Source organism: Netta rufina (assembly GCF_964035555.1).
Source record: "Netta rufina genome assembly, chromosome: 1".
In the NCBI taxonomy this organism is placed as follows: Eukaryota; Metazoa; Chordata; class Aves; order Anseriformes; family Anatidae; genus Netta; species Netta rufina.
This window is the reverse complement of record NC_140123.1, coordinates 152,246,687-152,387,065: the sequence shown is the minus strand read 5'-3', so window position 1 is coordinate 152,387,065 and position 140,379 is coordinate 152,246,687. Positions and strand designations below refer to the sequence as shown.

Here is a 140,379-nt window from a genome sequence, read left to right as displayed (position 1 = left end):
CAGGGGGCAGATAAAGGCCTGGATTAGAGTGGGGTGTTGCAGCGAAATCTGTGCACCAGCAATTTTGCAAAACCGCATGGAAGAGGGACAGGAGAAAGGGAACAAGGCACAAATTTAGGATGCTGGCACTTTTGGTGGAGGCTGCTCTGACCTCTGTCTTCTCTTTACACGCAAAGTAAGTTCTGGTGTCGTTCTCTCTATGTATTAATGCCTGCCCAAGCTTGTGACAGGCCGTGCATGAACCCCATTACACAGGATGCCCAGATGTTGCTAGTATCCTCAAAGTACCAGTCCTCTAAACTTTACTGCGCCAAGATCAGCTTGGATCTTTACCTTTTAGTCCCACTTCTTGCCCCTCTCTAGTTATACTCTCCCACAGGCATCAGAATTTCTTCCCTTTCTCCAGCCTACAGCAAGCACAGTGTTCAGACTACACAGATAACTGGGTCCTGGGAGATGTGTGTAGGAAGGGCAGGGACTGTGGTGTGGGTAAAAGAGTATGGAGGATGAAGATGAGGTGAAGAGCCCCAGCAGTACTTTGAGCTGTTGTGCTCCATCTTGGGCTGGAGACTCCTAGGGACAGAGCCTAATGCCTCCAGCAAGGCCGTATCAGGTGGTTAGTAAGAAAAGAGACCCCAGTCACACCCACAGCTCTGCTGGCTCATTTTCCATAAAGCACAATGATACGGTGACCCTCAGGAGCATTCCTTCTTCTGGCATTGCCCCATCCTTCAGCAGTCCTGTTTCCTCATTGTTTTTTCTCACTGTCACTTCCACCTCTCCCTCTGGTATCACACAGGGGTTGTGTTCTCTGCTTCCTCTTGTAGGAGAGAAAGGAGACCGGGGAGAGCCTGGGATGCCAGGGAAATGGGGCAAAGAAGGGCCCCGAGGAGAGCGAGGTGCCCAGGGACAGAAAGGCAGCAAAGGACAGATGGGCACAGCAGGGGACTCCTGCAAGCACCAGTACGCTGCGTTCTCCGTTGGTCGCAAGAAAGCCCTGCACAGCAGCGAGGGCTTCCAGGTCTTGATCTTCGACACTGTCTTTGTCAACCTCTACAGCCACTTTGACATGTTCAACGGCAAGTTCTACTGCTCTGTAGCTGGCCTGTACTATTTCAGCCTCAACGTCCACACCTGGAACTTCAAGGAGACCTACATGCACATCATGCACAATGAAGAAGAGGCGGTCATCTTGTATGCCCAACCCAGTGACCGCAGCATCATGCAGAGCCAGAGCCTCATGCTGGAGCTTCAGGAAAACGATGAGGTCTGGGTGAGGCTCTACAAGCGCGAGCGGGAGAATGCCATTTACAGTGACGATGTCGATGTCTACATCACCTTCAACGGGTACCTGGTCAAGCCCAGCCTTGACTAATTGCCTCTCCTCCTTCCCAAGGCCTCTCCGGCCTTCTTCTTCTTCCTCTCTCTCTCTTTACTGCCCGCAACCACTGCAAATCACTTGGAAATGGGCCTGTCAAGTCTCAGGCATCGAGTGTGAAACTTGCCACACTGTCTCCCACCTCACGCTCTCTCGCAGCCAGGCCTGTATCTGTGCATTTAGAGCATGACACTACCATCTCTCACCCCTCACCTTATGACCCCAGCTTAAGTTATTGGCTTGTTCTAAATCTGCCAGTGGGATGTGGCTGGCATTTAGGGTCCTAGAGTTAAAGCTAGGATGGTGCTCCTGGGAACGTGTCCCTCCTTGGGGCTTCCTACCCAAAAAAAAACTCCTGTAGAAAGGGCTATAAAGTTCCCACTGCCCAGGTGCACCCTGGCTTCTCTCTGTCCTGACTAGACATGCCAGTTCTGCAGCCTGAAACATGGCCCTAATGTCAGTGCTCACACCTGTAGTGTGTTGAGTAGATTGGGGTCTGCTGGTCTCCTGTAGCACAAGGAAGATATAGGAGTGGTGAGAGAAGATACTGTCTTTCCAAAAAGAAGTCTGTTGGCCTTCCAAAGTATGTCATTGACTTTCTGTAGACGCAGTTTTGGGTCACAGAGCCCTCAGGTTATGGCCCTAGCCTCAGGGCCCTGTGGCCCTTCCCCCATGTAGGCTGGCTGTAAAATGGTGGCCTGGTGGGACAGTCCTCTGCTGTGTCAGCCTTGCTCTTTGAAGAGACAGGGGCCAGACACATCCAGATGCTTCAGAGTCATCTGCCATTGAATCGGGAGAGCCCACCACTCTGTTCCCACTGGGGATCACAAGCACAGAACGAGAGAGAGAGAGAGCCCTGCCAAAACTCCCTCTCAAACCCCTGCTTGGTCTCAGTTCTCCAGCTCTGGGAAGCCAAGCCCAGTCCAGACGGGGTTTTCCCTTCCCAGGTGCAGACTGAGCCCGATTCTGCTCACTTCTGCAGCAGGGGTGCTCCCTTGGCCCTGGCTCCTGCATGTCATTATGTCAGTCCTCCTGAAGGTGGTTCTCTCACATTAGGCGTTGAGGGACTGCCGTTTCAGGGCCTGAGCTGCAGGCTGCAAGACCAACTGCAGTTAAACCATGGTTCCAAACCTGGGCGGGTTGGCACCTCTATGCCTCTCTGTTGGAAAAGAACTAGAGGCAAAGCAGTGGCATGAAAGGAGGCGAGACTTCAGCAGCTCATCCCAGTATTAAAAGCCTCCCTGCCACATGTTCTGTGCCCTTTTCTGGCAATCTCATTAGAGCAACTGAGAAAAACATGTGGCTAAAACAAACCCTCACTTGTCAGGTTGGAGCTGTTGCAGTGGGAAAGGATGCCAGCAGTAGGATTTTCTACTACCATTTGTTCTGGCCTCACTCACATCCCGCTGGGGGTGTGATGTTTTTTTTGGGGGGGGGAGATTGGGTGAGGCTGACTCAGCACTTTGGGAAAATCACTTTCATGAGTTTTGATGCTGCCACAAATAGCAGTGCCAAGAGTTGTCTTTTTATTATTATTATTATTTTTTTAGTCTCAGGACAGGACAAGCAGGAGGAATTGTATTTCTCCTCTGCCCATTGCTGATAATGAAGTCTTCTGACTTACGCTTCCATGGCCTTATGGTTAGCCATGGTCTCAGCCTATGGCACCTGTGACTACCAGAGCTCTCCGTTAGGAGATACAAAACAAATTATTATATTAGGACTCGGTCAGGTACACTCAGCCCAGGATGGCAAAGGTACAGGGTCACAGGCTAAATATTAAAAATTAACTTGAGAGAATTGCAGGACATTTTCTCTCTTGCCCTGCTTACTCTACCCTCCCTGCTTTGCTAGGGAAGCTGTGCAGACTGGAATGAGTTTTAGGCACTTTCTGCCCCTGATCCTCCCCACTGCTGTCACTGAGGCAATATGGATAAAAATGTGGTTTCACTGAGGCAAAGCCAGGTCTTTCCCAGGGAACCACGTGATGACAGGATCATGGGAACGGAAGGAAACCGAGTTTCTTCCTTTCCCTTAGCAGGTCAGTGTGTGAAACTGCTCAGAGACAGGATTCCAGGCAGTGGCGAGGAAGCAACATGCTGGAGGTGATGCTCAGGACTGAATCCCTTTCTCTCTTCCTAAGCCACAGGCTGCAAGCCCAGATATTGTGTATTTAGTGTCCCATGTCTCCCTGAAGAGAAGCCTCTCTAACACTCAATATCTCCAGAAACAAGCTTTTTTCTTCCTCCTTTTCTGTATTTTTTTGTTTGTTTTTGTTTTTTATTTACAGTGATAGGTCTCACGTGCTACCCATGAGCATCCAGATGGTGCCTATAATGCATGTGGTAGAGGAGGGCAGGGGGACCAAAGGGTATGTTTTAACAGGCTTCTTGGTGCTAAACAAGATGGCAATCCCTTGGTGCTAAATCAGATTTCAGGAGTCTTGGGTGCTTTCTGGAAGGTGTAGTAGGCTGAGTTGTAATGTACTGTGGAATTAATGGTGCTTTATGTTACAAAAACAAACTCCAAGAACTTTTTTTTTTGTGCGTGTATATATATATATAAATATATATATAAATTCTGTGGTATTAAACTTTTTTCCCTGGTTGTTTTGCACTTAGACCTATTTTTCCTTCCCAGCCTGTTCCTTGTAGCTCTGTGTACGGCTGAATAATGCAATGAAAAAGATAATAACCTGTAACAAACAGGTACAACCACTAACTCAGCTCTGAAACTTCCCTTGGAAATCCACAGCAATACCTATCTGTTTACTTAAAGACTTTTGCTACATTGATACTTTCAATTATGACACCTCTCTTCCCTCTCCTGGTAAACTTTTAAGCAAATTCAGGGAAGAATGCTTTGGAAGTTACCAAAAAAAAAAAAAGAAGGCAGCACAAAGTCAGATTGATCTTCAAGTACTTAACTAATTCTGTCGAGGAAGGCTGGGCTAAGGCCAGACTTCTCCTTAGGGGGATCAGGTCCTTTAGATTGTGAAATTTTTGGCAAATCCTTCTATCAAGTACTTAGTAAGCATAAGTGAGTTTTCCCTGTGGTGTTTCTGTTTTCTATGCCAAGAGGTAAAAGCCAGGAAGTGCAGACACGAGGGACATTAAATTGTTGCCTAGGCACTTGTGCTTGCTAAAAACAGGGCAGAGGTAGTTCCAGATTCAAGCTGGGTACACGTTTTGGAAGACCTGTGTGTGATGGCAAGGGCTTGAGGCTCATGTCAGGAATGCAAAGACAAGTGACAATTACACATAAACTTGGGGAAGATGGTGAGCATTGAGGGTCGGTGGGAGTGAAGACTTCAAGGCCTGAGTGGAAGATCTGGGAGGGTTAGAGTCCCAAGAGCAGGGAGGATGCTTATTGGAGGTCTCCATGCAGGTGGAGGAGGTAAGTGGGGTTTTGTTCAGGGTCCTTGGGGTTTGGACTAAGGGGATGAGCACTTGTAATGAGGTGGAGGAATGGACAAGAAAACAAAAGCAGATGCCCATATAGGACCTTTTATTTTGAGTCTCATTCATCTTCGAATAGCTTCTCCTGTGGTTTGACATGTACCAGACGGTTCATTTGGCAAGGGGTGGAAAACATAACCATGTGCATCCTTACAGGCCTCTTTAGCCCTCTGTCAGGCCCAGAGCTAGGGCTATATATATCTTAGTAAATGCGGTGATCTGTTCTATCTGAGACCAGCCCTCTTCAGGTTTTTTATTTGCTTCTGAGGAAGCAGTTAGAAATATGTCCTCAGGAAGTTCCGGGGCTGTATTTGTGCATGTTTCTGGCCCCTTGAGGTGAGATGCTGGTAGATTGGAGGTGCCTCTGTCACACTTACGAAAGCTGAGGAGTGAAGGAGGAGGGAGGAGCGGAAATGTGTAGCCGTACCTTCTAGAAACGTTTTCTATGGTTCGGTCCTTCAGCCTGTCCACTTGGAGAGGAACGTGCTACCTGACGCCTAGTCTGTTCGGCCCACTCCCTTGGGGCTAAGATGCATGCATCACTGGCAGGGACTTCAGCCAGTGCCACCCATAGCACCATAGATGTCTGGCTGGGGAGCTGCCATGGGTGAGGCTCAGCTCAGGCAATGTGGACCCTGCAGTGCTGTTGAAGGAAGAGCCCTAGAGCTGGAGACAGCTCTGCTGCCCGGTCAATGTGTACAGCTCACCGTGGAGACCTCCAGTCACCTCATTCACCCCATCACGTGTTTTCTCAAGTTCCTTCAAGGTACGGAATTGAATGATAGACTCACAGAATTGCTTGGAATGGAAGGGACCTCTAAAAATCATGTAGTTCCAGCTCCCTTGCCGTGGGCAGGAACACTTTCCCTGATCAGGTTCGACCAGGTTGCTCCAAGTCCCGTACATCCTGGCCTTGAACACTTCCAGGAAGGAGCCATGCACGGCTTCTCTGGACAGCCTGCTCCAGTGCCTCACCACCCTCATGGTAAAGAGCGTCTTCCATATATCAAACTTGAGGTGAGGGCTCATGTGAACCTCATGAAGGTATCTGCCAAGGGGTTGGCCCTTTAAACTGGTTTCCTGCGGGTTTGTGGTCTTGCAGGTACGAAGGGGGAGGGAGGGAGAGAAGGTAAAGTGCAGGAGATAGTGCTATCTCTGGGAGAGGAAGTGTGTGTCAGCGCCAGCTTAGGAGAAACTGGAGGCCCTGTGAGAGTTCCTTGCCCTGTGATAGCTGTGGGAAAGGAGAAGCAGGGCAAGAAAAGGGGTATGAAAGGCTGGGAGGGTGGAATAGGGTTTGTACCGGGGTGGGAGGACAAGAAGGAGACCTTCAGCTTTGCAGCAGGTGCTCACACGGACACAAGTGTGCGTGCCTGCACCCAAAGCACCATGGAGCAGCCATGGAGGAGGTCTCAGGCAGCCCCTCGAGCTTCACCTCAGCTTCCAACCACATGCAGGACCTGCCCCACGTCAGGGCTTTCTCCTCCATTCAGAAGGCTGGGTAACGTGGCAGGTTTCCCCTCCGCTCCAGCCTCCCGAAGCCCCCAGACAACCTGCTTCGTTTGCACCTCAGCCGTGTGGGTGGATTTTCCATGGTGGTAAAATAGGCATCTGCTGGGCCTGGCTAGGCTTCAGAGGCCATCTCGGCGCTGCGCTCTGCTGTCACACCCACACACGTCTACACGCGCACACACCAGCCCCACATGGACATCTCTCGCCTTCCTGCCAGCGGAAACCGTTGCCCTTTGCACGCCTGGCTCGCTCTGAAGATGTTATCAGGAGGTGGGTACGGGGGGCCGAGGTGCCAGGCCTCTTCTGTACAAGCGCAGCTCCTTCGCTTGATGGCTTGCCTTCCCCCGCTCTCCCTCTGTGATCTCTCTCCCACAGTTATACCACGGTGAGTGGCAGGCAGAAGGTCCCAGTCAAAGGCTTCTGACAGCTTCTCAACCCACAAACCAGTCCCGTCTCTTGAGCTTGCATTAGTTAACTCACAAATGGCCAGGGAATTATTGCAGGAGAAGCTCATACTTTTCCAAGCCTGTTGGCAATGGCTAAGAATGGCCCTTGGGTCTGAGAAGTTAAGGAGCAGAGGGCTCCCCATCTGCCCTGCAAGGCTGGAAATCCAGCCCTGGGTGAGCAGGAGGTAGGGCTTGATTTGCACTAACCTACTTGTACCCATGCCTTCGAGCAGTGATGCTTATCTGCATCAACCTCAAATCTGTTAATGTGCCTCAACCACCAGGGAGCCCAAAACAATGCAAATTGCAGCTCACCTCTGAGGTGTTAGAAGTGACCAAGCCCCACTGGTTGCCACTGGGGACAGCTGCAGTGCTTCAAAGAACACAAGGGAAGGGAGTGCCCAGCAAAAGGAGGGAGGACAACAGGTCTCCTGACCCACTGCCACCCATCCTGCAGGCATCATTTTCACTGATCTGGTCCCCTGCTCTGAAGTTTTGGCCACACACCAGGTGTTTAACAGAGCAGTGTCCTACTGCAAGACTTGGGCAAAGCATCCCAGAAGGAACAGGATGAGAACTTTCTGTTGCTCTGCCCTTTTCCACCTTCCTTTGCACATGATCTAACATGGTGATGGGAGGACAAAGAGAAAGAAAATGAGTCATTGGACATACGTAGAAAAATGGGTGCATGCTTCGTGGGGTGCCTGATGCTCACTGCATTCTCCTGCTGGCCCCACACATGCTTTTATGGGCTCACAGAATTCTCCCATACACACATTTTGTTTTCCATGTGTCCTTGAACCTTCCCCTTAAGTAATGGAATGGAGCAGATCACTAGAAAGGGCTCCCAGGTAACACAGCTCTGTTCCTCCAGCAATTCAGCACATCCTTTGAGAAAAGGACCCACAAGATTACCATTCCACACACAGTCCAAAACTCCTCCCAAACCCTTGCTTCACCCCGACTCCCACTTCTCTCCATCTGCTGTGTCGGGGGTGTTGTTTGACTCTTTAGAACACTTATGCAGACTTTGCAGTTGCACCAATCTTTCAAGGTTATTCCTTTTTTTTTTTTTTTCTTTCTTTTTTTTCTTTTTTTTTTTTTTTCCCCAGAATTTCCATTTGTTCATACTTCAGTCTGAAGCACTCCCCTGACCCCAGGACAGGCTTACTCCTCCCCCCCCTATCCGTAAGGTTGCCAGCTGCAGAGGCAGAACTGCTGTGCCTTCATTGCAAAGGCTGCACCAGGCAGGGACAGCGGTGTGCTGGGTCAGCACACAGTCTTGACCTGGAGAGTGGCAACATGAACTCTGTGGAAATGCAGAGATGATCACTGCAAAGCCCTCTGTTTGCTGCAGTGTTTGTTGTTTTTTTTTTTTTTTTTTTTTTTTTTTCCACTTTCCTCCCCTCTTTAAGCTCCTGTGCCTGCTCTAATCACCACTGCAAAGAGCTGTGCAGAGAGATTTCTGAGCGCAAAGTGCAGGGGAAGCGGTGGGAGGGTCAGGTGAGGACTGAGAAGGGCAAGAGGAAAAGGTCAGTGACGCAAGCCCAGAGCGATGGCTGTCCCTCAGCTGAGCTGCTCTGCTGTTTGTCCGTGGTGCGCTATTTCTTCTCGGCAACAATTCACACATCTGGGGACCACAGCTCCTTCCACCGCCCACGCTCTTCCTCCCCCCTCACGGGGGCCGAGCAGGGGAGGGGGGGAAGGAGGGAGAGAGCTGCTGCACCAGGCTGCCGGCTTCGTTTCCAAGACGGAAGGGGGAATAAAAAACCTCAGAACGGTCCTTTTCGACCACCAGCTTCCCTCTGGGCATAGAGGATGTCTGATAAAGGAACCTGCAGCTTGCAAAGGGGAGCAAGAGAAAGAAAGAGGGGATCCTTTCTGTTGGGGTGCAAGGGAGGGAGGTCAGCAGTGAGGAAATGCACTGACACCCTTCTCCTCCAAACACAGAAGCAATGGTGCAAATTTCCCTTGGAATTAAGGTGTCAACCATGGACACATGACTAAGGGATGAGACCCTGGTGCCTGTGGACACACGTTGTCCTTGGGCTGTTTCCAGGGTAAGCATTTGAGTGGAGCCAAGAGCTTGGCCCTCTCCGTGTTTCCCACCTTAGCTGCAGCTGTGTACGTGCATTTGTGTGTGTGAATGTGTGCACAGGTGCAGACAGAGGGCATTCCCCCCGAGACCTTCTCCACAGCCCGCTCCCAACTGTGTGGCTCAGCACCCTGACAAAAACAGCCCTCCTAGCCCAGTGCGGGCTGCGAGGGCTGTAATTGCTCTCTCGAGCTGCAGGGAGAGGAAGAATGAAACTACAAACTGCTGCAGTGCTCCGGGCCCTTTTCTGCTTCTTTTGCATGAGGTGCTGGAGCAATGCTCAAAAAGGCCTTTTCCAGAAGAGGAGGAAAGTGACATTCTGGTCTTGCCTTTCTTTCAAGGGACCAAGCCCCAGTTCCCCCGAGGCCTCTATATCCCATTTCCAAATACAGGTGCAGTCAGTGGGATTAATGTGATGACAAGTGGCTCGGGCTTCATGTTTATAGCACTGAATCTGAAGTTTCACACAGAAAGTGCTCTGTGTCACATCTCTCTCGAGGAACAATTCCAGGCTCCTCAGAAGCCCCAGTGGAAAAAATAGCCATTTCCACACTGCTTGCCTTTTCTCCAAGTGGTGGTCCCGAAGTGTTCACCAGGATTAGGTTAGCAGTTTTAGTAACCAGACCTTCCTACTCCAGGTCCTTGAGCTAGAAAATGGCCTCCATACCCTAAATGTGTGCCTCCATACCCTAAAGCCTTGTCTAGCTGCAGAGTTGCTCTGTTACAGATAGTCCATCCCAGAGGAGGAATCCCTGGGAGGAAAAGTCTTCAGAGAACCAGGGCCAGAGCTAAAACCATGACAGAGGTGGGGTCTCATGAGGGACGAGGAGCTCTTTGTGTTGACCTATTCCACAAAGCAGAACATCCCTAGAGGGAGTGAAGTGCCCTCAAGTCCTTGGGGTCAGATCATGGACATGGATTTCACTTTCCCATTTTATTCTTTCCATCCAGGGACACTGGCTGTGGCAATTGCCTTTCTCATCACATCTTTTGCCTCCTGAGGTAGAGAATAATGAGGACAGCGCTCAGGAGCAAAGAAGGTGGAGGAGCAAAATAGGGGTCTGAACTTGGTAAGCCACAGAGCAGGGGGAAAAATGTCTCTCCTGATAAAGCCCAGGGGAGAGACAGGAATGCAATTCAATGTGCAGAACAGTAAGGAGACAAGAAGCTGCCGACAAACAAGTAATTTCTGTTCAGGTGTTTTAATAACATGAAAAATAGTAATTGCCATAGTCACAAGTCAGCAACCTCCAGAAGGGCTTAAGGAGGGGGGGGCGAGAGTGTTGGCCTTCAGATGAGTATGACATCATCAAGCATATTTTAAAACAAAATTCAACAATCTAATAAATCCCTTTCCAACAACTGCTCAGATAGAGATGAAGAAAACAAAGAAGCAAGGAGAGCTCTGAGCAGAATGAAGCAGAATGGAGGTGGTTATTGTAATGAATTTTACTACGGAGGAGGAAGTGGAATGTGATTAAATTGAGAGGAGGCCTTGCTAATCAGAGCACCTGAGGGTTTATTCCCTAGAATCTCCTTGCAGTGTCATGTCTTAACTTCAAACAATTTTGACTGTACAATAAATTTATGAATTCTTCTCAGTGTATTAGGTCTGGAAGATATCATTGCTTAAATAGAGAGAGGTATAACAGCTTGACAAGCTGCAAAATAAAGCAGGGCTTTATATTTCCAAGACTGCCCAGGTAACAAGGTAATAATCTTCCCCAAGGACAAGAGCAGTCCCTAGTGCTGAATAGTAAACTGGCTAAGGTAGTACTTGTTGATAATCTTGCTTGGGTATAGATTTGGTATTAGGCTGGTTTCTGAAACCAGTGCTACCTTCATAGATCATATAAATTGCACGGATATCCCCTCTTCAATACTGGTCTGTGAGCAAGTTCACAAGGTGCTCTGGCCATGTGTTCTCCGCTTTCAATGCAAGGGGAACCTTCAAGGACTCACACAGGCACATTTTACTACTAGAAGCTAACAATGTCCCTGCAAACCTGGTCAGTGGACACCTGTTTGTGATGCAGGACCTTGTCCTTGCTCTGAGACTCTCAGTTCTTGAAGAAGATGGGAAAATGTCCCTCACATTTCTTTTTCTGATGTGGAAATTGAGACTCAGACAGGATGTGAGAACCGTGTAAATACGTCGGTAATCCCACGGGTATGTCACCTTCCTTCCAGCTTGCGCTGATGAGCTTTCTATCACAGATGTGTCAGTCTAAGAGCATCTGCACATGCAGATACCACAGTTCAGCTACCACTTGTCACACCGCTCTGCTCCAAACACGTGCTCTATTTCCCACACTAAGTCCTTATGCTCAGAAAAGGGCGTAGATACAGGCGTTCTTTCAGGTTCCTCAGCCCAAGAGTACTGAGAGACATGGAGTGCCAGGCCCAGGGTGAGAACCCAGGTCTTAAGTGTGTGTCTCTCTAGGGAGTGACTCTGTGTCCAAGTCGCCTTTGTGGCACCACGGGCAATGGCTCTGCAAATGTGACAGCTAAGCCTGCTCCACGCGCACCCATCAGGGAGGCAGGCACACACACCTAAAAGCTCTCTTTGGTCTGCCACTTGGGTTCCAACCCTTCAGACCAAGGTCCTGACACTGCCTAGCTCCACACCAACCTAGCAAGGAGTCAGGGCTCAGCTCCTGACTGAGAGCATCTCATGATTGCCCTATGTTCACGTTCATGAGTTTAAAGACGTGTGTTGACAGCCAGGCAAGCTAGGAGTGAAAGTGCTTGAAAGTAACATGCTTCCCCTCCCACCCTTGTTTCTCCACCTCTCTGGGCCTGTGACCATCACTGACAGGGAGGGAAAGTGAACACCTCCTCCATCCTCTCCCACCTACAGCCCCAGACTTGTCGTGGGTCAGCACTCCTGCAAATATCTCGTCTTCCTACTACTTTTATCTATGTTCTTACACAGCCTGCAGGGCACGAAAATCCCTGCTCCTGAACATTTTGTTCATCTCTGTATATATTTGATGTCTTCTGCTTTTATCAGGCAGATTTATCAGGTTACTCTCTGTGGGACAGAAGTTGGAAGGGGAAGAAACACTGGAATATTGTCTGCTGTGTAGGTGGCCTTAACACTTTCTGGCCAGCACGGTGACCCCGTTGTGGACTGTGATCCCAAAACTTAAATTCTGTTGCTTAAGTGCCTCTCCTCTTTAACACAGTTACAGAGATTAACCTGAGGGCAGCATTTAGCCTATAGCAACAGCATCCCTAGGGATGCTGGAGAAGGAGGAACAAAAAGAGCTCGATGCTTTAATGTCAGCCCAAAGTTGCCATTTTGATACAAAGCAAAGCCTCTTATAGACTGGTAATGTGAAAAAATTCAATAAAGAGATCGCTGATACAATAAACAGCAGTTCCCCGCAGAGCCATTTTAACAGACGTTTTTCGGAGTAGAACCACAATTTAAGGGGAAGATAACGGCAGATGTAATACAATGTTGTAGTTTTGAGAAGCACATGTATATGTATGGCAGGAAATTCAAAGTAAAGGTTATAGTTAAAAGAACATTATTTGGAAAGTACCAAAAATAACCTTAAAAGCGTCTAGAGATGTTCATAATGTATCCTGGCAGAAAGCAAACTTTGGCAGCCATCAGGGCCATCTCTGCCCTCATCTCCTCACCTCCTGCTGGCTCTCAACCCTTCCCACTGCTCAACTCCAGAGGGCCACGGGGACAGGACACTGAGATGGGTCTCCTGAGCCCTCCACTGAGCTCATCCCTGGTGAGTCGGATGGTTTGTAAACCACAGGCAAGGCATCCCAGTTAGCCTGGAACTCCAGCCCCAGCAGAGAGTTGGAGAGTTGGCAAAGGGAAGGGATTTGTTTAACCTGAACGCAGCTAATGAGTTGATAAATCATGGGATAATCCAATGCCACAACATACTTTTGCCCTTCATAGTTCTTCACTCTGTCTGTACTTAGTGAAAGTGTTCCCCTGTTCACCTTTGCCATCCTGAAGAGACTCTCAGTGGACATGCAACTGAAAATGAGAAGTTTCAGCAGCACCACTCTGCTCTAATGAAAGCAAGAGGGGAGGAAAAAGATCAGCCTGCCCCAGCCTTGAGGGCTAAAAAAAAAAAATTTACATTACTTCTGACACACTGATCTAACCCAAACAACACCTTTAACCAAACCTCCAACTCCGCACTTTTACCTGCCACTTTAACACTGCGCAGCAGAGTTCACGGGTGAGTTTGCATGCCTCAGTCACCATTATGAGGACAGGAAGGTAATCACAAGAACACCTCGCATGTGTCGCTGACAATGTGGTTTTGCTTGGCTTTTTAACTTAAAAATGGTACCATTCCTGACAATGTCGATGTAAAGGAGATAAAAAGTGCCAAGTTCTCAGTTGTGCAATGTCCTGGGCAGTCAAGTCTAAAAACCATGCTGAAAGCAAGTGTTTTTATGTGTATTAGATGGGGTCTGGATACATATGTGTTACCTTACCCATATGCGAAACCCTGTCTTACTCTACATAGTTGTTGCTTTAGTATATTCTCAGTGTGTTTCTGACAGAAATTGAACATACTAAAGTCAGTCTGTGTGTTTATGCATGGGTGTTTGACTGTCTGTTAGCTGATCTGTCAGACCATTCCTCCTTCCCCCACAATTTTGAAAAAAATCAATCAATTCCAGTTTCACTTGTCAAAGAGGTATATCCCCTACTGCCGTTAAGAAAAGCTGGCTGGATAGAGGAGAGCTGGCTCTCTTGTATATTGCTCATTGAGAAAGTCTTCAGTGTGTCATTAGTCCTTACTAGATACCCCAAAAATCTGCCTAAGAATTGATTGCAGAGACCCAGATTTAGAAAAACATAGCCTTCAATGAATTGGCTGACCAGATCCATACTTGTTTTCACATGTAGCATCTGCCCATCTTCACTAGTGACCTGGCACAAGTTAAATTTTACTATTCCACTATTTCAGGTACCATAGTACACAAACAGCCTCATCTGATTCTTAAACATTAAAATGGGGGAGGAAGAGGCGGGAGGTAGGCTGGGGGGTAGATCAGTGGGATTTTTTTTCCTAGATTAGCTGAGCAATAAAGGGGTGCTTTGTGCTTTCTTTCCCAGAGAGATCACTCATCTGAAGGAAGGTGCAGATTTCTCCATCTGAAGGACAAACGGGAAAAATGATGGTTAATACAAATACTGCATTGCAGCTGCAGAGCTGGCGATACCAAGAAGTTACTCACAGAGCACTTCATTGCTTCATCGGACGATTTCTGCACCAGAGGAAGTTGTGCTCATTTTAAGAGTTCCTGGGAACTGCAGCCTGTGGCCTGGTGATACACCCCAGGAGCTTCTTGCACCAGGATTTGGTGTAGAAAAGCCCTCGAAGCCAGGAAACAGTTTCAGGTTAAGCCAAGAGCAGGTGCCACACACAAAGTTATAATGCAGTGCTCCTATCAGTGCTCCTACTACTACTATCAACAGAGCCTGTCCTGTCTCCCACTTTCAGCCCAAGCCCCACACACAGACCTCTGCAACAAGTCCCCTTCACCCAACCTTCACAGCTCCCACCAAGAATATATCCATGCCCACAGGGCCCAACAGCTGTCTCCAACACCCTGAGGACATGCAGGGCCATAGGCCATTTCTCTGGGACTGGCAAATATGATCTAAACAGGTGCTGGCAGAAATGCTAAGAGAAGCTCAAGGCCTCAAGACCTCGAGACCCATTTCTTGGCCCTTCTTCAACTCATGGGCCATTACAGCTCCACCCTGGTGGGAACTTCCAAGGTGCAACTGGTACATTGTGATGACCAGGGCAGGTGAACGTACAGCTCATCTTCACCCTTGCTCCTGTTCGACAGGGGCTGGCTGGTCAGATTCCCCATGTTTCCCTCACAGAGGGTGGCCATAACTTGCCGGCCTTCAGATAGCTAGCAAGAACATCCATACGATGCCTCTGAGACTCCTAAACCATGCCAAGCATGGTGAGGAGAAAGGTGTTGTGCTCCAGGCCTCTGCCTTTCTAAGTGAGTGCTTGATGCTGGGCTGGAACCTGAACTGCAAGGCTCTGCAAGGAATGGCCTTGACCAGCATTGCACCCTCCTTCAGAGTGGCTCCACACATGGTTTCAAATCACTGTTTTTCTTCGACACCCTCTCTTTTTGAGGTCTGATATCTTCTGAAATCCACTTTCTGGTTTGGACTGCCTGTGACTAAAAGCTCATCCTCCTCCCACACCCTTTTTCCACCACATGAAACCAAGATCCCCTAGCTGTTACAGGAGGCCCCATCCTCTTGCTCTTACAGTCCTCAAAAAGAAACAGCCTGGGGGCTGACATTAGCCCCTTGCAGCTTTTGGTCAACAAGACCTGCTACTGGACCTGAACTTTGGCCTTGAGCTGCTTGCTGTAGGAGAGAAAGGTGAGCAGTACAGAGCATGGTGACCACAATATATAAAAAAGGAGATTCGCCTCTTCCTGCCCCACACCAGTGGCCATCTTTGTACAGCCCAGACCAAACAGGAAATGCAATGTGCTGCTTTTCAGAGCTTTTTGTGTGTATGGAAAAAGAGAGGTGTGTGGGGAGATATGTGTGTGTGCACGCCTGCTTGTGAAATAGGCAACCAGCAGGCTGGGGACTTGAATTTGTGTGTGGGGGTTGCCTGGGGAGGGCAGGGCAAAGGGTGTGGGGGAAGATGCTTGTTGTGAAAGGATCTTCTAATATCAAATGTTACATGGAGAACTGTGAGGAATTGTGTCTGTGAAGGTGAGGGCACACTGACCCTCAGAAGAAGGTGGACATATTTTTTGCACCTTTTCTGGCCTGCTGAACAGACAAACCACGTAAAGCAGGTACCACAGCTGCTGCAGGGCCGCGCTGCCTGGCCGAACTAGCCGAGATGGTCAGGTCACAGGGAAGGCTTCTTTCTTCTGTGGGGTGAGCAGGGTGTTTGGCCGGGTAAGCACGCTGCGGGACAGCTGTCCCTGTGGTGTCACACCATCTGCAAGTGTGAGGGCTGTGCCTCCAGCTTGCTCAGCCGCAGCGCTGGCCTCTTTCCACTCAAGCTCTGACCCAGGATGGATCCTCTGAAACTGGGGCACCGGTGGGGAGGCTGGTTTCATTCTGGTGTTGCTTAGGTCAATGACTCGAGCTGTTTTTCACAAAGTGGTCCACAGCGTTTCTACTGCGGAGTGACTCCTACTCCAGTTTCAAATTGGTCTGTGCACGTGTGCAGCCCCTGAGAGTGAGCCTGGCTGTCTGAGTATCTGAAAGAGGAAGCTATGGGTCTCTTGACAGTGTCTGGAGAGGACAGGTCCTTCTCTCTCTCTCTCCTTTGCTTCCCAGCAATAGTTACAGACTGGTCCCTAGTATATCTGAGCACTGCAAGCTAACACCTGATCCCTCCACCCTTGTTTCTGCACCTATTGCTTTACCAGCAGGAAGTAGGACGTGGTTTGGGGCTTTTTATTCTCGGCCTTGCTAGCCTTTTCGATACTTCAGGGCTTCGTCTCAGTCTGACAAGGCAAGCAAGCAGCAGCTTCCTGTGCAAAGGTGAGAGGGAGAAGACAGAGAGGTCGAGCACAGACAGGAGGAACAGCTCCACAGAAGACCTGCCCCTCTCCTCTCCTCTCCTCTCCTGCCAGAACTGCTGGCTGGTGGCTGGACATGCACTGAGCGAAGATCCCCCCCAGCCCCTCTCCCTTATTCCCATTCCCCTCCCGGTTTGGCAGCCAGCACCTTCATCCATCATCGATCCCATTGCCCTGTCCCCGTGGACCCCTTCGCCTGGAGCGCCGGGTGCCTGGAGCTAGAAGGTAAAGGGGGTGATGCCAGCCCTGTCCCGCACGGGGGTGGCTGATCTGAGAAGCGTCTTGGAAGGAGTTTCGGTCTGACAAACTGATTCTTGCCGTTGGGGAGGGCTGAGCATATATTTATCTCTCTGTCTTTCCACAGTCCTCTCAAATCAAACCCCACATCTCACAACCACGTTGGCGCTTTCTCTCTCTTTCTCTCCCCTTTTCTCTATGAATGCGCTGTCGTCCTGTTTTTCTTCCTCTGAACCTAATCTTTTATCACAACGGGAATCAATATCATGCCTCATGCCAGCCCTTTAAAAACCCTCCACTCTCGCTCCCCCGGCAGTCCTCAGCGGGGTTCAGCGGCTCTCTACCTTGGTCTCCCCAGCCCTGCCTGTGCTGCAGGCTCCCTGAGAGGTGAGGATGGTCCCTTCTCCTGCGGGCAGAGGCAGACCTCGAGGTACAGGTGTCCAGGTGGATGGGGAGAGGGGGAGGCTCGCTTGAGAAGCCCATAAGCCCTGTGTGTGTAGTACAGCACACAGCTGCATGGGCTTTGTAAGACAAGGGGTTTCTCTGGGTGCCAGAGGGGAATGAGGGATGCTGTAGCTACCTAATTGCAAAGCCTGAGTTTTCTGCTATACCTGAAAGCACATGTCCATCCAAGGCAGTGCGGGGTCTACTTGGCAAGGATGGTGTGTGATTTGTGCATTATTTTAATGTTTCATGATATGGGAAAGCTTTGCCTTTCCAGAACTTGGTAAACTTCCCCCTAATTTAATTTTTTTCCCCAGTCCCAAACAAGCCATTGAAAATCTACCTCCTAAACTGACTTTTCTGATAGTTGAAGCCAGAAAGCCCTCTTACACAGCAAGTACCTAGTGATTTCAGCCCTAGGGCTTACCAAAAAAAGCAGCTCTTCGCAACGCCAGCCTCGTGCAGCCACGATAGCACTCTCTACCTGAGTCAGCAAGCAGCCTGAAACAATACACGCGGAGGGCTGTGCACTCACACACATTTCCAGAAGACATTACCTCTGCAAACAGCCTGTCTGTTGCACTGTGGATGGTTTCAGTGCTGAGCAAAGCACCCCAAGGCAGGAGAGCAATGAGGTGCTGAGGGAAAGGCAGAGGAGAAGGAATATGAGTTTCTGAGCCTGGAAGATTGACACCAGTTTTGAGCCCTGGGACACTGGATACCTCGTATGGGATGACAACTTCTTAACTTTCATTGCTGAGCTGTGTTGCGGGGGGGTCTTCTCTCTTTCAGTGTGTCCTCAGTACAGATGAATCCCTACTTGCTGCTCCTGTGCCACCTCTGGCTGCTCAGCCTCACACCTCTCCTGCTGGCATCGGTCTCTACGCAAGGTAAGAAGTGATGCTCTTCACCTAGATAAGCAGAGGGGTGTCAGATGGAGTGCCTGGGCTGTGGTGTGTTGTTGTGCAATGTCTGTGTTGTAACATACAACTGGAGGAGGCTGCAATAATTAAAGATCTTTTACAAGCACACCAACCTCCAAGGACATAGAGCAGTTGAAGAAGTGAGCGGTTCTGCCTTTCTTACTTGGAGACAGCTATCCAGATGAGGACTCTGTCTGTAGTTTGGGATGTGGCAGAATTGTCTGGGGTGATTGTTAATGCCAAAAGTCATTGCTAATTCAGCCACGTTGCTGTCCATCTCTTCTCTGCTGGCAGGTACCTCCAGTCTTGCTTGTTGGTATGACTCGCGAGCAGCAATCTTTTGCGACTGGACCCCAGGCAGGGACCTTGCCGATGCACCATGCCAGCTGGAGATTTTATCGAAGCTACCATTTTTTGAAAGGTGGGTGACCAGAAAGGTTGAGGAAAGATGATACTTTGAATTAAAAGTGTCCTGGAAAATTTAGCGCTTCACATCAGTGTAGGCTCTCCCTCCCCAGGCCCAGTGTGGTGGAATCACACAGATGAGGGCTTTCCATTTGAAGTCTGTCTGACCCCAGGTGTATGCAGATGCTGGCCACCGCTCAGTGTTTGCCATCTGAGGGTCCCAAACTGCCTAGCACTGCTCATCTTCCAGCTCTGTAGCATTGTCTGTGCTTCTTTTTCCAAAAATCCTTCTTCCCTGGTAGCTACCCTCTGGACTGGAGGGTATTTTCATCTGAAAAGGAGGGTGTGTAGAGATGAGGGCAGAAGGAGGTGGGATTGAAATCATACAGAGGCCATCTGCCCATTGCCAGGGTGGACTGGACGTTTCAGGAAAGTCGCACACTGAGCAACGGTACATGAAGGAATATATTGTTCCCTTTACCATAGCCCACCCTGGCCCTTCCACCTCTCCCACTCTGTGATGTTTTCCCCTTCCAAGTATCTCCCAGAGGAGCGGTAGATGTGTGGCCAGAACCACAGTGGATGCTGGCTGATTCTCTGTGGTCTCCATGTGTGACATCTTGAGTCAAGAGTTACTGGTCTACCCAGGGCGTCCCCGGGTGCCCGGTATAAGAAGAGGCCCAGAGTGGTTCTAGCAGTAGGTGGGTTGTTCCTGACCATCAGCAGAGACATCTCCAATGGGGTGAGATTGGCAGATGCGCTCTGGGGTCTGCTACACGGACCTTGACAGCCAAATATTTCTCTGCCCTATGGGATTGAGTCAAAAAGTTTGGATCTGGAATTTAGGCCGGCTCTGGAACTGTGCCGTTGGTTGACCAGGGCTCTAGGACATCTAAGGTTTGTGTGACCAGTTTATTTTGCTTCTCATTGAAGTAAACCACTCAGTGGAAGAATGAATTTTCTCGGTCCCCCAGAACTCTTTCCACCGTCCCCCAAAGAGGGTAGGGTTACAGCCGTCTTCTCTAGGAACGCTTGAGGCAAAGACACCAGCAAGTCTGGTCTGACCCTGTGGCTGGAGCAGCCAGCTCAATCTGCTGTCCCCTCAGTTCCAACCACATGGACACTCTCCCACCTCTCAGCTTAGCCTGTCCAGCCACACTTGTCAGAGCAGAAGAGGGGTCATGGCACAGCACTGCCAAGTGTGGGGTACAGTCCTGGCCGGCTGGGATGTGACCTGGTTCAAGAGATACAACTCATTTGGCATCTGCGATGCTACAGGGCTGTCAGTGGCTTGAAAGAGATGTGTAAAACCCTAGAAACAGGCATCTGTCTCCCATATCAACAGGAAGCAGAGGAGGTAGCCAGAGGTTTGGAAACCTCCTATCATCTCTGGCATTGAAAAGCTGGGATGCATTAACTCTTCATGTGCCGGCACATAAAACTTGTCTGAGTGATGTAGTAGGGAGGGAAAGTGGGATTACATCCTAGCTGTAACCTGCTCAGCAAGTAAGGTAGGATGCAGTGTTCTTTGAAAGGCCTTTAGAGTTAGATAAAATCTGACTACATATAAAACAGACTTCCCAGCTCACTGGTGTTCTCCTGCTTAAAATCCAGGTCAGTTTTCTTACCAGAAAAATTCAAGGAACATTGTGAATTACTTAAGGCAGAACACACAACAGAACTGAGGAGATGCATCAAGACCTTCAGCAAAAACAGTAACGTGAGTAATTCATCTATTCATCTAGGATATCCTGGCTAATGACAAGGTTGGTTTCTCAATTTGAGGCATATAAAGAATGTGACACCCAAGAGTATTATAAAAAGCCCAGACCTGATCCTTGACTCCAGTTCTGGGCTTGGACTTATTGCATGTTGTCCTGCACTGGGGACTGGCTTCATTGTGAGTGGGGCCGTGTTGTCCTGACACATGCAGAAGAGGTGCAGGACGGACAGATCATATGCGGTGTCCCCCATCACCGTTATCTGAGTTTGGCCATAATCCCTTCCTCTGTGGAAGGATGGCCACAATCATCGTCTCTGAGGTCACCTCTGGACCTCATTTTTCCTTGAAGAGGTCATTACCATTTTCCAAATTATTAATTACTGAGGAACTCGGTTAATCGCATCAAATACAAGATGCAAAACAGCACACCAATGAAGCCAATGGTGATGCAAATCCCCTACTTATTATTCTTTATTTAAATCAAACTTTTTTTTTTTCAGGCTTATTGGGTACATCCCTCAGTCATATTCAGGAATTATTGTAGTTCCTGTATTTTCAGGGGGAAAAAAAGAAAAAGAAAAAGAAAAAAGCTAATTCTCCTTATTGGGATAGTCATACCCAGTTCTAACAACAGCCAGGTTTTCTTAGTTTTGTATATTATGTGCAAAGACAAATTGCAGGATTCATAAACAGATTCAAAAACTACGCTGTCAAACTCCTTTCTTTCCAATCAAGCTAATTGACCTATTTCTTATTTAATACTTTGTGATGTACATGGCCCTTTAGAATCATTGTGGAACCATGTTATATCGACTCATCGTAACTCCACTGCATTTCATGAGTAATATTTATATTAATATAATATATATAGATAGATAATATAATATATATAGATATTGAGTAATATATCAATATTATCGCAACCTTACAGATGAACATGAAATATTTTAGTCAAAATATTTTGTCTCAATAGATGTCACTCACTGAAAGTACCGTCTTTCCTGCTTAATCAGCACATGCAGGAATCGTATTAAAATAGCATACCAAAATATTTTGTGCCCTGCTTTCCAGTGAACAACAACAACAAAAAAAAAACAACCACATCAAGCATAAATCTTTGGTTCCTCTACTCACCACTGAGGCTTATGCCTTTCAACCACAAGTGTCATCCATATTTATTGTCAAGTATTCCTAAACCGCTTATGTGCAGGCAATACTTAGAAATATGAATGGTGATTGATGAGGCTTCAGTGTCACTAATGCTAAATTTTCCTTGCAGTCTCAATCCTTCACTACTGCAGACCGTCTTAACATGTCTGTACATTGCCGGCTTGGAGAGAATGGGTCTACACCTGCACGACTCGAAGACTTCAGTCCACTTGCAAACAGTGAGTTCTCTTCTGTCTTGAAGTCCCCACAAAGTGACACCCAGTTTCTTCTCCCCATCCACAACCATGCAACACCCGTAGCAGATTTCAGTCTTACCTCTTTTTGTTGTCCCCTGCTATAATAAGCACGGACAGACCACATTGACTTCTGCGCCATGCACCTCTAATGTGCAGTGTCATACCAGCCACTTCCTATGCCATCCTGTATCTGGGACACAGCTGAGTGACAGTGCTTTGTCCTAGGAGATCAGGCTTCAAGCAGGCTACGTCAGCTCAGCTGACCTTCTGAAAACTATGTGCTGCAGGAGGAAGGGAAAGTCTTGCTGCTCCATCCCTCCTATGAACTACATGGTTCCTCCCTCCTTTAAGCCAGCTTTGGCAAGCAGTAGTCTGCTGAATTGATTCAACTCACTAATCCAACTGAAAAAAAAATATATATATATATATATATCTGCTTGGGTCATTCTTCTGCTGGATGTTTACCTGGCTTAAGGAAAAATCCAAGGAGCTGCTGGAATGTGAGGCATAAGAAGGCCTGTCTGGAGTCAAGGGTTGAGAAGGTTCACCCCAGACAGTCTATGTAACTCCAGCCCTTGTGACTGTAGCTTTCTGAAAGTGCAGCTGGGAAGAAGTTGTCACCCAAACCATGATCCTTTCCTGTCCATACACTTGCCTTGTGGATCACCCCTACAAGATAAGATAAGATGTATGGCCAGGTGGGATTGCACTGACTGCTCTGGCCACTCTCACTGGAAGCTCACCAAGCTGCCTTTAATGCAGTCCCAGGCCTTTTGTCACCAGTGACAGTGGGTAGGAAGGAGGAACGGAGAGGGGGAACTCTCTAAGCATCTCACTTGGCCATGGATGGCTGGAGTCTGTGAGCTCAGCCAAGGCCCCAACCCTACCGACATGGGTTTTTCCAGTGGAGCCTTGTTACAGGTAGTGCACTGGTGTCATTCCTGCTCTCTTTCTCTTTCCAGTAAAACTGAGACCTCCAGGAAATCTTCAACTGGTTAACAAAGCTAAAAACAGCTACAACTTATCATGGAGCCTGAATATTTCCTCTCACTACTTGAATGGGGAGCGGCAATACCAAGTGCGGTACCGAACCACAAGTCAGTCCTGGGAGGTGAGTACAGAGTGAGGGCACTGGGATGTGTCACCATTTGAATCCTGGTCTACCTTATAGAAATCTCCCCTCAGAATGAAAAAAGTTTTAGTGAATCTGGAGAGGGGATTACTTCCTCACCCCTTTTTGTCTGCAGAACCTGCTGCCAGCATTTGGTGATGACATGGAGGCAAACAGGAACCCTGTTTTATTTAGTGCTGTCACAAAAGAAGTCTAGACAGCTCCAGGGTAGACCTGAAAGGGATGAGAAGTACAAAATTAAAAAGATTTATCCCTCAGTGTGACAAAACAATGCACAAAATGGAGGGATCTGAGACAGGTCCACTCGGAGAGCTTGGGAAAGATTGATACATGATTCTGTGAGCCACGGCAGGATGTTGATAATGCTCTATTTTTGCCCTTCTTCCAGAAAGCCAAGACCCTCTGCATTAAGCAGGACCAGATGTGGGTGGTATTTGAGGGACTGTCCCCCAACCTGAAATATGAGGCAGCTGTCCGTGCAAAGCCAAGTAACTCAAGTGCCTACAAAGGCGTGTGGAGTGACTGGAGCAAGACAATACTGTGGAAGACAGACGCTGATGGTAAGGATCAGAGTCAGGCAGTCTGACATAGAGGGAAAAGAGGGAACTCAGAGAAAACAAAGCAGAAGGACCAAAGCAGGCTGGGAAGCTGGAGGAAGATGGGTAGGGAGGATTGTGTTAACCGAAGAGCAATAAAAAATAAAAATAAAAATGAAGTCCCTCCTAATCTGTTCGGTCAGGCTGGCTCAACAGGGCTTAAGGACGAAGACCCCCTGACTCCAACGAAGTAAAGGGCAGCAGCCCCTCTGACTTCCAGAGGCCAGGCAAAATCCACAAGGTGTAAATCATGGCCAGTTCAGTGCGGTCATTGATCAGTGAAATGCAATGAAACCAGAGCCTAGGAAGGAAAGCCTCGGGGAGAATGAAAGAGACTTATATGTGTGTAAGTCACTTCCAAAAAGGACTGATGATATATGCACCAGTCGTTACCATGAGCCAGAGCATGGAGGGTACCTGCATCCTTGAAATAATAGTGACCTGAGCGAGTCACTTCTGTGAATTACGGGCTGTGTGCTCCGTCACATCTTTTCCAGAAAATAAGCAGCTAGAGGTTATTCCCCTTGCATCACCCCCACTCTGCCCCTGCCCGGTCCCTCCCTGTTGTGCCTAGCGCTGGTATAAACAGAGGAGCTATGTTTAGAAAGGGCACTGTGTTGCTGTGGCGATCAAATTCTGACAGTGTGTGATGTCAATGAACAGGATACAGCCGCAGCCGGTTGTCACAGCAACCAAGACCCAAAGATAACCAGGGTACCAGAGCCAGAGGAGGCAAAGTGATCTTGGTAGCATCCCAAGGACAGGCAAAGACAGGACTCTCTACAACTGTCTCCTTTATCTCTTTCTGCTCCCTTACCCTGCAGGCCCAGACCAAGGGGCACTAGGGATGGAGGGAAATGGGGGTGGCACGCAGAGATGGGCACCAGAACAGCAAGACTAAGTAAAGGTGCCCTGGGGCGATGTGTGAAAGAGACGGATTAACAAAAGTTTAAGATGATTCCAGAAAAGCTTGAAGAGTGCTGGCAGAGCTTTCAGTGAGGAAATTCAGTCTCTTTCTCCTAACTCTACAACCCAAGTACCAAAATCAGCATATGGCGGAAAGCTGTAAACCTCCCTAGCCTCCTAAAACTTTCCTCCACCCATCCTAATAAAGAGGCTAGTCCCTTGACCCCTAAACTTCTCCATCCTTGGCCCTGCTGCCCTCTAAACCATCCCATGAACCCCATGACTCTACTTCCCCACTGACTTACAATGCTACTCCAATTCCCCAAGCCCAATTAAGCTGATTTTAGGACTCCCTTTCTTGGCATCCTACACAACAGAGATGAACTCCTTTATCTGTCCTGTGTATCATATTATATTAATTATATTATTATAATTAACAGCATATTATAATAACATGATCAGTTTGAACAGACATGGAAAAGTTGCAGATCCTACCTCCAAAATCCTGGCTAATTTTTCATAGCAACTCCCTCTCTCTCTCTCATCTTGCAGAAACATCCCGTCCAGTTCTGCCAGCTCTTATAGTGAGCACGTGCATCTTCGTGATCATTGGGACTGCCTTCCTTATTAACTTACGGACCCTGAAATGGTAAATGAGTGTCAAGTTTTCCTCTTTGTTGCTCTCCTGTATATTGTGCATCTTCTCATAACCTGGTTTATTTTTTATTTGGCATTACTCAGCATACAGAGGGACTCAAATATACAGTTCATAACCCAAGCTTTCAAAGCTGACATTTGTCTGAGTAGATACATCACCACCCAAGATGATGTTAACACTATCATCATATTGTGCCATACTCCTGAGATCCAGTGCCATGGTCTGGCTGGCTTCAAAATAGATGCCTCTGTACTTCTATTGCCTATGGGTTACAGTGGTTTTCCCTGGCAGGGATGCACCAAAATCACCTCTCAAAAAATAGGTTACTGAGCTGGGCACTCTCTCAGAGAGGAGGACAAAGCAAGCCTAGGTACCATGACATTCTTAAATACTCCAGCAAGAGCTCAGTGAGGATGGGTAGTATTTGGTGAGGATGGGTAGTATTTGATCTACAGGAAAACTCCTGAGTGAGGAGTACAGTTCTTCTCCTAAAGTGTCTCATCACATGCTGGTAAACATCTATGTGATGCTTTAAAGATCTCTTCTTTTTGACAGCAAACACAACTTCTAGTCAGGACTGAAAGTATCTCACAAGGTTACCCACTGCAGTAATACAGAGAGTGACCTGTCAGCATGGTGAGGTTAGAAATGGCTTCAGGTTTTCTCATCTCAGGACAGGGACAGAGAAGCAGGTCACTGGTGTTGGTGGCAGAAGTGTTCTCAGGGAAGAAGGCAGCAGAGGCTGGGATGGCTTCTTTGGAAGGAAAGAAGGAGAAGCATATTAACAGGAGATGGATACTGAGAAAGTCACTGTTTTACCTTAAGTCATAACACAAAGGTGAGGAAGTGCTAGCTACATGGCAAACAGAGAGAGAAAAAGGCCTCCTTTCTCCACAGAGGGTAGTTAACCTGTGAGATTGGATGGAAGATAATGCTGAGGTAAGACCCAAGGAAGGATTAGATGTGCACGAATAAAAATAGCATCTGCAGCGATGTAAAATAGTTTATATGCAAGAACTAGCAAATTCTTATGCTTCAGGGAGTACACTGATTGCCTCCAGAGGTCAGGAGGGTCTCTCCTCAGAGCATCCCACAGCAAAGCTTCAGCAAAGAGCTGACGGGATCAGCCGACCTCTCTGAGGGACTGAGGAGCAGATGAGATCACTTCATGCTGCCTCAGGATGACAACACACTGGTTCCAGTAAAGCGGAGGTCACTGGGCTGGTGCGTGACATGCTCAGATAGGTTTGCATGTCCAGTAAGTACTAGCTGTACCGCAGAGTATCCTGCTAACAGGAGAGACAGAGGTGACACAGCTTTTCCAGTGGTGGTCCTGATCACACCACGGGGTCCTCTGAGTCTTTGTGGGGGCAGCAAAACCAAAAGGGGGCAGCTCACAGTAGCTGGACCTGGGAAACGAGGGAGAGCTGCCCAGATCTATCATGGAGCAGGGGGAAATGGAGAAAGCTAAGGTGACCACCAAGGTAGGGAAGGTTGTGAACTGTTGGTTGTGCTTCCCCAGGAAAAAGGCTGATTGGAGTGTGTTTTCCAAAATCAGGTTTATCTGGCTTATCTCTGTCGCTCATCTCTTAGCTGCTGCATTTCAGGCCACTCATGCACAAGGAGGGTCCTCAGGCTTGTTTTTACTTTACCTTTCTCCTGCTCCCATGAGCTGCAATGCTCTCTCTTATTCCCATCACAATCCCAGAGTGGTCAGGATCAGGCCCTGCTTCATTTCTCAATCTCCTCTCTTCTCAAGGTTTAAGAAGATTCTGAGGATCCACATCCCAGACCCCAAGAAATTCTTTCCCCCACTCGTCTCTGTTCATGGAGGTGACATTCAGGTATGGGACTGGGGATGGATCCAAGTGGTTATTAGGGAGAAACGAGGGAAAGGAGGGTGCAGCTGTACATGCCTGGGGCAGACACCAGGTCCTCAGACCTACGTGTGCGCATGCAACTCATGTGCCTGTAGCACCAGCTGCTGGGTTCTCTGCTCAAGTTTTATTTTTTGACCTAAAACCTGACACTCGGCTGATACATCTCTAATTTCAGAACCGAGAAACGGCAAACCACGCAAACCTCAGCAAACTGCTCCCCTGACAGGAGAACTTGAGCGAATATAAAGGACCTGTGGGAGGGAGCTTGGCCTCTCAGATCCCCTTCCACCCTGTTTCTGTCCCTCCCCACCTGCCCTAGGCTGCCCAGATTTCCTGCTGTGGTCCCCTTCTTCTGGCTGTGAGCCCTACCTCCTCTCCTATTGCTAATTACCATCACTTTGGGTGGCACTTAGCTATTTTCTGTGTTCTTCTTTCTTTTTCCCTTCCTTCTCCACCCCCTCTTTCTCCCTTCCCCAATCTCTCTTTGAGTATGGGCAGCTGCAAGAAGACAATTACCATTCTGTGCAGTATTAAAGGGAGCATCAGATGCAAGACGTGGGAGGTGATCCCAAGGGATATTTTGCTTCGAGAAGGGTGGAGACAAGCTGCAGAGAGTCCAGAGGACAGCAAAGCTTTGGAAAAGCCTTAGTGCAAAAAGCCTTTGAAAGCTAAACCTACAAGGGAAGAGTGTGGGGGAGGAAGGTGCAGCGGGCACCGGAGACACTTCCCTAGTGTAGAAAGAACTACAAAAAAAATGCTTTACTGGCCATAAATGAAAATAAGTAGGATATTATCAAAATCGGTGTATTTTTAAGGATAATGATATGCTGCAGGCTGTAACTTGTGTGGAAATCCAGGCACGAGGGGCTTAGAAGAACAGTTCAGACAAGAAAGCTGCATGCAGTCATGTAGGTGTATTAGACACTGCTTTAGCATGTAGGAATAGATTGCATGAGACCTACCTTTTCCTTTTCCTTTTCCTTTTCCTTTTCCTTTTCTCTTTTTATCTCCTTTTCCTCTTCATTTTCCTTTTCCGTTTCCTCTTTTTCTTCTTTTCTCTTTTTCTTTCTTCCCTTTCCCCTTCCCCTTTCTTTTCCTTTTCCATTTCCCTTTCCCTTTCTCTTTTGTTTTTTTTTTCCTTTTCCTTTTCCTTTTCTTTCAGTTTAATCCTCCATCCTCCATTCCCCACCCAGAAGTCTCATAACATAGTTTTGCAATATCTTCTCTTAATTTTAAAGTGACAGAAGGATATACTCCCTCCGAAACCCTGCAGATGAGACATCATGGATGTGAATCTCCCTCCCACACCTCCTGCAACTCTTGCTTGACCAAAGAAATGGCCACTTAATTGGTGTGGGTGCTCAAGGGGGAGGCCTTTTGTTCCTCACTGTATTATACTTTGGGCATAACAGTCTCTCTCCTATGTTTTTTCCCCATCAGAAATGGCTCTCCTCCCCATTCTCCTCATCTTCGTACTGCGTGAACAGCATAACCCCAGAAATTTCTGTGCTGGAGGTGATGCAGAAGAATGACCAGGAAGCCCAGCTTTTGCTTTCCAAGGGACCCCTGACTCCTGATCCTCCCGCAGAAACCAGTGGGCACTCTGTGTCCAGCTGCTTCACCAACCAAGGCTACTTCTTCTTCCACCTCCCCAACTCCTTTGAGATTGAGCCCTGTCAGGTCTACTTCACGTACGAGCCTTTCACCCAGGAGGGCAGTGGCAGCGAGGACAGCGAGTCTTACCACGCTCTCCCCTCCCCAGACCTCTGCACGCTGGCAGAGGACATGCCCATGTTGTCCCACAACTTCCTTCACTGCTTCAAGGGGATCCAGGGCTTCCAAAACAGTTCCTTTGTGACAGAGACACAAGGTGAAGCCCAGCGGCCTGTGGCTATTTCAGCAGCTTTCCCGTCAAGTGAAAGCACCCCACCGAAACCAGTTCTGAGGCAGGATGAGAAGGTGATTGACAAAGTTCCTTTACAACCTGCTGAGGCCCTGTGCCAGCTGGACAAAGACTTTCCTGACCCACCAGACCAGCATGACAGCAATACCGCCAGCGTGATGGAGGGGAGTGGGAAGGCAGGCCTTCCGACTGATCCCGCCGCTCCAGAAGCACATGTTACCCTTGCCCTTCCTCAACCTACATCTCTAAGGCAAGCACAGGATGAGAATCCCTGCAGAACTGCCTTCCCCAGCCAGATCCCAAACACCGGTGCCTATCTTTCTCTGAGGGACCTCCAAAGCCAATACAACCATTGCTCTGTCTAGGATCTGCCTGGGGGAAATCTACAGATGGGAAAGGCCTTCTCGGCGTGGAAGGCTAAATGGACATTTTTCCATTCAGAGCATGAATGTAGCTTTCAGTATCAAAGACGTTATGACTGTTCTTTGATGAGGCTGAAGAACAAGGATACTCAAGAGGGATGCAAAACCAGAAAAGGAATAGGCCGGACAAGGCGTAAATTCATGGATGACTACCATGGTATCACTAGTCCCAAGGATAAAACATCAGTGAAACAGACCACTGCAAATGAGAGGACATTTTGCATGGAAAACTGGGCTAGTGATTAGTAAAGCAATGCATGGAGAATAATAAAGACACCTTAAAGTTGTTAAGTGGCTACCACCTAATAGAGACAAAGAAATGGGATTCTTAGGCATACAGAACAACAAGGACTCACCTTCACCACTGAATCTGTTTCTCTGCTATTACTGGATCTGGTAGCATAGAAGCCCTTTCCCACACTGCTTAGGTGCCATCCCAAATCTCAGTAGCTTTTTCCTTTTTTTTTTTTTTTTTTTTTTTTTCTCCCCAGCTCCCTGTAAGAGGCTGCGCTGGCACTTCCATGCTCTGCATCTTGGTGTGATAACAGCACCCAACTTTGAAGCTGAGTGGCCACATATTCCATTTCCCTTGTTCCAGCCTACAAATGTCTCATGGGCGGGAGAAATGCTCGAAGAGGTGGATATGGGATTTTGTTCAGGTCAATGAGTGCTGGGGCTGATGACAAAATGAAGACATCTCCTCCTGCCTGACCAAAGGTGTCTTTTTTTTTTTTTCTTTTCTTTTTTCTTTTTTTTTTTCTCTATGTCCCCATTTGGGGTTTTAATCAGAGTACATTCTAAACCGCTTGGACCAGCTTTAGACTCAGATCTCTAAGGTTAGCTCAGAGCCAGAACTGTGTCAGCTGTCTAAGCAGTGCAGTGTAAAAAGAAATCCCCATTATTGGGTTAAAAATACTGGGGAAATCCCCTTCCCCCTCCCCTCCCCCCCACTTTTCCCCCTAGGTCTGATGATGGCAGTGAAAAGAATGCACACAATTTCCCATTCTTGCTGCAATATTTTTCATGAAATCGAAAGCCTCTCTGCCCTGCTGGCAAAATACAGTTATTTGACTGTGATAAGCTGATTGCAGAAGAGTTCATCCCACATCCTGTATTAGTGGAAAACATTGCAATGGTGCTGCCCATTCCTTCCATTGCTCAAGGGAAACCATTGCCTATTTAGCGGCAAAGATGTGGTAAATGAGCCTAGAAAAGTAACTCACAAATCAGCACCTTTGCTGAAAAGAAAACTTCAATCCACTCACAAAAAAATAAGGATTGCAAAGACTACTTTTTTTTTTTTTTTTTTTTTCTGCATTTGCTGATCTGGGTTCAGAAACAGCAAAACACCACAGAAGAAAAGTAGTAAGACAAAGCAAGGCATGCTGTTCTGCTTCCATCCATTCCTGCATTCAACGTCTGTACTGTCTGTCTGTTCTCTTGCTATATTTCTGGACTATTCAGAAGTGGGAAAATACCAATCCTGTGCTAAAGATCTTTCTTCTAAGAGTTTTTACATCAAAAAAAAGTCAAGGATATCAAACTTGTTGGTACTTTTGTCATTTCTTTGAGTATCACCCGGAGCTAATTCTTCCTTACCTCTGCCTGTAGAAATGTGGATCTTCTGCTTTCTCCCAGTCCCACTCTGTTACCTGACCTTGCATTGTGCAGCTTGAATGTCATTAGAAATCTCAGCTACGGGGGCACCCACTGCCTTGGATTTCACCTCAAAAGAGTTGCTCAAAGGACTTGAGCTTGCCTGCAGCTGAGAGGGCTGGGGCAGCTATAACCCTCTTCTCATCAGCTTCTTCACCTGCCTCAAGACGTCAGCTGCTCCGTTGTCTTCAGAAGACAGCAGGCAAAGAAAGCCTCACAGTGTCCCAAATAAGCCAGCACGAGGCTTGCCCAGCTATTTGCTGTGCTTTGAGACTCTTTGCAGATGAACTTCAAAAAGAGACAATGAATCCCTTGCCCTGATGGGCAAATTGCTATCTTACATAGGCCATGGATCCTAGTTGCACTGATGGCTCTCCTGTCCCTATGTAGATCTCCATAAGCTTCTCAATTATTCTTGCTGCTAAGATGAATATGAATAAAAATAAAACCACCCCTTTTTCCTCTTGGAAAATAAAAGAAATACTACGGAATCTATGGTGTTTTATTGCCCTTTGGGGTGGGGGGAAAGGATCAACAGCTCTTCTAAACAGAGGACTAGGCAAAGCTTTGTTGGGACCAATATACCTTTAGTCTCACTCCGACTCCCTTCCCCAAGGCACTCAGGCACCTAAAAGAGGGGGTAGCTCACTTCCAAGGCTGTCAAGTGCCAGGAAGCAGCCCAGAACAGACGGAGCACCGTGTAGGCAGGTAATATTGAGGCCAGGGCACAGAAAGGGGTTGTTTGTAAAAAGATTTACCTGGAGAACTCAAGAGTGAGTATATCACCAGGAGCCTTTTGTAGTGAACGACACATATCCCACTAACTTCAGCAGGTTTGGGGGGCAGCTTCAAAATTCAGGCAAGGAGGACTAAGCTCAAACTGAGGTTTCAGGGGGAGATGGTGGATAGATCCACTGCACAGATGGCTGGGCACTTACACAGCCACGTCCATGTTTAAGAAAGGAGGAAAAATGTGTTAGCTACATAATAAGCACAGCAGGCTTGGGGAAGGGGGGGAGCAGATGGTCTAAAGAGGTGAATCCCTCAGCTGCTGCCATGAGAAGAAGACAGTTTTGCAGAGATGTGCCGCAAAAATGTCTTTATCATGTTCCGCTCTGCCTGATCCCCAGGAAACAGAATTGGAAGTGATCCTGCTGCAAGCCCCTGAGGACCATCCTGCTGGCTGGGTATTTTTTTTCCCCCCCCGTGAAAAATGCTGACAGCTTTCGAAGTGGCAAGCTGTTAGCACTGCATTAGCAGCCCCGGAGGGTGTGAATGTGTGACACAGAGCGGCAGGAAGCGCTCAACATAAGATGTGGTGATAACCGGACCATTCTTCCAGGAAGACAAGGTCATGTGGTCTCATACGTGAGTAACCCAGGTTATGAATACCCAAGGCATAACACTCAGCGATATGGGGCCCTTTCTCTGCTGGGCACCCCAGGGCTCTTCAGAAATGTCACAGAGGGGAGCGTTCCCCTCCACGGCTGATGTGAACACGGTGCTGAGATAAACCACAGAGAGATGACAGTGTCCAGCAGTACCAGAGTCATACCGAAGCTAAACTCGAGTGCTGTGTGGAAGATATTCGAGCTAACCGCCCCATACATGAATCCTCTCCTTATCTTAAGCTGTATACAACAAATATAGCGGTCACGTATCTCATCTGCCTCTTTCCAAGATGCCTCGTTTACAAATAGGCAACATCATTCTCACCTTCCTTCTTTTCACTATGGGAGGTAAAAAGGGTATTTGCAGCAAAGGAATTCCTCTGAAGTGAGATCTGATCAAGATTTTGGGTCCTTGGTTGATTCAAAAGGCTGCGGTGATAGATGTGGTATGCTTGCTGAGATAGATCAGATTGAAATACTATATATTTTGTTCTGCTGAAAACACCAGGGAAGGAACTTGCCGCTTTCCAGTAAGGATGGATACAAAAAGGTAAAATCTCTGGGAAATACCCTCCGCTGGGTACTGACCCACTGTGGCAAGCCCTCGTAGTGTAAGTCCAGGAAAGCCATATAAGTATACACATATGCCCAAAGATGAAGCTAGTCCTCGGTTATCTAGGGAAATTCTGGCTCAAAGCCATTTCTGAAAATGAAATCTAGTCCCTTCAGTCTCTTAGGCAGTTCTGAAAGCATTTCTTATTGTCACTGCATGCCTCAGTTTCTTACATGTACAGCAGTGAGTTAGTCAGTATAACCACATCGACACGTTCCCAGTCAAACGCTGAAGCTTTTCATCTACATTTAACATTTTTCTACTAGAATCCTACTCAAGGTAACTGCAGCAATAACTTTTGGTCTTCTTAGAGTCCCAGATTAAACCTGAAATGGTGACGGAGCTGGGAGCAGCTACCCCCTGCCCAGCTGCCAAAATGAGCCCAAATGAGCTTGTCCCCAGACCAACCCCACTGGCTGGAGCTCAGCCCCAGGTCAAAAGTAGTCCGTGTGTCCTCTCCCCCTGCTTTATTGACAGGATAGCTCTATTTACTTTGTCCTGGCTGGAGCACGGCTGCTTTTTGTGAAAACCGAGGGGCAGTGAGCAGAAGGCAGTGCAGCAAGGCAGGTGGGGAGGACCCGGGGACAGAAGACAGCAGACGCTGCAGGAAGGTGGCACAACCGAGTGTGGGGAGCCCCATGTCAGGAGGGTGAGCAGTGAGGAGCCCAAGAAGACCAGAGGGAGCATTGCAGGTCAGGACTGACAGACACCGTGCTTTGCTTTCATCTGCGTGACCGCTGCTGGATCTGGACCCGCTGTCTAGCTCCATCTTCCCTCCTTCAGGACATCTACGCCTGTCAGCCAGGGGCTGCTCCATCCCTGTGCTGAGGATCTCTGCCTGCCGACGCCCAATGGGACCAAGGAGGGTGGCTAAGACATACAACAGTCGCTCAGCAACTCCTCGTCCCCTGGGGAGGACAACATAAGCTGCCTGCGCCAGCCTCCTGGGTTGTTCTCACTACAGCTGGAGGTGCTCCTAGCCTGACTTTTTCCAGGCTCCCCCCTTGCAGATCTTCTCCCCCTGCAAGCCTTCAAAATCTCCATTTCAGGAAAAAAAAAAAAAAAAAGCCAGCCATTGTACGGGGTGTGCTGACCCACCACGGCAGACCGGTGTGGGACAAAGGCCAAGCTGAAGAGACATGGCATCAAATTATTGATCGCTGAGGAGACCTTGAGCTTGGGTAAATAGATATCCTCCTCTCTCTCTCTCTCCCCATGCATGTGTAAGCGGGCTTGCGTGGGGGGTGTGGGCCCGGCCTCACAGGCGGCAGCAGGTTTCAAAGGTAGGTCTGCAGCTCTGGGGGAAACCCCAGTGCCTACAATTAAATCTTCAAAAAAAAAAAGAGGTTCTTCTATTGTTGTTTCCTGCCCTCCTTCCCCCCGCCCCTCGGTTTGCGGTTCTTTGCTTACGCCTGCTGTTTCTGAAAGGATCCTATGGTAGTGGAGAGGTGCTCCTGCCTCTCTGGAAGGGTGCACCAGAGGAAGCAGATGTGACGCCGTTTGTAGGAGTGTTGATGTTCACCGAGCTGTGTTTGATTTTCTGGAGCGAGTCGCTTGGTGCTTATGTTCTGTGAGCACATTTTGGTGCCAAAATCCAGCCTGGAAGGTTTGGGGCTCAGTAAAAGGTGGGAGAGTAAGGAGGCTGAACAACCCCTGTCCTGTGAATGTCACAGGGCACCCACGCAGGCTAAAAGGGGTGTGAGGCCAAACATCTCCTCCTACCTCCACAGCACGTCCCCCAGGCACCACAGGCATGTAGGCAGGGCGCAGGCATTCCCCAGGAGCTCCGTGCCCTCCCACGTGGATGTGCTCACATCCCGTTCCCTCTCCAGCCACACACACAAAGCTTTTGAGGACAGTGGGTGAGATAAGATGGCTCTTTGGGCGATGGCACTTCTTCCTTATCTTCAGCATCTGGGGCTGGCAGGAGGGGCGCAGCCAGAAGAAAGCAAAACAGGCAGCCCGAGGGAGAAGAAAGGTGAGGGAAAACAGAAGATGTCCCCTGGAACAGAGGCGGGTGGAGGGCTGGTTGTGGTTTGCGAGCTCTCCCTGCACTTGAACAGCTGCTGAGTCAGGGTCAGCGTGGGCTTCATCCTGGGACAGGCAATCTGGTGGGAACAGCAGGAGTTTGTTTGCTTTGAGGGGCCGATAGCAAAGTGGCACAGCAGGCAAAGTACAACTGCAGGCTCCCAGGCCGGGGCTGCTGCATGCAACTTCTGTGTGCATTTGAGGGCACTGATTTTATTTTGCATTGATCTCCAGGTCAATAAAATACCAGTTTTAAAAAACATTCCCCAACTGAGAAAACAACAGCATTATCTATGGAGAATTTTCTTATTGTACTCACTTGTGTTTTGGGCAGAAGCAAACGAAACCTGGGGATTGTCTTTGAAAATCTGGAGATGCCCTGGAGGCATAGACAGATAGGACAGCGTCCTGGAAGCCTGTCTTCTACTGAAATAGGATTTTAACTCGCATTTCTACTGAGCAAAGTCTTTGATGGTTAGCCCACAGACCTCTTAGGGCTATAGATCTGGGGAGAGGATCACAGAGCTGACAGCACGCCTCCAGAGATGGATGTAAAAGGCTGCATGAAACCCAGCCTGACCGTGGTGTGCTGTGTCACTAGATGCCCCAGATGGAGGCCGAGGAACAGGAGGAAGATGCCAACTCCCTCTCAAAAGATGGATCAGAGACTAACTCAACTACCTCACGTGACTGCCGCCGCTATGTGCCTCTTGGAATAGTCTTTGTTTTGCTGGCTGGAACTGCTGCAGCAACATGGTATTTCCTAGGTAAAAATTCAACACGTTTTTTTCCCTGTGTAGGAGGTGGATGGGCTAGAGTAAAGGCAATGTCCAGCCCAATGAGTATTTGTGTCTTTGGGCAACATTTACAGATCAAATCTGGGCAAATCTGGGCAAATCCCTCTCTCCTACGTATCAGCAAGGTAATCCATTAGTGTCTTCTGTTGGCAGACTACAGACCATGGCACCTGGAACCATCTGTCCTGCAGTTTTACTCCGGCAGCCTCCAGGTCCTCAATCGCCAATACTTCCCAGACCTTGGGGAAGTGGAGTCCAGAGCCTTCTGGTTGGAGTCAGCTAAACTGCAGAATATGGTGAGGGCAATTCCACGACCAGAGCTGGCCCTGAGGCAGTTCAGTGAGTAGCAGAGCAAGAGGTCAGGTACCCTCATCCAAGTGACAGACATGGTGGGTCTGTACAGTAGGAGGGATGAAGGGTAGGGCTGGCTGTAGGTTCTTTGTCACTGTAATGTTGCACGATAGTTACCAGACGACTCTCATTGCAGCTGAAGGATCTCATTCGTGCCACAGAGCTGGGTCGATATTACAACTCGAGCACAGTTTATGCCTTCGGGTGAGTAGCACCCACAGCATTTCTGCTTGTCTGTACGTGAAAGTTTCCAGTCCACGGTACTTTCGTTTCACTGAAATTTGGTCACAACAAACAGCTGCACACCCAACCATGAGCTCTAGGCTAGGCTGGGCAATACGCATCCAGAACGGCTCCGGTATGACAAAGCTGTGGATATTTTCACATTCAAATTCATCTGAGGTCAACACAAAACCCCCAAACTGAGATTTTTTTCACAGAGACAAAAGTTCAAGCAAGGAAAAGAAATGATTGGGAAGAATTGAAAAAAAAAAAAATAATAATCTGGGCTTGGCATTCTCAGTAGAAACTAAGCAGCTGGAAATTAATTTCTCTAATTCAAGGAAGTCATTTGTATGGCCTGATTCTAGGCACTAGAAGGCAGAGGCCAGAATGCACCATGCATAAGGTGTTTCAGCCAAGAAGCGTGGTCCACCTGGGAACAGGATGAGAGTGGAGTGGGACAGATATGGGACTACAGCTTTGCAGGTCATCACAGTAGTTTGAGAAACCAGGAATAACTTCCAAACTGATGTATACATTTGTTTATTTATTTTTTTCCATGAAAAACTACACCCCTAAATTTGACCTTTCGCTAAGGAAAATTCCATTTTTGCTGTAACTCCATTTTCTACCCGGGAAAGAAAAGTTTCACTTGCAATTCTTCCTCTATTTTTTTACCAAGCAAAGTTTTGCTTCAACACCTCTTCCCCCTCCCCCAACCATTTTTCTCTGCCAGCTGGTTGAACAGAGCTTTCCCAGCCACAGCCCCCCGCCACTTGAGCCTGCCCAGCATTAATGGCTTGTGGTAAGGTACTGAGTCATAAATCAACCCCTTGTCACCACTGGGAGGTGATACAAAAAAAGTCTTGAGAGTTTCATCTCAGCCTCTGGTCAGTAGTAACCAAAGGTCACTTCTACCTGAAATGAGACTACTCATTAGGCCAGTCTTGATTAATTATCACACTAATTTGACCACGTATAATCATCACTGGAGAGTCCACACAGATATACCTGACTTGTGGCTAAACAATGGGGATTTAATCTGTGGGGTTTGACACTCCTTGTAGAGGAAGACAGAGGATATTTAATGTGCTATTTCTCTGTTAGGGAGGGGGCTCTGACCTTCTTCTTCTGGTTTACCCTCCAAATCCCTGAGAGTAAGCAGAAGGAGATGACGGCTGAGAGGGTGAACACAATGCTCCACCAAGAGCTCTCCGCCAGCTTCAACATCTCGGGCAGCCTGTCCTACCAGGCAGAGTACAGGGTCAACCCAGACTCGCTGGTTCTGCTGGGTAAGTACCCTCTGCTCAGCTGTGGCCTGAGCCATCAGACGTGGCCCCAGGTTTACAGGGTGCCAAACAAAGGTTATGAGAAGTGGCTAGAAGTCATTGCTGAAAGGGATGGGAGAAATCTGAAGAGGACAGGGAAGAAATGAGGATCAAGACAGGCAATTACATGTGTTGCTTCCTCACAGAGAACAGAAGTTTCAAAAATAGCATCATTCCTTTGAAGGATTAAAGATTCTCGGAGATACAGCTGACTATGACCAACTAGTTAACAACTTCCTATTTCTTCTCCTTCTCCCCTCAGCCTTGGCTTGTGTTAATAACTTACACAGGTCATGGCTTTGACCAGCTCAGCTCAAAATCAGCAAGCAGTTAGGCTTCTTGTTTTCCTTTGGGAGCTTATTCCAGTCTACTCAATTCAGAGAAGAACAAAGTCAACATACTTAAGTCACTGCTAGCCTTACTCCAAAACAAAGCATTGTTGCTACTTCAGTTTTCCTAACATATGATTTTAAGCATTATTTATCAGTTCCCAAAGTAGAGATCACAGCCTGTTTAAAAAGAAGCCCCCATAGAACTGCTCTAAAATAGGTGTTAGATAAAGGACGTGGGGATGTGTCTATATTCAGTGCATCAAAATCCAATGGAATTTGCATTTAGTCCTTATAATGAAACAGCTTCTCAGCCTGATCTGATCCCTCCTTCAGAGCCGCAAACCACAGAGGTTTTAAACTATGTTGCCTTTACTCTCTCCTGCTAGGACTCACATTTCCAAGTTTCTTCTTCCCATGAAATGCCACATCTCCAAGTTTTTTCCCCAGACGTTATCTTGCATTTTTCAAAGATGAAACTTATTTTAACATATCCCACCCATATTTTCGTTAACCTTTCCCTGCACGTCACAACTGTTTTGATTTGGAGGTAATTTTTTTTGGTGTCTCCAAACAAAATCTGATTTCCTTAAAATGATTTCACAGATCATTTTGTGGATATGATCCAGATCTTTGTGTTAAGATCCAGTATGAACCTGCATTAGCACCCCATGAAGAGCTCTCCTCCTGCATTTACCATTAGTCACTTACTTCTGCTTATAATTTGTTTCCAGTGTACTAGACCTTATGTTCAGCCAAATTAAATCAACTTTCTTAAGAAAAATGTCATAACACAATATGCTAAATGCTTCAAAGTCAGCCCATCTTGCATTTTCCATTTATTTATTCACTTCCTAATGTGATCCATAAAAAAAATAAAAAATGATGTTACCATTCTTTTAGCTGTTCCCAGTTCCCTCTTATTCCCTTCGCATCTGTTTCACTGTTTTATTCATTTCAGGTAGATTTGCATGAGCAGAACATGCTTCTTTCTATTTCGGAGTTAACACACCAGTCGTAGTTTCTCTGGCTCCTTCTGCTTTCTCTCATCCTTCCTGCCTCCTTCTCCAACCAGAAGCAGTCTAGCAGCTGTGGCATAAAAAAAAAATTAAAAAATTAAAAAAAAAAAAAAACTATACTTCTGGGCCAGGATGAGCTCACGCCAGTGGCTTAACCTCTGGCTTCATTTGCTCTGTAATAGTGGAGTGAAAAAAATTGCCAGCTAATAGCAAGTCATTAGCACTTCATTGCCTTCTGACAGACTCACTGGCTGACCCGCTGAGCTCTAAATATGAATTATCTCTCTGCAGTCTTCTGTAATGCATGGAGCTGCAGACCACTGGCTAATTCAGGAAGATTTTTCCACCCCCTGGTGCTTTATTTTTACTAACAGGTACACTCACCCCAGGGTACTAGATTCCCATTTTCCCCTGAAGACTTTTAGGATTTCCTTCCTTCTTATTGAAGGAACTCAGTTTTGTTACCTTCACACAAAAGAGAAGTAACCTCAGTTCAGCATACCCCGTGTCCTTCCCTACAGCAGAGGAGCTTCTCCAGCTTTGTTCTGGCAGGATCCTCCTTTCCACAACATCTGTTTTTACCATGACAAAGCTGCAGAGCTCTCCCTGCAGAATTGCACGCTCTGCTTCGGGGCCACAACAGAGCAAAGGCCTGCCCTAGGCAAGCCCCGAGCAGCAGCTCTCACACCCAGCTGACCTCACGGCGCCTTTAGTTTTGGCAATTATTCCCAGTAGCACCTCATCTTTGGCTGCTCCCAGTTCAGCTGGGAGGCTGGAGCAAGGCCCAGCTCCTAAAAGCACTGTCCATGGGCTTTACTGTGTGCAGATTTGTAGCCCTTGCTGGTGGCTCTCTCTGCATCTGCCTTACCCAAAGGTGGACTTTGTAGGCTGTTTAGTAGCTATCAACCAATTATCATCAAAGGAGACCTCCTTTCCCACCTTGATAAGCTCCCATGCTTTTCAGTGAAGGGTTATTTGAACTCAGAGAGCAGGGTGAAGGCTCTGGGTTAGGGCTGTGCCCTGTGGTGTGGCTGCCAGGGAAGGGGAATGGTGTCCTGAGGCAATGTCCAGCCCTGGTGGGAAGGGGAAGGTGCCCTTGAGGAGCATTGGGTAATGGGCAGAGAAGCCTGTGTTGGTTTGGAAGGAATGAATTGAGGCTGTTGGACTTGAAGCTGAGGCCAGAGAGGTTTCCCTGTGGGATGGGATGAGGAAAGCATGACTGAAACAGGTCTCTGAGACCAGACAGATAAGTGCCTGGAGAGTGCCCCACACCAAGATTTTAAGGGGGTCACCTACATAGGAAGGGCGTCGTCACCTGCCATGCTAGCAGTCAGTTACCACCACTTTTTGTTTATCTTCCTTTATATATTTCCTTTCTAACAGAATCCAGTGTGAAAGACATAGTAGTGCTGAAATCCACTCTGGGTAGGCCATCTTTTCTTTTCCTTTTGAGTTTGTTACTTTGTGGGAGGGGTTTTCACCGGCGACAGGTTTTGTTTGGCTTTCTGGAGCTGCAAATCCTGGGAAGGGGAGAAGAAAGCCATAGCAAGGGAGCAACAACACCACTGCTTAGCAAAAATGCCCATGGCCACATCCAAACTGCGTGAAGCTACTACATGGTGGAGTGCTCTGAGCAGCTCTGGTAGCATACAACTATGCAGAAATACCAGCTCCCAAGAGCAATGCAGCCACCTTTGTAAAGTCTTGGTGTAATGGTGCCACAGTGCCAATTCTGGGCCCCAGAAAACCTATTGAGAGGGGCTGAGGGTTTCCCTCCATCACTCTGCACTGGATGTGGTATAAGCCATTGTAAGTGTATTATCCTAGTGATGTTTGAAGGTGTTTTTAATAATTTTGGGCAGTGCTGCAAGTGCTGTGGCAATAGATATGCTATTAGAAAGTCACCTTTAAGTTGATTTTTACTCAAAAATCTTGGGCTAGACAGCTGCTGAAGGCTGGAAACCATACAAGGGGGATATAAGGCTGGGAAGAATATGGTGGTGAGAGGAGAAAGAAATGAAAAAGAAAATGAAGCCAATGGAAGATAACTGTGTTGTGCTGATGTTTAACTCCTGAGACAGTATGGGCTTAACCAAGAGAGAGAGACCAGTTATTACAGAGATATGGAGGGGGTTTCTTCCACATGCACCATATACTTTCACATGCATCTCAGTGACACCAGTAAGACGTGACTGGTATCACTGAGATGCGTGTGAAAGTAGACTGAGATCACTGGGATGATTCAGCCTAACCCTGAAATAGGGCTTACACTGGTATCCCAACTGGCAATCCCATATCTTAATTTCCCTTACAGCCACCCCTAAGCCCCATTTTCCCTCAGTTTACATCACCCTGAGGTTTAAATCCTCCTATCTTTCCCCTGCGTTCAGGTTGCTACAGATACAGCTACGTCCAGGAGGACGACATCCTAACGCTGGAGGGCCCTGACTACCTGGCTTCCAGCTGTCTTTGGCACCTCCACGGCCTCAAGGGCTACATGATCAAGCTACACTTGGAGTGGACTCTCCCGGACTGCAGGGACCGCCTGGCTATGTATGATGCAGCTGGGCCCCTGGAGAAACACCTCATCACCTCGTAGGTAGCTCCTGAGCAGGGCGATCACAGTGGGGAACCCAGGCAGGATGGCACACCACCACAGCAGGGGAAGGTGTTAGACTACATCAGAGGAAATTCTCTTTGATGCAAAACCTGCCTCTCACTGATGAGCTGAAGTCACTGATGTGGGATATCACACAGCCAGCCCTGCAGTCTGATAGATTACAGCAGCACGAGCTGTGTCTCTGGTGGCTCTTTATTTGGTTCAGTTGGTGTCTCACAACAGGAATGTTCTTTGGATAACGCAGTCCTCCACTGCTTTTTTTTTTTATTATTATTATTTTTTTTTTTTCTCTTTTTTCATTCCTCTCTTTCATTTGTTTGTGGCTTGCTTCACTCCCACTCCTTTGTTCTCTCTTTCCCCTCAGGATCTACGGCTGCAGCCGGCAGGAGCCTGTGGTGGAAGTCCTTTCATCAGGCCCCGTCATGTCCATCGTGTGGAAGAAAGCCATGTACAGCTACTATGACCCCTTCATCCTCACAGCACAGGCGGTGCCCCTCAAAGGTGAGGAAGGCTGGAGGAGGGCAGCCATAAGTACAGGATGGACACAGGTTATCTCCTACAACATCACTGCTAGAGGTCAATTCGGTATAAGATAAAGCAGCAAAATACATTACCATCACCCTTCTGTGGACAAGAAGAGGAAGCTAAAAGTCTTGCCAGGTAGAAATGGTCCCTTGAAGGGGAATGGTGGAACATCCCAGTGACCATTAGCGTTAGGTCTTAGAGCCCCTTTTATCCCCTGCTACAATGGGATAAGTACACGGTATCCCCAGGCTGAGGTTGAACTGAAAGGTATCATGGCTTTGAATGTCTGTATTTACAGCCTGCGAAGTGAACATAACCCTGCGGGAAGGCCTGGAGCTGCAGGGGAAGATCAGCACCCCACACTACCCCAGTTACTACTCGCCCAACACGCAGTGCACTTGGCACATGACGGTAAGAGCCAGCTCCCACCGAAGCATCCACCTCCTCCCTGAAGGCACTCCCCGCATTAACGCGGGGCACAGCGCTCGGCCAGCACTCTCAATCAGATCATCATGAGAAGCAAAGAGAGGGTAGAAGCCTGCCTAGCCTCCATTTAATGGGTCTTTCTAAAGCCAAAGCAGTCTCATACTACATGCCAGAGCAGAGATGCCATAACTGAGGCAGAATCTGAAGTCTTGGCTTCAGGGGATTTCTTCAAGGCAGAACCAGTTTACTTGAAATTACCGTGTTTTGAGACCAGTGGCAGAGCCACCCTGGTTTATAGCATGGCCCCAGTTTAGATGGTCCTTCCTTCTGGCCTGAAATATATGAATTAGTACCTCTCCCCTTCACATCTACCCTGCTCATTTCTGTTGTGTGGGATGGGCTGCAGCACTCATAGGAGCCATCTCCACTCTGCTCTGGACCCCCTCTCCTGCAGGTCCCCTCCCTTGGCTATGGGGTCACCCTGTGGTTCGATGCCTACGCGCTCAGCAGACAGAAGCAAGACCTGCCCTGTACCCAAGGCCAGTGGATAATTCAGAACAGAAGGTGGGTATTGCTGGGGTCCTGGTTTCTGTCTCTCAATTCCCATTCCTGAACTGGGATGAAACCTCTGCATGTCCCCAGTTCCGTTTAGCCACCAGGTTTGAAGAAAGAAATCCCACTGCCCTACTTAGTGGTCACTGTCAGGGCTGGCACCTCTTGCTTGTCTACTTCTTTTTTAGCCTCTCTCATTCACAGGCTCCCTAGGGAGCACATTTCTTATAAATTTGCTCCGAGATACCAGCCTGCCTTCTCTGTCTTGCTGTTTGCATCAGGCTTCCTAATTTTCTCCTGTGTGTGTAACCTTGGTGTCCTCCCACGTCTCTTGTGTTTGCAAATCTGCCTGTCACCACCTCTGCAATAATATCTGCGTGTGCCGTTGCCTCGCATCCACCTCCGTACAGATCCTCCGCCAAGCTCCAGATCCTCCTGCTTTGACTAGAGCCACTTCCCCCTGCGGGACTTCCCAAAATCAGCCTCCATACATTGCTGGGGCTGCTGCCCACCACCGTCTAGGTGCAGAGGAGACACAGCTGCCACACTTTTATCTCCTCAAAGCAGGCTCTGAGTTAAGATGGACCCTTTTTTTTCCCTCAGAGTTACTGCAAACTTGCTCCCTTCTCTCCAAAACCTCCCCCAGCACATCTCATTAACTTCCTATCCACTGCTTCTGCAGTGGTAATTTATTTTCTTCTGAAAGATCTGAACGAGAAGCTACTGAAAATTATCTTCCCCTGGCTTAGGATTTTCACCTTTTCTCTCCTTACCTTCCTCTCTTGAACTGTCAGAGCCACAGTTTCTACAACATGATTTCTTATGAAAGATAAGAACTGAGTTGTTTTGCATGGCCTGAATTCAGCATTTGCCCTAAAATGGGAAATGTCCGAAGATAGTAGGGTCACTCTGGAGTAATGAGGGCAGAAATGGGTGAAAATATGTATAGACTGTTTCCATCTCATTCGTAAAGCCTAATTATGCCCTGTTGTCCCCAGTTATTTGGTTTCCCCTCTCTCTGTATCAATTCCCATCACAGCATTCATGTAGACTGGACGTGGGTTAACATCACAGCTTTTTCCCATTGCTCCTGTGTAATCTTATGCCACACTGAAGGCATCTTGCTGTACTGGCTACCCCCTCAACACCCCTCCATACCCAGTCTTTGTGGTCTCTTTCCCACCTTCTCCAGCCCCACAGAATCCCCCTGCCCCACTTTGCTGTCTTCTTCTCCCTCGCCGCCCAGGACATCCCACCTCTGTTTGCTCCTCAGGTTGTGTGGCCTGCGGACCCTGCAAGCCTATGCCGAGAGGATCCCAGTCACGTCCTCTGCCGATATCACCATCACCTTCACCTCGCAGATCTCCTTAACGGGCCCTGGCGTGCAGGCAGCTTACAGCCTGTACAACCTATCTGACCGTACGTCCAGGCCTCCTCCCTGCTCCTTGGTGGGGTGTGGGGGGGTCCCAGATGCCTACCTGCAGCCTCCTGTGTGCTAGGATTGTGTTAGGAGAAACACCAGGCACATCCCATGAGCCTGAGGTGCCAACTGCCCTTCAGACACGTTTGGACACAATACCACACACACCACTCATATCCCCAAAAGAAGAGGTATTTACATCCAAAGCTGCTTCTGCACAAGTGTTCCTGCCTCCTAGAGCACCCTTGTGCCAAGGCCCAGCTTCAGAAAACTGCCTACAGGCTCACCCCTCAGCACGGACTGGCCTTGGGATTTCAATGGGAGACTATTTCTGACTTGAAGTGACTCTTGTTTCAATCACAAAAGCTCACAGAGAGAGCTGTTTCCTGCTCACCTTGGAACCTGTGCAAGTGAGAGACAAAACCACACACAAATACGCGTATGCACATATGTAAATACGAAGAAACCTTCCCAAGGTTTCTCCAGCTCCCTCCTGCGTGGGTGCTGTAACCCACACTTGTCCCTGAATACGTGCACCTGGCAACACGTTACAACAGCCCCTCCACGGCCCTGACCACGTTTTAATCCCCAAGAACCTACTTCTTTTTTGCTGCAGCGCTCAGGAGTCACAAAACAGAGCTAGGGCAGAGGCAGAGCGTGCCAGGCAGGTGGGTGATCTGGCAAACTTTGGGGACTTTACTGAGTGCCTCCTGCGAGCTGCTGCGGCTCGTGTGCGGTCAGGAAGGTGTGCAGCTCCATGCTCCACTTTCAAGCTGCGGTGCTGTGCTGCAAGGAGGTTTCCAGTCACCGGGGACTAACTACGATCTGGTGGTTTCACAGCCTGTCCCGGCGAGTTCCTGTGTTCGGTGAATGGCTTGTGCGTCCCGGCCTGTGATGGGATCAAAGATTGCCCCAATGGGCTGGATGAGAGAAATTGCGGTGAGTGATCTGTTCTCCCCGCCAGTACCTGGTCCCAGCAGGACGCAGCTCCTTGCTCTTCCAAAGGTAGGGAGAGAATGGGGAGGATCCACGTGGCCCCTGCCTCCCCCTCAGGGAGATTAAATCTCTGAATCACAAACGTCTCTTCTCTCTGCCAAGTGGCTTCAGCCTGCTCTGGAAGAGGAGCAGCACTTCTTCCTCTTGTGCACAGTGCAGATATTTGGGGGTTCCCTCGAGAACCCCCAAATATCCCTGCACCAAGAGCTCCAGACAGCCTGAAAGAACCCCCTGCCCATGCTGTCCAAAACCTTGCTTTCCCACCACCCTGTCCTGCCAACCAACCTCAGCCCTGGCCTACAGCCCCCTCTGCTGTCAGAGCACTGTGTCCCCCTCCCTGCCTCCCAGGGCTCCTGCAAAACCCCATTCTCGTCGGAAGACCTATCCAGGCTCAGACAAGACATCTGATTCATTGGCTCCTCTTGTTCAACATCCATCCCCCAGCACCTCCAGCCCTTTTTCTGTAAAGCTGCCTCCCAGCTGGGCAGCCCCCAGCCTGTTCTTGTGCATGGGGTTGTTCCTTCTCAGGTGCAGGGCTCAGCACTTCCCTTTGCTGAACTTCAGAAAGTTTCAGTCAGCCCATTTCCCCTGCCTGTCCTGCTCACATTGCCTCAGACTTTCATGTGGCTTTAATCATCTGGATGCCTCGCACTAATTACCGAAGCAATTATAGTCATTGCAGTAAGAAAATGCCTGGTCCATCATGTTTGGACACAAACACAGAGCAAAGGGACAGTTCCTGCTATGAAAATGTATAATCAGAAATCAAACTATGATGGGCAGGCACCTTAGGCTTGTCCCTGTCTTGGGCAGCTACCAGCGATCGTAGACATCAAGGAATCCATCAGGGTTCAGGACTCAGCTATCAGAGCAAGAGAAGCTGCTCTGTAGGGGAAGGTGACCCCTGAGCTGAGGGTGAGAGCAAGGCAGGAGGAACTCTAGCCAGGATGCAATCCTGTAGGATGTAAGCAGGGTAAGCAGAATAGGGTTTGGTGAGGGTAACCAGGGTCAGCACGGAGTCCGGGGAGCACAAGGCAAGTCCATAGTGCTGAGGCAGATCTGAGGTGAAGCTAGCAATTCAAGGCAAGGCAAGGCAGTCACAGCATCCTGTGCATCTAAGTGCTGGCTGCTTCCCCCCACCCCTCCTTGCAGTGTGCCCTGCAAAGTTCCAGTGCCGAGAGGACAGCACCTGCATCGAGTTCAGCCGGGTCTGCAACCAGCAGCGGGACTGTGCCAACGGGACCGATGAGGAGCAGTGCAGTGAAGGTAGGGAGGGTCTGGGGGGGAGCTGACAAATGCCTTGCTCTGCTCTCAAACCACGGCTGCTGGTAGCGTGCCTCCCTCCGGTGAGATAAGGGCACCAGCTGGGAGCTGGCCTTCCGGGCCTGCCCACAGCATTTGCTCATTTTGTGCCTTATTCAGGAAATTCTGTCGTGTTTTATGTAGTTCCCCCAAGCTCTGCGTTGCTTTCTTCCCTCTCTCAAAAGACTTCAGGCCGTACCTACAACCTGGCGCCTTTCCTCAGCCCCAGCTTCCCTTCGTCTTCACAGGGGTCCCCTGTGGTCCTTTCACCCACCGCTGTGACGACGGGACCTGCGTGAAGAAACCCAACCCCCGGTGTGACACCACGGCGGACTGCAGGGACCTGTCGGACGAGGAGCGCTGTGGTGAGGAAATGCTCGCTCACCCCTCAGCCAGGCAGGTTCAGGGTGCCACCTAGCTCCAGGTTGTTCTCACCCCTGCCACCCCAATATAAGCATCCTCCCTCCCTTGGCCCACCTTGTCCTGCTCCCCCCAGTGCCATTGCTCCGTCCTGCTCTCCTGGCTGAACTGTGAGGGGGAGCTGCCTGCTCCCTGACCAGATGCTCCCCGTCTCCTTCGGGCAGTGGCATCAGGCCAGGCAGACACGTCTCACAGGCCAGGTCCTACCCACAGGCTGCCCTTTGGACTGCTGTGCTGGCTTACGTGAAGCGATGCCATCCTACAAAGCTCCAGCCAGGGAAACCACCCGTGGTACTAGCAGGGAAACCACCCGTGGTACTGGCAGGGAGACAATTTGTGTTTTGATTGCCCTGCTTGATATATCTGGAGTTTCCATGGGCAGCAAAAGGCTGGGGAGGTTTCCCCTGACCGGATGGTAGCTAGCACAGACAAGGCACTGCCCCGAAGGCATCCCCAGGAGGAAGGGCATGGCTGTGCAGGCATCAGTGAGGGAATATGTGCTTGGAGAGGTGCTCCCTAGGCCTGTCCTGGAAAAGATGTGCAGCATCTGGGGAGGGCAAGGGTTTGAGGGAGTAGAGGTCAAACTCTTCAGCCAGTGAAACAGGAAAGGGAGGGCAGGCACAACGTGTTCCCTTCCTGCACTGAAGCACCTGCTGTGTCTCCTCCTCCTCCTCCTCAGACTGCGGGCTGCAAGCCCCTCTCAGCAGGATCGTGGGTGGTGCTAACTCTGTGGAGGGGGAATGGCCCTGGCAGGCCAGCCTGCAGGTTCGGGGGCGCCACATCTGTGGGGGAACGCTCGTTGCGGACCGCTGGGTGGTCTCAGCCGCGCACTGCTTCCAGGATGAGAGGTAAGTGGAGAGCGGAGGGGGATGGACAGGAGTAAGGAAACTAAACCAGGGAGCTTTTTGCAGCCAGAGAGGCAGTCACAGGGAAAACAACATGTGTAATGTATGAGGTGGTCAGGACTCTCAGCCTAAAAACATCCTTCTTCTTGCTTCCTCCTCCTCTGGTCCAGGCGGAGGCCCTTTGCCCCTTCCCTTCTGGAGACAGGGTCTACGCTGGCTGTTCTTTTCTCCTGTGTCACCTCACTAGGCTGTCTCCAGCTTTAAATCCTGCTTCTGTAAAAGGCTGTCATGCTCTCTTAGTTTCTCAGATCTAGGTACCCTTCCCCAAGTCTCCTTCTTGCAGCTCTGCTTCTCCAGTTCAGTCCTTGCTCTCTGCTCTGTCATAGTCATTTGCACATGTCCAGCTCCACTTATATGTCTAAACTACGTATACCTTTTAGCTTTTCTAAGGAAAATAAAGATAGAAGATCAAGTTGCCTATGTGTATGAGTGCCTGCCCAAAGCTGATCCCCCTGTAAAGGCATGTCAAGGCATCAAAGAAATATCCCAACCAACTTCTTGAAATTAGTAACCAAACAAAAAAAAACCTTCAAAGGGAGATGATTGTCCATCATGACACCCCTTAAAAGAGCATGACCAAAGCAGCAAGGCTCTTCCCATCCTTCCCTGTTCGTGTGATGAGTTATCTTCTCTGCTGCATCCTACAGACTGGCTTCCCCCTCCATCTGGACTGTTTACTTGGGCAAATATTTCCAGAACACCAGCAGCCACACAGAGGTGTCCTTCAAGGTGATCCGTCTCTTCCTCCACCCCTACTACGAGGAGGACAGCCACGATTATGATGTGGCCCTGCTCCAGCTGGACCATCCCGTCATCACCTCACCCTTCATCCAGCCCATCTGTTTGCCTGCCCCTTCCCACCTCTTTGAGCCCGGCCTTCACTGCTGGATCACTGGCTGGGGAGCCCTTAAGGAAGGAGGTAGGTGCAACATCTTTGCTGGTGTCCCACTGGAGCAGGGCCAAGGTGGAAATAGAGATTCTGGTGTGGGGTAGGTAGAATAGGGTTTTGTTGACTGCAAAGGATCATGTCTCCTTCACCTCCTTTGTTTTTTGGGCATAGTGTCCAAACCCTGGACACTCCAGGGTTTGCATAGTTTGCCAGATGAGCTTAACCTCTATTTTGACGAGATGCAAATCCAAATGCTGACATTCCAGAAGCTGGAGAATCCTCCTCTTCCCAAAGGCTGAAGTGCCTACCACACGTCCTGAAAGGGAAAGGGACTGCAGGGTAACATTGCTCCTGTCATGCAGGTGAAGCACTTTGATGAAAGTCATACTGTGATGCCAGCAGACAGCAGAATAGGGATTCAGGTGGCAGCTTTCAGCATGCAGTGAGATGGGCATGGGCTGGGGGATCAGGGTAAACACTGGGAAGTTCCACCATTGCTCACCGGCGCTGCTCTTGGTGCTCTACCCCCCAGGGCACATCAGCAATGTCCTGCAGAAGGTGGACGTGCAGATCATCCAGCAGGACATCTGCAGCGAGGCCTACCACTACATGATTTCTCCGAGGATGCTCTGTGCTGGGTACCACAAGGGCAAGAAAGACGCCTGCCAGGTGACAGAGGGGTTGTGGGAGCAGGGTGGGCTACCACGGGTGTCCCAGGCCTCCCGAATGCACTCCGTAGCCTGAAATAAGGGTGAAAAGACCATAAAATGCCCGACTCCTCGATCCTTCCTCTGATCTAAATGGCAAAACCAGCTCCCAGGGCAAATTCTTCACGGCATCTTTGCCTTAGATGGGGTACAAATACACATAAACTTCTCAGTCCAGCCCATTCTCCACTCCTTACCTCCCACTCCCAAGTCACATGCCTACATCAGTCTCTTCCCCCCTCGTTCTCATTAGCATCTGTCAAGCACAGTAACCACTCTGTTCCTTCATTACAGTCAATCAATCTCCAGCAATTCCTCTATCTCCCATCCCTCAGGATATCCACTTAAATTCCACCAGCTTCCTTGCTCTCCGTGTATCTGCAAATGCCTCCTGGAGCAGAAGGAGGCAATAGAGCTGCCAGCTTCCTGGGAGTTGCTAAAGGAGAGGAATTGGCGTGATGAAGGAATGCAGCAATGGGTCAGATGTTTGCACAGGAGACAGTTTTTGACATCTGCCTAAGGTTTAAGTGCAGATGTCCCAGACATGAGTTGAGGGGATACATGAATCTGTGTACGCCAGTGAAAACACCCAGCAGGGTACGCTGGTGGATCACCATCACCCCATTTTTCCTTCCCTTTCTCTAGGGCGATTCTGGAGGCCCACTGGCCTGCGAGGAGCCCAGCGGCAGGTGGTTCCTGGCTGGTTTGGTCAGCTGGGGAATGGGGTGCGCACGTCCAAATTCCTACGGAGTGTACACCAGGATCACCCAAGTGCTGGGCTGGATGAACCAAACCATGAGCTGAGAAAAGTGCATCTCTGCCCTCTCCCCATCAGACCTACGCGCACAACGGCTCTCGTTCCTGACCTTGCTCGCTTGCCTCGCAGAGAAAAGAGTTTCTGTGTGGGATGTTGTCAGACCCAGGATGCTCTTCTGAGCAGGGTAAAAAAATAAAAAAATCCGATGGTGGGAACTGTAGAGGAAAGCAGGCAGACCCTCTTCCCCCTTCAGTGCTTCCCAAGGGAACATCCCAAGGTGGTTTTGGGCCATCTATCCAAAATTCTTGGGGGGAGGGTCCCAAGCTGATGGTTTCTAAGTGCAGGAATGAGGGGAGCTGAACTTTCCATGAACCATGTGACTCAGCCACAGTCTTATGCTGGAACGAAAATGTGACTGATGTAGTTAGAGATTCCAGTAACTGTGAAATCAATCAGCCTCCCTCTTCCTTCTTACTGCTCGTCCTCCTTCCCCCCTTCCCCTCCCATCACTCCTCCTCTTCCATCTCCCTAATTGCTTCTTTTCTTAGCCGGCATGTGCTGCTCAGCTCAGCCAGGCAACTCTTCACGTCTCACTGCCTCCCAGGCACGAGCCCAGCATCACACCCCGAGGCGCTGCTGGAGCAGCACCCAGGCTCTGCTGCTGCTCCTGGACCCCTCAGAAGACCCCGGCCCCTCAGTAAAAAACATTAAAGCAGCCTCCTGGCCCCTTCCCTCAGCCCTTCTGAATGCCTGTAATGTGAGGGATTGTTCAACTGCTTCCATCTCCTGAAGTAATAAGCCATGAGATGAAGGAGAAGGCGTAAGGGCACAGTGCTAGATAGTGACTGCCAGGGGTTTTGTTGTTGTTGTTTTTTTTACCAAAGATATGCATATATATATGTGTGTGTGTGCATAAGTGTGTATACATATGTGCATATATATAAAAGGTCACTTGGAATTAGAAATACAATTATTTTGGATTTTTTTTTTTTTTTTGCTCTAGTTTGCCTTATTCTGTTACAAATTCTTTCGGGGTTTGGATGTTTTTGACCAAACATCAATCCTGGCAACTGGTAAAAGTTCCCACAGCCCTGCTCTCCTTCTCAGCTGTGTCCCAGGTACAGGAGGGTCAACCCACCAGCTAGATAAGTCATCCTCACTTATTGTTGAGATTTAGGGGTGCAGATACCAATAAGTAAACCTACTCTACAGCCCCATCTGCACACAGTGGGGATGCAGCACAGATGCAGCAGGAGATATCTCCAACGCCCAGAAGGCAGGCCCAGCACAAGAAGCTTCTTGTGGCTCCGGTTGATGAATCCAAGCTCCTCTTCTCCATTCCCTACCCCCCCTTTTCTACCAGCATCAAATTTCTACCACTTGAAATGAGAGGCGGCAAGGAGGAAGAAAGTGTGAGTTTTATTTAGGAGCTACAACCCAGCGTCCTCAGAGACAGCGGTGAAACGAGCACCCTGCTCCTTGAGGCAGGGATGTCCTCATCCTAGAAGACCCTACATCAGGTGCCAGCATGTTCCCCACAGGTACCCGGACACTATGCCTGTCTCCTCTCACCCCTCTGGCACAGGGCTGCTTTGGGGGACAGGGAGCAAGGCACCAGCGAGGTGACACCCAGCACAGGGACAACCCCACGAGCAGTGCAGGTGGCCCAGAAGAAGGCAGTGGCTCCGTATTCACCCTCTGGGCACAAGCCCAGACCAGCTGCCCGCAGCAGGGAATGGGCAAGGAGCGGTCCTGCTGCAGATGCCACCACATCTGGGCCCCAGCCCCAGCCAGGTGTTGTTTGGGAAGGGGAGCAAAGTTCTGCAGTGGCTGATCACTGCTGTCCCCAGCAGGGGCCACTGTGACATTAAGGAAAGACAGTCTGCCAGGCGTGCGAGGGGGCTCCAGCCCCTGCAGCAGCCCAGGCTCTCCTTGGAGCATCTGCCCTACTACAAGGCAGAGGTGAGTTTGTAAAAATCGATGGCTGCATGTGGAGAGTGCAGGGGGGCTGGGGGTGCAAGGGGCTGTCGTACAGTACCGTACAAAAATAAAAATATAAACCATAAATTAAAAGGCTGGAGTGGAGTGTCGGGATCACATCCTCAGGCCTCTGGCTTGTAACAGCTAGGGAATGAGAAAGAGAAAAACCAGATCAAAGGCAGAAAAAAAGCAATTGAACACGGAGGGGAGAGCAAGAATGAGGAAAATGGAAAGGGCACATGACAGAGGAAATGAAAACAGAGGGGAAAAAAAGAAATAAGAGGAGTGAAGGTGAGGGAAAAAAGAAGAAGGAAGGAAATTCTCTGTGATTAACATAGACTGACTTTTAAGAGAGTAACACTCAGATCCCACAGCCATGGACAAGGAGGCTCTTGAGCAGAGGGAGTGAGAAATGGCACCCAGCTAACAAGCGCCCTCCATCAGGATGGAAACCTCGGCACCGAGCACCAGCAGTTCAACAAGAGAGCCAAGTTTATCAGCTAGAGAGAGGACTCCTTTGAAAAGCTCTCTGTGCCCAGGCTCACACACTGCTGGGGAAGCCTGCCTCAGCAGGAGGCAGAGCACAGAGGTGCCTCTCACACACAGCTGCAGGAACATCTGGAGGGGGGACCCACAGCACCCGCTCTGCTTTCACCACCCTCTGTCACTGCGCTGTCACCCTGGCAGTGGGAGTGGGGGAAAAGCCCACGGAAGTGCCAGGAGGGGAATATTGCAGCCTGCCTCCTGCAAACTGCTCTCTCTCTGGCAAAGGAGCTGCGGGACGGCAGGCAGGAGAAGCGATCTGGCATGCGTGGCAGGCAGCCACATGGCAGGCATCCCCCTGTGGCACCCCTGCCTGCTTTGCATTCGTTCCCAGCCCTCTTGGCTTCTCCCAGCTGCATCCTCCCTCCCTCCTGCTGCCAGAGCCTCCAGTCCAGAGCTGTACGGTCTGCTCGGCCGGTGACGACACGGGAGAATCGGAAAAGCCACCTTAGGAATGATTCAACCTCCCCCTGCTTCTCCTCCTTCCCAAGCTCTACAACCTGGGGCTGTACCCACATGAGGGGAGGGTGTGAGTCACTCATGCAGAGCTCAGACGGGCAGGGTGTGAGAATGCAGATAGGTTTAACGTACCTGCAGAGGAGGAAAAGTGAGGAGTGGAGAAAGACAGGCCCTGAGCGGGGAGCACACAGGCCCTCAGGTTTGGGAGGGGAGGCGGGGAACCTGGGCTGCTGGGGAGAGGCTGTGAGGGGTGAAGAGAGCAGAGGGAGGGATGCTGGAGGCTGGGGAGTGGGGTATGGTGTCCCAGGCAGGTGACAGTGCAGAGATGGGCACGGAGGGGAGCAGGAGGGAGGATCCGGAGGAAGAAAGAGTTTAGTGGACTCCCGAATACATGGACGGTCTGCAAATAAAAATATAACCATGAATAAACCAAACAGTTACAAACACGAAGCAGCAGCCAAGGGAACGGCTCTCCCCTGTGGGCTTTATCTCCAGAGAGACTCCTGCTCCCCGAGAGGACTTCCCCTCCACCCCACACCTGCCCTAGTCCTTCCCTGCTGCTAGCTGCGAGTTCTCACCAGACAGGTGGACGAGTCTACGCTTGGGGGGGTTATTTCTATCATTGTCCTCAAGGATTTGCTGCACCTTTCTCCTCTGCTTCTCCTTCTGCCTCTGCCTCCTCCTCCACCTCCTGCTCTTCCTCCTCCAGGTCCTCCTCTGTGCTCTGCGGCCCAGCATGCAGGACAAAGGGAAGAAAGAGTGGAGACACTTGCAAGATGAGCCGTGGCAGTTCTGACACACAAGGGCATAGAGCTATGGTCACAGTTCTGGGATAAAAAGGGACCATTCCCCACAGACAAGATAGTTCTGGGTCAGGAAGAAAAAAAAAAAAAAAGATTTGTTTTCCTCTGGAGCATTATGTCAGGGCTATCTAACACCCTTATAAATGCTACAGTCCCGCTGCCCAGCAGCTGCCACCAGCCACTAGCACTCCTTCCCACATCCTAGGTGTCTGCAGGATGCCATGCACTGCCACACGTTCCTGTCCTTCCCTCAAAAGCAGAGCAGGCGAACTCCTCAGGCCCTTAGGCTGGGACTCAGAAAAAAAAAAAATAATAAATAAATAAATAAATAAATAAAAGAGAATGCTGTGAAACCTTTCAGGAAATCACAGCCTAATGGCAGTGACACGCAGAGCATGGGCATGAGGAGGCATGAGGGGGATGTCAAAGTAGCATGAGAAATGCCAGGGTCATTTGGTAAAGCCATTTGCCACACGCATCCAGACGCCACCACTCACAGCACACACATTCCTTCTTTTGGGCCACACGTGTAATCCCGTGGTGCTGAACACCAGGAGAAGCCCCTGCACTTCACCACTGAGGTGCCCCACGCTCATGGTGGAGAGAGGAAGGAAGAGGGAGTGAACCAGGGCAAATGGTCTCATAGGGAACAGGAGCAAGGCCCCAGCGAATGGTCTCACCTTGGCTTTGTGGCTAGGCTCGGAGCTGAGGCCGTTGGGGGAGTTGTAGAGCTCCTTGGAGACCACACACAGGAACTCAGACTGATCCTCATTGCCATAGCTGTAGGACGAGCCAATGTTCACAAGCTAGAGAAGATGAGAGCAATGATAACGAGCACAAGTTGCTGCAAGCCTCCACTTCAGCTGGGGAGCAAGGGAGAAAGCCCACCACGCAGCACGGACTCCATACCCCCAGAAGAAAGGCCTCATAACTGAGGCAGCACAGAGAATAAGGAGGGGAGTCAGACAGGATGCAAAACAGCTTAACCTCACACAGCATCCCCTAAGCTTCTACAGAAGAGGTGAGACAGAAATTGTGACAGCACCATCAGCAACTGACCCAATATTCTCAGACAGAGAAGTCTGCAGACTGCATGGTATCTGTGGTCCTTACTCCAGAAGATAACTGCTTGCCCCTCTCCTCTGCCCTCTCCATACCTGTTCAAAGCGCCATCCATCCGACATAGTGGAAACCATCTGAGTGAGCTCCTCTTCCTGGCACTGCAGCACACGGTAGACATGTTTAGGAGGCACCTGACAGCAAAATCACAGAGAAGCATGTTGAGAGAGGACAAATGCTAAAGGCTGCTGCCCACCTGCAGAAGGAAGTGGCAGCAACCCTCTTTTACAGAGCTGTCCTCCTCCTCACATCCCAGGTTAAAGAGGGAGCTGGAAACCACCGCGATGTGCTATGCTGTACTACGCTGTTTTGGGAAGCAAGAATAATGGTATCACTTTTGGAGAAGAGGGACTGAGCTGAGAGTTTCCTGCAGTGTCCTCAGAAGATACTGGGCTCGTTCTGACAGGGAGGTTGCATTTGTCATTACACATGCCACAAATGCCGATGGGGCTTTGCGAGCACAAAGCGATTGCATTGCTGGAGGCTCACAACCTGAGGCGGACACGATGAATAGTGAGACGTCAGTCAACACTCCCAGAAGACAGTTTTAAAAAGGCTGTTGGCCAAGACAGGGTATGATTGCGCCACAGGATTGATTCCTTCTGCCTCGTTTTCTGTGTTTTAACTCTTCCACAGACATCCCTCCACCTGCTCCCTCAGATTTTGTAAGTATCCTCACACTCTTCACTGTGATTACACTCTCAGGACTCCCTGCAACTAGCTGGCTTCTTCCAGGAGCTAGAGGAGCTAATTTAGTTTCAGGGACCACACCCAGCTTTACCTCTGGAGCTGTAAAACAAGCCTGTAACTTGTTTATTGCGACTAAATTGGTGTTAGCCAGTCCCCAAGCAAGGTTTTGCTATGCAGAGATTAGCACATAAACTCTTAATTAGTTGCTTCTTTCCTTGCTGCCTCTCCCAAGCCTGCTCTCCCGTTTAACTTGCTTTTCCCTTTCAGCATCTCCCCCTTCACCTACTATCCATTCACCCACTACTTGCCAATTCCTGCTGTACCTGAGTCACTGTGTAGTCCTTCTCCTCCAGTCGATCCTTAATTATTCGGATTAAAGGGCCAATGTTATAGAACTCTGCTTCTTCGAGCACCCCTAAGAAAGAGCGATAGAGAAACAAATAAGAAATCTAACAGCCAGTCTTTTTGGCTGGCTAAAGATCAACTCTTGGGACGCTTCCCAAGGTCATGTCCCTTGAAAGAATTGACACTCCAGCCTCACTCAGGAGTTCAACAAGTTCCTGTTGATTGAAACCTTTACTGCAGAGAATTGAGCACTGGCTCTCTGCATCGTGCTCCTGCTGCTCACCCCAATTTCTTTGCACTGTCTGCTACGACAGAAACAGGCATTGCCAATGAGGGTTGGTGCCAAGGCCTGGTAATACATTTCCAGGAAAGGAAAGGCTTTCCCTGGGAGTCTGAGATTACTGGCCAAGAATAACTGTAGACTCCAACTTCTTTCAATGACCACTAGTTATCACCTTGTTTAGGCCCTCTTTGGAAGGCAGAGAAACACAGAGACCTTATCAGCAAAAGATCCTAGAAAATCCCATCTTTCCACCCCCCCGACCAGTTAGAGTTGCACCCACCTTGCAGCTCCATAAGACTTCAGACAATCTTTGGCTCTCTCACCTGTGCTTCATCTTAAAGCAGGTAAACAGAGAATTGTTTTGTTTTGTTTTCTGCACAGTGCCTGCAGCCATCAGCTCTCCCGAGACTCTCCTGTTTGCTAACAAGCCGTCAGAGAAAGGGAGGTGGGGTCCCAGTGGGTCATTGAGGAGAAGGAGGCTAGGAACCAACATTTACATGACTCCAAACCAATATGCAGACAATGCAGGTGGAGGGACTGATCCTTCTCTGAGCACTCAGACCCCTTCAGAGTTACCTCATTCAGCCATGAACCTGTCGTGGTTTAACCCGACCGGCAGCTAAACACCACGCAGCCGTTCGCTCACCCTCCCCCCTCCCTCTCTGGGACGGGGGAGAGAAATGGAAAGTGAAGCCCGTGAGTTGAGATAAAGACAGTTTAATAAGACAGGAAAAAAAAAATAACAAAAATAATAATAACAATAATAATAATGATGATACAATGGGGATAATACGAAAGTAATAATAGTATGTACAAACAAGTGATGCACAATGCAATTGCTCACCACCCGCTGACCGATGCCCAGCCTAACCCCGAGCAGTCCGGCCCCTTCCCCCCGGCTAGCCACCCCTATATATTGTTTAGCATGACGTCAGATGGTATGATGATACAATGGGGATAATACGAAAGTAATAATAGTATGTACAAACAAGTGATGCACAATGCAATGGTAAATGTGTCACCAACCCTCTAATGCTCCAGACTAGAATTAGTAAATGTAGTAGATGGTAAAAACTAAATGTAGTAGATGGTAAAAACTAACCTCTAATGGGTTAGTTTTATGCCAGCCTGTCTGAGCAGGAACAAAAGGCAACGTTAAGCTGTGAACAGGACTCCTGTTAACACTTCAGATCTGGTGCTAAAAGCTGTGGCTGAACTCTGTCTGACCTGAGGATTACAAGCAGGAAACATCTCTGAATCACATTGATTACAATTCTGTACCATTGCTTATAAATATTTTCTTTTTGAATTATAACTCATGAAATGATTCTGAAGAAAACATTCCTTGGTAAAAATATGTAAGAGAGAGGGACAAGAAGGCTAATGAACCTGCAGAAACTGTGGTTGGCAAGGGATGGACAGCACAGCCTGCCTTTGAAATTGGCTGCTTGTTAGACCCAAACATCCAAAAAAATAACGAGGCATTGGGGATCATTGGCTCGTAACACCATGACGATGTTACTGAGTTATCCTATTGGACTCCCTGTCAACATTACATGAGGGATTGGTTTGTCTGGCTTGCTCTGCTGGAATTGCTGCAGTCCACAACCCAACAGAGCACTAGCAGCATGCATCACATATCGCTGATGAATGATGGTTTTTATTAGTCAGTAGAAGAGACAAGCCTGGTCTGTTTGGTCTTCTGGGTTTTCGATCCAAATTAGAAACAGGCATTAACAGAAAGCTCAGTCACAAAGCCTGATCAGGAAAGTCTACAAGGAATAGGCAATAAAACAGTTTATTGATGCTGGTAAACCTTGCCTACTTCTGTCTCAGTGACACCTCTCCTCAACTAACAGTCACAAAGCTGCAACACCTGCAGGATGCTCCAAACCCCTTTAGTCAAGGAATTACTGGTATGTTTTCCAAGAGCTGCAGTGAAGGCCTGCTCAAGTGCCCCACAACAACCTCCAGAAGGACAACGAGAGAGAAGAAGGCCAAGTCCAGTGCTCTGGCTGCCTCTGCCACGTTAAGTGGGAAGTTTCTGAGCTCCAAGACTCACCCTCTTCTGCCATATCTTTATCCAGGACCAGCTTCCCATGACGGAGGAAATTCAGGATGGGTCCAAAGTAAGTGGGGTCCCGGTCTATTAGGTATGCACCAGTCTCATCCTAGCAACAGAGACAGACCATGCGGTGAAAAAATGGATGGTAAATGTGTCACCAACCCTCTAATGCTCCAGACTAGAATTAAATACACAGCCAGGTAAAAATGTTAACTTTTCTGAAACTCCTTGGAAACCATGGGCCCTCGGTGTAGCTCCTCTCTGGTATGATCAGTTAGAGAGTGCACATAGCGAAGTTCTCCAGCTGAAGCAGATACCACCCCCTTGTGAGATGATCCAAAGCATAAGGATCCCAAAGCACATGCACACAGAAGCATTTGCATAGGACAACAGCCAGGCACCGTGCAAAGCCACAGCCAGGCAGGGGGACATCCTGTCCTGCGCCCACAGGTGAGGGGGAGAGCAAGCCTTTCTGCAATTTTAAGTTTTGGTAGATCTCTGACTTTCTAAAGGTTTTATCCCCGTGGTATATCGCATGGACATCTGCAATCCACTCTCCTGAGATATACAATGGAGAGACCATAGTCACGTCAGCCCTGCTTGGACCTTAACTCCTGCATTATGCTGCCCAGCATATTTATTTCAACATGGACCAACCCAGCTGAGAGTGCCAAAAAAACAGACCTCAGGCTCCTCCTGTAGCTGTGTGTGAGGCCTGGCGTGAGGGAGCAGAAAGGCCCCTTACAGGGCACAAGGCTGAGTCAGGCAGGTGCAGCTGGGAGGTAAACCCAGAGGATTGGGGTGATAGAGCAGCAGGGGAGCAGGGCTGGAGCAGAGATGGCCTCGCTTTTTGCCAGGCAGGGAAATGGGGTGCTGTGCTACGGGTAAGGCATTTGGAAAGGGTTACTCCTGCTGCTGTCGGGGTCTGGCTCCATCCCTGCATCCAGCCAGCCAGCCCTCCTGCCCTCTCCGTGCTCGGTGCAGGGGCACGGTGCAGGAGGCGACCCAGCTGCCTTACCCGGTCCGACTGCAGCTCCTCGCCCTGGCACAAGCGACAGAGGAAAGATTTCTGCTCCCGGCACAGGGTCTGCCTGGTGGTGAGGAAGACGGTGCCCCCCACATTGAGCCTCACCCACTTGGCCTGGGTGCCAGCTGGGGCTGGGATGTCCCAGCTGCAGCGCAGCCCCACAGCGCCCTGCATTTCTTCCCCGCCTTCCATCCTCATCCTCAACCCCCTCCAGGCACGCAGGGACGGCTGCAGGTACTGCCTGCTGGGGGATGCTGGGATCTGTAGTTTGGCTGCCTCTCCTTCCACTGCAGCCGTGGTTCCCTAGGGGCCAGGATCCTCCCTGGGACCACCAAAGAGGGTCCAGAAGGGAGGAAGGATCCCCTGTGCAGGAGGATTTGGCTGCAGCTACTAGAGGTGAGCAAAAGCACAGCCCCGATGCTCCCTGGTTTCCCCCTCTTCCTGGTTTCACCGAGAGGCATGGAGCATTATGCAAAATTCCTCAGCATGTATTTCCATGTCCACCCTCTCCAGCTCGTGAAAAAGGTTCTGGGACCTGTAGTTCACAAGGATGTGCACAAAAGGGTGCTGGGAACTGTAGTTTTCCCAGCCCGCCCTCCCTGCACGAGAGGATGTTGGAAGGAAGGGGGCTGCCATACGTGGCCCCCGCCTTGCAGCCAGCAGTTTGCCTGCCTCCAGCCCTGGGTCTTGCAGGGAAGCTTCCCTGGAGTCGGAGAGAAGAACCTGCCCTCTGGCAGGCAGCAGATTAAGCCCGTCAGCACTGTACTCCACGGCTTTCCCTCCAGGAGATATATTACCCCAGGCTCGCAGCTCGGCGCTGCATCACTCGCCACACTATTCTTGCTGCAAAATGTGCAGACAGCTGCCTGCTTGCTAACATATGTAGCGACACTTCTGGGAACTCTGTCTTGGATCTGCATGAAGTGCTGGCAGGGGGCAGGAATAATTTTTCTTCTGGCTTGGAGGAGCCGCTGATTCAGCAGATGTCCCCCCACGCTGTCCTAGCAGCACGAACCACCCCCTGTCTCCTTCCCCTGTGCACCCGCCACCCAAAATGCTGTTTGGGCAGCAGAGAGCTTCAGTTTTTACTCAGTTCTGTACAGTTTTACCTCTGCCCCAGGCACGTGTCGCCTGCTGAGGCCAGTCCCTCCTTGCGGAGTCCATTCCTGCCTCGGTCACCCCTCCTGCCAGACCGAGCCTGGAGCTCAGCAGCTCATACCCACAGGACTCTGTTCAAATGCAGTCCCTGGCATGGACACAACCTGAGCGAGAGCTCTCTCCAGCAGCTCTGCTTTTCCCACTCCCACCTAAAGACCGCCGGGCTTGCCAGCAGCTCAAGCAAATTGGGGATGGGAAGGAAAGGCTGATGTTTCGCCTGAACGTGGCCCAAAGTCTGCCTTCACCTAAAGCTGCTCTGTGGCTCTTCCTTGCCAGGGCAATGCAGCACTGCAGAGAGACTGTGGTGCCTTATTGACACGTTCTTGCACCTAGATCCTGGGTCTTTTGAGGTGGGACTTTACTAGGGAAGAGAAAGATGACATTTTACTCACATTCCTTCCTTGTCTTTTCTTCCTTCCCTCTTTCCTTTTGCTTAAAAATCACTCACGTTTATCCTCATGGCACATGAAAGCAGTGTTACCCTTCCCCCAAACCACGCAGGACCTTCCTGACAAAGACAGTATAACTGTGTGTGTACTTTGCTCCTTGCATGGAGGAGTGCAAAGGGGAGGAAGGGAAGAGAGGGCAACACGGAAAAGGTTTTGAGATTGCTGACCTCCAGCTAATTTAAGCACAGGAACAATTTAGCTGCTGCAGGGTGTAAATTCAAATAACTCTGGATCTCCTTTAATTTATATCAGAAGCTTGGCAGCACTGTAGTGACCATTAATAGGGAAGAGGATGAAAAACTATTTTTTCTCCTACCTGTATGAAGCGTTAAATTAGTCCTGCATTATTAAATTAGTCCCCAGCCCTGAGACCACTCTCCACTGAGCAGAGGACATCAAGGATGCTCAGACTAATGCTGGCCTGAGCTGAAGCATCACACAGAGCAGCGCACTGTGGGACTGCTGCCTTTCTACTTCTGGCTCTGAGTCAACCCATGGCACATTCGAGAGCTCTGCCCTGCACCTTAGTGTGTAAGGGATGCAGGACCCTGCCACTGCTGGCTACAGCTCCAGCAGAGACACAGAGGGAGGACTGTGGCTCCCTGATACGAATGCAGCAGTTGAAGGTGTAGCCTATAGCCCCTTATCTTCCCCTCCAAGAAATCTGCCCTGCCTTTGTTTTCTCTCTTCTTCTATCAAGGGTTTAACTTGCCTCCCTTTCCTTCAACCCTGTTTCACAGCCCCTCAGCCTCTCTCTCCATTTTAGGTCCAGTCTCTTGGTTTTGATGCCTTCTTCCCTCACCTCCTCCATGCCAATACTGCTTACAGTTCAGGGGCGGCCTGTATTCAGGGCACACCTTATTTCATCAACTCCAGCCTCCACCCGTGGCCAGCTCTTCAAGTCTTGCTCACCCCAGGAAAATGGGATTAAAGGCAAGTTGGTAAATCTGAAGAAATATCCTGCAAGTAAGAAAAGAGGTCAAAGTACACCACTCCCACTCCCCAGAGACTTGTTTTTTTTTTTTTTTTTTTTTTTTTTTTTTTTTTTTTTTTTTTTTTTTTTTGCAACATACAGCACCAGCTTTACTGGAAACCCCCCAGGTCAGGGAGTTTCCCATAGTAAGTAAAAATCATCTTTAGGAAGAAGCCAGTCCAAGGTGAGTTACCATCCTGCTTAGCTGGGCTAAATAAGAGCCTGATTTGCACCTCGTCACCAGGCATAGCTCTGAGATGCCCTTGTTAAGGACCATTAAAATTACGCAATCGAACAGGGGAGAAATAAATTTCAATAATAAATGCCTGTTCTTCCTGCTTTGATGATAACTATATATAAAACACTCGCACAGAAACAGCGAGAGAGCAGCAAGCAAGAGCTGCCACAGGACAGCGTGACTGTGTATTGCCACACAGCCCCAGCAATTACCCGGCTGATTAAAGGGACGGGGCTAATTGCACGCACAGACCAGGGCTTGGAAAGCTGGGCAGCCACGTGGTAGATAGGTGGTGGGGCTGAACAAAGGCGGAGGAAATATGGGGAGGGGTAAAGGGCGAGCTCTTTGTTCAGCAGCCAGCAGGCCTGCTGCGTAAAGCTGCAGAAAGCTGCAGACACTGCAGCATTCGGCACGTACATCGCAGCCTGAAGAGCCCAGCTGGGTACACGGCGTGCAGCGTGCCACTGACGTTGCGGAGCTGCTCCTAGGGAGCTGCTGAATTTTGGAGCATCAGTGGGAGCAGGAGTGACCACGTGTTGGCAATGTCACTGCTCCGGCAGGCTGGGAACACATGCCTGTGTGGTCGTTTAGTTAATGAACATACAGTGACATGGGGCACTGGAGAAGAAACTGGCTCCTCTCTCTTTTCTACAAGAAGGGAAGGACCAGGTAATGCTCTGATATTTGCCACTAAGCCCACAGTGAACTGGGCAAAGAAAACTCCCTAGATGGGACACGGTGTTGGCAGTAGGACAGCTCCTGTGTAGCCAACCACCACCACACCCCTGCAGGCTGAGGGATGCTCACACTCTTAAAGCTGAGCTGTGCTCTGGAAGAGGAACAGAGTTACCTTACCCGTTGACCAGACTGCTTTCATAAAGCCCCAAACTGCTTTTACTATCTCTAAAATGTAAGTACCAACAAAGCAATGAAGAGTTTACGTGTTGACTCAGGACTCTCAAATTTATATGGAGCTGGAAAAGCTCCAGTCTCAGCTTAGCCACAGGTCAATATGACCTTCCCACATCCGGACTGTTTTTTAGGCTACTTCTCATCCACCATGAGACCTATCCCACTCAAGATGCTATTTCCTAGTGGCAAATTCTCCACAGGAGAGTCGTGAACATCAGCGATTTGCACGCACATCCACTTCTCCCCTTCCTCATTTGCAGTTCCCATAGGAAACCCACCCACTGAGTCAGAGACACACAGATCTGCAGACCATTTATAGTCCTGGTGCAAGTCCCCTCAGCTGTTCCATATGTCCAGTAGCATCTGTTGTGGCTCAAAATAGGCTTTTGCAGTCTTCAGGCTTTGAAAACATTGTCTCAGTCCCCTCAGTGTTCCCAGTGCTTTGCCTGCAGCGTGTGAACAGATCTCAGCTGAAGGGAAGTAGAACATCAGAAGGCTCTCTCTCGGACAGATTTTTGATACATAACAGGGCATACACCACAAAGACAAAACACCTTGGCATGGGGAAATCAAGGCAAAGCTAAGTGCCTTGTAAAAGACTTGCTGAAAGCTGGGAAACCAAAGAACTGCTGGGAAGATTCTGTGATTCAAAAGGCAGCAGGGAAAAGGGTAGTTGAGTACTGCCAGCCTTAGCACACACAGCACAGGAGGGAAGGGCCCTGCTGGATGCCGTCGAGTCACACAGTAAAAAAACACAGGGAGAAGGAAGTCTTTTTATTTTGCCATTGCCAGGTGGCTCGCTGGGATGCACCAGATACCTTCCCCTGACACACGTGACAAAGAAAAGCAGCTCAGCCTCGACAAGAAGCAGAGAGATTCCTACTAACCCCAAGGACTGCTCTGTCCTAAAAAGAAGCAGTGCTTAGGCAGCACTGCAGTGTGCCAGATTCTGGGAGGATAAAAGCCCAAGCCAGCCCTCCTCCATCCACTGGAAATGATGAAATCTGAAAGAATGTGTCCATTTTCACTAATAGCTCAATCTTCCTGGAGAAACAGGGCAGGCACAGCATTCCTATTTGTCCATTTGTAAATATTGACAAAATCTGCCTCACCTCCCCACCACGCCCAGGGCGTTAAGCCTCAGCGACCTACCACACATAAGCCTCTCAGCTTGCGTGATGGTGGGAGAAGCGAGAAATCCTGAACTGAAAAGATGTCACAGGTCAGATCCTGTTATAGGATCCCACAGCAGCCAACACTGTCTGTACAAATATCTTTAAAGTGTCTTAAAAAGCAAGGCCCTGGTTGCTCACATTGGGAGTCCCCTCCACAGAGGGTTTAGAACCAGCTGCTGATCGCCACCTGGGCTTATCCTTTTATTTTCACACCACCAAACTTCAGCTAAAGAAGCATTTTTTAAGTGCCTTCAGTCACAGACCTCAATCAGATGTCCTACGTGAAACGTCGACCAGTTCCTCCCTTTCTACTGCAGGAAAGGCTTGTTAAAAAATCATCCCACTTGGAATAAAGCAAGGTGTTGCTACCAGTCTTTACAACACAGCGATTAGATGGGTGGGGAAAAGTCATAAAGCACGGGACTAGAAAATCTTTCCCTAGCCGGAAGAATAAAATCAATTAAACAGCCAATTACATCAGAAGCTGATCCAGAACGGAAAGCCTCCACAATTTGCAGGGTGTGATACAACCTGTGAAAAGAAGAGCTTTGGGGAAGTTTAATCCCAAAGAGCTAAATGGAAGCTGGCAAAGATAAAGCGTTGTTATTTTACCCAGATCTGTGTCCTGCACTGTCTACTAAAGGGTCACTCAGTTCAGACCCCTGTGCACTTCTGTATGCCAGAATCACAGATGCAGGGAATAAACCCTCTCCAATGGGATAAGATCCAGCCCTTGTAGGGGAACCTAAAAATCTCTGATAGTAAGCATCCCCTAGAAAGGATGACTGCATCACCCCCTGATGTCCACAGGTACGTGTTGCTGCATGCCCAAGAGCAAAAGCTGTCTCATTAACTTTCTAAGTTACCAGTGAGCCAAAATAGGTGCAGGCATTCTTTCTTTTCCAAAGGAGAAAATCCTGGAGAAAACAAACAGTTGAACATCGGCAGGGATACCTAGGGAGATTTCAGCTCTGAAATAGAGGACGATGGTCTCAGGGAAAAAAAAATCTTGCCATTTTGGGCTATTCCTCTTTATGTCTCAGTTCCCCTGCTTTTATTTTAAGGTTAAAGGGTAAGTCTCAAGGACAGAATGGCAACACCCATGCAGTCCAATTTTCACCATGTGAACTGACATCCGCCCTTTGAAAAACAGAGCTGACACTGCCTAACACAGAGTTTTAAACTAAAAAGCAAACAGGCAAGGACTAAAAGTAGGAACACAGTGAAAAGTCCCAAGAGAGAGGCATGCCATTGTCTTTCGTCAGCTGAAGAGCTTGTTGAAGGTAAGAGAAGTAGTTCTGCTCATGAAAGAAGACTTCTCATTTGAATCATCTAGACAAATTGATCCCATAAAAATCGATTTCCTGGAAAGGACTCGCCCAAGCAACATTCACATAATCTCCATTCAGCAGAAAGACCTTGAAACAAACGTTTATTTAATTCTTTTTACTTCCAGAATCTTTTTGTTTTTGTTTTAAGGGGGGATTTGGTGCCATGAGGGTACAAAATTGGCTAGGCACACATTGCAGTTAAGAGTCCAAGTGCAAGAAGAAATGCAAACTAAATCTCTAAACCCACAAAGTGCCAACCTCAAAGCCATATCTCCTTCATTAAGTGCTATATTTTTTCCTTGGGTTTTGCACCCAAAATGGCCCTAGTGTGCGTAGCTGGCTTCTAGGACAGAGGCAGAGTAAGACCATGAGGCACAGTTATACAAGTATGACCATCCTGTGACTAAACATGGTGGAATGTCCTGAGTCATAAGCCTGGCTTGACTCAATTAATATCTCCACAGTGCCACCAGCACTCTCCCTTCCATCTGACACTGTAAAATGGTCACAGAATCACAGAACAGTTGAAGTTGGAAGGGAACTCTGGAGGTCATCTGTTCCAACCCACCTGCTCATGCATGGTCACCTAGAGCAGGCTGCCCAGGTGGTCTTTATGCTCCTAAGCAGCAGGGGTTGAGGAAGGAGAAGGTGCTGAAGCACCATGTGCCCATACTTGTTACCCAGCACCTTCACCTCATGATACTTGCCCAGGAACATTAAACCCATCTTTTCCAAACTCTGTTTCAAGGCAAATTATCTGTACGACTGGAAGATGAAGCAGCTCATTACATAGTCTTCCCCTTTCCATCAGAAACAATATTTTCAGGATCTGCCCGCATGTACCATTCCACCCAGGCCCCATCATACACAGCGACATCTGGTTTGCCACAGAGGTATGCCCCCAGAGCCACGTGGCAGGCAGTGACCCCAGAGCCACACGTAGCTACCAGAGGCTTTGAGAGGTCCACTTTCTTCTCTTGGAACAGACTTTTGATCTGCTCAGGGGTCTTCTCTAAGCCGGACTCTGTGAGGAAACTGGTGAAGGGAATGTTCACGGAGCCAGGGATATGACCAGGTTCAATTCCTGAAAGAAAAGCAGTACAGATAGGAATTAACCTCTACTGTCCAGGACGAATCCATCACAAAACCCGTTATCTGTTTCTCTAGGAGGGGTATTTACTGTTTAGCGTATTTTGTTAAAACATATGCATTTATTTCTGTTAAAGCTTGCTTTACTAGATTACTGATTACTCAGGAAGGATGGCTGTAGCCTTCAGGCTATTACATGCATAGAAAATCCTGTTATTAAGTTCTATTCTTCCTCCCAGCTCCCTCCACCAGAGCAAACCACTCTGCAGAGTTGCTCATTGAAGCATTTCCACGGGTTCTTCTGATGGAAGAGAAGCCAGTACATGGAGAGATTAATACACATCTTTGAGGTGTATGAAAGCTACTTACCTCACCCCAGCCCTTCATAAGAAAAAAATACACAGTTTTCCCACCCCTGAGTTTTCAAACAAGCACTAGGCAGTCAGTGGGAGTGGAGAACAGGTGGATATATTGTATTAAGTTCCATCCCATAAAGGGCAACAATATATCCCATCACTACTTCCACAGGAGTCAAACTTACAGACAGGTTACATATAAGCCCTTGTAACTACCCCAGTATCTCAGCAGGCACATTACCGTCTCGGGGCTCTGGCTCTATGCCCTGGAACCGTCCTGCAGCACGCGCATCCACTACTTGGAAGCGGTGGGAATCCAGGTTATCTAAGATGTCCTCATAGGTTTTCACCATGCCCTTGTCCAAGGTGGCATGGAACTCAGAGTGAGCTACTGGGTTTTTCCCAGAGCTCAGCGGAAGCCCCTCTCGCAGCCAGTTCTTCAGGCCACCATCTAGTAGGGAAACTGCTTCATGTCCAAAGATCCTGAACATCCACCAAACTCGAGGTGCTGAGAAGAGGCCTTGGTCGCTGCCATCGTACACCACAACATGGGAATCATTCCCTATACCCAGCTTCCCCACGTACTCAGCAAAGTCACTGGCTTTAGGCAGCATATGATCGTAAGGTGAAGTACGATCGCTGCACTGGTCAATATCGAAGAAAACAGCACCGGGGATGTGGCGCTCCTCAAATTCCTGCTTCGGGTCACGCTTCATCTTCGGCAAATACCAAGATGCGTCCACGACTTTCAAGGCCTGTCCAGCTTGCTGGGACTTGATGGCTTCTGAAAGCCATTTGGCAGACACTAGAGCACGGTAGAGGAGCTGTTGCGACATCGCTCCTGAATCCTGGCCAAGATTACCTGATCTCCGGGGTTTGCTTCAATCCACCTGTCTGCAAAAGGGAAGAAAGTCAGGAATTAGAGACCAGCCTCACAATAAGTGACCAGACAAAGATGTGTTTTGGAACCAGAGCACTGTACCCACACTGAAATGAGAACTTAAAGCCTCGAGTGAGGGGTTTGCAGTGCTACAGCCCTGAGAATAGGGATTTCATGGAGCTCAGCCTAAACCCTGCACAGAGAGGGGCAGCTATGGCAGAGCTCCACCCTACACCCAGCCACCACAGCCCACCAGCCCTTCCACACCCAGCACTGACAGCAACACGAGGACAGCAGGACAGCCTTGGGACCCCAAAAAATGAGGATTTGAGCACCCTGCTGCTCCCACACCCCCCTCCAGCCCACCTCCAGCCGAGGCCGCACCCGGCCACCACCGCACGCCCCAGACACCCCCCACCCCATGCAGGGGAAGGGAGGGGAAAGCCAGGGGGCCCCGTACCTCAGTGCCGAGCAGCACCAAGCCTCGGTCCCCTCCAGCCGGGCCCTACACCGCCTCCGGGGCCCTCCCAGCGGGCCGGTCCCGGGCGGTGCCGCCCGCCTCCGCGCCGCCCCTCGCCACCCCGGGTCCCCCTTGCTGCGGCGCGGGGCCGCCATTTTGTGTGTGTGTACAGGGTATTGGGGGGGGGGCAGCCCATTTTCGGCTGTCCCCCGGCTTCCCCTCGCTATCAAGGGGGGATTTGGGGATCTCAGCCCCTTCCCCTCCGCCCAGCTCGGCAGCCCGAGGGGCTGGCACCGGCCTGCCCCGCCCGTACGGGCTGATTGGCCGTGTCCCGGCTCCGCCACCGCCTCGGGTCTCTCTGGTTTCCGAGATGGCGGCGCAGGTGCTGGGCAAGGCGCTGGTGTCCTCCAAATGGCTGGCCGAGGCCGTGAAAGCCGGGCGGGTCGGGGCCGGCTTGCGGGTGCTCGACGCCTCCTGGTACCCTCCGCAGGAGCGAAACGCCCGGCAGGAGTTCAGGGAGAGCCACATCCCCGGGGCGTCTTTCTTCGACATCGAGGAGTGCCGGGACAAGTCGTCCCCGTACGACTTCATGCTGCCCAGCGAGGCTGGCTTCGCTGACTACGTGGGGCAGCTGGGGATCGGCAACGACACCCACGTCGTGGTGTACGACGGGGACAAGCTGGGCACTTTCTACGCCCCCCGCGCCTGGTGGATGTTTCGGGTCTTCGGGCACCGCCAGGTGTCGGTGCTCAATGGTGGCTTCAAGAACTGGGTGAAGGAGGGCCACCCCGTGACGGCGGAGGTCAGCCAGCCCCCGCCGGCGGTCTTTAAGGCCAAGCTGGACAAGAGCCTGCTGAAGACCTTCGAGGAGATGATGGAGAACGTGGGGTCCAAGCGGTTCCAGGTGGTGGATTCCCGCCCCGAGGGCCGGTTTCGGGGGACTGAGCTGGACCAAGGTAAAGAAGGGGGAACAGCACCCAACCCCTGCGCTGGAGTAGGATGAGTGTTGATAGTCCGAGCATAATAACACCTCGCAGCCAGCGGGCATGCATCAGCCTAACTCATGGATTTACCTTAAGGCATATGCAGCTGAGCAGTCGGATCCCAGCGCCCTCATGGGATGCTTTTCGTGTAATTCGTTGTAAAGCTGCAGGAGAAAATAGCAGACAAAGGAGCAGGAACACCTGGAGGTCTGCAGTCTGGCTCCAGGATCCTCTATCCCACATCCTGCAGAATTTAATCAAACAATGCAAACATGGGAGATGAGAGCTTCCAGGCAGTTCTTTAGGGCCCAGTCTAATAGTAACAGGCACATACAAGCAGTATTAGTACAGGCACCTCTCACAGAAGTGAACACACCAGCAAAAGCTGAGGTTGTTTTGCATAGTGCCGTAACCCAAGAAACATTTACCTTTTTGCTCTGGTTCCCAACAAACAGAGAACTTGCTGGTCCTGATCAAAGGTCATTTGTTCTCTGCTGTAAATCTAACAGGCTTAAATAAGGAAAGCCCCAAACCTTTCCCAAACGTTTGTGCTGTCACCCTGTCTCTTCTTGAGAGTAAAAGGAATAAAAATTGATTTAGTTACCTCAGTCCCATGCTGGATATGCAAGCAACAGAGGTGGGAGAAATACACATGCAGTGGGGACAGCTGGTACGGGAATGTGATTCAAATGAAATTCAAGTTGGTTGCTAAAGGAGGCCCATAGTGTGTAATTTAAGCCTTGGTATATTGCAGAATGTCTTCCCCTCCAAATCAGTATAAGAAATGGCTTTAAAAATCTGGACATTTAAAAACAATATGAAAAACTCAATAACAGGCTTGTCTTGAGTTATGATCCGCTCCATCAGAGTGGGTGTGCAGCAGGTTTCTGTGGTCCTGGGGCTGTGCTGTGCCTCTGTGTTGCAGGTGCGCTGTTACTCTGTCCTGAACATTTCATTATGTGCGTGCTGCTTCACAGCCATCAAGTGGGACACTGCGCCCCAAGCTCTGAGAAACCAATCCTGAAATAAATTCCCCCTGCCAAACCTCAGGACTGTTTGGCTGTAATGGCTTTGTGCACGTGGTTTGCCTATGTGTCTGTGGTGCACCCTAAACGCTTGACCTGTGCTTGATGCTGCAGAAGGTGGGAGTGGATGGGAGTGATAGCAGATATTGTTGCAGGGAGAGAGCGGAGTTAGGCTTATCACTCATTCCGTTTCTTCCCCTATTGCAGCCCATCAAAGTGAAGGTGGAATTTTAATCTTAAGACGTGAATAAAGCCCTCCTTGCTGATAGAGCTGATGGATTTCACGTTCTCTTTTCCAAAGTGGAGTTGTCACCGGGTGACAAATACCGCAGCCCCTGACATCATCTTGAAAACAGATTTCTCCTTTGAAATGAGTCAGCATGGAACAGTTTATTTGTGGTGGTCCAGTTTTGCTTCCCACAGCAGATCCAGCAGGGTAAGCACTCCAGCTGCAGCTGCTCGTTCTGCAAGAGCTCGACAGCTTTCTGAGCCAGGCCAGCCAATAGCTGTGCTACAGCCAGTGGTGGGTAAAAGGCAGTGCTTACACCTAAAAGAACAATTTGAAATCAATGCTGATTAATTACAGGGGTCATTCCATCAGGGAGGAGAAACATAGCCTGCAATTTAGAAAAGAAGAATGGTCTTGAGGTTAAGGAACTTAATGTGTTCTCAGGTGATTTCAGTTTAATTATTGCCTCAGCTCTTGACTTCTTAATTAAGTCCATTAATCTCTCCAGTTCCATGAACTCCATCACCAGAAGAGGCTAATTTCAGCTGATGCTTTTGTCTGCTTAGTTTTTCAGCTCCTTATGGTAGGAATTAGCTGCCCCTGCTTTATTTTTATGCAGCAGTCACCTTGGTGGTGACTTAGATCTTGTAATGTTTAATACAAGTCACGATACATACTTCATTTTCAGTTGCTGGTAGATATCTACACACATTGACAGGGTGGAGAAAGGTAGATGTGGTGTCTTCACGTTGGGTCTCAGAGGTCTTAAATACAGGTATGGCTTTGGATGAAGAAGAAGCTCTGATGGTAGTTCTTGGTGTGCATCCCTGACCTGTGCACAGAGTGGGTAAAGTTATCCCTCCAGAGTGCTGTGTCCCTGGAGGAGCTGGCAGCTCAGGACTAGCTTGGCTCATGAGCTGTTTTCAGCAGCAGCCAAACCAGCCTATTTCACACAGGTGCTGCTGGGTGCAGATCCAGGGAACCAGCCTGAACAGAGGCCATCCAGGGACAGATGATAAAAATAATTGCAAGGTGGTTACCAGTGCTGATTCTCTCTATTTTTCACAAAAAGAAATGAGGAACAGGAATTGTGACTGAACAGAAGTATATAAAAAGAAGGGAAACTTGCCAGACAACAAAATCTGTTCTCTAAAACATAAAGTAAACCCTAAACTGCTTAATGAACATCCAGCCATTTTTATTTCTCATTCTCAGACATTGGGTAGTCAGTGTCTCCCTTACTCCCATCTTCTGAGCTCTTATTTTGACCAGCTCCACACAAAAAGCTTTTGCTCAGCTTGAATGATCAGTAGCAGCGGGAGGGAGAATGAAATGTCGCTGCTCCTTCCTCTAAGTGGAGTCTGCAGCTTGGAGCAGACTGTATGTTGTCCGTGAAGTAATTCTCAAGGCACAACATAGAGAGTGTGACTTTCAAAGTCTGTTTCATCCCTCAGGAGCTTACAGTCAGAGCTGTCCATCTTTGTGACAAGGTTGACAAACAGAAGATGCCAGGCTGGAGGTCGTGCCAGTTCTTAGAGTTGACTCTTCTGGCCACATACACACGCAGTATTTTGACATTGGTGGCAAAGGCTTATTGATCTGAAAATGAAGATCTGTCAGGCCTGGACGGAGCTTAAAGTGTTCTTCCAATGAGTTCGCAGTAGGTCAGATGAGATCTTTAATGGTCTGCTTGAAGACATACAGTTTTAATGAAAGAGAGAGGGAAAAAAGGCAACAGAGGAGGATTTGGGAGAGAACAGCTATTTGCAGTCAGCAAACTCCAAGACCACGGGGAGTTAAATGTGAACAAGGCACATCTTTTATCTTTTTGCCCTTAAGAAATTCCATTTGGAGCTTTTGTCACAAAGGGAAAGGCTGGAGAAAAGAAACTGTAGTCTTAGCTAGACAAATAGCCAATGAAAAAAAAAAAAAAAGAGATGTTTAAGCAGAGAACCTAACAGATGTGGAAAAGGGGATTAAACAGTGAAGAAGATAACATATTACAGGTTACAGAGTGTGAGGGAGGATTGCCAGAAGCCCAGCTGAGTGAGACTTGGCAAAGGAAATTAAAACAAATAACAAAAACTGCTGGAGCAAAGTGTAAAAAGCGAACAAGGAGAGCAGGAGTGAATAAGGTCGCTATGCAGTTAGCAGGGGTTCTGGATGAAAGATCGTGTGCAGCCTCCGAATTGCAGCGAGTCAGTGCTGCTGGCTTTTTGTTTTTTCCTGAGGATAAAGTCTTACAGAGTGAGGGGTAGCAACAGGAAGGGGAAAGAGGAGGAAATGATCATTTCTAAACAGGGAGTGTAACCAAAAGCTATCCGTGTGCTCAGATCTGTGAGGCAGAAGATCTCTGTCCCAAATACGTGTCAAAAATCAGTCGTGACATTGCAACTCCATGAAGCAAGACATTTACTAAGTAGATCACATCAGAGCATGATTTTATAGGACCGAGACACTAGCAAAGCTTGTGTTTTTAGTTTAGGATAGGAGGTACAACATAACCCATGTGGCTTTTGATCTATTAGCATAACATCAGTAGATTGGAAGGCTTTCCAAAGACTTTTAAAGAAAAAGTATTTGAATTGAGGGCGATATTGAATTAAATACCTTGATAAACTTGCGCTGCAACTAAGGACTCTGTTTCTTTGACAACAGAATTGATTTGCCAGATAAGAAAGGGAACATTCATGCCTGGATGTTGTGCCTGTTTACTTCCTTCCAGCTATTGGAAGCAGCCACAAAGTAGATTTAATCCATTTGAACTTTGACCCACGCTTGGAAGCAACAGAAGAGGATGGCAAGAACCTCAGATGTAGTTTGGCCTTGACAGCAGCAGTTATTAACCTCCTGTTTATCAGTCGAGATGCTAGGAGATGACACTTTCTTATCTAGTAGACAAGGGAACCTATAAAGCGATTGTTGTAGTAGCTGGGAGTCAAGCTCTGTGATCCTAGGGTCCCTTCGTTGAGTTACAAGGGTGACTGCATGATTCTGGTGTGGAGTATGGCTTTGTATCATCTGAGGCTCAAGTGGATGTATCTTCTCTTCTTCAGATCCTGCTCTGTCCAGCCTTGCCTTCTAGTGCTGATAAAACTTCCTCAGCCACTCCAGAGCACTTCGTAGGCAGTCCAAGGAGCTGTGGTTGTGCAGTGTCAGCTAGTTCTTTCCGCTCAACACCCACATACATGAGTAAATGCTGTTTCTACAGAATTCCCTGTCTTGAGCACTGGTCTCTCTGACAGACTTCAGAATATCTGGAGCAAGGAAATCTCGCTCTAGATGAAAGCCAAAATACTCAAATGAGACTGTTCTTTTCCGAGACTGTTCTTCTCCTAACTAAAGATTCATTTAAGGGTGGTAAGTGTAGAACATGGAGGGATACAAAGCTGTGTATTGTGGACAATCACGACCATGGGGCCTGGAACAGCTAAGAATTGAATCAGTGACCTGGCAAGCTTCTTCGAGCAAGAGCTGGCTCCTCTTGTTCAGCCCCCAGGACTTCTTGACCTCAGCAGACTTCCCCAGTGTCCCCCTCCACTCAGGATGAATTAAGAGACAAAGATAATCCATTTCAGACAGAGAGGGATTTTGTGAAGCAGACTAGGGGCAGCTTTGGTGTCCTTAGGCTCTCACTTTTGCCCAGTTGAGCAAAATCCCCTCCTCGGCACCCCCCTGAAATCCTGTTTTCCCCTCGTGGCATGTCTCATCACATCATGACATCACTCAGCATGAGCGATGACATTGCGGTATCATCACGACGATGCCAATCTCTGACCAAGTGTTACTTTAATCATTTGGCCCTGACAAAGGCTCCCTGCCCTGATCTTTCCCCATCTCTTGGGATCAGCTACCCTGAGGACTGAGGGAATTGGAAAGCTATAAATGAAACATTACCGTTTCTGTAACTTTCCCAGGGCTGACTTGTTAGAAATTCAAACCTAGCAAAGAGCCGTTCCCTGAAATGCATTTTCAATGTAATATTTAATATTTCCTGCTCCGATGGGGCTCGATCTAAAGCCTCTCAAAGTCAGTGGAAAAACTCCAGTTGAGTGTAATGGATTTCAATTAAGCCTGTAGTGACAGAGATTGAATTTCAAGGATGTGATGAAAGTCTCATTCATCGTATCTTTATATCTGCTTCTCTCTAGAGACCTTGTTCGTGAGATGTAACTTTCAACTTAGCTGAAGTGGTCAGCTGTACCGGTAGAAAAACAGGACCCATGCTGAGTTTATCCCTGGAGTGGATAGGAAGTGTTACAGAATCTAAATTCTCACTTCCCTGACCCTATTGCCCTGGTGTGGCTGCCTCAGCAGTAATGCGCATGACGTTAAGGTCGCTGTACTTTCCCGAAGCGTGATTTTAATGTGGCACAGGAATGAGCTGTGAACAGAAAGCTACTTTCACAAATTTCACCTACAAGCCATAGCTCTTGCTTATGAAAGCTGTCACTACACGCTGCTGGCATAGGTGGGTAAGGTCAGAAACACACTGCTATATTTCTCTTCAGACAGATCCCCTTAATGCCTTTGCTAGGATCCGTCCTGTGGTGGCTCTTTGATTCTTGTCACGTCCAGGGCTGCCAAAGCCTTCAGATTCCTACCTCCTATTGCTTTCGGGGCGGTAATAGCTTGCTAAAAATCCTGGAAGTTTTGACTTTAGCAAAGTTGAATAATCGTTGTCCTCCTCTTTTTAGCCCCCTGTTGCTTTGCATCATCGTCGTATCCTGAAACAAATGAGTATCCTGGAGAGACTGGGAGTGTCTGCGGCGATGTCTCTGCAGTGTCTCTTTTTGTGGGTATCTTTTATCACCTTAATTAACGTCTCCCTGCTCATATTTTCTTTTCTCGTTCCCTCTTGCAGGGCTGGAATCTGGTCACATCCCCGGTGCTGTGAACATACCCTTCCAATCATTCCTAACAGAAACTGGCCACGAGAAGAGTGTCGAGGAGATTCAACAGATGTTCCGTGACAAGAAAGTGGATCTCTCAAAGCCGCTGACGATCACGTGCCGTAAAGGCGTCACGGCGTGTCACATTGCCTTGGCTGCCTACCTGTGCGGCAAGCCTGACGTGTCCATTTATGATGGTTCTTGGTCGGAGTGGTTCCACCGTGCCCCACCTGAGTACAAGGTCTCTGAGATGAAGCGCAACAAGGCCTAGAGGGAGCCTTGTTTCTTGGGCAGCGAGATCCAGCAGCAATCTCCAGCCCAGGCGAGGGGGGAAAGTGGAAATAAAGAAAAATCATGCCGATTTGTATTTTGCCAATTTTTCTAAGAATAATTTTTATCACTTCTTACACTTTCTCACAATGAAATAAAATTTACTTCAAAGATGATGCGTTTATGAACACCTCTAATTATTCTCGGCTTCCCGTGACCTCTTTGTACTGGGTGGGGAAAACAGTTTTGCAGGATGAGGGAGAGTTGCACGCTTCCCTTGGTGAGAGCTCAGGTCCATGGTACGGTGCAACAGATGAAAAGTCTGGAGCTAAAACACAGCACTGGGTGCTGAACGCAGGAGGGCCAGGCTTTGGTTCAGCATGAGACCCTCTGCCAGCCAACCATCTCCGTTTTCTGTTGTGGAAAACGGGTGCACCTCTGATGGGGGGTCAATGAGAGAATGTGAAACATTTGCAGATGCTTGAAGATCCCATTCTGCTGAAATAAAGTCTTGTTGATTATCGTTGTGTTATGGAAGTGTCCAAGAACTCATACACATGTGATGAGGACTTACGGGCACAGGCACTTCATGAGATGCGAGCCTTTTACTCTCTTTCCTGTTTCTTTTTTTTTTTTTTTTTTCCTTTTTTTGATGAAGGATGACCCTGATCTCTGCCATGTTTCTTCTGGTTCCCATGGTGACTACAGCTCATAGAGGGAGGGATGTTCCCTAGCAACTGTCCCTGCCGTTCAGCCTTCACACCACCTCCGTACCTGGACTTCAGCAGGACCTGTCTGCTTGTAAGAATCACTGTGGCATCGCGTCAGGGGCCATGGAGCAGGTGAGAGAGGTGGTTATGGAAGAGGCTTTGCCCCACGCTAAATCCTGGATCTTTTCTATATGAAAGAAGAAAAGAGAAAATTTCATTTTAACCCAATTCATTTCATTTTAACCCAAAGGGGCTTCTCAGATCTGGAAAGTCATTAAAATATTCATATATTTTGGAGGTCCGATCAGATGTGGAAGGCATATGAGACCATTACTGATCGCATCTGGTCATACTAATCTGTACACCCGTCTCTCCTCCATGGCTGGTTGTCAGGAAAGTCAAGAGTGCTAGGGCTGTAGAAACACTTTGTTGGTGGTGTTTTTCAGAAAGAGGTATCAAGTTTAATCGTTTTTAGCTGTTTGATCAAGATAATGTCATTTCTGGTATGTCATGTGTTGTCCCTTACAGAATTGGCTTAACTAAGGAGTAAGTAGGCATTGTTCTACAGCGTTTGCTACCCAGAAGGATGGTACAAAGATCTTTGAGTCCTTCTTTGTATTAAGATTCAGGCATCTCAGGGTGGAACTTTGGCTGGCTGAAAAGTGAAATGAACAATAAGCACTAGCAATAACATCAAATCCAATTACAACCTAGAAAGTAGGGACAGTGGCAGGACTTCAGCGTCATTTTGTCCAGCGTGAATTGGGGAAATGAAGGTTGTCATTGAATGGGATTTGGGAAATGAGCACCTTGCCTCTGTACGCAGAAATTCTGCTACACTGAGAGATGGGCATTGAGATGGGAAGGGAGGAGTCCAACAGCGGACTTGAAAGATGGTGTAAAACAAGCTGCTGGCTTAAATCAGCCCTGTTGGTTCTCACGAGCTAACTTTGAAGCTGTAGGCTCCCTGCCCCCTCGGCTGATGTCTGTATTCAATAACCAGCCTTCAGAGCAGAACCTAAGCACATAAATCATAGGCTGAGCTAATGTGACAAATGTAGACGTATTTCTCTACCTGATCCAGATCACATTTGCGTTGCTGCTGGTGCCAGCGGGCTCACAAGTAACACATTCACCAGCAGGTGTCGTGGCTTCAGCTGGAACCTGTCACAGGTTTCACTTGGGCTCAGCCTGCAGGGCCGCGTGAGGATGAGGAACAGACCAGCAGCATGCCCAGCTGAGGGTTACACAGACAATCCCTGTGCAGGGAAGGCATGAGCTCCCTCCTAGTGGAGGAGGCAGGTTTCAGAGGCTGTGTCAGATCACCTCATCAGCCGGAATAGCAAAGCAAACCAGGGAAGAGTCTGGGCCAGAATTAGGGAAGAAACCCCTTCCTCAGCCCATCTCCCTCTGCAGAGCTATCTTTGCACGAGTGTTTTCTGGCCTTCCTTTAATACACTGAGGGAAGGAGCTATTGTAATTGCACAGCACATGACAGACCTGACATCTCTGGATGCTTCAGAATAAATTATGATGTTTTTCACTGTGGTGTTGTTGTTTTTTTTTTTGTTTGTTTGTTTTTTTCTTCCATTTTGGCTTCTGTCTGCACCACTGCCTGTGAAAACTCTTTCACCTCAGTATTGTCCAGAGGCGCTGGCTGGCCATGTCCTGGTTGGGCTGCCCCATGTGAGCAGTTAGTGTGAAATCCAGGATTTCTGTGCTTTTTTAATCTCAGAAGATCATGAGTTGTAGGACCGACCATCCAGTCAAGCATGGAAAGCTCTGTCACGATCTGGGGAGGTTTATTTGCTTGAGAAAAGTCTATGTCAATAGAAAGATGAGCAGGTGAGCAAGGCCACTGTCCCCTTCACTCCCTTCTCTGGGCCTGACACAGCATTTGTTTCTCTTCCAAGGGGGTGCTAGAGGTCCCACCATCCCCTGCACCTGATGTGGCAGAAAGTGACCCTGTGCTGGCCAGCAATACATCAGGTAAGCAGGATGGCAGAGAAGCTATCCCTCCTTCAGAGCTTGCTTTGCAGTACAGCTTGTGATGCAGTGGGTGGTTCCCTCCCTCCTTCCTGAGAGAGCCGATGGGTTAAAATCCCCTCGGGTGTGTTTTCCCCCCCACTGGAGGACCTATCTCACCACCTCGCTGCACAACTGCAGGGAGCCACCACCAATTCTGTAAACTCACCAGCAAATAGCAGCGAGCCACAGAGGCTCTAAGTGCATCTTCATGAGTGTGACGGTGCTCAGGGGTTGGAGGGGCCACCCACACATAGGAAAACACAGACCTTTGTGTGCATGTTTGACCACAAAGTTTTCACTTGCACATTTCTGTGCCTGTTCATGTGGCAGAGGCATGTAAGACTGCTTAGGAACTTTCATCTGGTCCTATAGGAAGTTTGGCATAAAGCTACAGGGTTGTTGTTCTTTACTGCTTTCTTTCCCACTTTGAGACTTTAATTCTTCTTTTGTTGTCTGCCAACAACACAGTGACCTATCAGGTTGTTTCCAGCTCCATTGAAGGTACCACCTATCAATCATCCAGACAGTATCGAAATCATTGAGCTGTTCTTTTTGTCTTTAAGTGAAACCTGAGGAAGAAAAAAAGGAGCATCTTCCAGCAGGCTTATGTCCCAGCAGACAGAGAACATCCCAAAGGAGCTCCAGCAGAGCCTCTTGGAAGACCTGCAAGAGCCCAGCAGCTCAGGGAACAGCAAAGACCTCCACATCTATTAAATGCCGGGCATCCCTTTCTGCAAAGTGTATTCAGATGAAAAGACAGAGCAAACAGAATCTCCATGCCAAAACTCCCCCCGCTCAGTGCCATCATTCAAGAAAACTTGAAGAGGAAAGAGAAGATGGCTCTGCCACCAAAGACCCCAAAGCAGGGCATGAGCCAACGAGGAGGAACAGCACTAACTGCCTGTGTGCAACACCCAGGCAGAGGGAGTTGGAGGACACCAAACCCATTTCAAATGCCAAAGAACCAGTAGCGAGCCAGCACCAAATGCCGGGAGTGAGAGTGCCTGGATCTCCCCAGAAGACCACCAAAGCTAGCTGTGAAAAAGCCAAGGAGACCTCCAGCAGATTAAGTGCCAAAGGGTCCTTATCATCACTCGGGCCAGATATGAAAGCAGAGTGGAAGCTGCTTCTGCAGAAGAGAAACAGCTTGATCCATGAAAACAGCAAATATAAATTTTCCAGTGCAGATGAACTTGCCAGCAGTGAAGAGGTATTGGAGGAAGCTGTTTCATGTCTCCTTTGTGGCAGATTGAAGGATGTTTTCATGGTGTAGCGGGGGGCTGAATGGATGGGATATTAGCGGTTTCTAGAAGACATGTAGAGGGATGGATTTGGGCTTCACAGTACGAGGCAGTGACACATTCCACAGACAGCCTTTCCCATCTCTTTTCAGTTTGATTTTCCATCCCCCTTCCTTTTGTAAGGTTCCTGTAGCTAGGCAGAGTCTAGCTCAGCGAGGCAAAATGTGCAACCTGGACCTAATCCAGGGCACGACACCATCGTCCCTTTCTGATTTGCACCCTTTTTTACCAGTCCCAGTTGTTCTACACAATAATAATGACTACAGGACCTGCTGGGGGAGACTCAAGGACAGTCCCAGTCCCCAGGGGTTAGTCGTAGCTCAAAGGTCTGTGCAGGGATGGAAATACCAGCAGTTTGCTGCACTCGGAGAGCACTGAATGAGAGTGGTTCCTTCTTGTTCATGTTTTCAGGAACGGCGAGCTCTGTGCAAGGCAGCGCTAATCATAGGACAGAAAAGACTCAGCGACCGCACCGAGATGCTAAAAAACCCCCTGGAGTCTTCGACATTTGCTGATTACAATGAGCTGGGTTTTAACCTGAGGTCAAACATCTTCCAAGGTGAGGGGATGCACGTGCCTGTACCTGACCTTCAAGCTGGTTCTATCTGCGCTGTGCCTGGGCACACAGCAGCCACCTTAGTTTGGATAGAGGTCTGACTGTGGGTTACTCTCACTTCTCTTCTTACTCCTCCATCCACAGTCGCTCCCAGGCTGTGGTGTTCGAGGAGATGAAAGCCAGAGCCTCCCTTCCTACACGTGCTATCCCTTTCTCTTCTCTTCTTTCACTATTTTTTCTGAAACATGAAAAGCAAAGGTGTATCGTGACCCCTATCCTCCATGTGCAGAGCTGTCTAAATAGACACCATTTGGAATTCAGTGTCCCCTGTCATAGCCAGTCCCAAATTACCCCCAGGTCCAATACTGGCATTATTTCTCGTTAAGCCATTTAGAAATGCGGGCCTCTCAAATTTCTTCCCAAACCTCTATCAGGCATTGAAGATTGCGTTGTCCTGGTCCTTGTCACACAGAAAAGAGGGACATCTTAACCCAGGGAGCTCAAAATCATTATTATCAAGGAGAAGGTACAATAAAAAGGAAGGTGAGGAGAAAAGGATGAGAGATGAAAATAAAGCCCCCCCAGAATGGCTAGAAGTCAAGAGGGAATAAACAGAAAAGTCCCAGCTGGGAGCTAATTGTAAGTATCATGGCAGAGAAGGAGCTCAAGAAGGCCTGGAGTGGTAAGATGGTGCTTCTTGTGGAGCCGTACTGTTGAGTAGGAGGTCACTCACATGGATGAGGAGATTCAAGGGGGCATCAAGTGAGCACATGAATAAAGGAAGGGCTCTGGGACACAAATAAAGGTGATACCCTTGCTGTACCCTTTACGTATGTCTCATGCTTGGGGATGAAAAGCAGATAAATTGCCAAACGAGCTCCCTCCTGGGTGATGATGAAGCTATTATTCAGCACCTAGCCACACACCTGATCAAAGGTATCGCGGTCAACGCATGACTTTTCCCGTGCCCTTGAAATTGCTGGTGGTGCTCCCTGCTTCAGTTCCAGGACTGCAGTAGGGTGATTTCTGCATGCATTTTCTCATTCCCTCTTCCTTTCAGGTGGCCCACTGGAGACCAGGAGCTTGATGAAAGATTCCTACACCCCCGATGTAATTCAGAAGGCGATCAGGGATCCCAAAAATTGGCATGGAAGGAGGACTGATGAGCTAGGTATGGCATCTGCTGGGAAAAGTATATTGCTGAATTCCTGAGAAAGATGCTGCTTCTGCCAAGGATAACGGATGAATCTGGACAAAGCGGGGGGAGGAGGAGGTGCTACAACTTGGCGTTTTCACAGGAGAGGAGCTCTACAGCTAGAAAAATCCCTGAGGGATAATAGTTTTAGAAGTGAGGCTGATGATTTTCTATGAACTTCTTTACAGGGAAATGGCATCAGAAAAATGCCCTAAATCTCAACTTGCAGAAAGCGTTGGAGGAGAAGTATGGGAAGAAAAAAGGCAAGCTTTAGAAGATGAAGGATAGGAATTGGAGTGCATTCAGCAGGGGATCTTCTTCCTCCGCCATCTAATAAACCTCCGTATAGAGCACCAGCTCATTGCTGTTGTCAACAACAGATTTGTTGCTGGTGCGCTGTTCCCTGCTCAATTAGGGTATCTTTGGGGAGACCAATGCAAGATAAATCTGAATGCAAGAAAAGAAAAATCACTCTGTTGGTCACTGGTAAGATGGGCCTGCCTGGGGTGTGGAGCACACACCCTTGCTGAGGGTAGAAAGTCATGGTGGTGAGAGGAGGCCATATAAGCACATAACGGGATTCCTGATGTGTTTTTCTCACTGTATATAATGGTCCCTGTTGCAGGATCCTGCCTTCCAGTTCCATGAAGTGTACCAGTTTGGTGCAGCAACCATAAAGTACGTGTCTGGGAGCAGCAATGCCCTGAACCTTCCCCCCTGGTCCCAAGCTTTCATAGTTTTAAAGGACTGATGCTTTTCTCAGTGATATGAAGTGTTTGGAGGCAGAATTAGGATTGTTACTCCACCCTTCATTGGTTGGGGGTTAGGTAACAATATGCTGACTTCATAAAAGCAGTGAAGGATGTTAAAATATAACTGGCAGTAATCAAGTGATTATTTTCCACCAGCAATAATTAACCATTTGGAATTCAGATATTGCCAGGCACACGCTCAAGTCTTTCAGCTATGGAGAATGGCCAAATGGCAGCTTGTAGAAATCTCCCTGTAGGTTTTTTCCTTGTGCATCAGTACCAAGAGGCTCCTGCCTGAGCACACACTACTCAACTGCAGCTGAACAGCACGGCCCTGCAGGAACACCCTGTTCTGTTGCTGCTTCCAGCACTGATGACAAACATGTCTCCAGGTACATAATAAGTGCTGTCTTCTGAAACTGTGGCAAATCCTAATCCAGAAAACACGGAGATGAACAAAAATCTACTGATACTGTTTGGCATACTGAAAGCAGGCAGTTCAGGGCACAGTTAGCTAATATATACACCACATAACGTGGGCTGAATCAGCATCAGATTCACGGGTCTCTTTCTAATGTCTGGGCAGACAGACTGCAGAATTATGGTAAAGCTTGAAGCAAATGCCCTTTGCTACCCATGAGAGGCTAATGAAGAGACTAGATCAGAAGGGAAACAAACAGACTGTCAGGTCTTGCACCACTACATCCTGCCAAAAACCATGATGTTTTTGCCTTCTGCAGTGAAGAGCCGTAAGGTCATTTTGCACATTTTTTACAAATTAAAATGCTTATAAGCACTTAAATAATACATAGCAGATTGAATTGTATAATAGCCTCAAATGAGTGACAGCCCATTGATGACAAATGAACACATACATGTGCAATTCCCCTTCATCTTCCTTTCTGCTATGCCAAATGACAGAGCACAGCCAGGGGCAAACGCTTTCTGATGGGTGGTACATTGAAAGCTGCAGAAATAACTGAGATAGCTTTCAAGGAGATGGCTCAGCTTCTGGAACTGATCAATACCTGAAGTCTCTGAGTGCTGAACAAACTAATTTAGACAGAACCTTGGCTAGGAACACCAACAAGTGGCACTCCATGATGACTTTGAGTATCCAAACATGCATATTTAAAGCCAGCTTTGAAATCTCCAAATAGCATGTCAGATACAGGTAGGCAAGAACTGGGCTGAAATGAGCACAAAATGCAGCTGGAAGTCTCCCTTCTGCTCATTCTTCTCCTCTCAGCTGTTTTTCGCTCCTGTTTGCTTACTTACCTGCCCACACTGAAATGATTCAACTTGATAAATCGGCAGAAATTCAATAAAGAAAAAAGCAAAGTTAACAGGTTAACAAATGTCATTTTTTAAGTAAAAGACCTTGCTACAGGCAAGGCAATGAGTGGTTGGCCCTGCAGATGTTGGGGAAGGGGACTACAAAAGGAGTGAAGAGGAAAATATCCTTTCACTGCTTTTTTCTTTTTTTATGCAGCGAGAAATTAGTTGCTCTCTTCTAAATAGTCTCACTGAACTCAGCACTTCGCAATGAAGGTAGTCTGTATTTAAGTGATTTTGCCTGTTCTTATCATTGGGTGGCAGCTCTGAGCCAATGTTTTATCTAGCACACAAGAATTCAGAAAAGGAAAAAAAAATAGGTTCTTCTCTGGCTTAGATAAATCGTTCGCTAAAATAGCTATTTAAGAGCTGTTTCAGTCATCTATAAACAGGTAATGTGCTTGAAATATAGATAATCGTATGTGGTGGTTTTACCTAGCTGGGCAGCTGAGCTCCACCGCAACTGCTCTCTCACTCCCCCTCCTCAAAGGGAAAAAGGGAGAAAATATGATGAAAACGCCTCAGGGGTTGAGGTGAGGACAGGGAGATCACTCAGCAATTATTGTCACAGGCAAAACAGACTCAGCATAAGGAGATTAATGAAATTTATTACCTATTACTAACAGGCTAGAGCAGCGAGAAACAGAAGCAAACCAAAAACACCTTCCCCCCATGCACAGTCTTCTATGTCCTCCCCCTGAGCATTGCAGGGGAACAGGGAATGAGGGCTGTGGTCAGTCCTAACACTTTGTCTCCGCTGCTCCCTCACGGTCCCTCTCTGCCCCTGCTCCCCGTGGATTGGCGTGGAATCCCCCTCTCACGGGATTCTGGCACCCCCAGACCCCTGCTCCTGCATGGGCTCCTCTCCACGGGCTGCAGCTCCGGCCCAGGGCCTGCTCCTGTGGGGGCTCTCCATGGGCCACAGCCTCCTCCAGGCCACATCCACCTGCTCCACCGGGGGCTCCTCCACAGGCTGCAGCATGGAGATCTGCTCCGTGTGGGACCCATGGGTGCAGGGGGACAGCCTGCTCCACCAGGGGCCTCTCCACAGGCCGCAGGGGAACTGCTGCTGCGTGTCTGGAGCACCTCCTGCCCTCCCGCTGCATGACCTTGGGGACTGCAGGGCTGCTTCTCACTCTGCACTATGCTATGGTTCTCACTATACACCATACTGTAGCAATTCAATACAGAAGAGACCAATTGCGTCTAAGTTTCTAAAACCCTCTCCTCCTATCTTTTAGTTTTTCCTGCAGTGAAGGATATTTCCTGGATTAGGTTTATGCATCCCTGTAATTGAGAAACAGATTATTGTGCAGGGTATCACTGTTAAGAAAGATTTCCTGTTCTCCAGCCAACCTGTTTTTCTTTTCATTTAGCCCTCTGACTTCTGCCTATTTTGTGCTATCCTGAATGATTCCAATCTCTGATATCTCCACTGCAAGAGATTTTGAACGGCTCACTAAAGAAATGGTAACTGTAAGAACAGGAGATAGTGCAAAAACTCTTATCAAAGTCTTCAGCCTGTTATTAAATTCATTCCTTTATGCAGTAAAGCTTGCACTACAATAAAAGTTAAATTCAGAGCTACATCTATCCTGAGGTAAGCCCAAAATTCCTGAAAGAATGGAGTACTTATTGCTGATCCCGCTTATAATGGGATAAAAGGGAAATCCAGAGCTGTTTGAAGTGACTTGAGATCACAACAAAGAGGGTGCAAGTGCAGTGCCTTCAGTGGATTTCAGTCTTTTGCACTGAGACTGAAATGCAATTGTGTCCGAAAGGTATTTAAAAGGTATTTAAAAGGTATCCAGTAGGAGAGAATGGTCTTTTGAGCATTAGGAATTGCCTGTGTTGTTGATACTGGTAGAACAAAAGAGCTATGAAGTAAGAAATTTAAAAAAAAAAAAAAGAAAAAAAAAAAAAGAAAAAAAAAAGGTATTTTTCTCAGGGTTGTCTTTGGGGTTTGTTTGCAACTGGCTCCTTTCTGAGCATTTGAAATGCTGAGGTGGCAGTGTGGGGACTGCAGGCAGAACCAAGGTTTCTTGGGCTAAAGCTGCTAAAAGCAATGACCCAGCATCAGAGGTGGAAACACAGCACTTGGGAACAGTGAAGAGAGGTTTGGGAGCAACGTTTTCCAATGTTTCCTTACACATCAACAATGGACTCTCAAATCCATGTAAAATGTGGGAGTGGGCTACATCACCATGACTTTTTCAGGTTATATAGCTGACTTTAGTAAATAGGCCTCCCAGTGCTTATTTTGAGTTGCTATTTCATCCCTTTTAATAACATTCCTTTTCTTTTAAACACTTGAGTTCATTGCTCTTGAGCAGGAAAACTGATTATCCATGCTTATTATGTGCCCAAGCAAAATCACTTTCTTTTCCTATATCCTGAGACGCTTGAGCTGAAATTGATTACCTATTTTTAGAAAGGAGCCCTAGCTAAATCTGGCTTCTTGCCCTGCCAATCATATCTATCAGTGGAATGTGAAGCAAGCCTATATAAATGCAGGTACATGAGAATCATGGCCTGCCCCTTTTACCAAAAGCAGTAATGTAACTAAGGGGTAGGCTCACCTGGGATCTTTCACCATGTTGGACTAGAAGCTGCAGAGAAGTAACATTTGTGGAAAGAAAATTGGATTAAACAACATAATTTTTGAAAACTTTGTCTTAGTTGTCAAATACCCCTGCAACTCCAGCAGGCTCTTCTGAATCTCAAAGCTGGCTGCTTTCATTTCTGTAACACCTTCAGTTTTCTGAAGATCTGGATGACCTCGATACTCTGTACATTTTAGTCCTTGCCGCTGATGGATCCTCCACCATGTATAAATTATCTGATACTTAAAATGAATTTCTAACACTTATTTACTACGGGATCTTTCTGACTCATTTGCACCTTCTCGTTAGATTTTAGGCAGGGAACAAGGCAGCAGTTTCCCACAGTGGAAGAAAACTGTCATGGTAGTGCCAGGATTCAGCATGATTGTGTTGTTCTCCAACACAGGCTCTTCAGAAAAAATGGTTCCTTTTCAAGAAATAAGTAAGGACACTTTTGTGGGTTCTTTTGTGGGTGGCAAGTGGCAGATGTGTGGAGTCATTGGCTGATGGCAGTAAGAGGCTGTCTGTGGCGATATACTCTGAGGGGCACTGCTGAAGGGATGTGGCATGGGCAAGAGCCTTTGGAGATTTCTGCTTTTCTGGTTTCACATCCGTGCCTTGCCCACCAGCTGGGGGCAGTGGTGGGACTTCTTTCTCATTGTTGAGGTGCTGCATCATTTCCTACTAATCTGGGAGCAGGAAAGGCTGCTGAGGACCTGCTCTTCTTGCCTCCATGGTGTCTGGGAGCAGACTCATGCCCCTGAAGGGACACTGATTTCTCTTGGTTTCCCACCAGGTCCACTTGAAGAATTTCATGCATCTCAGGCTGGGAGGACATCACTGGGCTGTACAAGTATGGACCATTGAAAGCGAAGGAAGTGGTTGCTGTCTGGGAAGCAGTACTTGCATCAGCAGCACTCTTGCACAGAAGCCTGGCCAACAGGCCGGACACTGCTGCACTCTGATTCAGTGGGCTGACAAGGGCAGCTGTTAGAAGTGAGGTTTTATGTGGCACTTCAGAAGTCTGACAGATTTGCGGATCCAGTGTACCATGGGAAACATTCTCTGTTGCAGACTTAGCTCCATGAAGCTCTGGTGAACTGTTCTTAATCATCCTGTTTTGGTGAAAAGCACAGGATTTAGCTGCTACTGACAGCTCTCTAAATGACAGCTCTCTAATGTGATCTCTGCGTACAAACAGGAGCTGCTGTACGGGGGTGCACTGTATTCCAGGAAGGTAGTAGGAATCTTTGGCCACATCTCTTGTATCTTCCTCAGAAGATGCAAGCCTCAGCCTTTCCTGTGCCACAGCAAGACACCAACTGTCTACTGCCAACTGCAGCTCAATTACAAGTCATGCAAGCAGCAATTAACTATTGAGAAAGGCTGTGCTTTTACTGTAAGTAAAACAGAGCCAAGGACCATTCTTTGGCCCTCAGGTTAAATGACGTAGGCTGGCTGCATCCACACTGTACAGCCCTGGTTGTCTTGCAGGTCTCCCCCAGTGTCCTTGCAGTCTAAAACACAGCTAAGTTTTGTTGTTGTTGTTGTTTGTTTGTTTGTTTTTTCATTTCAGTGTACGCAATGTAATGTGAGTGCTGTGTTACAGCTGTATTCATAGTATGAAACTGAGGATTCATAGTATGAAACTGCAGGGCCTGGGTGCAAAACTTGCTAGAATACTGTTGAGGGACACTGAACCTCATACAGGCATTTCTGTGTTGCCCACTGGGAATGATTACTGCCCTGTGCTATTGCAAACTGTGCCAGGATGTTGCCTTGGAGAGCACTAGTTGGCACAGGCCAAACCATGGCCAGGAGAGTGCTGACAACAAAGCAGTGTGAGCAGTTACAAGACAGAGCTCGATAGTACATCTTGGCCCTGATTTATTTAGCAGTATAGACTCAGGCAGAGTGACTGCTAGCATCAGCATTTATGCAGCTCTAGACCTCTCAGTGATATTTTACAGTTACTTCTTCAAAATAAGGGGCCTCTGTCTCAAGGATCTTACAAGCACTGAATGGGAAATTAGATTAAGGGAGAAGGCAAGGTAAGATTTCAAAGAAGTAACAAACATAAGCCATCTTCCCCTAACATGACTCACAAAAGTATTTATTAGAAAAAGCTGACCCTCTCTTCTAAGAAGCAGATAGTTACAAAACCCAAGAGCCTGTTTAATTTTTGTCAGCTTCTCCCCGACTTCTGTGAAACCTAGGATAATTCCTTGAACAGAGCACTATGGTCACCTCTCCATCTTTGAAGACCTGGCACAAATTTGTATGGACAATTTGGAGCTATTTCCGATCAGCCTCACACAGGCCAGGACCACTGTAAACAGCTTTTTGTTAATCCTTCACTTTCAAAGTCAGACTTTGCTTCAAGGAGAAGCAAATAGAAATACGTCATTTCTAGAGGATGAAGAGGTAAGAGAATATGCATATCTGCATATTTCATTGCAATTTCTGTAGATGTTTGGAAGGTGTATGCCAACTTGCAAAATATATAGGTGAAAATTCTTTGTTCTCTCTTTCTCAGCAAGTGAATCTATGCACAGTCTGCTCTTCCCCAAGATTAGTAAGGAACCTTTCAAGAAAGGAGTCAGGAGTGGGCTGCTTACTTACCCATCCAGCATTTGAAGACAGTTAATCTCCTCCACCCCCTCAGAAGTGTTCTGCCCACTGAAGCCCACCTGGCTGGCTGGCAGTTGGCTGACAGCTTCCTGGGGAAAGAAAAAAAGAACATGAAAATTTTAACACTTCTGAGGAAAAAGAGATCACTCTAAGGCTGGGAAGAGACAGGCACCATGGGCACAAGCATGCTAGTAGCACATCTGTGATGGACATTTATGATAAGAATGAGTTTCCAGGCACTTATCCCATATGATTAGTTTTAACAGTTTATCAACCCATACCTCAAAAGTAGCCTTTTCAAACTTTTGTTGAAACGACCTTGGTGTTCTCATTTTAAGGGCTGTGCTGTTTCCCCATCTAAACAGAGCAGTAACATTGCTACAGGCCATCTGTAATAGATTGACACAGGCTTAAAAGCTGCCAGTCTGAATGTATTCCTGGCACCTTCGTACCTCCTCAATTTGTTTTAACATTTTCGATCAGCTTTTCCCTCCTTCGTTCTTGCTCCAATCTGCAGATCCTCTTCACATTTCAACTTTCATTCTCTAGTCAAAACAAGCTGAGATCTGTTTGTCTCTGATCTTCAAGTCACAAAAGATGGTAATGCAGAAGCAGTCCCACTGCTGTGGTTACAAAGTATGTTCTGTCCTCCAGAAGACTGTTCCTTAACTTCCATGTTGTCTACTCCTGAGCTGTCTTTATGTAGCATAACAGTCAGGGGCTGCTGCACCTACAGGTTCAGAATAACCACAAAGCTGCTGTTTTATGCAGTGCCTACTCTGAATCAGCACCATAAGAGGACACTCTGGGCAGTATCTCACCTGTAGGACTAAAATGACAGTCCTTCTCTGCTGGCTGGCCAGAGAAACAGAATTGCGGGGATGCTTACAAAATTTAAGATAAGGTAATTCACTACAGGGATGGAAACTCTCAAAACCATGAGACAAAGAGCAGACAGCACTTGTGGATGGACAGCTGGGTATGAAATGCATAACAAAGCTACTGTGATGCCCTTTAGCACGTGGGATGGCCTTGTACCAGTGATGATTATTGTGTGGACAGGAAAAGAATTTGATTAAGTCTGCCAATAGCCAAATTAATCAAAAGGAACTTTAGAATGGTAAATGATCTGCAAGGGGGGATTTATCAGGGCCTGCAAAACATGCAGCTGTGCATCATGTGAAGAAGTCTGGCCTACCACACTTCCCCTGTATCAGCCGCTGACTGGATGAATGCCTGAGATACCCTGCTTGATGACTGAATAAGGGGCAGAGAATGACTGAGTGCCAAAGAGTTAGCTGAAGGCCATGACAGCCCACCATGTGGTCTCAAAAGCAATGCCAAGACCAAGCATTGCACTGAAGGAGAAACTATAAAGTGGGACAGAAGGACTTGAAAGATAGGGGGTGAGGCTGATAGAGATGATAGGGGTAGAAAGTAAAAATGTTGTGATTGGAGAGGTAAACGAGAAGTTAATCTTTGTAAAGACCGCTCTTCCCTGGAGATCTGCATCACTGACTTACACTGCAGGGAGTCAGAGATGAGGTAGAAGTCAATTAGCTTAAGCAGAAGATAATACAAAGTGGCAAAAATAGCACGAGCTCTGTCTGTAGAACGGAGATTAGCAGCATTGCCTTGGGGAGATAGAGACATTACAGATGTGAGATCAAATACAAATCCAACGGTTTCAGGGGAGAGTCACAGATAGATAAGGCTGTGGAATTGTGATAGTGGGAAACTGAAACATGCAAGAGTCAGCTCCAGGAAGGAACCCAGTCACTATTTTCATAAAACTTGAAGTGTGTTTCATGCCATGCCTCTTTTGGTGATATCCACCTACTGGGATATCACTTGTTTGGATCACAAGATTTGCATAGGCTTTTCAGATGAAATCAAGAAATGGGCGAGAGAGAGAGATGGAGGAAAATGAAGTCATTTACTTTTAAAAGTGCTCCAAAGATAAGACTGTGTCAACTGCACACTTCTCTTTGCCCTCTCCTTTCCCACATGGAAGAAAATGTCCATGTCCAGGAAGAGTACGATGTGGGAGGAAATACATCTCTCACAGTATGAAGTCAACTTGCAGCAACTGCAGGAGAGTATAGAGGGAGGTAATCATGCAGTGACTGTAGAAGAGGGGCAGGCAACACTGAAAAGAGTCAGGAGACAACCTAACTAGTAACAGAGAAAGGCCAAGTCAATTTAGAGACAACAGATTTCATGTATGAGGAATATGGGAGGCATTTTGGAGGCAGGTGATGACAAGCCTTACCAGATGCATCAGAGGGGAGAGACGGCTTTACTTGTCAACTCTCACACCTTGGCTACCGAAGTTGGAAAATAGGCACAAGATCAAAGGCTGTAGTGGAGGCTTTCATGAGGCTCACCCAGACCCTGTACTTCTCCTGAACAGGATAGCAGCCTGTTCAGTGACAGCCCAGACCCTGGTCTGGAAGCTCCCACTCAATAAGTCATCCCACTACATCCCTCCCTTCTTTCTTCTCACCTTAGAATACCTCCATGTTGTACTTGCAGAGGCACCCTGCAAGGTACAGGTCCCTCTTGCCCCCAGGTAGCTCTGGATCAGCAGACTCTTTCCAGGATTTGGAATCTTTTCCTCCCACAATTTCTTCTGCCTGTAACAACGACAACACAGAGTTTTCAAGATTTGCCTTGCAGCGTGGCTGCAAGGGGAAGGAACTGTGAGCCATACAGCATGCTGCTGTGCTCAGCAAGGCACTGCCAAGGCCCTGGCAGGCCACCACCCAACTCTCATCTGCACACAGACACTCACCAGGCTGCCCATTGCACATCAAGGCTCATCTCTCACAGACCACTTGCACAAGCAGTGCCTCACAACCTTATTCCACTCACATGGCCAACACCCTGCTGAATCTTCTCCTCATGGTGAAAACCTACCTGAGGAAATACTTATAGCTGTAATATGCAACTATTAGCAAAATGACAGTGAGAGCTGTCAGCATCACTGGTAGAAGCGCTGGTGATTGAACTGAAAGAGAAAAAAGAGAAATCGGGAGACATCAACAAAGGGGCTGCTTCCCATAACAGGTTTTGCGTTTCAGACTCTCTCCATGCAAGCACATCAGGGAAATGCAAGCAGCACAGCACAGGATGTGAACATGAGGCCTTCTAACTGCTGGGATCCCCTACCAAGTGGGAGAGACCAAACGTGGCCTGAATATCATACTTACATCTTTCCCTCAGTAATTCCTTTTTTTTTTTTTTTTTTTTTTTCCTGCTACAACAGTTTCCTCTCCAACAGAGCTTAGTCTGCTAGAGTTCCTGAGTACATGCATAAACACCCCTACCTCTGATCTGATCCACAAGCTTATCTGACTTCACACTGGCCCCCTTTTCATCCTCATAGCGTTTAAGATTCAGTATACCTTGTGCTTGAGATACCCAGATCATGTATGCGCACGTATGTGCATGTGTACACATTTCTGTGTGCCCAGGAAGATTAAAACCAAATGACCCACCACATATTTTTTCTAAATCTTGAAGCCAAAACTATTATCAGACATTTTGAAAGTGAAATATCTTTTTATTTCTAATCCAGCCTGTGATAGCTCCTCTATCATCAGCTTTCTCACACACTCCCAGGTCCTGATCCTAACACTGATCTAATGAAGCTTTGCTTTCCGTCTTCCCATGGTTTTGAGAACATAAGACCAGACACAGCCAACAAGAAGACTAAGAGGAAACCTGGCTTCGTTGTGCCTATGAATACTTTGTCTTGCACTTCACCCCCACCTGACAGGACTCTTTTCCTAAGCATCAGATTGCTTTTCCTGCCACTCCCTTACAATCTTGCACAGGAGGGAATACAAACTGAACTGTACCACTGTCAGTTTTCCAGGTGAACTCCTCACTCCATTCACTCCAAAGCCCTTCAAATCTTTGCACCTTTGCACGCATTTTTATGGTGTAAGATGTGGATGGCTCCAGCTTCTGCAGTAGGACGTAAGGATCATCATTGATAGTCATTCTGGTAACCTGAGGAATACAAAGAAGAAAACATGGAAGAAGCAATAACTTTCCCATCCATACTGCCCACAGGATGCCCCTAGTCCCATGTGTTACATCACCTACCGTTTCCATTTGGCTGGTTTTCCAGTACTCCAGTTCATAACACTGTTCCATACGTGTATCCTTTATCCATCTCAGCTCATACTTTCCATCTTTATTCATTGTCACTGTTAAATTTGTTGGGGGTAGCACCTTGACTGGAAGAAACAGTTTTGATATCAGGCATCACCTTCCTGAATACTCCTTTCCTTCCTATGGATCTTTTTCCTTTTCCTACACTAGGTTGTTCAGTAATCTCTAAAATTCAAAAGATGCAGGTGTGCTTCAACTAGTACCTCACAGAATGTTTTTTTACTGACATTAGTTTGCTAAGCAAGCATAATAGCCAGCTTCACTAAGCTCTTGAGAAAGCTACCCTTTTTCATATCTGCTATCCTCAGCCAAATCTAACAACCCTGCAACATAACTGAAGTATTAGCACTATTTTAGATATCTTAAAAATATACTAACAAGTACAAGAAAGGATTTATGAACTGGGGACAGTCCTGGAGGAGCGCACAAAGACGTTCAGAAGGGGATGGACCACATGACATATGAGGAGAGGCAGAGGGAACTGGGATAGTTTAGCCCAATAAAGGAAACACACTAAGGAATATCTGCTTAATTTCAACTAACTAATAGTAGAATTGTAGAGAAGAATAGTAGAATTGGTAGAGGTGATGGAGCCAGGCTCCTCTCAGAGGTACTTAGTGAAGGACTGGAGACAATGGATATAAGTTGCAACTCAAGATAATAGGGGGGAAAATATTACCATGGGAGTGGTCAAACACTGATACAGAGACCCAGGGAGGGAGTGAAATCCCTGTCCTTGGAGGTACTCAAAACTTAACTGAACAAGGCTGTGAGCAACCCAGTCTAAATGATCTGCTTTGAGCATGTGCCTGGACTAAATGTTCTCTGTTCTGTGGATGCCTGATTTATGAGTCTGTGAAAAAAGCTGTGAAAAAGCCATATATAATCCATGTCCTCGGAACTTCTTTAAGGTATCACCATCTCTCTACACAGACTGCAGCCCTCTCCTGGATCATTTTAGTGTGACTTCTGTACGGATGCTGACTTCTTCATTACCTGTGGCGTATGCGAGGAAGGACATACTGCATGGCTTTCAAGTATCTGGGTGGGTTTTTCTGTTGTTTTGTTTTGTTTCAGCAGTAGTTGCTTGACAGTTTCCTCCAGACTCCACATTAATTTATGTTTTTTTACAAAAACTTTGTCAGCATGCATGCTTGATGCCTTTACTTCTAGGCATGTGCTTGGTCATATTGTACCATCACAGTCTTTCAAAAAGAAGCCATAGGCATGAGATCATCAATGGAAGGATCAGTAAAACTGCTATAGGGAAACAATTACAGTGTCTTTTAACATAGAAAGCATTAGAAAGGTTACTCTGTATGAGTGAAACACATAAGAGGCAAGACTGGTGGGTGCTAAATAGTCCTATGCCATGAGGGCTAAGTGCTTCTGAGAGACTTTTTAATCTGGCAACAAATACGGTCTTCACAGTGTGGATGTGATTTGCCTGAGAACTTGTTGGCCATGAGCAGTGAAGGCATAGTCACTTCACCACCAGTTGTTACAAATTTCCAAGATCTTCTTTCCAAGATCTGGAGTTTAAAAACTGATTTGTTCATCTTTTGATATTCATCTGTTGCTTCCGAAAAGTTGCTGAAGTATGGTGTTACGGTCACTGTCTTTGTTCAACATCTATATAACCTACTCAGGCATGTAAATTCCACTAATTCTCTAGATGCTTTTTCAGATCTTATGCATACTTTTGGTAAGTTTCCTACAACGTGATCATTTCCAAGGGCATGTATGTGGTCTTAAGTGCACAATGTTTTCTGTTTCAAATTTCTACTCTTGTTGCACTATAGAAAGTCTGCAGGCACACTTTCAGAGCACTACTCAGACTCCCTCAACTTTGAGATACAGAAGTGTCTTCTGTATTTTTTGTTTGTTTGTTTGTTTGTTTTCATTACAGAACTTCATACATGATCAGCTTCCTGTGCTATGCTTCTTCGTAAGCATAACTGACTGAATAGGTTCCTATTTTATATTACTCTAACAGGTTTCAATAACTGCTTTGAAAAATCCAAGATGGTACCATGTACTAAACTGAATCCATGAAATCCACAGTAGTTTCCACTACTGCCACCATCCTGAGAGCAGCAAGAGACACTGAGAAACTGCACACCTGCAAGCCACATCTCCCAGACCTTTGCCCTGTCACAGCATCCAGACTCTCTCTTCACCAGCTCAGCTCTTCTCCTTCCCACCTGCTTTTTCTCACCACCACTTGCCCACACAGACACCCCTCCCAGAAAACTCCCAGCAGAAGCGAGACACAACACAGCAGCTCACTGTTCTTGTAGGCTTCAATCAGTTTCTCCTCCGTCTTGGTCCGGACAGACACATGGTACCGGCTCTGACTGCTGATGTTGCTAACAGGGATCGCACAGCTCTGCACCACATACGGGATGTGGGGAAAGGCCTTCTCATACACGGGAGAGCACTCCTCTTCCCTGGGGGGAGAAAGGAGGCTGTGCTGAGATCAGTGGGAACGGGACAGAGCAGAAGCTCAATGGGAGAGGCATGGGCACTCTGCCACTGGCAGATCACATACGCGGATGCTGGAGTGGCCCTGAAGAACAAGCCAAAGATGACAGAGGTGGTGATCACTTTCTTCACTTCCCAACTGCACGTCAGAAGATTTACACCATTGAAGAGGCAGCGAAGGTTCCTGGGCTGAATGGGTTCCTGGCCTACACAGAAGATCAGAGTAAGCTAAGTGACAGGACAAGTGCAGTGACAGCCTTTGTCTGGGTCTGCGTGAACAAGGTCTGTCCAATGGGATGGAAATGCCAAACACTCTGGAAGAGGCAACATGGAGTATCCCAGTTCTGGGGCTTTCCAAGAGACAGCAATGACTAGAAATGGCCACCCCATGATGCTCTTCCAGCATCGTGCCAAACTATGTTCCCCAGCCCTGGCTTCTCCGCCAGCCCTCCCATCCCTGCACGGCCCCACTCCAACCCGCGCTACTTTCAGGGGTCTCCCAGGACACATCTGTGCTCCACTCGCTGAATGGCCCAAAGAAGCCTTTGGCCTGCTGCACTCTGGCTCGCACACGGGCAATGTATCGGCTCCCTGGCACAAGGTGGCTGAGGTGGCAACGTGTGGTGTTGGAGAGCAAGCGCGATGCATCCTTCTGTTAGCAGGGAGGACAAATGGGGAACAGAGAAGAGGTGGAGGGAAGGCAGGGAAAGAGCATGAGGCAGCTCCAGCCCAGGAGATGGACCAGCTCCTGCAGCTTGCAGAGCTTTGACTGACTCCAGCACCAGCTGCACAAGAGTCACAGCACTGCCCAGTTCAGAACTGTGTGGAATCTGCCCAAGACACTTGTCATGGTTTCAAATGTATTTTGCCTTTCTCCCACATGAGCCCTCCCATGGACTATGCATGAAACGTGCTTTACTTTCATTTGAGAGGGGTTCAGGGTAAAATAAATTCCAACTCAAAACCCAAGTGCAGTGCTTTTTTCAGTGGAGTGCAGATTTTTGCATTGAAGTCAGGACGAATGGTATTTCACCAGGAAGGTCACTTGCAAACAGAAACGGGGTCCCTTCCACCTGACCTGAAACAGCATTTGTCGTGTTTCTTTCGAGTACCTGAGCACGGAAAGGCCACTCGTTTGCACAGCTTTTACCACAAGCCCTCAACTGCCCAAAGTTGGAGTCAGCCCAGCTTGTCCACTCTTACCTCCCAGGACTCCCACTCCCGCTTGTAAGTGACTTCATATTCCAGTGCATTGCCCAGCCCTTGGCTTCCTTCAGGTGCCGTCCAGGTCTCCTGAACTATTTTGAACTTCGAGGTTTTGTGGCGGAAGGGGCTGAACTAGAAGTTGAAGGTGCAACACATGAGATAGTGAGTGCAGGAACATGAATAGGGGAAGAAAACAACTAGCTGACCTCTGAATGATAGGATCTGGACATTTGACAATTTTCTTTCAGCTCTGCAAATAATCCATGACTAGTTTTCAGCACAAAAGGGAAATGGTACTAGACCCGGATAGTATATTCCTGAACAGAATAGGAAAGTAGGAAAAGCAGTGTTCCTGTGCAGCTCCATAACAGCTTTTTGTGGGAGGATACTTTAGAGAGCATAGTGCTAAAACTGAAGGCTTTTTTGATATCTCCCCCCTGCCCTGATTAAGACATTGGTAAGCTGAAAGGTCTAGCCCCGTTTTTCTATTGTAGCCAGGTGCAGTCATTTCTGTCTACCCAAAATGCACAGAATCCAGTACTTACTCTAGTTAAACTTCATGCAGTTGGTGGTTGCTCAGCCTTCTAGTTTGACCAAGACCTCTCCACAAGGCCTCTCTACCTTCAAGGGAGTCAACAGCTCCTCCTAATTTAATATCATCTGCAAACTTAGTAGGCATTTGAGTCCTGTGACCATATTGCTTATTAAAACATTGAAGAGAAGTGGTGCCAAAATGGAACCCTAGGGAACCCCACCAGTGACTGGTCACCAGCTTTATGTAACCCCATTAATTACAACCATTTGAGCCTTACCCATTAGCTGATTATTCACCCATACATAGTATTATGTTCTTGTATCTTTTTAGGATTAGATATTCAAAATATAAATGACATTTTTTAAATACTCAGGAATAGAGACAAGACATAGAGGCTCATGCTTACCGTTCTGAAACAAGTAGACATTTAGCTCTGCCTGCAGGTTCAGGTCAGGTTTAAACTTGTACCTTTCTATATTACTTGCTCTCAGATGGCTTTGACACACCCAGTGCATTGTGAAGTTCTGGCACTTAGCGTGGTTTTCCCCTTTGTGGAATGTGCAGGTCGTTTCTTTGTTCCTGGTTACACAGAATAAAAAGCATGAGTATTTTAATAGGATGCTGATAGATGGTCTAAATTATGGGTTTCTTCTCTAATATCAAGCACATCTAGTTTGTTCTCCCTTCCTTTCCTAAGGGGAAGATACATTCACAATAACTGTCTTGGGTTGGTAGCTGTCTGAGCCCTGAGCACATTTTTCCCCTCCAGGGATTTGGTTCCGTATGGTCAAGACCAGCTTTGATGCTAAATTGGAATTGGACTGACTGAGGACTTCCCCACTTTCACTCAGAAGCTGCTTTTAAGCTCCTCTGGCCCCTGCCTGAGTTATGACACAGTCATATCTGTGCCTGATGATATATGCTGCTGATTATGAGCTTGGCTCCTGGCTATGGACTTCCCTGGAGATACGGACGTCTGAACCCGGTCACTGTCAGTGTTTTTACTTAAACTAGAGAAATCAAAGAAAGTAAGGCAAAGACATGCAGCTAGCAGTTGGAACAGAATATTTGAGAGGTTTATGGGACTTCAGTCATCCTACAAAAATAAATAAATAAATAAATAAATAAATAAATAAAATTTCCAGGCAGACTTCTGGAGTCTACTGGAACACTTCTGAGGTTTGTAGATTTCAATGCAGAGAAAATTGCTCAAATATTCAATGGGATTCAATACTCTATAGACTGTAAGGGAACTATGTCCACTGGCTTTGCCAGATTTCGGGTCAATTCATGAATAAATCCAACAGCTCTTTCTCAAAAATAAAACCAAGACAACTTCTCCTCGTTCTCATTTCACATGTTTTCTTAACACCCTCCAATCTGTCTGCTGTTGACCCTCCATTCCTGCTTCTGTTGTCTATTCTTTTTCTTTTTCCCCTATATCTTCCTCTTTCTGTGGCCCTTTCTCTCCCTCATAATCTCATGTTTGATGGTTCTGTCTGTTCTTGAAAGGAAGCAGAAGCAGTAAAAAGATAATGACAGATGCAACCCAGTATCTCTGAGAGGAAACCCAGTGAAATAAACACATAGAACTTCTGTTTTTGTCACAGCTCGTTCTGCAGAAATTATTTCAAAGTAACTATTTCTTACCAACATAAGGAGAAGGAGCCTTTTATGGCATACTAACTAGGTGTTATCACCATTGCATCTAGTGTTACCTTCACTCGGGTGCAGTAATTAACATGTCTTGCACATGTAGTTTCACAGCAAAAGCAGGGGAGAATGATTGAAAAGATCATGAAAACAACTCGATTACCATGCTTTGCTTCCTTCCTGTTCTTCCTTATCCTGTACAGATCCAACTTTCTCCCCAGCCTGGACATAACACTGGTGTCTGCATGCTGGATACTACACTGGCTGCAAGCTCAGACCATTGCCCAATTGCCCTGCTCCATCTCTTAGTTTCAGCAGCCAAGTCCCTTTGAACTCTTCAGAGAACACCAGCCAGTCACTTACTTTTCATGGCTGTGGTTAAAGTTCAAAGTCATATTCAGGAACTGATGAGCCTCTGAGCATTCTATCCATGTGCAAGTTGTAAGAGAGTTGTAGTCAGGATAGCAGTGTAGAGTTTGCATTGGGATGCTCTCTGAAAAGAGAAAACAGATGAAGCATAAAAAAGGCAGTAGGAAATGATAAAATGAACACAAATTCTGATATTGTGCTTCAGAAGGCAGAGAAGTGAAAATATTCCATACGTAGTTCAGCTCACACTGCACAGATTTCACAAATAAAATTTAGTCCTTCATAGGACAGCCCGAATGCAAGAAGTCTCCAACAGCAGCTGCTGTTCTGAGAGTAGGGCTGACTCGTATTACATTGCCATTTATCTGAATTTTATTGTGAGTCTTAGGACTGAGAAAGTCTCGAATTTTTGACTCTGCCTGTCGCCTGCAAATCAAAATGGTTATGCAATAAAAATAAGAATTTGATCTACAAGCTCTGAAGAAAAGATGGAGTTTTTTTGTAGCTAGTAAAATTAATTTTACCAGCAATTACCAGGCAAGAGATGGCAAGGAATGATTTTGCCATTTCTAGCAGGCCTGGGGCAGCTGATGCCTGGTCTTGCAAGAAAGGCCTGTGGCCAAGCCAGGCCACTTTCACATCCAAATTGTGGAACATGATTAAAAGAAAAAGTTGTTTCAGTCTTCATGGAGACAAAGCTTAGAGAGCAGAGAGCCCATGGTATTTAGCACTGCGAATTACATGCATGGCAAGACAGCATAATTCTCCCAAGTACCAGATATGTGTCTCTCTGTGGAAAGATAGGTGTGCAAAAGGTATGTTTTTCAAGATCTTTTATTTAATTCAATCTCAGGACGTCTAACACTTGGAGTAATGAATGAATAATTTCTTCACTTAACAGGTGTGCTGTGGGACAGCCTCTGCTCTGCCAGCTGTGCTACCAACAGGCTCTCAGTTCCCTGTCCCTTAGGGTGCAGCCAGCCCTCACTGTAACTCTAAAGGAGAGTATCACCTGGAGGCAGGACAAGTCAATAGACATAACAAAGAGCCATTGGGGAAAAATGGCAGGTTGGAAAAGAATCTTTCTGGTATAAACAAAAAAGGTATGTAATTATGGGACAGGCAAAGTCACAGTTCATGAAGGTAATAGTCAGGCCTAGTCAAATGTTAAACTTCATGACTATTCAATTTAAATAATATTAATAGACTTTGAACATCATTTGACCCATGCAGTTTGGAGTCTTGCCTAAATACCATTCACAACTTTGCCATTGATATACAGCTGGAGTACTTGTTATAGTTCTGGTAACCATGTGTGTACACTCATAAAGTCTCCTCTTCCTGTCACCAACATGAAAGCAAAAAATAAAGGGAGGGTGGAGAAATGTCAGACTAAAAGGAAAAGAAAGAAGGAAAAAAAAAATAAAGGGAAAGATTCTGAAACTCACCTTGCATTGTTCCAGCTCCCCAGACCAAACATGGAGCCAGAAGAAGACTGATGAATTCAGGCATCTTCACACCTTTGCACACAAGCATGATCCTATGTCAAGCAACAGCTCCCTGTATCACTGGCTGTTCTTCCTCAAATACATGCTTAACAGCTACTGTACTTCTTTCTTTGTCATCTGTTATAGCTGGAAGCAAAACTCATTAGCTGGAAAAGTCTTGGGCCTTCTCTTGGCCACAAACTACCTCTTCATCAACACTGAAGTGATCTTTCAGAGTAGCTTGATATGGGGATAATTTATTAAGGATAAAAGTTTCCACCTCTCCACCAGAGAACAAAGACAAAGGTTGTTGTTTGGAAATAATGACAAGATTTTCAACCTCCTTCCTTCACCTCAGAAGAAACAATCCCTGTGTTATGAGAAGGAATTAATTATCCATGTTGATTCACCCTTCCAATCCATTCAAAGCACACTCTCTGTTCCATTGAATAATTAAGGTAACATAAAGGAAGTACTTCCTTATCTTTCTTATTACTCCCACTAACAACAATATACTTCTGGCGATCTGAGAGATCCAGTCCCTCTATTTCTTCACTTTACAACTTTATTCACAGGGATTTTAATCCTTTGTTTGTTTGAGGGGAGAGGGTTCATTGCCAATTCCTTCTCTGCAGTAATACACTTGACTTACCTGAATACTGAGTAGTCTTAAAGGCAGGTACTTCAGAGAAAGTGGATTTTTCATTTATCACTCACACGAAGCTGGTGCAAATACAACTGCTAGTGGGACACCCACAGTCTTAGCCCTCCAAATAAGCCTGTACTCTGTTTTTCTCACAGTTGTGTTGTTACAATCTTTAGTGTGAGAGGCACGTGTGTGACTTGCTATCTGTAACTTTCCCATTTATAGCATAAGTTAAACAACTAGGTGCCGGATCAGACATCATGCAGTTAAGAGGAAGAGGGAAGGAAGTACTTTTCATTGTTACATTTTGCTTAAACACTTTCCAAGAAAGAGACCAATTTTTCAGCAAATAAGATATGATGATCTCTTCAACAGATTCTGAACTTTGCTGTTTGTTCTGTCTTCTGCTGAGCTGTACTCAAAACCTCTCCTTTAAATCATCATTCTCGAGGAAAGGCAAGGAAAATTCATTGCCATCAAATCAAACAGTAATTAAATAGTTTACATTGTGAATATAGTCTTAATGATGCATTGCTGCTGCTAAGCCTGACCTGCGTAAAGCTTTCTCCATCCAAATAATAGCATGAGAAATGTGAATTATATTTAAATGAAAACCACAGTTAAGGAATTAAAATTCAAGCCATGCTGTAATTTAAGTGATAATATCATACTGCATCGGTAGAAGTGAAGAAAATACACTCTTATGGAGACAATGTAGTTTAACATATATTTAGATCTTTTTGATCTTATGAAGAAGAGTTGTAGCATCTAAAGAAGTGGAAGGAAGGGAAGATTTTTATTGCTTTCTCTTAGCTAGACTGTGCAGTCTCTGGGAAGGGAAAGTTTTTCACATTACCTTTATCCACTGAAAGTATCAGAGTTCAGGCAATTTTAGATTATGTACTCAGCAGCATATACAATTTCTTATGAATCAGTGGCAGCTGAAAGCATATTAAAATACAAAAATAAAAAAAGAGATAGGGAAAAACACAACACAAGCAAAGAAACAAAACAAAACAAAAAACACAAAACAAAACAGAGTAAGCCAACGAGAAGCAGAAACTACATGGCAGTAATTTTCAGGGTATGCTGAAAAGGTGAACATTGCACACAGTCTATATGCATGAACTTGAGGCTGGAGATGTTTTATCTTTGCAGTCCTACATGTACTCTACTTCCCTTTATGGTCTTTTTACAGATGAAAAAGAGATGTAAGCTTATCCCTTCATGTTTTTTTCTTAGTGGGTAGAAGAATTATCCCACTTATGTGCAGAAACTTCAGTGGAGAAAAATAAGGATTGGTAATGAATGCCCATGGACTATGTATCTTGATGTTCTGGTCATTCACAAGTAATTGCTTTTTTTATTATTTTCATGCTTTTTATTCACACTGTGTGTGATTCCAAGCAATACTTCATTATTCCTCTCACTTAATTTACTCCAAATTAGATTTTGGCCTCCCTAGGCATGAAGGATCTCCCCATCAAATGGATGCCTATCATGGCTTCTGCAATGCTTGGTGAAGTTGAGAATGAAAGAAAATATTATAATTAATTCTTTCAGAAAACGCAAGACCATGAACTATTAAGACACCAAAAGGACATTTGCTAGTCAGTTAAAATCTTTTAACCCAAAATATGATACACCTTGACTTGATTGCATAGCCAAGTCAAGGCCTTTCAGCTCCAAGTCAGGACATGGGAAAGAAACCAGATCATCCTTTAGATACCGCATGGGTCTTGTCATATCTCTGTAGGTCCTCCACAGCTTACCTTGCACTCAAGGGAAGTTCTGTCTGGCATGTGATATCACAGGCAGGGCAGTAGCCAGATATCCCTGGGTGCACAGAGTGAACCTAAACCACTGGAACTGGTCTTCACCTGCAGGAAACAGGTCTCTATCAAAAAGTGATTCTGTTGGATATGAGTGCTAGCCACCCATATAGGTATCATGGTGATGATACCTATATGGGTACCCAATAGGTATCATGGTGCGGAGGTTGATGGGTGTCTTTACTTAGAAGGGCTCCCTTCCATGGGAGAAAAAGGAAAATATCTCCTTCATTGCTAACAAATTTAAACAGGATCATGACAAAGTAAATTAAAAACGTGAACAAACAATTTACTTAGGAAAAAGTCTACACAGTTGAAAAGATGGCACTTGTCATGAGGAATTTAGAGATTTTCTGTGCTGAGAAAAAAAGCAATGGTTATGGCCCAAATCCACTCTAGCAACAGAGGATGAGCAGGTGAGAGGTCCTGAAAGTAAAGCTTAAATCAAGAGTCTAAAAATGCAGACCTACAAAGGAGCATTTTTCAAAACGGTCCTAGTCACATAGACTGTGTCAGACAGCAGGGGCTCAGTGCATGATTGATTAAACTGTGTAGGGAAAAGGGGATTATATTTACTAGTATCTGGTAGATTTTTGAAATAGATTGAGCTTATAGAAGATGGGTTCCATCCAATCAAGATAGAATCAGTGCTGCTGACATTTAAGATTAAAAATGCTAGGAGAAAATTTTAAACTGAGAACCAAGAAAAACATGGTAGATGTGAAAAGTAAATTGTTCAGATGAACAAAACAGAGTGTAATGGGTAAAAAACACACGTACACACACACAAAATAAAACAGCTAATATTCCAGGTAAGCAGAGCATATAAAAACAAGCAACCGGATCAAGACAAATGTCCAAATACCTTCATACAGATGTTTCAGTTTTAAAGTATGTTTTAAATGGCAGAACCATTGGGGAATACCCATTTTTTGTTTTAAAACAGAACTTTGATTGTGGAAGTTTGATAGACGGAAGACATTCAATCAAACATTAATACAAGAAAATACACTTTGTACAAGAAGACTTATTTTAATTTACACACAAATGCTAAAGAAAACACTGTGTCTAATAGAATATATGTCTACAGTTGTGTGTTCTACTGCAGAACTTCAATGTCTGTGGAATTTCATTCCACATTAAAAGGAACAGTATGCTATCAATCACCTGACCAAAATGAGATGAGTGAAATGCCAAAGACAAAGAGCTTGAAGGACAGACCAGCAATAGCAATGGACAACACAATCATACAAGACTAGGTAAATATCATAGTGCACCATGGCACAGGCTTTGTCTGCACTGGTTGACTAAGCCTGGTCAAGGCATAGGCTTGAGCTCTGGAATGAGATCACAGGCTCCACTCAGTTGTCAAACCCTTTAGTACCTCTTTTATTCATGTCAGTGAGCAAGTCAAGGATAGTTTTCACACATGGTGTGAAAAAGGTCACCTCCTACTACAAGAGAAAAGAGGCTGTATACATTGATGTTCCATGACTACTCCATGTCATTTGCCCTTATGACCAGAAATCAGCCTTGGCACAGTTTATTTCCCAGAATGGATGTAGGCACAGATCAGCCACTATAAACGATTGCTTCCTGAACAATATACAAGACCTAGTACAAGTTGAAACAAAAAATGACATAAGTTTACTACAATAATATTTTGAGGGCATACGTGAGAATAATGAAACTGGCAAAAAATAGGCCCAAGAAGCTGTAAAAAAGTCAAATGTTTGCAGTGACAAAGGATCTGTTAAAAGAATCATTTAAAAACTCAAAAATGAACTTAGGCCTTTTGAAAATCAAGCTACACTATAAAGGAAGGGTTACTGTAGCCTCAATCTTCTGGAAAGGTAAATGAGGCAAGACAGGTAAAGAAAAATGATAACTTCATGATTATTTCCAACTAAATCTATTGGTTTAATAAGACATAATTACTTTCTTTACAAGCCTTGCATAACCTACAGTCTTACCAATTTGCTTTCTTATAATAAAATCTATAAGGAAATTTAAAATGCAATTGCTGAACAAGTAATTGCAGCAAAAAATCAAAGGCTTTAGTAGCGTAATGGGTTTACATGTTAAGCTTTTGGTAGTGGGGGGCTGTAGAGCTGGCCTCTATGAGAAGAGTCCAGCAGCTGCCCCTTACTAGATAAGGGCCCGTTTCAGCCAGCTCCAAAGGGACTACCACTGGCCAGAGCTGAGCTAGTGAGCGATGGTGTTTGCACCTCTGGGAGAGCAGACTTAAGAAATGGAAAAAAAACTACTGTGCAACAGCAGCTGGGAGAGTGAGAAACTGCCATGAAGGTCAAGTGGAGTAGGGGCAGAGAGTGACCATGAAAGAGTGGCAGAGTTGAAGTGTCAGGGACTGACTGCAGCCCCCATTCCCCTGAGCCGCTCGGTGGGAGGACGTAGAAGAGGGTGGATGGTGGGAAGGTGTTTTCGGTTTCCTTTTTATTTCTCCCTGCTCTAGCCTGTTAGTAATAGGTAATAAATTACAGTAATCTCCTTATGCTGAGTCTGTTTTGCCCATGGCAATAATTGTTGAGTGATCTTCCTGTCCTTATCTCATCCCTTGAGGCATTTTCATCATATTTTCTTCCCCTTTCCCTTTGAGGAGGGGAAAAAAAGAGATCAGTTGTGGTGGAGCTCAACTACCAAGCTGAGTAAAACCTCCAGAAGTAGGTCTCAGTATCAGAGAAAAAGAAGCACCAAATGAAACTTTTTGAGAAGCACTCAGAGGTGAATCCAGGGAACTACTGACCAATCTGTCTAGATTTTGTACTGGATACCTGATATAAGCCATGATATAAAATAGAAATAGTAGACAGAAATCATCTGGGAGGAGTTAACATGGCTTTTGTAGAGATGTTTCACAAAACTAGAAGAGCTCTTGGAAGAACTCCAGGAGCAAACAAACACAAGGTTATGCAGTTAGTATATTAGATTTCTAAAAAGCATCACAAAGGCCCTCAAAAATGCTGTTGCAAGAAACTAAGGGATAAAAGAAAGGCTCCCACATGGATTAAAGTCAAACAAAGACAGAAAACAAGTGAGAGAAATTAATGGTTAGTTTTCATTTTGGAGAAAAGCTTTAAGTGAGTTCTTCCAGGAATTTATAATCTTCAGCATAATTATAAATGATCTGTAAGACAGGGTTACTGAAAGGTTTACCGAAAGCTTTATCTAGGGTACTCAAATCTAATGATGATAGAGAAACTGAGTTACTAGGTATAAAAAGGGTATGAAATTCAGTGTTAATAAATGCATAGTAATTAATGTGACAGAAAAATAATTCTAACTTTACAACAAGATCAAAGAATGTGTAAGAGCAGAGTAATAATAGTAATGAGAGAGTCCAATTATCATTGACTGGTTAAATAACATGTTTTTTGAATACCATACTCAGTTCTTGTCATCTCATCTCTGACAGAATATTGTAAAATACTCTGTAGAAACAGAAAAGGTGCAGAAGGGCAAGTAGCGTTATCAGGAATATGGGTTTAATATGAAGAAAGAATTACTCTGCAATTCTTCAGCTTGGAAAAAGAAAAAAGTGAGAGGTGATAAGACAGAAGGTTATAGCATCACAAACCGGAGCGAGATAGTAAATAAGGAATGATCATTCACTGATTCTTATAGAACAAGAACAAAGGAACAATTTACCATGCAACTGGCACAAAACGAATCAAAAAGAAAAAAGAAAAAAAAAAAAAAAAAGAGGTTGTTGTTTTGTTTGTTTAAGTGTTTTTATTTATAAAGAAATTGATGAAAGCTTTATGAATAGACATTATGAAGCCAAAAATTAAGCGGTTTTACAAAGCTCAATCTCTAAAGGCCAGAGCCATAAGTACATACTATCTTCAACAGCTTAGATGTAACCTCCATCTCAAGAAGGTTCTGGGCCAGACAACAGGCAAAGATATCATTTAAGGATTTAATGATTTTCTGTATACTTTTCTGTGGCTACTATACCCTTGTGTTAAGCATCCACTGTAAACTATTGGCAAAGACAGTCTACAGCAAGATGTAATGCATGTTTAGACCCAGTGTGTTCATCATTTGTTCCTATACTACAACCTTTGCTCCATGTAGAAGGGAAGAACCGAGTGTCTTTAGATGCTGAAACAGCATCATGAATCCATCATGAATCTCCAATGAGTCTTGTCCCTGGGCAAACTAATCTAGTGGGTGGAATCCCTGCCTATGGCAGGGGGGTTGGAACTAGGTGATCCTTAAGGTCCTTTCCAACCTGAGCCATTCTCTGATTCTATGATTCTGTGAATGAAATAAATCTGAAAATTTATTGATGTTCATCAACTTCCAATGGACTTCTGAATGCAGAAGAAAGACAAACAGGTTAGAAGTACACTGCAGCAGATGCAGAAAGTACTCAGCTCAAAAAGTGCGCATTGCGGACATAGAGCTGGAACATTTTTAAAAAGAACAATAGGAAGTAGTCAGCCAATTATTTCAGATAGTTTTACACCTACTTTTTTAAACAAAAAAATTTAGCCTTCAACAATGGGGACTGTACATTCCTCTATCAAAAAACTGTAAAGGACACAAAGCTTTTGACCTAAACATGTCTCATGGGTAGCAAGTTTGCAGAGTTTGGGTCCACCCACTTAACCCCATGGTGAAGCATCCACAGTGTGATATGAGGAGAAGTTATGATTGAGATTGGAGAATACCAAATCCTGCCAGCAACTAAGAAGGAGGTAAAAAGGGCCAAAAACATCACTGAAATCATTGTGCTAGATATTCTCCAGTTACAGAACGTGACTCTGAAGATTTCTTTTCATGGAAATTTCCACTCTGTAGTGAGAACAGAGGGAGCATGTGGTGAGTGAGGAGAAGAGGAAGAGTGCTCATTGGAATTGTATAGGAATAAGACTGTGTGTACAAATGTGTTTGACAGTGTGTGAATAAGAAACTATACAAGGATTGGTGGGATGGGTTGGATTTGTTTCCCATTACCCTGTAGAAATACAGGTTTCTCAGAAATTCTCCAGCTATTGTTCTTTGAGGCCATGAAGGGCTTTCCAGTGTAGTTTCCTTTTCTAGTAAACCATTCCCCTTCATTTTCCTTCCTTACATAAAAGGCAACACCCAGACTAGCAGAAACAGAACAGACTAGTTCAGCATGGACCTTAGTTAGAACTATTGAGGTCACAATATACTTACTACCCTAATCTCATGCAAGTACATGAGATTTGTAATACATTTCCAAGTAATACAAGTAATACATTTCCAGTTGACAAAGATTCTGAAAAAAAGGAATAATAAACTAATTACTTGAAAGCAACAAAGAGAAAATTGCCTGCTGTTAAAACACAGGAAGAATCTTTGATGCTTGAGCATACAGTAAGGAAAGGATGGCAATGATTTCATGACTATATATTCAGTGTAAATAGTCAAAGAGTTGTAAAAGGTGATTTACAGTATTAATTGAGATGCCTACCTCTCCTTCCATGGCTATATAAGAAACATAAGTGAATTGCCTCTCAGATATACAGGGTGAGGAACCCCTCTGGAACTTCTTAGTGGGAAACCCTGAACAGAGAAGCATGTTGTAATTGGCTCCTGAGTCATCAGAATGATGATTCCTCTCCCTCACATCAGTACCTAGCATCACAGAAGGCAGCAGCAGCTTCCCTTTGCACAGTAACTTTGTGGCTTCAGCTACTGATCAGGAAGTTTAAGACTGAGGACTCGCAACAGCTCCTAAACCACCAGGCTGCAGGATTGCAAAATGCTTTTTATCACTCTCACTGCAGCTAGGCCTTGTGCAGAAAGGAATGTAAGATTCATATGATCAACAGCTAAAGTTTATGGAAGCTTTAATTCTGTAACCCAGTAATAAATGAACTCCCCTAGCACAGGGTAGCCATAGGTTCTGCTTCCGTTGTCTATTACATATTTAATTTAATGGTGCTTAGGTGGATATTGCACAAAGAGTTCCTAAAGCAGAAATCCATTCTGTTCTAAATTAATCTTTATAGTTGCTGATGAAAAACACTGTTCAGCTCCCCTAGCCTGAAAGTGGCATGTTACTCTACAAGTTCCAAGCTCCTGTAGTAATCTTCAGATCATAAATGTTGCTCTGTGGGGTCATGTTCTTGAATCTATAAATGTCCTTGTGTTTATAAATCCTGCCTCCAAGAGCAGCCTCTGGAAATGCCCAATGAAGTGCATAAGGACAGAAAGAACAGATAGCATTCAGAGTACTGATCACAATGTAAATGAACTTCATCCAAAAGGCCTGAGCAGAGTATAAGTTCTCCCACTGTCTATTGTTCTTGGTTATTAAAACCACAGCCATTCAAGGCCCAGCAAGGGGATGCATATCTGAGATTTGAATCCAGATACTAAACCTGCATAGAACATCTCTTTTTAGTACCCTCCTATATAAAGCACAGTCATACGGCTTAGAAGAAATTGGTTTTGCTACTCATAAAAGGCCAAAGAGACTACCAAAAAAAATAAAAATCCCTTAGGGTGCTCCTCAGTATTCTCTATCAGAGGCTGCAACTGTCTGCCTTCTGCCGTTAAGAATATCAAATTGAATTTGTGCATCTTTCAGATTTAGAATATTATTTGTAAAGGTTTAAATTATGAAAAAATAATGCATTTCTCTGCAATTTCTGATCAGCATTGATCCATTAAACCAGCAGGAGGAATCAGCTGGCACAAAGAACCACCTCTCATTAGCTCTGTCAAATAACATAGCAAAGTCAGGAGGAAAACATCCTACCTCACAGGGGACATATCTGAACCAACAGAATTTTTGAAGGCCTGTTCAGATGAGCTAATAGTAATGATATTGTAAGCACAACATTCTTAATGTATGAAAGGAAAAAAGTAGTAGGAAGTAATACAATTTTTTATTAGTTCAAGTTATATATTTGAAAAACAGACATATTTTTTTGAATGCAAGCCCACATTAGTTCTGAAACCAAAGCCTTTTACCTATCACAGAGTGGTAATTCTGTGCCCCTATTGTGCAACACTTACTGGACCAAAAAAAAAAAAAAATCTATTTCTCAGTACGGTTTATTAGAAAAAAAAAAAAAAAGACATCACATAGTTAAGATTAATTATATCATGCATAAACAACAAATGAACTTAAAAGAAAATAATACATGTATAGTACTTTAACATTTAAAAATTAAAAAGCTGAATCAGACTCAAGCTTACAACTTTTCTCCACTGTCATTCTCTGTTATTGACTCACTCCCTTCCTTTCATTGTATTGCAGCGTCCTTGGGTTTTTCTCACGTAATATATCTTCCCCATGATTCTCTAGAGTAAATTTAATGTATCTCAGTAATGTCTCCTTCTTATTCTTAGAATACACTGCAATACATTGCACCTTAGCTTTAAGATAGTTTTCCTGGACTTCAACAATTTTTTCTCATTTTTGACTTACACTTCTATTACTGCCCGTTGTTTTTTCATCTTGGATAATACTTACTCCATGCCACCAGTGGAAAGGTAGAGATAATGAAAGCTACTTGATGAATTTTATATCTATTTCACACAAAAGATAACAACATTGCTCGAAAGAATATAAGTTTTCTTTACAAAGTTTCCAGACCAATCTTAAGTTGATAGCATTTTATGCTGTAAAGGCTGCATTTCTTGCCATGAGTTTTGCTCCAGGCAATCTGGTATTATGGTAAAATGATTGTGACCTGTCACAGGACCAGGAGGAGGCTAATGTATTCATTGCGTATAAGCCAAAAAGTTCAAAAAACACCAACTATCTCAAAACGCAAATATCTGGGTTGTTTTTCGTGCCAAAACTGTGATGGACATTGAGAATGAGATCAAGCTGAAATTCACTGAAATGAATGAAAGTCATTTCCAACACACTGGATTGGAGGCTGGAAGAAATAATTGCTGTGTATTTGCTCCTAGCTTGGAGGGTTCCTTTTTATCAGATAGTTGCAATCTCTTTTAGTTGCATGTAGCCTTGGTATTTATTGATATTTGCTCCTTTAACAGATTTCTCTGATCCTCAGAGATTGTTGCCAGGAAAAGTAATCATCTGATTTCAGGCTTTTGAAAAGCTGAATAGCCTGCATTTTTGATACATCTTCCTTCTTGCCAGCGTTAGATTCATCATCAGATAGAGGTTTCCCAGGTGCTGTCCTGGCTTCATCCGTTTTCTTCACTTGGGGGTCTTCCTGGCTCATATGCACCTTCTCACTGGATTTCAGGCTGTGGAAGCAATAGTCACCAACCTGGCAAAGGAAAACTGGCTCAGTGCTGTCAGGGTTTAACACCACCAAATTACCCTCCAACAAAGGCAGCTCATTAGGAAGAGTGCTTCCCTTCTGTAGGACAGGCAAAGAAATCTTTGTGGGTTCTGAAGGTCCATGGGGACCTGAAGGGACAACAAGGTAGTCCCCAAATGCATTCAGGTGAGATTCAGGAAAAAAGACTGGGGCTTGACCTGAAACTGGGACCGTGACACCAGATTTCCCAGGAGCAAACTCATGGCAAGAGCGGTCACTGCGGAGCTGGGGCTCCTGTGGGTCACAAGGCAACTCCCCAGCAGTGGCAAGTGGCAGGTGTGTGGAGTCACTGGCTGATGGCAGTAAGAGGCTGTCTGTGGTGATATACTCTGAGGGGCACTGCTGAAGGGATGTGGCACAGGCAAGAGCCTTTGGAGCTTTCTTCTCTTCTGGTTTCACATTTGTGCCTTGCCCACTGGCTGGGGGGAGTGGCGAGACTTCTTTCTTATCGTTGAGGTGCTGCATTGTTTCCTTCTGATCTGGGAGCTGGAAAGGCTGCTGAGGACCTGCTCCTGGTTGCTCTTGTCTTCGTAGAGCCTGGGGACAGACTTCATTTGGGAGGGTCACATACTGTAGTGACACTGATTTCTCTTGGTTTCCCACTGGATTCAGGGTCACATTCAGGGGCCGATGAATCTCAGGCTGGGAGGACATCACTGGGCTGTACAAGTATGGACCATTGAAAGCGAAGGAAGTGACTGCTGCCTGGGAAGCAGTACTTGCATCAGCACTGTTTCTCCTTGAAACAGAAAAGGAATGACCAGCAGCCCGACTTAGGCAGACAACTGGGGCACGCTCTGTCACATTTAAAGCATGGTATTGGTTCTGTACGTCCAGTGCAGTAGGTGAAACTTCTGTCTTTCCAGCCTGCCCCTCAGGAGACTCTGCCGAAGTCTTCATCTGCCTGAATGGGAGAGTTAACAGTTTCTCATGAGAGATATTCCTGTGGTAAACATTAAATATAAACACAAGCTTAGTCAAAATTTTAAGTAGCTACACATATGGTTAGAATAATCTTTCTTGGTTGACTTGGCTTCTATCTTGACTAAACTAGATAGCAAAAAATGGTATCCCAAGCTCAAAAGCAACTGGCACAGGCTTTTTGATGACAGAACACTTAATTATATCCTCCCACGAATTAGGGAGCTCTTTGAGAATCTTATTCACAGTGTCACTATAATGTGCTGTTCATTCACCTGTCCACAACTTGAAGGAAGCTAGGCTGATCCATCTTCTCTGCAAGGTTGTATTTGAAGTCCAGCTGGCTGTTTGTCACCCAGTTTCCTAGATTCACTTTCTGAAAAAAAAAAAAAAAAAAGAGAAAGCAGACATGAGGAAAAAGAAGTGTCTCACCAGCAGCTGAATCAAGAAACATACAGTTCTCATGGACAACAAAAACAAGTAGGAGAACCTACAGCATCTGGCAAAATGCTGTAATATGACTAGCAGGTGCTTTCTGTTTTCCAGAAGAATGTTGCTTAAAACCCACTTTGAAGTGAGTTTTGAAGTGGGTTTTGAAGTGGGTTTTAACTGACTTAACTTTACATAGCTTAGGGGTATGAAGCTGTTCCCTTAAAGAACTCATAGAATGTTGCAGGTTCTCTCCACAATAAACATCAAAGCTATTGTTTTGCCTAGTGTCTGCTCTATAGCATCATATGTGACACTCTGGGCAATATTTCACCTATAGGGGTTTAGTGTCTGTCATCTGTACTAGCTGACCAGAGAAATAGAATAATTGAGATGTTTACAAAATTTAGGATAAGGTGATTCAGTGCAGGGATGAAAAGTTTCAAAACCGTGAAACTAAGGCAGTGAGTGCTTGTGGATCAAGAAACAGGTAAGGAATAGAAAACAAAACTATTAAGGTGCTTCTTAGAGTGGGAAAAAAATCCATTTTTACTGAAATATCAGGCAAAAGAAATTGACACAAGACTTTAGTATAAACATATCCATTTTATCTGGATATATAAAAAGCATACACAGAAGCATCCACGTCTATTTTTTTCCCATCTATTTGAAAATGATGTGTTGAACCATTACAATGCAATGATGTGTTAGACCACTGCAATATCTAATTCCATTTTATAGCAAAATAACAAATGTGCAATGTTTAACAAACACATATCTACTACTACAAATGTATGATTACACATGTTAAATAGGATCTGAACTTCTCCTAAATAATGAAGAGACTAATCAAAGTATTTGTTCATTATAGGTGAGGAGACAAATAAGAGCTCTTGAGATTATTGGAAGTCATGAATAAAAGAGAGAAAAAGTGAACTTTTAAAGGTACAGGTCCCTCTTACCTCCAAGTAGCTCTGGATCAGCAGACTCTTGCTGGGGTTTGGAATCTTTTCCTCCCACAGTTTCTTCTGCCTGCAAGAAAAACAACAACACATCGATGATCTTGAGGTCTCTTCCAACCTAGAAATTCTGTGATTCTGTGATTCTGTGTGATTTTCTCAATGTGACTGCAAAGGGAAGAAACTGTGCCCCGTACAGCATGCTGCTCTGCTCAGCAAGACACTACCAAGGCCCTGTGTATCGGGTCTGCATGGCAAGGTTTTGGCAGTGGGGGGCTGCAGGGCTGGCCTCTCAGAGCAGAGTGGAGTGAGAAGCAGCCCTGCAGCACCCATGGTCAGTGCAGCAGGAGGGCAGGAGGTGCTCCAGACACGCAGCAGCAGTTCCCCTGCAGCCTGTGGAGAGGCCCCTGGTGGAGCAGGCTGTCCCCCTGCAGCCCATGGGTCCCCCATGGAGCAGATCTCCACGCTGCAGCCCCCACATGGGTGGAGGAGCCCCCGGTTGAGCAGGTGGATGTGGCCTGGAGGAGGCTGCGGCCCATGGAGAGCCCCCGCAGGAGCAGGGCCCGGGCCGGAGCTGCAGCCCGTGGAGAGGAGCCCACGCAGGAGCAGGGGTCTGGGGGGGAGCTGCCACCCACCCGTGGGAGACCTGTGCTGGAGCAGTTTGCTCCTGGGGGATGGATGGACCCTGTGGTGTGGAGCCGTGTGGGAGCAGTGCTTGAAGAGCTGCTGCCTGTGGGCAGCCCCCGCAGGCTCAGTTAGGACGGCATCCCGTGGGAGGGACCCCATGGGGAACAGGGGCAGAGAGGGACCATGAAGAAGCAGCAGAGACAGTGTCAGGGACTGACCGCAGCCCTCAATCCCTATTCCCCTGCAACCCTCAGTGGGGAGGAGATGGAAGAGGGTAAATGGGGGGAAGGTGGTTTTAGTTATATATATTTTTTTTCAGTTTCTCACTGCTCTTGCTTGTTAGCAATAGGTAATAAATTTCATTAATCTCATTGTGCTGAGTCTGTTTTGCTCATGACGACAATTGTTGAGCAATCTCCCTGTCCTTATCTCAACCGTTGACACATTTTCATCATATTTTCTCCCCCTTTCCCTTCGAGGAGGGGGAGTGAGAGAGTGGTTGTGGTGGAGCTCAGCTGCCCAGCTGGGTAAAACCACCACACTCTGGCAGGCCACCACCCAACTCTCACCTGCACACAGACACTCATCAGGCTGCCCATTGCACACCAAGGCTCACCTCCACACAAACCACTCTCATGTTGCACAAGCAGTGCCTCACAACTTTATTCCACTCACATGGCCAACACACTGCTAAATCTCCTCCTCACAATGCAAACCTACCTGAGGAAATACTTATAGCTGAAAGAAGCAATGATTAGCAAAATGATGATGAGAACTGGCAGCATCACTGGTAGAAGCAGTGGTGACAGAACTGAAAGAGAGAAAAGAGAAATAGGGAGCCACCAACAGAGGGGTGCATAACAGGTTTTGCATTTTGGTCAGTCTCCACACAAACACATCAGAGAAATGCAAGTGGCACAGCACAGGATGCAAACAGGCCTTTTAACTGTTGGGATCCCCTCCCAGGTGGGAGAGACCAAATGTGGCCTGAACACCTTACTGATGACCACAGAAGTTCATTGTTTCCTTATTGATTCTATTTTATTTGTTACTGACATCTGAGAAAACAATTTATGCTAATAAAAAGCTAGTTAGGTACCTTACTGCACTATGAACAGTAGACGGATCTTCAGACATCTTAGGTCTGCCCTATTGTGTTCAGTGCTGGAGAGATGGGAGTCTCAGAGATTCTCCTGAGCTTCCTCTGCTAATAGCTATAGCTGAACATCAACAAGACACCAATTTCTTCAAAAGTAGTAGACTTTGCCCCAGCTGCTTTCTTATTACTTCAAGCTTCATCAGGACAAAATACATAAGATCCTATAACTTGGGCACAAGACCATTCTGATAGCAGACATTCTGCTTTTAAGTTGACAAACTACAAAAAACATGTTAAGGTCTGTATCTCCAGCACACTGTACTAGGTGTTTTACACAACCCCATATTCACTCTGTAAATAGAAAAGGCTGATGATTTTCATCCCTCTGTCTTCTTGCAATTGCAGGTTCTTCAGTCCCTGATAGCAGAATGGACTATTGCAATCAAGAATCAAGCATGATCTTTTGTGCAGGATCTTTATTTGATTCTCAATATGGAAAACTTTACAGCTGGCAGTATTGGTCTTGTGAAGAATAGTAGGAAAGATGATTACAAGGTCAATTCTGCTCACTGCGTTTATTAGCATTACTGCTGTTCTGTAAGGCTGCACACAGGAAAGCTATCTTGTTTAGCAAGCATACCTATTTCATGGCTGGGTCTAACTTCAACATCCACTGAGAGAATCATATATTTCTATAGAGACATTTCATCCACTAAGAGGCCAGAACACCTTACAAAATCAGGCCATATGAAAAGTACCATTCTCAGTTTCCCAGCTGAACTCCTCACTCCATTCACTCCAGCTGCTCTGGTAGTCTACACTATTCACCATTGCACGCATTTTTCCCCTATATTTTGTAGATGGTGACAGCATCTGCAGGGTGAAGATGAAGGGAGGTTCATCATTGTTGATATCTAATGTCCGCAAGGTCTGGGGAGAAGAAAGAAACACAAATGACAGAGGTGAGAGGAACTGTCATTCCCATTCACCCAGCAAGGAGAAATCCAGGACTACTGCACTTCCTGTGACTTACTTCATTATACTGGTTGTGTTTCCAGTACTCGACTTGGTATTTCTGTTTTATGAACGTGTACTGAAAAGTGTGTTTTTTCCACCTTAGTTCATACTCTTGGTCCTCTGTCGCTTTCACAGACACATTTTCAGGTGGTAAGACCTTAACTGTAACACAGAAGAGATCTTAGAATACAAATCAACATCCAGATCCTGCACTCCCTTTCACCACTGTGAGTAGTATGTGGAGACTGAAAACCAGGTTGTGTCGTGGAATGCAATAAGTCTCAGCTTTCTAACACTTCTTAATTCCCCATATCTCCATTTTTAAGCCAAATATCATAAACCAGTGCATCCATTAAATAACAGAAGATCCATATCCATTAATGCTGACAGTAATTTCTAAATGTAGAAAAGCAGTGAAATGATATTTCAAAAGTCCGTACTCATCCACCATGTTCCCAGAGATTTTCAGCTCTCTTGGAGCTATTAAATGGTATCTTCAAACACTGCAGGGGCTCCCCCCAGTTCTGGTCTGTAAAGAACAGCACTGGTGCCTCCAGATGCATGCAGGCAGAGATGATCACCTGGCGCACCTCACTCAGCAGAGCAGCCCTACCTCATCCAGTGCTCCAGGGGACACTGCACCCCAGGAGCTCCACCAGCTTCTTGCAAAATTACACAGTGACACACTTCCACAAAACACCTCTCACTACAGCTCCCTCATACCTGGGACAATGGCAAAGGACAATGACATTCTGATTACAGAGAACTCAGTGTGGTGACGATTGTTCCCAGAAGAGCTCTGGGATTTCTGCACAGCAGTTTCTACTACTGCCACCATCCTGAAAGCAGCAAGAGACGCTGAGAAACTGCACACCTGCAAGCCACCTTGTCCAGACCATCTCTTCACCAGCTCAGCTCTTCTCCTTTCCTCTCCACCACTTCCCCACACAGCCACCCCTCCCAGAAAACTCCCAGCAGAAGCGAGACACAACACAGCAGCTCACTGTTCTTGTAGGCTTCAATCAGTTTCTCCTCCGTCTTGGTCCGGACAGACACATGGTACCGGCTCTGACTGCTGATGTTGCTAACAGGGATTGCACAGCTCTGCACCACATAGGGGATGTGAGGAAAGGTCTTCTCGTACACAGGAGAGCACTCCTCTTCCCTGGGGGGAGAAAGGAGGCTGTGCTGAGATCAGTGGGAACGGGACAGAGCAGAAGCTCAATGGGAGAGGCATGGGCACTCTGCCACTGGCAGATCACATACGCGGATGCTGGAGTGGCCCTGAAGAACAAGCCAAAGATGACAGAGGTGGTGATCACTTTCTTCACTTCCCAACTGCACGTCAGAAGATTTACACCATTGAAGAGGCAGCGAAGGTTCCTGGGCTGAATGGGTTCCTGGCCTACACAGAAGATCAGAGTAAGCTAAGTGACAGGACAAGTGCAGTGACAGCCTTTGTCTGTGTCTGCGTGAACAAGGTCTGTCCAATGGGATGGAAATGCCAAACACTCTGGAAGAGGCAAGATGGAGACTCGCTTTTATTTCCTTTTCAAACTTCTCCACAGTCTTCTGGAATAATATACATGTCCATCCAAGTGGAAACAAGACTGACACAACAGAAGACTATCAGGGGATATCTCCACAAGCCACATCCCAAAACACAATCAGTCCCCATAGAGAGCACTAGACCCATGGAGGGGCACAGCCATTTCATTATCGCTAGGCAGAACCCATTGAAACAAATTTTGAGGCTTCCTGAAAGAAAGCAATGACTAGAAGGGGCTACCCCCGTGACATCTGGTGCCATTCCTATTTCTTCTAAGTAAGGTTAAACAAAGAACAGTCACAGAATGACAGAATGCTCCAAGTTTGAAGGGACCCACAAGGATCACAAGGCCCAACAAAAAGTCTCCTTTGCTGCTTACATGAATCATTTTACTGTTGCCAAGCTGAGGTGAAGTGAACAAATTAAATGGACTGTAATGGGGGAAAAGATAAAACAAAGTACCATCTGCATCCTTCTCAGCAGATGCCTCAGTTCTCCTGGGCCCATACGCTCTTCCAGCATCGTGCCAAACTATGTTCCCCAGCCCTGGCTTCTCCGCCAGCCCTCCCATCCCTGCACGGCCCCACTCCAACCACGCTACCTTCAGGGGTCTCCCAGGACACATCCGTGCTCCACTCGCTGAATGGCCCAGAGAAGCCTTTGGCCTGCTGTGCTCTGGCTCGCACTCGGGCAATGTATCGGCTCCCTGGCACAAGGTGGCTGAGGTGGCAACGTGTGGTGTTGGAGAGCAAGCGCGATGCATCCTTCTGTTAGCAGGGAGGACAAATGGGGAACAGAGAAGAGGTGGAGGGAAGGCAGGGAAAGAGCAAGGAGGTGATTGTCAGGATGCACCTCCAAGCAGTCCCGCACACGTGATGGCGACACACATGCTGCCACATAGTGCTCCTCTCTCCCATTGCACAGGGGTTCTGCCTGCATGCTGCCATCATGACATTGGAAGGGCAAGGCAGAGGCATGGCCAGCTCCAACCCAGCCCAGCAGATGGACCAGCTCCTGAAGATTGCAGAGCTTTGACTGACTCCAGCACCAGCTACACGAGAGTCACGGCACTGCCCAGCTCAGAACTGTGTGGAATCTGCCCAAGACACTTGTTGTGGTTTCAAATGTATTTTGCCTTTCTCCCACATGAGCCCTTCCATGGGCTACGCATGAAACACGCTTTACTTTCATTTGGGAGGGGTTCAGGGCAAAATAAATTCCAACTCATTTGCACAGCTTTTACCACAAGCCCTCAACTGCCCCAAAGGGTGCCACCCAAGTCAGGACAGCCCAGCTCATCTGCTCTTACCTCCCAGGACTCCCACTCCCGCTTGTAAGTGACTTCATATTCCAGTGCATTGCCCAGCCATTGGCTTCCTTCAGCTGCCGTCCAGGTCAGGAAGAAGTCTCCTGAACTCTCGTGAACTTCAAGGTTTTGCGGCGGAAGGGGCTGAACTGGAAGGTGAAGGTGCAACATGTGAATTGAGACAGGGACATGAAGGGAGGAAGAAAACATCTAGATAAGCTTCCCCATTTCCACAGTATCTTATCGTATTTTACAGCAAGTAGTTGCTTGTTGAGAGCCCCTTCCATGTCTTGCTGCTCCCAGAGTCTTGCCCTTTCCCCTCCCTGCCACATCCTCTCAATGTAGAACTGTTTGGCCATTTTCACAGTCTAATTGCAATTCACTTCCTGACTGATCTGCAAAAACATTCTCAAAGATCTCAAATATTCATTGGAAAATAGAACTTGGCATTAATTCCTTACCATTTTGGAAAAGATGAACATTTAGTTGTTTTTCAAGACTCTTGTTAGGTTTGAAGCTGTAAATATGCTTTATCCCTATTCCAAAATTTTCTACATTTTTCCGACAAACCCAGGAGATGTAGGGGTCTGAAGTCTCAGGTGAGGCACTTTCTGGATCACGTACACAAAGCATCTTGCTCTTGCTGTGTAAAGAGGAAGTGATCTATAAAGATCTGATTTGGAAACATATTATTCATGCAAAATTAAATGTCTGAAACCAATTCCATCCCATTCTGTTGTTCTAATTTACTTAGACACTTATATCCTCATTATCACTGTATCTATTATTCTTGTTTTGCATCAATTAATATGACTAACATTTTTAACACCAGGATTTTTCTCAAATGCCTTCACATTTCAAAATATGTAGTAAAATCTTATATTTTGGTATGGGTCTACTTTTGTGGGGTTTTTAGCCTAACTCTTAATAATCTCATATTTTTACGTGAGAAATAATATGGTGAAAAATAGTATCATGAAAATGCATTTTTACTTAGAGTGAAATGTAATAAAGTTTCCAAAGATCCTTAGCTTCTTGAAGAAATTCATTTTGCAGTCCCAGAAAGACACATAATTTTTTTTCTACAACCAAAATGTACTTCTATATCCTGTTCGGTTCTGTCAAGGGACCTTATGCATTCGTTACAGATTTCATCACGAATATTAGGTGTCAATTTAGATAGCCTTTTTTCAGGCCAAGGAACATCATAAAGATTAAAAACAATACTTTAAACTAGTCAGAAGAGGATAAGCTTTGTGTGCTTGCAGTAAGCTGAGCTGCTGGAGAGATGTGTTGCTTCTCTTCATACCCTCTGGAATTTTGCTTGAGCTTATGGCTTCACATGCAGTATATTACATTGTTCCCCTTCAAATGAGAAATATTGTGTATAACTGAGCTCAAATACTGTCTTGAAGGATAGGATGGAATCTCCTAGCCAACCATATGCCAACAAGGATTATCCAACAGTATTGATATCTTGAAAAGTTGGGTATTGGCAAGGAAACCAGGGATATTCCTGAAGTATGGATGGGATCAACCATACATGTCTGTGCCCTTAAACAAGAAAGTCAGCCCAATGGATGTGAAGCCTTGATGATATTTCTATCTGCCCATCAGCACCAGCTTATAGTTTGGGATTTAGTCAACTACTGTTCATCTGTGAGTTGACCATTGGCCATTTTGATTTCAGCTGTCCACAATTAATAGCTGCTTATCTGATTAGTTCACTTCAGTCATGTTTCCTGTATGATCCACACAAAACATTCTATCATATAAGCATTACAGAGCATTTCCCAAAGGTACAAGAATGTTATATCATCTTTTTTTTTTTTTTTTTTTTTTTTTTTTTTTCAGAAATATTAGCTTCAAGGTCCTGTTCCAAAGCCTTCAACTGATTTCAGCTCTTTTAGGTATATGAATTCTCTCTTACTTACAACAAAATCAAGAGTTCTTTCCTTCCCCTTTCCTTCCTGTATCCGCAGATGCTAATTTGTTTTCTTCTCAGCTTTCCATCTTTATCTTCCTCTCTTCCTTGACTATTCCTCCCTCTCTGTCCTTTCTTATCCTCACAATTGATTGAGTCTGGTGATTCAGTTCCCTTTTCATAAGGAAACAGATGTAGTAGAGAGATACTGATATAAACAGACCAGTATCTCTGGGAGGAAGATTGATAGCACAGATGAACTTATCAGTTTTTGCTGTCTCACAAACACAGTCTATTCAAGTTCTTCAGAACTGATCAAAAATATACTCGGTGATGCTCCTAAGTAGGCAAAGCAACTGGGGAAATGTCTCTTCCCTGCTAGTTTCATGAACAACCCTCAAGCCCACTCTTGTTCTGACACAACCTTCCCCACGCCATGAATAGCAACATATACACCCCATCATATTTTCTATCCATGTTCCACAACAAAATCATGGAGAAATAATTGAAAATATGATAAAAATTGCTCCCCTATCACAACCTAATAATTTCTTCTCTTTTAGAAGACAATAGCAAGCATGACTTTTACTTCAACTCAATGACAGGAAGAGGTGAGGCCACTTTCCAAAAATCTGACTGCCAACCCCTGGGATTCCAAGTTGTGTCTGAGTTCTCACTGGACTTTTATCCAGCACAGTACATTTCATGTACTTACTTCTGAATGCTATCATTTTGGTAAAGAGTTATACGAAGGAGGTCATGAGCCTCTTTATGCTCTTTCCATTTGCACGTCACGCGTGTGCTGTAGTCATTGTAGCAGCTCAAGCTCTTCATTGAGACACTACCTGAGAAAGGAATCCAGGAAAAAAAAATACCACTGATTACAAATAGAAATAGTGAGAGAAAGCAGGAAGTACCAGCAGTTCCACAGGAAGATCCGGTCTTTAGGATGTTGCTGTTGGTAGCCCATGCACCCACACCCTGTTCCTGCCCACTGGTGTCTATTCTCATACTCTACCATCTGAACTATGTACCCTTATGTCACGGTCTAGTCCTCCTTCTTATTCACTCATTAAGCAACAAACTTGTTCATTTCCTCTGTTTGTTCAGCGTTTCACCTGTTCATATCTCCAGCCACAATATAACCTATATATTATATAACCTAACAGTCTGCAGACTGTCTGCATTTGAGCAAGACACCTGTTCTCCTACAGCACACAAGACGGTAGCAGAAGCAAGTAGAAAATGAGGAACACTATCAGCTGAAAGGAGACAGATATAAAAAGAGAGGGAATAAAAGCAGAATAAAGGAAAATATAAATTTGAAACTCACCATTAATGGCTTGGTAACTGAAGACCAAAGACAGATTCAGCAAAATGATGAAAATCTCTTTCATGTTCATAATGTTCTTTGCACATAAGTTTGATCCTAATTCAGAATATAAATGATTTAATTGCAAACTCTCTTCTTCAGCTTATTGTGGAGCTTCTCGTTTTCATTTCATGTAAAGAGAAGTAAAACTGAATTAGGGAACTTTAGTAATTACGCTGTGCTGAAGTGACATTCAGAAAGAACTCCTACAACACAGTTATTGTGAAAAAAAAAAAAATCAGAAGGAGCTTTTATAAAGTCTTTACTTTAGGACAAAAACCTTGTCTTATTTTGTGAACCTGAAAAATGACCAGAGAATGAAAAGGTAAATGTGCATTTCCAAGGAAGTGCAGGGATTCTTTCAGCTAAGACTATTAGCTAGAAACAGTCCTAATCTGTGAAAAGAACTCAGCCTTCAAATTCATTCATCCTGCTCTTCATGCTTAGAGCCTTCATAATGAACCCCAATGTTGCTCTGCTTTCTTACTTTTCTTTTCAAAAAAAACATTTTCCAACCGCATACCACGGAGTTGAAATTCCATATTAATTCACTTTCAGGTTTCTCTTCAATATGCTACTGTTTCAGCTACTCCCCAAACAAGCTGCAAATTGTACAAATACATCAAAATAAGCTATTTCTCTTGCTTTGGTGATTGCCAAGATCCAGAGTAGGTTGAGTGGTTGAAAGTCCATGGACCACATTCTTTAATACTGAAATTTGAGCACTTTTGGCTGTGTCTCATTGCTTTTTCAAAAGTATAATCAGCTCGCAAAGCTGACAGTCTTGTACTCAGGGAACATGCGGTCCCTAGCTCTTTTCTACTTTAGGGAAGCGTGGAGAGAGCTCCTTTTAAATTCTTACACTGACTTTCAGATTCCTGAATGCTGCTTTTTGACACCAGAAACAGGTGGCTGAGCCCTTAAAGAATCATCACAGTTAAGAGGCCCCTTAACATCTTCCAAGTCTTTGAATGAGAGCAGACCCTTCTATTTTGCTTTCCCCAGAAAGAAGTATAATTCCTTTACCTGGATCCGGAGCTGTCTGTTAGGCGATGATAAAACTTAATGGTAAGTCTCCCTGTCCAGCTTTCCCCAACAGCATCAGAATCTTCTGATGAAGAAATCAGCAAAAACACGCTTCCTTAGAATTGGAGACGGAAGCTATAAACAATTACAGGATTTTCCTGGTGAATAAATCTCTAAAATAAGTGTTGTACCTTCTATACCTTCAAATGTCAGTTTTATAGAAGTAGACCACACCCTTTCAAGGAAAGGAGTTGCGTATGTAATTGCATAGCCTGTACTTCCTATTTTAACCCCACTCAGATAGGATGTTTAACTGGGAAGAAAGGGGAAGGAAGTATTACATTGGTAATCTGCATGTTAACAATTAGCTGATCATGGTGCTAGTATATTTTCAGAAAAAAGGAGCTGGAAATGGGAAGATTGACTGAAACAGAAAGGAGAAAGAATAGCAAATATTTCCCTGTTTTTTACTCTAGTGTTGTTTCTTGTTTTATTGTGGTCTAGACAATCTTCAAGGCTGGGATCATTTTGTACTTTTTGTTTGTATGCATATGTATAATTAGAGGGGGAGAGAATACCTTTATCTCTGTAATCTCCTAATTTGAGTAATATTTTAAAACCCTTTAGGTTTTTACTGATTTCAACAATCAATACTTGATTATAATTTTATAGTACATAGAGGAAACAAAAGAAAACTCATGAGAAGAGTTGATCTGAAGCTATCCTATATCCAAAGCAGCTACACTGTTTTAAAACCGGCTTCAAAGCTTAAACCAGTAGCCTTTAATTATCAGTTCTATATGAAAATTAGGTAGCCCTAAGGGAAAGTCCTGCACCTGGGGATAAACAGCCTGAGGAACCAGTACGTGCTGGGGGCCACTCAACTGGAAAGCAGCTCTGCAGAAAAAGAGCTGGGGATCTTGGTAGACACCAAGTTGAACGTGACCCTGCAACATGCCCTTGCAGCTAAGAAGGCTTATGGTACTCTTGGCTGCATTAGGCAAAATATCACCAGCAAGTCAAAGAGGTGATCCTCTGCTCTGCTCAGCATTGTTGAAGCCACACCTGGTATATGCATCCAGTTTGGGGCTCCCTAGAACAAGAGAGACTGCTACTAGAACTTCTCTAAATCCCCATACTAGAACTTCTCTAAATCCTTGTATTACTAACCAAAACCATAGTTAGCACAGTTAGTCTCTCACAAAAGCTATATCAATATAAAAAGGAAAGAAAAAAAAATATTTTGTGAATAAGGAAAGCATTTATGGAGCAAGAAGGAAGATCTGGGAGTACCTGAGGAAACTATGTGTCTTTGGGACTATCAGGAGGTGTGCAAATAAAACCTGTAAACAAGGGGGTAAATACATGAATTTACTGCATGAGCAGAATTTACTTTTCATTACAGAATAAGGGCAGACAAGAATCCTCCTGCTCAGACTTTAAAAGGCTAGTAAGTTTATATTTATTCTTCCTCCTGTTTTCCCAGCAAACATTTTCATTCCCTTTCCTTCTTCACCCAAACAGCTCCTCCATCTTACAAGAGACTTGCTAAGCTGCTGGTTCCATCAGAGGATCTAGCTGTCAGTGAAAATCTTCAGATTGCTCTGTTGAACTCCAGGAAGAAGTACCAGGCAATCCTGTACACCAGAAGCTTTGCGTGCATATGTGCCAATTAGTTTTCGGATGTACAGTGAGGTCTCCTGCATATCACATGATACAAGATTACTAACATTATTATTGTATTATTATCACATTGTTATCGTATGTATAGACATATCATATGTGTATCAATATATCATTCTATCTCCATCCTAAAACATATTGCTAAAATGCTTTTAAAGTGGGAAGTTACATTTTATAACATTTAAGTAAAATAATGTCCACTAGAGCCTTCCATCATTGGAAAAAGGAAGACAACCTATGTCTCTCATGAGTATACGTTATCTAGCTTTTAAATTTAATATATGTGGATTCTTCAGGCAGAACCTTTGTACCTGGAAAACAGATGTGTCCTGCAGCATGCTACAACTCTTTGAAGAAAGAGCATTTTCTTATTCAAGTCTGTACAGTATTGGTATACTGCTAGAACTCTGCACTTAATGAAGTGTCAAGTCAGAAATGATTTATGGATCCTGGCATAGTAAATTATATGCTTATTTGTAAATATAAATTACTTCCATTATTACTAACACAAATATATGCATGAATACAGGACTACAGGTAATAGAATATTAAAGATTATGTATAATAAATAAGTTTATGCATATATATCAGGAAGAATAATAAAAAGAAAGGGGAAAAAAAAAAAAGAACAAGCTTAAGGGATAAGTCACCTTAAATATTTCTGTTATCGTTGAAGATTTTGTTACCTGACAGCATTAAAGGTAACATCTAAGAAAAGGAGAAAACATAATTTTGACAGTTTTTGGAGGGGTAGGTTGCTTATTCATATATGGTTAGGTAACTGTTCACCAGTACTTCCGGATAATTACCAGTCTTACCTTTTGTCTGTACAAATTATAAGAGCAGTTCAAGGTCAAACATTTCTTTTAGAAATGCAATGTAATACCACAGAAAAATATTTGAAAACCCTTTTTACTTCTTACTTTTTACTGATTATGTCTATACAGGATGATATCCTTTTATACCATGACTGCATGGTGTTTTTAAAATAGAGTATTTTAGGTTTCATACACTTTACATAAAATGTACATTATTTGTAATTCTAACAAGCAGAGGTAAATTTGTTCAAAAAAAAAAAAAAAAAAAAAAGTTAATTGCATGACCATTAAAGAAAAGGTGGAAAGACTTTCTTTTTTTATTTCAGTAATGAACCCCTGCTTAAGAAAATCTAAGTAACATTTCAACTCTTCCGAATTCTCTCTCTTTCAAAAAAAAAAAAAAAGAATTATTTCACATACACCCCCAAAAAAACACTCTAACAAAAACTGATAAAATAAACACATACGCAACTTTATTTGTTGAAGAATTCAACACAGCAATTTCTTGTTCATTCTGTTTTGCAGTGAGGTGTTAGAAAGCAGAAGAAGAGAGACAGAGAATAAATTACTGTTTGGATAGGCATCACAGAAATTATCGCAAAATATGGAAGCAAATAGACTGTACAATTGCAAGAAGTCTGAGAAGTCTGTAAGTAGCACTGAAAATGTACTAGATTTGATTCACAGAATTCAAAATATTGGCCAGTGGAAAGAAGAAAGCAAAAGTGGGCTGTAATTTCTTCACTGAAATTAAAAACAAGCTTTCTTGATGCCTCCAAAACAAACTCTCTCTGTCCAGTCAGACTCTCATGAGACGGAAATAATTACTGCATTCATTAGCAATGGCACACAAATATTCATACCAGCAAGTGAAAAGAAAGTGATGGTGGTCTGAAGGAAAAAAAAAAAAAAAGCTTATGAAGACATTCTAGGCAAGGAATTGGCTCTGGGAACAAGGATGGCTGAAAGATAATATACTACTGTTACTCTTTTCAAGCTCACTTCAAAGTCTTGCTAAAGGAAACTGTCTGCTGAGAAGAATTACTGAAGGACAACATAGCTACCTGCAGGAACTTCTACTCTACATCAGTCATGTTGCTCTAACTGTGTAAATAGCACCCATTTCTGGACTTGTGTTGTAGACACTGAAGTCATCTTTGTGAGTGATGTGCAACTTCCAAGGGAACATATGCTTCTCAGAGGGCTTGCTCCTGCTCTGAGACACCATGAGCTCAATGTCCTGATCAGAGAGCAGCCGGATCAGATCGCCATCAAGGTCCCGGTAATTCAGAACAATGTCATCTTGGTCAAACTCCCGCCTGGTAGAAGAAAAATTGATTGATACCAAAATCAAGGAATGCCTGGCAGGTGATGCCTGATGAACAATATACTGGCAATCTAATTAATTCTGCTAAAAGTCACATTAAGCCTTGGGTGTTTTGGCATTCTTGATACAGCTAGTACTAGAAATCATACAGCTGCATTCATGCTGTGTTGTATTTAAGCTAAGAAGCCTGTCAGAACTATCTTCAGTAACTCCATACACATAGCGTAATTACTCTGTATGATAAAATCCCCATGTATACAAGTTCACTATAGTTACTCCCCAGTTTTGCCTACTTGTGGTTGCCTTTTTTGGGGGGAGCGTAGGTTAAGAAATGGAAAAATACTGACACAGGTGTTCTATTACTACTATTTGATGTTCTAACGTTTTGATGGTCAACACTAGCTCAATCTAATTCAACACTAGTTTAACAGGCGTTATAAGATGTTGTCCTGCATCCTGAAGAAGTGTATTAGACAAAAGATCCTTGCTTGGGAGCATGGCTCTGATCTTAGAACAAGAAGTAGAAATTTCTATGCAGCACAACTGAGTTGGAAGTATATAGCATACGGTACTTGCTGACAATCCCAGACGGCTCTTGGCCAAGACAAATTACAAATTCTTTAGAACACTTCAAAAGTGTTTCACATTCAAAACAGGGTGATGGCCAAGTAGAATGTACAAAAGCTAGGACTGAAAGGAACTTGAAAAATGTTTAAATGATATTAAATGTACAACTACCTGCTTGCATTTACCTTATCAATTCCATGAGATCGTTGAATAATGGAATGCTGCTCAGGTCCTCTTCCACTGAGATATCCCTGTAACAAGAACAAATCTAATCATTGCATATCATGAATAGAGAACTATTGGCATGTCTTCAGCAGTAACCTGGAAGACTATTTTATTACCTGATAGTGCTTACTGTCTCATCATGGTAATAACAGCGTACTTTATTCACTGTGTCTTCCTGCTGTGGTAAATCTTTTATGATTTTCACAAAGGCACATGGGAAAATCCCAGTGGTATCATTAACTGTTCCCTGGAAAGACAGGAAGGGTTGGTATGAAGAATGCCACACCATTTTGGCCACAAATTATACGTTCTGGAATTCAATTAATTTCCATGGAAACAACAGAATTTTTATTTATTTATTTTTGTTGTATGCAAGAATATAAAGACTATGGAAGTGACCTGATGTCACCTCCATAGAAAGATTATACAATTGTGTAGCCAAATAAATACAAGGCATAGGAGTGAAACTGTGTGTAAAAAATTAAAGTCAGATGGTTACTAAGAAAGGCTGTGGTGTGTGAGCAAGCAGAGATATCATATCAGCAAATACACAGTATGTTTTCCTCATCCTTTTTCAGAACACTGCTGCATTTCCTATGTTCTCTGTAATCAGGCTGACGTGTGTTGTGGTATGAAGCATGAAGTATGCAGCAACTCACCCTGAGGCAAGAAACCAATTAATCACTGAAATGGAGTTTCCATCTCCTTTCTGAGGCTTTTTTTTTGTGTGTTCTAATCACTTCTAAAGAATTCAAAAACATTCCAGTGCAAGCAAATGCAAAAGAAAACTGAAGTCTAACAGGCAGGAAGTTTGTAAGCTAAAACCATCATGGAATGAAACAACTTCAAGTTTGGAGTCAAATATTTATTCCTGACAGTGACACCTGATTGTGATACAGTCTCCTCTTGAAAGAAGGAGAAAGGTCTCAAGGACTAGGATAGCCCTTCCTTCTCATGTATTTCAAGGTATGTAAATAATTCAGTACCACTATCACAGTCTTACCTCCAACCAGTCTTTGTTTACTCTGCTGAGAAGATAGATCAAGTCTCCCTTCTTAAAGCTGAGCTCTAGTTTATTGGTTCCAGAAAAATCAAATAGTGCCTATGGAGAGCAGCAACACAAATTATTAATTCATAGAATTATAAATGTGAATCTTTCTTTCTATTCTGTTCTTGAGATGCACAGAGTATAAACCAGCAAGATAATATGCACTTTGTCATCACAGATTTATTTCTGGGGTAAGGTCATATATATGACTGGAGTCTACAGTTCTCACAATTTCTTCTCCTACTCAGCACAAACAAAATTGCTTTGTGGTAGTAGTGAAAGCAGTAGGATAAGTATGGCTCTGAAAGGGCTACAGCTAGTAGTGGCAAGACATAGAGCACCAGAGAAATAAAGACGTTGAAAACATGTAAGAGCAAGTAAGCCAAGAGAGCTGAAGACAACTGGCAACTTGAAAACATGACAACTTGAACTCCTGAGAATCGAAAAAATGTGTATTATTTCTGGTTGCAGTGTTACAGCTTTCTGACTTGCTGCAAAATGCCACAAAGAGCCGCAAGTCTAACTGCTCTTTTTACATCTAGCGTTCAGGCCCGTGTGCTGAACTGAGCACTTTGGGGAAGTCTGGGAAACTCGTGCGTAGTTAAAATGGAACTTAGGTGCCCCCTTCAGGAAAATAAATAAATAAATAAATAAATATTAATAATAATGAAATGGAGGTAAGCACATACAACCACCTTAACAAGATGTTCTTGAAAAATTAAAATTGCTGAGTTATCAAAAACATTCCCCCCATTGTCCATCAGGAACACAGCAACCATTTGAATGCTCTTATAAAAGCAAAAATGAAAAGCTGTTCCTTATCATTCTGTGTTGCGATGGCTCTTTTGGTCTTGTCAATGCCAAATTTCAGAGCCTAGTAGGGCTCTCTTTACAACATTCCTAGTTAAAAAAAAAAAAAAAAAAAAAAAAAAGCTATCAAGCTAGTAGTTCGTATGTCTATTTAATAGCCCTTTCAAAAACCTTTATTTCATCTACAGAAAAGTTTTGGTGGGTAGATTAAATATTAACAAAAGAATACATAAAACCCAAGAGATATGCCTGATCCAAGAGCTGCTATCATCAGTGTAAAAACAAAACAACATCAAGGCAAATGCATGTTGTTTATTAACTTTACATGAAAATGTCACGTGCTCCAGAAAGTGAGTCTCTGCTCAGACAAGTGTAGTGGTTGCAAGGCAGTTCCACATGCTTAATAGAAACACAATTTACAGCAAACGACACTTATAGGCACTTTTCAGTAGAACCCTTATGTTACAGAAATTACTAAGATGCCTCACCTGCAGAGCTTTAATACATGTGCTAAAGTCAATGAGACTGAAGCTTCTGCTTGCTTTAAATTTACTTTATGGGTATCACTATGTATATGTGGACCATTTGGCAGTGAGTTGTACATGTCTTTCAATTTTGAACCTCCTGTCATTCTGACTTCACAATGACTCCTTCTTATTCATTTAAGGAGAAACAGAACGCTTCTTTCCATCCCTTATTTCATTCCCTATTGTGAAAGACAATTGGTTTCCTGTGCTGATTTCACTTTCCCTTTCTTCCCCAAGCTCTAATTAGGAAAGACATCTTGATCAAAGAGATGCCAGAGCAAACCAGAATTTTCTCTCCTATCCTGTGACAGGTTGTGCAGAGTACTCACCTCAGCCCGAGGAGTTGCCATCCGGTCCAAAACAGGCAGTTCGGGTAAAATGCTTTTACTAAAGACAAAGGAGACAGCAGGGAGGTATATTTGTCTTTCTAGTCATCAGAAATACTACATGGTCAGTACAGCATTCACGTTTTCATTATATACAAGGCAGGCAAGCCTCATCGCTGGAGGATCACTGCATGAGTGTGTGCAGCATTGAAGTAAATAGATATGGATGCAACAGCATTGCCCTAGTTCTCTGTTTCAGTGCAGAGCAGCAGCAATCTGATGATGTCTGCTGCTGAGAACAGATGCAATTTTCAATACAGCCAGTATGCCTCTTCCACAGCATTGCTCAGTCCCTTTACTCTACCTTCTGGGCATTTCTGTTTCTAGCATTTATGGCACTCTGTTCAAAATCTGCCATTATATATACACCCAGGAATGCATGCACACATGCAGGTTTTGCACAGCTTGTGATAAGTGAAAAGGAATCATGTCCATCTTTGATGTGCTGAAAGGAGAATTAATTTCTCTGAAGGGTAATGAAGTAAAACGTCTACTTAGCAAAGAGGTACCAGTGCTGGTATGTAGGATAGGCCCTTGTTTAGACAAAGGACAGGAACAAATTAAATATTCAGTTTCATTTAGTGTCTGAACCAGATCTCATTGATTCAGTGCCAAAACTCATGTTGACTTTAGTGGTGCAAGCCTGTCTCCTTAAGTTTGGCTTGTATATTCTTCAGATTATAACAGATATTACCATTCAAGGATTATCAACAGATAGAGTTAAAGAGCATTTTTTTAAAAAAAGCAGGCCATAATTCCTCAATTTGGAATTTTCCTTTTGATGCAAATACCAGCTACGCTTTAAAAATTTTAGATTTTTGTAAGCAAGAAATAGCATGTTTTCACTCTCCCCCAGAGATGCTCATATTAGGATTTCATGGATTCACTCGGGAAACACAGTAGTGATTGTCAGCTCTCTTTTCTCACAAAACTGGACAGCATCTCTTACATCAAGCAATGCTGAAAAAAAACATGTCAATCGCTTACACTCGGCGTGTCCGTGGGCGAAGCCGTCTCAATCTTCTAGGCACCTGTTCACTATCAAAATCTGAGTGGTAGAAGAACAGCCGTACCTCTTCATCCATCAACACCCAAGCGGGTAGGCAGAGTAGGTTCTGTGCCAAGAGCAAGTAGGAAACAGAGTAATAACAGTGGGAAAGATCAATTCTCTATTTATTTACAAGTACCAAATATGCATCTTTGACCTACAGGATCATGAAGGATATTCATTACTGCCAGAAATCTCCCTCCTCTCCCTTCTCACTCAGCAGGACAAGGCTGAACAGCTGACAGTTTCTCCTGTTTACTCATGGAGTTGGCCAATGTATCGCTTCACTCTTTGTGCGCCTGATTTACTGCAGGAGTAAATTATTCCTGGCGTTTCCCTTCAGAACATGAATGACTGAAGGAAAGAGGGCAATCTTAAGTACTGGAAGACTTGACCTGTGCTTCAGACCATTACGGATTTAACATCAGGGTTTCAGTTAACCCCTGCACACAAATAATTTCTCTCCTTGATGTTGCTGGCTGTCTTCACTGTGGAGCAGGTAAATTCAGAAGTCCATCCTGCTTTGCTAGTCTCTTAGGTGCACTTTCCAAACTCCATATTCCACACTTACTTAACTCCTTATTCACACAACACTCTAAGATTCACCATTTTCTCACACATCTTGGTTTTGTTTGTTTGTAAGGCTATCTATCCAAACACGAAGGCAGGGAGTCAGCCTTTGTGAACGCTGTACTCCAGCAGATCCCTACAGTCTGAACAATCTGGCGACTAGGACTGCAGATTGTCCCACAGTGTGGACACTGTGTCTTCCAGAAAAATGGTACAGAGAGAAGCATGTACCTAGGGCTACGTCAGTAATGTCTCTCTCAGCTGATTGCAAGGGGTGATTTTCTACAGTGCTTAGTGCAATCTCTACCCCCAGGAAGGAAGCTTTACCTTCATGTAGACGTTTAGGATAGGAATCCTGCTCTCTGCAATTTCTTTTTTGGCCCCAACATAAACCTTCCCTAGAAAACATTAAACAAGTGAAAGTTATTAAAGAAAAAATAACGGAGGCTGTCACAGAAATGAAGCAATCAAGAGAAAGTAGGATCTCCAAGAAAATAGGTATTATCTAGAGGATTTTAGCTTTCTAAATGAATTTTACCACACGTGGAGCTTGACTTCTCCAGCTTCCACTGCTGAGAACTAATTCCTGTCACAGCTAGAAATCCTGTGTACTTCCATACAATGCACTCCTCTTAAGGACAGCCTGGGACTGACAAAGCTACTAATCACACAGATTTGGTACTCGCAGCTTACCTGGCAATATGGGGAGTGTGCAGGTAAAAGGGCTGCTTTTGCTCTCTGCCCCATATCTCTCCTCTAGTTTGGTGTGCAGGGCATAGAACTGACGATAGCGTCGGAAAATCAGGTATCTGCCACCACTTTTAATCTTTACTTCAATGACAAACAACTGAAACAGAGAAGGGGGACTCAGGCTGACATTCAGACTTATAAATACTTACAAGACAAATATGAGGCATACAGTAGGCACTGCTCCAGTGGTGGGAATGTTGTTTTAGGGGCAAAGTGAAAAGCAATGCTTCAGTTAAGCATCTGCACAGTCAAGTACTAGAAAATAACAAGTTAGCACCGGACAGTGTGGCATATGTATGGGTCCAGCTTTCCCATGGATCATGTCCCTGTGGCTGCTTTCTATTACCTGATCTTAAAAGAAAACCTGGAAGGACTAGATGTTACTTTGTGCTTACATACCTTCCCTCAGAGAGGGGCAAAACATATTAAGGAGGTAAATATAAATACTGCCATTTGAAATAGAATGAAGACACTAAAGAATCAAAGCCAATATTTTGTATAGTAAGATGCTTTGAATGTCCAAATCTATTGACAGAAGTCTAAATGTCTTTTTTTTCAGATTTTCAGATGAGAAAGCATTCATACTTCTCTTTGACTTTTAAGCACACAATTTCAGAAATTATGGTAAATGTAATCTGACCAAAAGTAAAACCATATTAATAATAATAATAATAATAAACATAGTCCTTTTGCTTCTTATGATCTCCCTCCAACCCTGATAGTATTTGTTATCTCTCACCAAAATTGCTTGGCCCTAAAGTAGCCCCTGATTTCCAGGCACTGAACTCTGAGTCATGTTGCAGCCACATCAGTTGGAAACATAAAGGCAGAGTAACAAAACTTCACTACATTCCAAAGTAAAACCTGCATACTTCAGTGGGAAACTTTTATGAGCAAAGTCTCCAGCAAAAGAAGCATAGTCTGTAGAAGTCGGACTGAGCTGGGCTCATCCAAAACCCCTCTTCAGAAAATCTCATATTGCTTTTCCCTTCTATTCCCTTCCTGTGTGCTTTTCAATAACTCATTGTAAGATCTAAATATGGTATCAAAGACACACTACCTTTTGTAGAAATGGCAACATCCTAACTTGACAGTACCATAGAAAAATTAAGCCAAGACCCTGCCCTTCTACCCTCTTTGAATTAATTTTCCCACTCTCTTCACCAAGCTTATAGCTCTCTAACAGGAAATAAATCAGAAGTTAGTTAAGAATTTAGAAACCGAGCAATATTAGAGGACACCTCTGTCAGGTTTCACCAAGTAAAATAAACGTTTATACTAAGTTTGTGATAGATTAACCTCCATTTCAGACAAGTTAAGCACTCAGAAGCTTTCAGCATGGAACTACTCATTACAAAAAGCAGCTGCACCAGTTTAACTGCATCTTGCTTCCCACAACCAAACCAGTTGAGAGCATATAAAGACAAGATAAGTCTCCTTTCTTACATAATAATTAGTAAAGCCTTTCTTTTCTTCTATATCTGCAATGTTAGCTGAAACAGGTACATCATCTGGAAGCTGGTCAAAATCACTGTGAAGCAAAAACAAAAGATTTAAGTTACTCATACTGTTAGCCTTTGGAGGTATCTATGCCATACATAACAAAGATTAGGTGGCAACATCACATTATCTAGTGTCAAAACCAAGAGAAACCCATGGTGTCCTTCTCTTCCTTTGCAGGACGCTGAGTTCTGTAACTTCAGCCCAAGTCAGCAACCTTCGTGGGAACTCAATGAGCCTGAAAAACAGCCCTACTGCTGCTGGGCTTGCTCGAGTAGCAGGACTACAAAACAAAAGTTTGAGCTGGTAAGCCTTTCCTGTTATATGTGATCAACCATTTATGCATTCTTAATCCTTCCTACAGCATTTAGTAGGCTTACAATTACAATTCAGCAGTACTGTTTTTTATTCTTAAGATTTTTATATACCGTGAGTTACGCTGTTACTATTACTGCATTACATTAGGGAATAGAAAACAGATCTGAGAAAAGAGTTTGTTATGTTACATGCTGTAGAAACTGTCAGCATAAAGGCAATTCGTAAAAACGTTATATTATATGTGTAAAATGCATACAATATAGTTTGTAAATATAAAATAAGAAACAACAGAAGGATAAGCATAAACAGAAAAAAGCAAAGAAAAAAAGATATAATACTGTTCTACATCATAACTAATGGTTCCTGCACCAGCTGTCAAAATGTTGCCAAGTTTTCTTGTAAACTTCATGGTAAGGTAGACCTTAAAGTTGTTTTGGAAAAAGAAGGAATAGCCTAGCAAATATTTAAAAGTAGACCTTCCAGCCACAGTAGATAACCTGAAAAAAGCACAAAGATACAAGTTTGGAAACTTCAAAAGTGCATGGAGGAACACATGAAAGTGAGCAGGGTTAGAATGAGCTTTTCAGATTCTTAAAAGTGAATATGAACAGATTGCATCTGAAGGAAAAGAGAAGGGAGGATCCCTGAAGGAACACCGAAAGGGTAGCCATATCACCAGGCTCTCACATTTCTTGTCCATACCATCCATGCAATAAAACAGCACGGATTGGCAGATGCTGTTTCCTCTGGGACCTCCTCCTTGGCACAATATCTTTGACAAACAGAAGACATTCACCTTTGCTTCAATCTTATGTCATGTTAGAGTGCTACTTAGATTAACATTTAAGTAAAAAGGATTAAGAATGAGATAGAGAGAAAAAGAAACTGCAAAAAGGATCCCCTAAGGAATGCCAAGCTGAAGTAATATTACATTTTTATGATCCTACAAAAAAAAATGCAGCAGTTGGCTTAATATATTCTGCTATAAGAATATCCCAAGCAGGGATTTCCACAAAGTGTAGCCTATCAGAAGGGCTGATGTAATGATGTGAAGTCTTGCAATCACTTGCTCTAGGAGGAGAATAGCATGAATCAGCACCACCCACAATACCCTAAATACCACCACTTACTGTGAAGAGGGATGTGGTTATGGAGATCAAGAAATACAGCTAGTCATATCACAAACACTCCTAGCAGCAACAAAAAAAAACAGCGAAAGGGAATCTGTTGGCAGCTATAAAGAGGACAACAACTCATTATTGTCCTAGGTAGTGAATATTGCCCAGAAAAGATGAAAGAAAACCCACTCCAACTTAACAAATGTTCTGCTCCACACTAAGAAACCTAATAGTCTGGAAGCTATGATAAGAAGCAGCCTGTTAGAACCATCAAAATTAAATGCACAGATCGTAGCAGTTACATGGAGGCTTGTGGGAGGAGGGACAGACATATTACCTCTTTTCTCGCAGCTGTCGGGGAAGAGACATGCTTTTCAGCTTCCTAAATCCAGATGGCTAAGCTCTGTTCCTCTGCTTCTTAGGCAGTTCTTGACTGAATGGGATGAGCCTGGTCAAAGCATTTCTCCCTGTGTGAATCAAAACTCCTCTGCAAGGCCTCAGAGATCTTTTTTTCCGATCTTTCAGTGAGTTTCTTCTGTACTTCCCCTCCCCCAAGAAATTGAGGAAGTACTAAAGAAAAAAGTCATAGAGAAAGGCTGTTTTGTGATGTCTGTCATGTATCGGAACTGCCACAGTTGAGAAACCAAAAGTCCAACAAAAAGCAGAAACTGTGAGCCATTGTCTTCCCCTGCAGAGAAACACTTGCCTCTGGAAAGCCAGTATGAGTGGACTCAACAAATTCTGTTTTGTCGCAGCTTTAATGACTCCAAGGACACATCTACACTAACAGTGCTTGTAAGCTAGGATGAATACCTCTGATGCCTTCTTAAGCCTTTGTGATTCCCAAGGATCCTCCCTTCCATGGACCAAGAGCGAGGAAGTGGAGCTAAAGAATAAATTTTCATTAGGGAACAGAAAGGATGGTCAGGAAATTCAACCTTGTCAGTCACATGGGTACCAGGAAATCATGTACAAGAGGTTAAGAAGTGAGTTCTGAAGGATGTAACAATACAAGTAAAACATGAGTCCTTCAAAGAGCAGAGATCTTCTCAGTTTCATATGCTCCAAACAATCCACATTTGCCATCCACAAAGACAAGGTAATGGTTCACCCAAGGAGAATCCTAACTGCTCTGCCCTGTACTCAAAGGGTAGTGATATAGCACTTGTGTAACATCAGTTGAAAATCTTTCAAGAAGAATATAAAAGGGATAAAGTGACAAGAAAACCTTCATTTCCTAACACTGCGGATAAGTTGCAGCATATCTCATCTGCTTTAGTCAAAAAGCTGTCATGTGCAGTATCTTTGTCTCCACGTTTCCGTCTTTAACTCTCTTCCATTTTCATGTTTGGTACAGGTTTCATTCCTTCTCATCCTTCTGCTGTCAAGCACCAAAAATAAAAATCTTATCTGAATGAAGCAAAAGTCAACTAGCATCCTTCACCATTTCTATTGACAACTGTAATAATCAAACTTAAGAGTAAACTTCATTTTACTGCATTTTAATGAAGTAAATTCTTCACCTATCTTGTTCCTATGGAGAATGGAAGGCATTACAGAATTTGAGAGGGAGTATAGTGTCTCTTGATCAGAGGGAACAGAAGTCACAAATTTCTGTACTGTATATTCTGAGTGATCTACTACCCTGTGCTATCCATGAAGATTTAGCAGAGTAGTTTCAAGATGGTGATGTTGGATATAAGTATCTCCCTAGATCTTCACACTCCACTGTGTTTTTCATTTTCTTGATGAGGCCTGCTAAATGGGCAGTTCTCATGTAACCAGAAGGCAGACTCATTATTCTCTTTCCTTTGCCTTGAATGAGTGTGACCATAACAAAGTTTTCTAACTGCAATCTTATTGCTTTCTTTTGACATTTGGAAAGAAATAATACAAGATTATAAAAGATTCACCAGAACTCTTAATCACAAGATCAATATATATGTACTCATGAAAATTCAGAGGGGCCCTCCTGGTGTGCAAAAAGATTGTGAAGGTACAAGAAACAGGTAAACTTTAACAGAAGAGAAAGGTGGGATTGATGCTTTTAAGATCACTATTTATATTAGATGGATATTGTAGTTTTGATAAGAAAATCATAAAAAGCATATCCTAATCTTTTCAAATCTCTTGGAAGATAACCTAGATATGATGCAGATACATCTTTTAAGAGACAGTGCAAAAATACTTTCCCAGTGTTTATTTCTCTTTCCAAGACATGGTTTTCAAATAGGTATCTATGAGGTTGATAGACAACCTCATAGATAAATTGTCTATGCAACTGCTTTGCTGTAGGCTGAGTAAAAGAAAAATTGATTGAAGTTCTTCCATCACACTTCTGTTTACTAGAGACTGTAACCAGTAATAACACTGATCTGACAGAATAATGGTAAACTTGCTATGAAATTTCCTGATTTTGCAAATATTTTCTTGTTCTGAACTAAAACAAGTCAAAGATCTTGTTTTCTGAATAAAGGCAGATTACCACCTCAGAAGACTGGATAGCTGATTTATCCATGTGTAAGAGGAAATAGGTGCAAGAAATACTAATCAATTAATTAATTATGGGAGACTACTAAGAAAATCTTCAGATAACTGAATTACAAGCTTATGCTGACATCATTACATATTTTTTCCCAGTTTATCACCTACTATATTATTTTGGCTGTGCATGTCTGTGAACTGTGGAATTGTGGTCTTCTGTCTGATGTACATGTTGTTAGAATATAATTCTGTAAGGATACATAAACACCTTGGAAGTCCAAGATTATCACCCATAACCAAGCACCCAGAACAAGCATGGAATATGGGGAGGTAGTTTCAAATCACTGAAGATATGTGAACCACTAATCAAAGGAACATAATAAAATTCCTCAGCTGAATTAATTCTGATGACAGCACTACATACCACGTCTATTAGAGCAGCAGCTACTGTATAATTTTGACTGTGCACACCAGTAAGCTCTAGAAAAATAACTTCTGTCTGATGTTCCCATTCCTAGAAAAGTACTGCATAATTACATTCAATCACTAGTCATAGAGTGAATTTGTTAAGTAACTGAATAAAATGAACAAGAATAATATTGCTAAAAGATGTCTAGTCTCATCACGTAACAATCTGTAAAGGAAAGTATATTGCACCAAACACTGCAAGGGAGCTGAACATCAAACAGAAACACAAGCAGCAGAGTTGGCTTGCACAACACTTTCATTAAACCTACTATTTTCAGAGAATATGTGGAATATTTGTTTCTATAGTACATGCAGCATTAGCTGTTGAATGCCTTTTCTTCTACGGTTGATTGATGCTGGGCTGTAACTGATCACGCTGATTTGGGAAAAAGTGATTTGGAGTTATATTCCATTTTCCATTCATATTACACACCTGTACAGATTTTGCTTTTATGGCTACCATCAGCTGTACAGAAGGCTTTGATACACATTTACTACATTTTCAAATAGAGTCATGCTTAAACTCCGTATCATGATAGCACATTAATATTGAATTATGGCTCTACAAAACTTTTTTGTAAAAGTTACATAAAATAAGCTACTCGTGTC

The 140,379-nt window shown here is 45.6% G+C and overlaps 10 protein-coding genes across 15 annotated transcripts in view; 5 read left to right on the top strand and 5 right to left on the bottom strand.

Moving 5' to 3' along the window:
• Window positions 1-1,375, top strand: part of C1QTNF6 (C1q and TNF related 6) — a gene marked incomplete at both ends in the record, with an annotated part of 1,892 nt that extends 517 nt beyond the window's left edge. Inside the window, one exon of the mRNA XM_084305820.1 lies at window positions 828-1,375. Within this exon, the coding sequence (XP_084161946.1) occupies window positions 828-1,375 (548 nt within the window). The remainder of the gene's footprint in view (window positions 1-827) is intronic.
• Window positions 1,376-17,923: 16,548 nt separating this feature from the next.
• On the top strand, window positions 17,924-29,042 carry IL2RB (interleukin 2 receptor subunit beta; the record flags this gene model as incomplete). The annotated part of the gene is made up of 10 exons (XM_084302700.1): window positions 17,924-18,035; window positions 18,363-18,493; window positions 18,707-18,727; window positions 20,116-20,193; window positions 21,476-21,584; window positions 22,565-22,713; window positions 23,123-23,294; window positions 24,789-24,885; window positions 26,654-26,738; window positions 28,215-29,042. Exons 1-10 carry the CDS (start codon window positions 17,954-17,956, stop codon window positions 29,040-29,042), a joined length of 1,752 nt encoding a protein of 583 aa, XP_084158826.1. The 5' UTR covers window positions 17,924-17,953.
• Window positions 29,043-35,388: 6,346 nt separating this feature from the next.
• On the top strand, window positions 35,389-50,399 carry TMPRSS6 (transmembrane serine protease 6; the record flags this gene model as incomplete). The annotated part of the gene is made up of 17 exons (XM_084283110.1): window positions 35,389-35,554; window positions 35,738-35,880; window positions 36,072-36,139; window positions 37,265-37,449; window positions 40,217-40,258; window positions 41,224-41,428; window positions 41,818-41,954; window positions 42,277-42,389; window positions 42,859-42,968; window positions 44,230-44,375; window positions 45,217-45,315; window positions 46,525-46,638; window positions 46,923-47,039; window positions 47,774-47,942; window positions 48,647-48,918; window positions 49,421-49,557; window positions 50,241-50,399. 17 exons carry the CDS (start codon window positions 35,389-35,391, stop codon window positions 50,397-50,399), a joined length of 2,382 nt encoding a protein of 793 aa, XP_084139236.1.
• Window positions 50,400-52,026: 1,627 nt separating this feature from the next.
• KCTD17 (potassium channel tetramerization domain containing 17) lies at window positions 52,027-59,864 on the bottom strand (the record flags this gene model as incomplete). The annotated part of the gene is given in 10 exon segments (XM_084282751.1): window positions 52,027-52,476; window positions 53,467-53,638; window positions 53,641-53,703; window positions 53,706-53,734; window positions 53,980-54,058; window positions 54,818-54,943; window positions 55,295-55,390; window positions 56,270-56,361; window positions 58,637-58,745; window positions 59,658-59,864. Coding segments are annotated over 10 exon segments (1,230 nt in total). The 3' UTR covers window positions 52,027-52,219.
• A 6,162-nt stretch (window positions 59,865-66,026) lies between these two features.
• On the bottom strand, window positions 66,027-70,338 carry MPST (mercaptopyruvate sulfurtransferase). Of its 5 annotated transcripts, none has more exons than XM_084300062.1 (4): window positions 70,275-70,338; window positions 69,761-69,914; window positions 67,589-68,241; window positions 66,027-66,986 (listed from the first exon to the last, which is right to left on the bottom strand). In XM_084300062.1, the coding sequence occupies exons 3-4, from the start codon at window positions 68,181-68,183 to the stop codon at window positions 66,688-66,690; spliced, it is 894 nt and encodes a 297-aa protein (XP_084156188.1). In that variant the 5' UTR covers window positions 68,184-68,241; window positions 69,761-69,914; window positions 70,275-70,338; the 3' UTR covers window positions 66,027-66,687. The 5 variants fall into 5 exon arrangements, with proteins under 5 accessions (XP_084156188.1, XP_084156191.1, XP_084156190.1 ...); XM_084300065.1 differs by having other exon boundaries at window positions 69,761-69,834; window positions 70,275-70,332; XM_084300064.1 differs by lacking the exon at window positions 70,275-70,338 and adding an exon at window positions 70,099-70,218.
• TST (thiosulfate sulfurtransferase) lies at window positions 68,822-76,254 on the top strand. Its single transcript, XM_084300108.1, has 2 exons — window positions 68,822-69,643; window positions 75,789-76,254. The coding sequence occupies exons 1-2, from the start codon at window positions 69,058-69,060 to the stop codon at window positions 76,085-76,087; spliced, it is 885 nt and encodes a 294-aa protein (XP_084156234.1). The 5' UTR covers window positions 68,822-69,057; the 3' UTR covers window positions 76,088-76,254.
• Window positions 76,255-76,919: 665 nt separating this feature from the next.
• On the top strand, window positions 76,920-82,524 carry CIMIP4 (ciliary microtubule inner protein 4; the record flags this gene model as incomplete). Its single annotated transcript, XM_084305105.1, has 7 exons — window positions 76,920-76,928; window positions 78,710-78,785; window positions 79,388-80,034; window positions 80,537-80,684; window positions 81,742-81,852; window positions 82,065-82,139; window positions 82,502-82,524. The coding sequence occupies 7 exons, from the start codon at window positions 76,920-76,922 to the stop codon at window positions 82,522-82,524; spliced, it is 1,089 nt and encodes a 362-aa protein (XP_084161231.1).
• Window positions 82,525-86,977: 4,453 nt separating this feature from the next.
• Window positions 86,978-98,119, bottom strand: LOC311221161 (cytokine receptor common subunit beta-like; the record flags this gene model as incomplete). The annotated part of the gene is given in 16 exon segments (XM_084304982.1): window positions 86,978-87,241; window positions 87,244-87,253; window positions 87,255-87,314; window positions 87,316-87,540; window positions 89,189-89,286; window positions 91,704-91,833; window positions 92,117-92,207; window positions 92,527-92,610; window positions 93,061-93,214; window positions 93,311-93,444; window positions 95,669-95,829; window positions 95,931-96,069; window positions 96,350-96,515; window positions 97,067-97,151; window positions 97,153-97,201; window positions 98,011-98,119. Coding segments are annotated over 16 exon segments (1,959 nt in total).
• Window positions 98,120-110,541: 12,422 nt separating this feature from the next.
• On the bottom strand, window positions 110,542-124,313 carry CSF2RB (colony stimulating factor 2 receptor subunit beta). 2 transcript variants are annotated; one of them, XM_084286713.1, is made up of 14 exons: window positions 124,124-124,313; window positions 123,059-123,246; window positions 122,441-122,570; window positions 120,263-120,444; window positions 119,805-119,950; window positions 119,097-119,262; window positions 118,213-118,351; window positions 117,951-118,111; window positions 116,963-117,108; window positions 116,688-116,859; window positions 115,551-115,641; window positions 114,207-114,276; window positions 113,091-113,191; window positions 110,542-112,798 (listed from the first exon to the last, which is right to left on the bottom strand). In XM_084286713.1, exons 2-14 carry the CDS (start codon window positions 123,126-123,128, stop codon window positions 111,595-111,597), a joined length of 2,778 nt encoding a protein of 925 aa, XP_084142839.1. In that variant the 5' UTR covers window positions 123,129-123,246; window positions 124,124-124,313; the 3' UTR covers window positions 110,542-111,594. The 2 variants fall into 2 exon arrangements, with proteins under 2 accessions (XP_084142839.1, XP_084142838.1); XM_084286712.1 differs by having other exon boundaries at window positions 123,059-123,211.
• A 3,222-nt stretch (window positions 124,314-127,535) lies between these two features.
• Window positions 127,536-137,328, bottom strand: NCF4 (neutrophil cytosolic factor 4). Its single transcript, XM_084306017.1, has 10 exons — window positions 137,156-137,328; window positions 135,329-135,413; window positions 133,826-133,979; window positions 133,460-133,530; window positions 132,502-132,629; window positions 131,458-131,515; window positions 129,747-129,845; window positions 128,860-128,990; window positions 128,704-128,769; window positions 127,536-127,943 (listed from the first exon to the last, which is right to left on the bottom strand). The coding sequence occupies exons 1-10, from the start codon at window positions 137,185-137,187 to the stop codon at window positions 127,715-127,717; spliced, it is 1,053 nt and encodes a 350-aa protein (XP_084162143.1). The 5' UTR covers window positions 137,188-137,328; the 3' UTR covers window positions 127,536-127,714.
• Between the last annotated feature and the right edge of the window lie 3,051 nt (window positions 137,329-140,379).

Excerpts from the sequence above, each read along its gene's own strand:
- MPST (XM_084300062.1), bottom strand. The coding sequence starts at position 68,183 with ATGTCGCAACAGCTCCTCTACCGTGCTCTAGTGTCTGCCAAATGGCTT. Across the intron at positions 66,987-67,588 it reads AGAGCCAGAGCCCCGAGACG|GAATTGAACCTGGTCATATC; the intron begins GTAATGTGCCTG and ends CTTTTCTTTCAG.
- TST (XM_084300108.1), top strand. The coding sequence starts at position 69,058 with ATGGCGGCGCAGGTGCTGGGCAAGGCGCTGGTGTCCTCCAAATGGCTG. Across the intron at positions 69,644-75,788 it reads GGGGACTGAGCTGGACCAAG|GGCTGGAATCTGGTCACATC; the intron begins GTAAAGAAGGGG and ends TCCCTCTTGCAG.
- CSF2RB (XM_084286713.1), bottom strand. The coding sequence starts at position 123,128 with ATGAACATGAAAGAGATTTTCATCATTTTGCTGAATCTGTCTTTGGTC. Across the intron at positions 119,263-119,804 it reads GGGAGTGGGAGTCCTGGGAG|AAGGATGCATCGCGCTTGCT; the intron begins GTAAGAGCAGAT and ends CCCTGCTAACAG. Across the intron at positions 115,642-116,687 it reads CAGCTGGGAAACTGAGAATG|TTCTGTCACCACTGCTTCTA; the intron begins GTACTTTTCATA and ends TCTCTCTTTCAG.
- NCF4 (XM_084306017.1), bottom strand. The coding sequence starts at position 137,187 with ATGTCTCTTCCCCGACAGCTGCGAGAAAAGAG. Across the intron at positions 131,516-132,501 it reads CGCCCACGGACACGCCGAGT|TAAAAGCATTTTACCCGAAC; the intron begins GTAAGCGATTGA and ends CTTTGTCTTTAG. Across the intron at positions 128,770-128,859 it reads GAGACAGTAAGCACTATCAG|GGATATCTCAGTGGAAGAGG; the intron begins GTAATAAAATAG and ends TTCTTGTTACAG.